This window comes from Cannabis sativa, chromosome 8 (genome assembly GCF_029168945.1).
Source record: "Cannabis sativa cultivar Pink pepper isolate KNU-18-1 chromosome 8, ASM2916894v1, whole genome shotgun sequence".
Classification (NCBI taxonomy): Eukaryota; Viridiplantae; Streptophyta; class Magnoliopsida; order Rosales; family Cannabaceae; genus Cannabis; species Cannabis sativa.
In genome coordinates, this window is record NC_083608.1 from 22,005,292 (window position 1) to 22,149,470 (window position 144,179).

A 144,179-nucleotide genomic window follows, 5' to 3' on the forward strand; every position below is an offset into this window, starting at 1 on the left:
AGAGAGAGAGAGAGAGAGAGAGAGAGAGAGAGAGAGAGAGAGAGAGAGAGAGAGAGAGAGAGAGAGAGAGAGAGGAATTGAGAAAAAGAAAGAGAACGGGAAAGATGAAGGATGCCTAAGAATGATTTGATCCAGAGAGGAAGATGACTAGTTTTGGCCATTGACGACAGACTTGAAGGAGTTGGATCAAGGTACTGGCCACTAGTGAAGTGTTGAAGAAGATGAAGATGATAAAGTAGGGGACGAGTTGGAGGACTTCAAGAGATCAACGGAGCAACTGAGCACCCAAGATGGAGGATGAGAGGAACTGCCACGTGAGTGTCTCCGACTAAGGATGATGGTTTTGTAGCTCTCGATTGGGTCTCTAGTGATGATCTTAGCTTACTTCTCGATTCTCCTCATTCTTATTCTTCTGGTTGTAAATATTTTTGGTTGTTGGGAAAATGCAGTTGAAAGAAGAAAAAAAAAAGAAGAGATTTTTAAGTTTATGTGACATTTTTATTGTTATGTTTGAACTATGGGGAAATGCAAGAAAAGTATACCATTTTTTATTTTTTATTTTTGAAAAACTACAACTAAAATATTAATTATGTATGTGATTCTTAGAGTTTAAAGGTGTATCTAATTTTGAATCTGTATTTTTCTTGCCAATTCTTTTTTAGGGGGGTTTTGTTGATTGTTATTTGATGTTAATGTACATTTTTAACATAACATGTATGTAATCATGTATTGATTAGAATTAAAGGATTTAACTAATGATTTTTAATTTTACTTAGTTTTTTCTTGAATAATTTATTTTAATTAGTTAAATATTTAATTTTTTAGTATTTAAAATACTTTTTAAATAAAAAATAAAAAAAATTAATGATTTGAATTTATTACTATCAAAATTCTAATGAAAAGTATTTTTATCACTAAAATTTTTATATAAATATTTACCATATGAAGTTGAGGATCAAAATGATCTGGCCAAAAAAAATTAGTGCAAAAGATGTTCAATGGTTTAGTAGTTTGTAAAACTTAAAATGTGTATAATAGTGGCCTTGTAAGGAGGCTAAACCGATTGTACAAAAATGTTATAGAGCAATAAAAATTCATCTGATTCATTAAAAACAAATTTAAGTATTCTGGCGGCAAATTCGTCTTAATAGAACTCAATTTTATTTCAATGAGAACAAGCAGAGGAAATTGATTTGAACCAACAGTCTAAACCAATGCTCTCGTAAACTACAGTAGACGCTTTCTTTCTGCCGAGAAACAAGACACATTCAAAGACAACCCCAACTAGACCTCAAAACTACACATCTTTCTCATCATCATATTTATTTTGTCTTTTCTCCATTTTAATAATTCTTAACCCATCATTTTTGGGGTCCACGTCCACATAAAATATAATTAGACACGAACAAGAAAATCAAAACGCACAGCTAAAACTAAAGCTAACCAAAGTACACGAACTAAACCACCGTAAAACAATACAAGTTAAAGAACAAAATAAGAACTTCCCCAAATCCCACCTGCAATTTCAGTTACGAAATTCGTTTGTGTTTACTTATTCAATCCCGAAGCTTGTTGTACCAGAAGACACCTTTGACTTCACCTTCATCAGCTTCGACAAAAACACATTCCTTAGTCTCTCTCCACATGGCTTTGTACACTGGTGTTCCGTCAAATTGGTAGTACTCTCCAAGTATTGGCTTGATAGCTTTTGTGGCCTCCATGGCATGATAATGAGGCATTGTGGAGAACAAGTGGTGAGCCACATGGGTGTCTGTGATGTTATGGAAGACCTTGTTCAACAAACCGTAATCTCTGTCCACTGTAGCCAAAGCTCCCCTAAGCCAATCCCACTCCGATGTATCGTAATGAGGCAACGATGGGTGAGTGTGTTGCAAGAAAGTGATCAGCACCAAAAACCCATTCACCACCAACAATGGGACTCCATACACGCATAAAACCCAAGCAAGCCCATTTGCCATAGCCAGCTTGTAAAGGCCGAAACACATTGCGAGAATGCCCACATCAGATAGGTATATCTGGGCCCGCTCACGGTCCGAGTAGATTGGGCCGTATGGATCGAAGTGGCATGCAAAACGGTCATAGGGCCGGCCCGAGACATTGAAGGCCAAGTAAAGAGGCCAGCCCAGAGTGAGAGTGATTGTTAGAGTGAGGAATCTGCCAGGGGGGTTGTTGAGGTATTTAGAGTACCATTTCATGGCAGACTTTTTCTTGGGAACAAAGACTTCATCTTTGTCAAGAGAGCCTGTGTTGGAATGGTGGCGACGGTGGCTGTATTTCCATGAAAAGTATGGGACGAGAAGGAAAGAGTGAAGGACTAAGCCCACGGTATCGTCAAGCCATTGGTGGTCACTAAAGGCGTGGTGGCCACACTCGTGGGCTATGACCCAAACACCAGTTAGGACACAACCCTGAATGAAGCCATAAATGGGCCAAGCCAGGTAAGACAGAGGGTGTGGGAGGAGGGGGATGTAACGAGTAGCAATATAGTAAAGGATGGCAGCAATGGTAAGGTCATAAACGACATAAGAGAATGAGCGAATGACAGAGCGCTGGAAACAATGGGGTGGAATGGCTTTTTTGATTTCGCCAAGTGCGAATGGTGGTTTTGTGTGTGGAACTCGTTTAAGGCTTTCGGCCTCTGATTTTTTTGAGCCTGGAGGAACATTCATTCGACCACCGGCACCCATTTCTTAAGTCTGTCAAAACAGAGGTAAGTTAGTTTAAGATTGAAATATCAAGTATACATTGAAAAAAAATAAAAATGCGTTGAAACAGCAAAGTGAAATGGACCCCCGGCACTCATTTCTTAAAGGCTTGCAATAATTGTTATTTTGACTGAGATGGACGGAATCATTTAGTAATTCATGTCATACTTGAGAATCATGTACACGTCTCTTAGATTATTTTATCATTTTATGTAAATATAAACGTTTATCATACAAAATATATATACATGACTGTGATGATATAACTACTGGCTAAAAGAAATGCTAAATTAACAAGCCATGTATAGAAAAGAAAAAATTAATAATCACACGAAAACGCGGCCAAGCTGAGACATTGACTTACAACTACAAGCAAGACTTTATTAGTATTAACTCAACCTAGTACTATTACAAGTTAAGCAGGTCAAAGGTTGCTTTCTCATAATTAAAATCTTATGGGTGAATCGAGGACTATAAAGTGGGAGTAATGAAATACTCCTATCTTATGATTGACATATATACATATAGATGATGTCAATCATTTATACAAATAGAAATTTTCTTTCTTTGTGCATAATATTTAATGATGAATGTCTATATCCATATATAAATTAGAGAGCATCACTTCTTATTTATTTTCCACATTTATTTCAGAAAATTTTAAATAATTTAAGATATTAAAAATAAAATTTAAAATTATTTATTCCAAACAAAACAAGTAAATTATAAAATATAATAATAATAATATTAATAAATATTTATATATAAATTAAATAAATATTTATAAATCAAAATGATTGTAAATATTCAAATTCTAATTATTTTATATATTGTTGTGTGTAACTATTTATTAAATTATAAAATTAATTAAAACTATAAAATAATATGTATTTAGCATATTAATTATCATAAAAATACTTACTTGGCCTCCTCGACATATATTTACTACTTCAAATATAACTATAATACAATATAAGAATTAATATAATTTATTTAATTGACCAAAATAGTGAACATTAATTCCCTCCCTACTGTTTTTTTAAAAAAAAATCAGATCTTTTTAATTATAAATAATATATATACAGAGTATATATGTTCTCTTACATAAAATGTAGCTATAAATTGCAATTCACATATTTAAAGATTGCAATTTAAATTTAAACTCAACATATTTAAAAAAAATAAAAAATAAAAAATAAAAATTAAACTCTCTTCACATATTTGAAAAATATTTTCTATTAATGTTTTCTTTAAAAAAAATAAAATAAAATAAAGAAAGTGTTCATAATATGTGACTTATCTATTTTAGTTACCAAAAATAAAATTCTTCTAAAAATATAACTAAACATAGTATCTGTAGATATATCAAAATATAATGTTACAATATTTATCAGCCAATTACATTTAATTAAGAATGGACCATATTTTAAAAAATCACTACCCTATATGTATATGGGAAAGGGTTGATTTAAGTGGGCCCACCGAAACAGCAAAATCCGATGGATATTATCACAACAACGAAGACAATTTGATAGGAAACCACAACTCCGAAGAAAGAAAAGCTAGCATGTTATGATATGATATTCAAGGACCTTTAATACCAACCACTAATGACAAGACTAGAGAAAGTGACAAGATTACATGTACCCCATTTATGATTTATTATCACCATACAATATTTTATTCCAAACTGGAACGCTACTAAATCACAGTGCAATTTAAATCGGTCCAAGCAAACCCACTAGGAACCGAAAAAGCACGCAGGGGCCCTTACAACTCACTACCCAGGCCATGCCGGCCAAAGCCAAACAAAACCCATATGTCTAATTTTCGAATAAAAAGCTCATAGATTTTTTTACTAAATAAATAATACCCACCCACCACCCTAATTTACAATGAAAGCACTTGTTACCATGTGATGACTATGTAAAAGTATAAATGACACATTAATAAATAAATAAAAAATGTAATGTTTTCCCTAATCTAAACCCAACACACAAACAGCAACAATAAAGCCAAAAACTGATTTTGGAAAATAATAAAATAAGATATAGGAGCGAGAAATCCAGTCACAAAAAAAACTAGGCAGCTTGATGTCACCATAATTAATTTTTTTATTTTGGGTTTTTTTGCGTGAAAGTGATTTTTATAATTATGATGGCCGACATGAATCAGATATTTTAATTAAAAAAGTTCAGGCTTTTATGGATCCAAATCATAAAGATATATAAGAAAATGGCATCAAATCTAATCCACAGCACTATTTCCATAAAGGAAAAAAAAACGAAGAAAAATAGAAAAACAATCCTAAACTACATCTGTTGAGATATCAAAATTAAGCTAATAAATAAAATATAAATACACAAACATATAAACATGTCTACATACTCCTATAAACATGTATACATAAAAGTAAAGAGATTCAATCGCATAGCCAAGATTCAATAAGAGTTTGAACAAGTCAGTATACTAATTTTTCGAAAGAAAAAAAGAATTTCTTTCATGTATAATATTACATAAACATCAAAAAACGAAACCAAAACTCAGATTAACGAGCATATGATATGTCAGACACATTTTAACAAAATAATCCCTTGGAAAAAAAAAAGAGGTCAATAATAATGAATTCCAAGCCAAACAATATAATAAACTCAAAGAGTTGGGAAGAATGTACATCTAGATCAGTAGATCTAAATAGCATTAGAATCATCACAAGAAAAAATCGAATATCGTCTAGATCGATAAACGTATACCATATCTATTGAATATTAATTCAGAAAAAAATTAGATTTACAGACTAAAAATAAATAAATGAACCAAAAAAATACCTGAAAGCAAGCGATAGAAGCGTTCTCTCTCCTTCGTTCTCTCTCTCTCTCTACGAGGTGAGAAGTGGCCGTTTGGAATGAGGCGGCCCTTTCTGAAGGGCTGGTTAGGCAATAGCCACCCTATTTAAGCTTTTTTCTCAGCCCAAAGGGTCCACTTGATCTTTCTCTCCTGGTTCGCTAAGCAATTTGTCCACGTGTCACATTTTTAAAGGACTGCTGTATTTGCTTTATTTATGTGAAAAGAGTAAATATGTTCATCGTTGATTTTGAAAATTTAACGGCTGAGATCGTGCCTCTATCAGTTAAAATATCTTGCCCCTGCTTCGTTGGAACGAACTTGGTGAGTTAAATAAAGAAAATAACCTACTTCTTTATAGCCTAATTATAATAATAACCCCTTTTTTATATGTAATTGTTTTTTAATTTTCTTCAAAATAATCATAACAAATTTAATATCAATATCAAACGGTGAAAAATATCTATAACTAAATTTAATACTGGTGCGGCTGAAGGGTTTCAATGGCAGTCTCCTCTGAACAAATAAAAAATGAATGTTGATGCTGTTTTACAAAACAAAGTTGGACGGAAAGTTATCATTAGGAATTCTACAGGTCAAGTTGTTGCAGCTCTTTTTAAGACTCTAATCGGTAGATACAGACCACAAGAAATGGAAGCGAAAGTTTTACTCTCTGGATTAGATTGGGCCTCTCATCATAACTTCCTTGTGAGTTTTATTGAATCTAATTCTCTTGTTTTAGTCAATTCTATTAAGGGACAATCAAACACTATTTTTTTCTTTAGTGATCTAGTGATAGAGATAGACATTAAAAATCATTTATTCAATCTTTTTCTGTTTGTGTATCTCATGTTAGGTGAGATGATAATCAAGTTGCTCACAGCTTAGCTAAACATGCTTTAGTGTCAGATAATGATAGATAATGATTGTACAAAATTCCTCTACCATCTTCTCTTTGTTGTAAATAATTATTTCTAATTTATAATAACATACTTTTATACATTAAATTGAGGTAAAATTACAGCAAAGCAAAAGTCCTAAAAATTGTGTATTGTCTATAATCTAAAAAAATTGTGTTTTTATAAGTCTGTTAACAGTTAGTTGCTCACGTATTGATAAGTTTTTTTTTTTTTTTTTTGAAAAGGATGCTTTATAACCTCAGAAGAGAAATACAAAACAACAAGAACCCTCAGGAAAGCCAGTTATTCCAAATATACTCACCATCTAGTCCTAAACCTGCCCTAGCACAATTGTGAGCCATTTTATTTAACTCACGAGGTACATAAGAGAGTATACAGGTAGGACTAAACGATAGCAAGTGTCTAATACGTACTACAAGATCACTCGTAACAGAATAATTACAAAAAGATCCATTGACTTTATCAACTAAACTCTTACAATCAGACTCCACAACATCAACAGGAAGATTAACACTTTGAGCCCATTCTAAAGCTAGAAGAAGAGCCTTTGCTTCTGCAATTTCAAGTGACACATTCCCAATCACCGGAGCAATAACGCCAGCAATCACCTGATCTTGAGCATTTCGGACCACCACACCAAGACTATGCTTCTTCAGATTAATATCAAGTGCAGCATCAGTATTGATCTTGTATCGATATGGAGCTACTAAGGAAGGAGGACTGATAGAAGACCGCTGCACATTACGTATAACACCAGCTTTAAGATTGGCAGACTCAAAATCTTGCAAATAAGCAACTGCATGATCAAATATGAACATTGGAGACAAGCATCTATGATGGTGCAAATAATTGTTCCGTTGTGACCACACCATCCAGAGAAAACAAAAGAAAATACATAGCATTTGCTTATCAAAAGTCTCAAATGCCTTCGAAATATAGGCATAGGTGTTCAAAGACTTGTGCTCTGCATAAAAAGTAGAAAAGGAAGAATTTTTCCAGGCAGTTTTAACTCTAGAACATTCAAGGAAAGCATGTGTTACCGTTTCTGGTGCTACATGACAGAGGGGGCACAAGGGTGCAGGGATGTTGTGCCTATGATAAAGATTGGAAGCAACAGGGATAGAATTAAGAAGAATACGCCAAACACAATGCTTAACCTTAGCAGGAATAGGAGAGAACCAGAGTTTTGACCAAAAACGTTTATTTCCCAAAGGAGATGAAGAAGAGGGGATATCTCTAGAGCTAATAGCAAGATGATATGCAGATTTAACATTGAAAATCCCAGAATTATCCTTTCCCCAGATTAGAACATCAGAACACATATGACCCGCTATAGGTATATCCAAAATATGATCAATGATGAAATCAGGAAAATAACATCTCAGTTTATTCAAGTCCCAAGCACCTGAAGGAGAAATAAAATATGACAAAGAAGGAGAAGGAAGAGTGGCTATCAAATCAGAGTTCTTAAGAGCAAAATTAGGCAACCAACGATCATCAATTGTATTAATAGTTTGCCCATTGCCTACCTTCCAAAGAAGCCCTCTCTTAAGAAGATCTCTACCCCACATGATACTTCTCCAAGAGAAAGAAGGGCTATGACCTGGAACAGCATCAAGAAAAGAAGTGTGTGGGAAATACCTAGCCTTAAGGGTAAGACTAAGTAAAGAATTAGGATTGTGGAAAATTCTCCAAGCCTGCTTTGCTAACATGGCCTGATTAAAATGAACCAGGGACCTAAAACCCATACCTCCCACAAATTTAGATTGACAGATCATAGACCACTTTTTCCAGTGAATTGAAGGACGATTAGGGGAAGAGCCCCACCAAAACTTAGACACCATCGATTCAAGTTCTTTGCAGATTTTGGTAGGAACACGAAAACAAGCCATAACATAAGAAGGAATGGCTTGAAGGACAGCCTTGACCGATATTTCCTTGCCAGCCTTAGAAAACCATTTATGATGCCAGGATTGAATAACAGACAAAACCTTATCCTTAAGAAAAGCAAAAGATTGATATTTAGCACGCGAAAAACATTGAGGGAGTCCGAGATATTTAGAGATAAAAGGCTTATCAACCATTTGAAAAGTGTGCATAAACATGTCTCGAACATTAGCCTGAGTATTGGGGGAAAACAAAATGGATGATTTATCAAAATTAATTAATTGGCCCGAAGCCTAAGAATAAGTATGGAGTGCTGAGTTCAAAGCTTCACAAGAAGACGGTGTAGCCATGCAAAAAAGAATGCTATCATCCGCAAACAACAGATGAGTGAGAGAAGGGGCAGTGCGAGAGATAACAACACCCTTAAGAACCCCTTGACACTGAGAATGATGAAGGAGTGCAGAGAGTCCTTCAGAACAGAGTATAAAAAGGTAGGGAGAAAGAGGATCTCCTTACCTTAGACCTCTGGTAGGAAAGACTTTACCACAAACCTCCCCATTAACAGAGAAAGAAATAGTAGCAGTGGTTAGGCATTTCATGATATTAGAAACAAACTTAACAGGGAAGTTAAAGTGATACATCAGACTTTGAAGAAAGTCCCATTCAACCCTATCAAAAGCTTTTGACATATCAAGCTTAAGGGCTGCCCAACCAACTTTCCCATTCTTCCTATTGTTAATGGCATGAACTACCTCATTAGCAAGGAGGATATTATCAAAGATGATACGACCCGAGATAAAAGCGCTTTGGTTCGGGGAAATTATTTTGTCCAAAACAACCTTCAGTCGATTTGCAAGAATTTTCGAGATAACTTTGTAAAAGGTGGTACAAAGACTAATAGGTCTGAAGTCCTTAAGAGAATGAGCACGTTGCTTTTTGGGAATAAGGACAATGAGAGAAGAATTGATCGAGGAAAAGTCCGCACCATGATTAAGACAATCCAAGATAGCCTTAGTAAAATCAGACCCCAAAACTGACCAGTTTTTCTGGTAAAAATAGGCATTGAGGCCATCAAGACCTACAGCTTTATCACCAGAGATTTGAAAAACAGCTCTCCTAACCTCTTCCGGAGTAAATTCTTGATCAAGGAAACTGACACCAGACTCCTCTAACCCAGAATTAAGATAGGAAAATATAGTAGAAGCAGCATCCACATCACTGCCTTGGGTAGAGAAGAGGTTTTGAAAATAGTCAGTGATAAGAGTTACAATCCCCTCATGAGTATTCACAACAGAGCCATCCTCAGTTTTAAGAAACTTGATTGTATTCATTTTCTTCCTAAAAGAGGCATGTTTATGAAAAAATTTTGTGTTTCTGTCCCCAGCATTCAACCATTTAACCCTCGCACGTTGTCTCCAATAGATCTCTTCTTTATACAGCAGAGAGTCTAGAGCAGACTTCAAATAACCAAGCCTACGGGACTCCTCAAAAGTAAGGGCCATCTTATTTTGAAGTTGATCAATTTCTAAGTTAAGTTGAGAAATTCTAGTCTTAAAGAGAGAATTATGTTTTTTACCCCAAGACTTGAGATGATTAACACACTGTTGTTGCTTATTAAAGAAAAACTGCAACCCAGAGGTAGACATTGGAACAGAGTGATCAGACCATACCTCTTTAACAGTAGAATAAAAATCAGGGTCTTCCAACCAAATATTTTCAAATCTAAACCTTTTATTGACAAAACTAGGTACAATATACGAATTATTATCTAAAACTAGTTTAAGAGCTCTATGATCCGAGCCATAAAAACCAAGATGATGTAAAGAATTATTAGGAAAAAGGTCACACTAAGACTCAGAGACAATAGCCCAATCTAATCTTTCTTTAACACTAGAATTATACCAGGTGAATTTATTACCAACAAAAGGAAGGGGAATAAGAGAAAATTTGTTAATAAACTCAACAAAAGAAGAGGAATAAGAATTAGAACTAACTCGACCCCCATATTTATCACTACTAAATAAATAACTATTAAAATCACCTATAATAGCCCAAGGAAGATTAGGAGCATTATAATAAAGCTTATCCAAAAGATCCCAAGTAAAACGCATATTACTTTCCACAGGAGAACCATGAAAACAAGTAAGATGCCAAATATCATTAGAGTCAAAAGAGATATTACAATCTATATGATTAAGGGAATAGTTCAAAATATTTACAGTACAATCAGCTTTCCATAATAACATTAAGCCACCCCCATAAGACAATCTAGGGACTTCTAAGCCAAAATCAAAACCCAAAGAAGTCTGAAATCGATCGATAGAGTGAGGCTTGTGTTGGAAATTATTTTACCAGGATCTTAGATCTACTCACAAGTATGTTTATTAACACCCTAAATATGAACTTTCTAAAACGATGAAATAAACACATATAAAGTTTAAGAAACCTTACATTGGGTGCAGCGGAATAATATGACTCCTTCCGTTCAGATATCTAGCCCTTGATTCCTTTCTGTAGCAGAGCATTATCAATATCTGAACCTGGATCTCTTTCTCTGAATCTTTGATGCTGAAACTCCTTTGCTGATGATCTTTCTTCACGATCTTCCTCACTATGATTGAGGTATCACTTGCTGTGTGTGGGCACTACTCATACACTAAGAATTTCGAAATTCAAGAGGGAAGAGAAAGAAGAAGTGGCAGCTAAAGATAGGGAGAGAGAAAGGCTCAGGTTTTTCTCTGAAGGAAAAATAGAAAATTTAAGTGTAATTTTCCTGAAGCCTTCACTATCTATTTATAGCATTCCACTAGGGTTAGGTTTGAATTATTTGACATTAAAATAATGAAAATATCAGTTTAAATTGCCTACAAAAGTGGCTGGCCCTATACTAGTGGATTTGGGCCTCACTTTTTGCAATTTTGCAGTTTTACCTTTTCTGCATCTGATTTTCTCAAAAACGCCAATTTTCTAATTCAACCATTTAAATGCCAATTCTAACTATTTAATAACTATAAATAATTATTAAATAATATTGTCATTTATCATATTTATTAATTGAACCATACAAAGTATCATAATTAACAAACATGCCCCTATAAACTCTTTCTTTACAATTTCGCCCTTACTTAGTGAAAAAATTCACAAATAGATATAGTCTAATTTGAGAATTATAATTGATTAATCAAAACCAATTACATGAGTCTTACAAGCAATATTATCTCAACTAGTGGGGGGACCATGGGTCTATATAACCGAGCTTCCAATAAGTAGATCAAGAATTTAGCACTAAAATTCACTAACTTATTAATTCTTCGTTGAATCCACGCATAGAACTTAGAATTGCACTCTCAGTATATAGAATGCTCTATATGTTCCACCATATAGACACATCATTAGTTATCCATTGTTATAATCCTAATGTGATCAATTATCCTCTATATGAATGATCTACACAGTAAAGGGATTAAATTACCGTAACACCCTACTATGTATTTTATCCTTAAAACACTTGACCCCGTATAAATGATATTTCAACTTATGTGAAATGAGATCTCCACCATTTATTTTCGTTTGGTCAAGCTCGAAGGTGATCATCCTTTGCTTACTATTCGCCAGATAGAAGCTATAGATTCCATGTTTATGCTAGCGCTCCCACTCAATTGCACTACCGTGTTCCCAAAAAGTACGTATCACCCTGACCTAAAAGTAGGCTTAACTAACAAATCAAAGAACACGAATAGCCTTTCAAGATTGAGCCTAATCATAACAGGATTAAGATCATTTGATCTAGGATCAACTAGGCGATATTGACTTGAATAGATTTTACGGTAAGTTTAATTAAATCTAAGTTAAAGTTCAATATCGGTCCCTTCCGATGCATACTCCATGCATCCAACCTGAGCTTTACTTTAACCAATGCTCTGGAAAGAACATAGCACTTCTCCAAATGCAAGTAAACTCTGTTGTAGATTATCATATCGCAAAATCTCGTGTCTCGATAAATCTAGGAAACTTTATTCACATAGTCATGTTTACTTTCCAATGTGTTGACGGCACAATAAACAGGATCAAGTATGTGAAAAGGGTTTCAGATGAATCTATACATTATGTACATATAATCATGAAATAAATCATGTGAACCATGCAACATTAAATGCTATTTCTGATCTATATTAATAAGTAAATCTGATTATATTGAAATGAGTTTTATTTAGGGCATAAAACCCAACAAACTCCCACTTGCACTAATATAAAACAAGAAGTGCGTTTTAAATAATCTCAACACCTTGATATACAAATCAAGTGTAGTAGTAGTAAACTCCTCGTAATAGGATCTGAAAGGTTGAATTAACCACAACCTTTTCTCCACTATTACTCTTCCTTTAATCACAAAATCATTGATAATGTGAAATTCCTCTCTATATGTCTACTCTCTTGGGATACTGGATTCTATATCTTGGCAACTACTTTTGGTTAATCAGGAAATTAACACTAGTAGTTTAAGGCAATTTGGAATGATGCCAAAAAAATGTATAGAACTTTCCTTAGACTGAATAAGTACCTTTCCTGCAACCTTAACATTCAGTCCCTTCCTAGTAGACCTAGAGACTTCAGATAGGTTTTTACACTTCTCCAAAATCACTATTCCACCCCCAGAGTAACCACCATCTTATCAGAAATATTTACTAGCACATAGGCGAATTTCGAAATCTGATATGGTGTAGTCTAAGAGTTTTAAACATACCCTTATAGACTAACATATAGTTCCTCTTCTTTATCTTAAAATTTACTTGATTGTCTTCCAATGTTCTTCTCCTGGATTAATCTGATACCTACTCATTACTCCCACTCAACAGCAGGTGTCTGGTCTAAGGCATGCAAAAGCATATCTAAGACCTCTCACTGTTGATATAAGAAATTCTTTCATGGCTTTATCTTTTCTGGAATAGTTAAGACTTTTCCTTAGATAAATAAAATCTATACCTAAGAAGTTGTGAAGCTTCTATAGATTGCCATTAGAAAGAAAATGCTTCAGCATCTTACTAAAGTAAGTTGCTTGCATTAGAGTAAGTAATTACCAGGTATACCACAAGCCATAGGTTTAAATAACCTCAAACCTATAATACTAGGAACAGGAAGTTTTGTTAAGTCCATTGAATGGACTTATAAACGAAAACTTCCTTTTATGTCCTTGTAATAGAAAACTTTAGGTTACTCCATGTGAATGGATTAAACCATAGTTCTATTGGCTTTCTTCTTAGTTTCTTATCTTAACAATCGATTACTTGTTTAAACTCACAATGGATTTTAATCACTAGTGTCTCCCAAGTCATAAGAAGGTGAGTTCCTAGAAACTCTCCCACTACGACAAGGTACCGTGAATTATGTCGAAGAAAACTAAATGGTATTGATCTCTTCGGTTGTGACAAGACAACAGAGGCAGTGGGATCATCATATGTTATATAAGATGATAGAACACTTTTGGAATCAAGAATTAAATATCTCCTTTATTTGCTACTTTTTTTTTCAGACTTAGTCATTTTCTTAGAAAAGTAGTATTTGTTTGAACAAACACTTTCTTATCTATTGACAATGGGATGGTCCACCCCTAATCACTTAGAATAGCTAACAAACCATGGTTAACAGTTCTAGCTTTTCTTAAGATTTTGATTAGGTCATCCATGAATCTAGTAATGATTTACATTAAGTATACAACCATTACATCATTCTGAAATTGTATTACCATAGAAGGAATTAGGCAACAACTACTAACTAATCATCAACATGCAACTCGAAATTTCTGGGGAGGTAAGTTTGGATATAATTCAAAAATCAATTTAATGATCTTTGAACTGCATATCTACTAACTATTTCTCCACCCCTATCAGTTCGCAAGATCTTTAACCACTTACCTTAATGGTTTTAACCATTGCTAGAAATTAATGAAAATTTTCAAACATTTCAAATTTCTTGCTAAAAGGTATAATCTAGAGTTATCGTTTGAAGAATGCAACGAAAAACTCATATCCACCCCTGAATGTACATCCATCTGTGAATGAGATGAACTACTTTCAGTGGATATAGGCATATTAACTCTTTGCAGAGATTGATCTTGTCAAATCCACTATGAACAAGATACAAATGCCATAGATTAAAAAAATGGTAGTGTCTATTGATGGCATAGGTTTAGTTACATCAAAGAGTTCTTAGAATACTGCAAGTGCATCCTGGTCACAGAATACCTAACTCATATTCCATACAGTTTTAATCCATTAATAGAAGATGGATATTAAACACTTGAGAAAGTGTAACTGTATTGTATTCTGGAATTAGAAATATAAGAAAATTTCTATTTGGAATCTAAAATTAAAGTCAAAGACTTAAATTTATACCAAATATTATGAGTAATTCTATCTTGGACCAGCACTACTAATGCAAACTCTAAGTCAGATTTGCCCATACAAGTAGGAGATTTCTAAGATTGAGGATTTATATCAATTGGGAATAGAATTTTGGGATTATAATCATAAGCGACATTTAATTTTCTTAAGAGAAAATATAGAATGACATGAAATGATTTATAGACCATTCATCCAATGATATGTTTTGAAGCTAATTCGAAATGAATAAGCTAAGAGGAATTAAGATAATTTCGTTTATAAATAAGAATCCAACGATGCTTCGATTAGCGAAAGACAAAGTAATCTTATTTATGTAATCTTCTTGTTTCATATTGTAAAAATACTAGTCTAAGGTGTCATCAATTGATGAACAGCTAGATGTTGCATATACAATATTTATCTTTCGAGATCTTACACTATTATGTATGTCTAATGGTGAAAATCCATTAGGGATTTATCTCATTAGAAAAACAAACATGTTAGACCAACAATGAAGATTCGAAATTAAACTACAACTTAATAACAGAAAATAACATGGTTCAATATAATTTCATACACAATTCAGAAATTATAAACATATAGCAAGTAGGAATGACAAGTGAAAATACTAAAACTTACAATCCTAAATAATTTCCAAGGTTTTTCAACAAACTGATACAGTGTCCCGTTTAGGCGAGAGTCAAAGCATCATCCATTGAATAGAGTTGTCAGCTCATCTAAAATGATAAACATTCTAGCAACCTTTTATTCGATCAAGATTGGAATTCAGCGTTGTCCCGTTTAGGCGAGAGTCAAGGCAATTCTATCTTATGAGCTTCCACCATTGTTTCGCAATTTGCAAGTCAAGTATGGTCGCCACCATTAGGGTGATCCATACCATACAAAACACTTACAAACTACTTATCATGCGAGGTTAAACGGTGCGAAATTGCTAATGAACGTTCCTCCATTAGGGAGGATTACTCACTAAAACAAACGCGGTGTAAAACCTACAATGGAGATCGAATATCTTAATAATAAAGCTCATTATTTAAAAAGAGTTGTATTTTCTTTGATTCTCTTTATTTATTCTATTTATTTTAAATATATATATTTATTTAATTAAAATTTCCAATTTAGAATGAAAAATTCTAAATATAAATTTTAATTTAATATTTATAAATTTTACTTAGATGGTTATGAAAATAACATGAATTATTTCCATCTTAGTAATAATTTCCAATAAATATTTAGAAAAATACCAATTTAAGTTGTTACAAAATTAATTTAAATTAATTTACAACTCAAATTTTATTTTCTATAAATATATATATTGCATTTCGAAAAATTAAAGTATTTAAGAATACAATTTTCGAAAAATGCATATTAAAATAAAAAAATAAATCCTGGAAAAATTATTCTAATTTAATGTTGGCCCAAAATTAATTAATAAAATTAATTTACAACAAAAAAATATAATTTTCCTATTTAATTAAATATATAAGAAAAATTTCAAATATTTAAGTATGATGATGAAAATCAACTTAAATATTAATTTTCTATTTAATTAAATACACTAGAAAAATACTTCAAGCAAAAATATCATCTATCTAGATTTTCCTTTGACTAATTAATTTAATTTCTAATAATATACTTTAATTCAATTTATTTTAAATTAATCAATAAATGAAAAAATTATTGATTTAAGTTGATCCAAGAATTAATTAAAATAAATAATTAATTTACAACTTAATCTATTTTTCAAGATAAAATTCGAAATTCTAGCATTTAAGAAATGCAATTTCGAAAATTGATTAATAAAATAAAGAAAAAATATATTTTGAAAATTATTTAAATTTAGTTGAAAAAATAAATTTCAACTAAAAATAATTTTCTATTTAATTAAATGTCATGAAAAAGAAATATTTAAGTATGATGATAAAAATCAACTTAGATATTCAATTTTCAAATTAATTAAATGTATTAAATTCAAGAAATAAATAATTAAGTGTAGAGAATGCTTAATTATTAATCTCTAGTTTAATACTAGGAAAAAATATACTTAAAATAAATTGTACCAAAATTAATTATTAAATAATTAATTTCACAATTTATAATATTTTCCTATTTAATATTAGAAATAATAAGTAGTCTAGAAATAACTATCTAGAAAATATCTTATTTAACTAAGTATCTTTTCCACAAAATTTGAAAAAATATCTAATTTAAGTTGTATAAGAAAAAATCTAGAACTTAAATATTTTCAAATTTAAATTTAATTAAATATCAAAAATTAAGTTGTAACCACTTAATTCAAAAATATTCCATTTTAAGTTAATATTCGAAAAGATATTAACTTAAAAAATATCTAAAGAATCTTAATAACCAATGCCTAAAATTCCTCAACTTAATTTTGAAATTTGAAATTCAAAAGATATTCATATTTAAGTTGGTTAGTTGTAGATAACTAAATATCAACTTAAATAAGAATATTTAATGGAAAATTTAAATTAAGTTTCAGAAAGAATCTAGATGGTTATAATTCTATATTTAATTAAATACAAGAAAATACATATAGTTTAGCTTAGAATAAAAAATTCTTTAAACTATAATTTTCTTAAATTAATTTCAAAATAAATGAAATTAATTATGTTGCTAATCAATTTTATTAGGTTAAACTAGTGTAATTAACCTAGTACAGTTGTTCAAATCAGGCAAATGGGCCTTCACAATTGGGGTGGTTCATGTGAGGGGGTGCTGGGTTCAGTATGTCGTACCCACTTCTATGGCTCCCAACTCTCACACAAGGCCCAAAAGAGAGGAATTTAACCTTAATAAGAACAACTGTTATTAATTGAATAAGCCCAATAACTAAATGGGCCTAAATAAATTCTATCAAGAACTATGATAATTTATTTTAGCAACAACAACCTATATGTATCTATAATCAAATTAAACACATAGGCTCACACAGGCACACTTTGGATGGGTCCTATCATGTTGCTAGGTCATACACAGATGAAAGAAGATTGTAAATATACCTGTTACAAATTATTATCTTGACCAAGGGAGCCATCAGATCATTAGATCTGGCAAAAAGTAACCATGGCTATTTGCAATCAAGTAATAATAGGTTTTGAAAACTTACACATAAGCTAAAACACATACTCCTGCAACAAGGTTAGCTGGATAGTTGGATGTAGGATTTATTTAATTTTAAATTAAATTTTTAATTTCGAAAATAATTAATTAAATAATAAAAAAAAATTCGAAAATTTAAAAAAAATTTGAAAAATTCGATTTTTTTTTTTAAAAATTTAAATTTAAAATTAAACCTACAATTTTTGAAAAATTAGGTTTCAACCAACCTAAATATCATTTCAAAAATTTGCTAACTACTTTTAAATTTTAAATGTTATTTTATAAATAAAAATTAAATAAAAAATTAGAAAAGATAAATAAATATCTTTTTCAAATTTTAAATGTAATTTAAATAAATAAAATAACAAAATTTAAAAAATTAGCAAAATATCTTATATCATTTAAAAATTACATGATTATAAATATCTTATTTTTAAATTTAAAATAAGATAAGATATAATCAAATTTTAAAATAAGATAGATTTTTTTAAGCAATAAGATAGATACTAATTCTATTCAAATTCAAATTACACTAATATCTTGAATTAAATTTAAAAAATATTAAATTAATTCAAAATGATAGTTAGAATTGAATTAGGAATAGTAATAGTATAAATACAAAACTATACCAAAAATCGGAAGTTAATTCCATGAAAAAGCATCAAAAATTGAAGAAAAACAAAAAAATTGTGAACTGTACGGACAGTTTCGCGATCGCAGGAAAATTTCAAAGACAAATTTCCCGATTTTTTCAAATCTTCAAAAATTCATAACTAATTCAAATAAAATCGAAATTGAGTTCTGTAAAAGGCTAACTTGCTTAATTTTTCCCATATTATCCAATAAAAATAATTACAGAAACAAAATCGCAATTATTTTTCACGAAAATTTACAAACATCAATCAATCATCAAATAACACTCAATACAACATGATACCATCCAAAGAACATACAAACAATCGTTTTAAAGTCCAAATTTCTTGCAAGTAAATCAATTACCATGGCTCTGAGGCCAGTTGTTGGAAATTATTTTACCAGGATCTTAGATCTACTCACAAGTATGTTTATTAACACCCTAAATATGAACTTTCTAAAACGATGAAATAAACACATATAAAGTTTAAGAAACCTTACATTGGGTGCAGCGGAATAATATGACTCCTTCCGTTCAGATATCTAGCCCTTGATTCCTTTCTGTAGCAGAGCATTATCAATATCTGAACCTGGATCTCTTTCTCTGAATCTTTGATGCTGAAACTCCTTTGCTGATGATCTTTCTTCACGATCTTCCTCACTATGATTGAGGTATCACTTGCTGTGTGTGGGCACTACTCATACACTAAGAATTTCGAAATTCAAGAGGGAAGAGAAAGAAGAAGTGGCAGCTAAAGATAGGGAGAGAGAAAGGCTCAGGTTTTTCTCTGAAGGAAAAATAGAAAATTTAAGTGTAATTTTCCTGAAGCCTTCACTATCTATTTATAGCATTCCACTAGGGTTAGGTTTGAATTATTTGGCATTAAAATAATGAAAATATCAGTTTAAATTGCCTACAAAAGTGGCTGGCCCTATACTAGTGGATTTGGGCCTCACTTTTTGCAATTTTGCAGTTTTACCTTTTCTGCATCTGATTTTCTCAAAAACGCCAATTTTCTAATTCAACCATTTAAATGCCAATTCTAACTATTTAATAACTATAAATAATTATTAAATAATATTGTCATTTATCATATTTATTAATTGAACCATACAAAGTATCATAATTAACAAACATGCCCCTATAAACTCTTTCTTTACAATTTCGCCCTTACTTAGTGAAAAAATTCACAAATAGATATAGTCTAATTTGAGAATTATAATTGATAAATCAAAACCAATTACATGAGTCTTACAAGCAATATTATCTCAACTAGTGGGGGGACCATGGGTCTATATAACCGAGCTTCCAATAAGTAGATCAAGAATTTAGCACTAAAATTCACTAACTTATTAATTCTTCGTTGAATCCACGCATAGAACTTAGAATTGCACTCTCAGTATATAGAATGCTCTATATGTTCCACCATATAGACACATCATCAGTTATCCATTGTTATAATCCTAATGTGATCAATTATCCTCTATATGAATGATCTACACAGTAAAGGGATTAAATTACCGTAACACCCTACTATGTATTTTATCCTTAAAACACTTGACCCCGTATAAATGATATTTCAACTTATGTGAAATGAGATCTCCACCATTTATTTTCGTTTGGTCAAGCTCGAAGGTGATCATCCTTTGCTTACTATTCGCCAGATAGAAGCTATAGATTCCATGTTTATGCTAGCGCTCCCACTCAATTGCACTACCGTGTTCCCAAAAAGTACGTATCACCCTGACCTAAAAGTAGGCTTAACTAACAAATCAAAGAACACGAATAGCCTTTCAAGATTGAGCCTAATCATAACAGGATTAAGATCATTTGATCTAGGATCAACTAGGCGATATTGACTTGAATAGATTTTACGGTAAGTTTAATTAAATCTAAGTCAAAGTTCAATATCGGTCCCTTCCGATGCATACTCCATGCATCCAACCTGAGCTTTACTTTAACCAATGCTCTGGAAAGAACATAGCACTTCTCCAAATGCAAGTAAACTCTGTTGTAGATTATCATATCAGTAAAATCCTGTGTCTGATAAATCTAGGAAACTTTATTCACATAGTCATGTTTACTTTCCAATGTGTTGACGGCACAATAAACAGGATCAAGTATGTGAAAAGGGTTTCAGATGAATCTATACATTATGTACATATAATCATGAAATAAATCATGTGAACCATGCAACATTAAATGCTATTTCTGATCTATATTAATAAGTAAATCTGATTATATTGAAATGAGTTTTATTTAGGGCATAAAACCCAACAGCTTGAGTCTAGTTTCCATCAAGAAAAGAACCAACGGCCTGTGAGTCTTAACCAAAAGGGAAAGCTGGTTGAATGCTCGAGAGTTCCCCAGCCCTCGAGCATTCCAACTAATAAGAGTCATTTTTCTGGGCGGGTGTGCCCAGCAACACCCGCCTGTTCAGTTGGAGTTGTGGAAATAGGAGCAGAATCAGCATCCCCAGACCTGGCTCGCTTCAGCTGCGAACGCAGAGAGCCACCAATTTGGGCTTGGTGCGAGTGAAAAGTAGGTCTCTTGACTCCTGAAGCACAAGCAAGACCCTTCCCTTTGACATTAGGATCAGGAGCGGCAGTCTGCTTCTCCATATTGGTTCCCAAGTCAAGAGAAGGAAAAGCATCAGCAAGAGATCTAGCAGCCATCAGAACCTCAGGATGCTGGAATTCAGAATGATCAGAAACAATAGTAGAATTCGTTGGCGCAATAGTCATATGGCCAGGAACAGAACCATATTACAGGGGAGTAACATACTCAGTAAAATTAGAAGTACCATGAGTGGTAAGGTTCGGATTAACAGGAGTAGGAATCATAAGAACACTAGAACTAACAGGTGACCCTAAAACGAACTAGGCCCTATGGTAGAATTCAACAAACCAGTGAAAGTATATGATTGGGCCAAGAACGGGTTTAGCAACCCCTGGTTAGGAGGAATAGATTGCGGTGGTAATTCAGAGATGGATAATGCAGGAGGGTGAGGATAGTCAAAAGGACCAGACTTATCCATAGATTTTTCTTTCCCCCTAAGAAGGATGGTATAAGGGCTAGGAGGTGGAACAGGATTTTCATCACATTTTTGCAAATAAGCTTGACAAAACCTTCTGGTATGATCAAGCTTACCACAGTAAAAGCAGAAATCAGGAAGTATTTCATATTTAAAGTCCAACCATTTGGTAAATTCCCTACCCATCTTAAGGAAACGAATGTTAATACCCCTCCTAAGTGGTTTATTAACATCCAAAAGAAATCTACCCCTTAGATAAGGCCCAGTGCCTTCCTTAATGGTATCCTCATCAATTTGGATAAGATCTCCCAAACCCGAAGCTATAAGCTTGGCAAGATCATATGACTTATAGCGAAATGGGATGCCATACACTTGCACCCAGAAAGGGATATAATGTAGAAGGTCAGCAGTAACAGGAAAGGAATGATCTGGAGATGCAAATACAATCAGGCTTTGAGCAAAGTGCCAAGGCTGCCCATCAAGGATTCTCTTCTTATCACCCTCGCAACCAAACGTAACAAGAAACAATCCCTCTGAGTGTTCAGAGACAACAACGGGAAATCGACACTGAGAGGTCCACATTTGCGAAAGTGTTTTCATGAGGGAGGGACGATTAAAGGGACGAATGGTAAACAGACGCAGGAGAAGATTAATGGAGGGGTGAGAATCATCAGGAATATCAGGAAGAGTGAAGACATCACTTTCATCAGGAGTAAGAGACAAGGGAATAGGAGCTGAGGTGGGAATCAGAGCCATAGCTAGAAGAAGGTGCAGAAAAAAATAGGTAAGAAAAGAGAATAAAGAAGAAGATACCTAGAGTTGTAGCCTAGGATGCACCTTAAATAGAAAGAACCAGGAAGTCCACAGATCAACACCTCTACGATTGCAGGTCATAGCCACCACTTCACTAGGAGTAGATCTCATCATGGGGAGAGATCTTTGAGCTTCACGATGACCATCGTTCTTCCTTGCCGCCATAAATATGAAGTAAAAGGGCTCGTTGAGAAATGGAATGATTTGATAGCCAAAGATTAAGAAGATCTATAAGAGCAAAGAGGAATAAAATGGAGGCTGAAGAGGATCTAAGTGATTAGAGGAGTAATTAATGTGGTCAGAAGGGAAAGAAAAAACAAAAAAATAAAGATTTAGAGGATCAAGAGCATTAAAGACACATTTAATGCTCTGAAGATAATCATGATAGCATTTGATTAGGAGATCGGGGCACCATAAACCACCACACAACTCCAGTGGGTGGACCAAAAACCCATTTCGGGTACCAGAGAGGGAAACACACACAGAATACTTGAACATTCTAGAGAGAAAAAGCCTTTCCAGAAGTCTACGTATTGATAAGTTTTAATTTTGAAAGATTACAGGAATAGTTTCATGTTGGAATTTTTGTGAAATTGTATAAAAATAAAAAATGGGGTATGTGAAGTGATTGGAGTCCCACATGGAATAGATATAGTGCAAGTTTGAGATTTTGGTATGAGCCCAAGGGTATCCAGTTTTGAGGAGATGAGTGAGGTGTCACTTAATTTTTTTTAAAGAAAAATTATTTAATTAAATAAAGATTTATTTATTTATTTATTTATTAATTAATTATTTAACGTTAAATGAAGTAGTAAAAAGCGATCAGTCAATGATCTGCTCTTCACTGCCATGTTCTTACTCCTCCACGACTAAATTACCGTTTGCTTACCGTTTAATTTTAGATCGACTTCTCTATATAAATCGTATCAGAACAACAGAAGAAAATAACTTTTTCAACATTAAAAAAAATTCTTTCTTCCTAACCATTTTTCTCAAAGCAAAATTTAGGGTGTAATCGAGCGATATAGTTCGGTGCAGAACATATCGTATATGGAGACTGTTTTATCTTGGGAAAGTCGTGGTTGCAAGACTGTCGTGCACACTTCGAGTAGAGCCACGAAATGTCTTAAAGAAAGTGACATTGTCCGTGACTCAGCCAGAATGTTCTATCGATAATTCGTTCCAGTTTCATTGTTTTTAAATTTGATTTAACAATTTTAAGATGTTCTGTTCTGCTATGGCTACTACTGATAAATTTTCTAGTTCTGCTTCTAACGATATTAACAAGCCTTTCCGCTTTGAGGGATTACATTTTAAGTGATGGAAACAAAAGATGTTGTTCTACCTGATGATGAAGAAAGTCGCTTTCGTTCTCACTACTCTGAAGCATGTCGTCTCCGAAGCTTCTACCAACAAGGATAAAGAGGCTGAACGCGAGAAGCATCAAAAAATTTGGACTCCTGGGTCAAAAACGACTTTCTATGTAAGAACTTTATTCTTAACGGTTTAGCTGGCGATCTGTATGACTACTATAATCAGATAAATCGACAAACGAAATTTGGGATTGTTAGGCTATTTTTAGCCTATGTTTTGGATCTATTTTATGTGCGTTTTTCGCTGTGTTGGGACGGAATTACGCTTATTTTCTATGTTTTCAGGTTCTTTGGAATAAAAGAGGCCTCGGATGCAAAAATTCAGTAAAAGACGAGCTGAGCCAAGGAAAACGCAGAGTTTGAAGAAGTGCGCATATCTAGCCGCGGCTAGACACATTTTGGTCGCGGCTAGACCACGAAATTAATAGGAAGTCCTGGGAGCTACAGTCGCCGCGGCGAGGGCTAGGGCCGCCGCGGCCATTTAAGAGATACAGAGAGGTGCCTAATTTGCAATTATCTCGCCGCGGCAAGAGGAAGCTTGGCCGCAGCGAGATCCCGTACGGCCCAGGGGCAATTTCGTCCATCGAACCCTAAAAATTAGTTATAAATAGAAAACTGCGATTGAAAGTCAGGGGAAGCGATTTGGAACCCTAAAACACAGCAGAAAGTGGCAGGAAGAGCAGAGTGATTCAAAGTGAAGATCCAGAATTCATCCACCAACAGTTTCTTTCTCTATTCCTCTTTAATTTCTTTATGTTGAATATTGCTATAGGAATGGTTATGGATTTGTTTCTGAACTAAATTTCCCATTTAGGGAGGATGATGATTGTTCTATGCGTGGATGCAACAAGGAATTAATAAGTCAGTATATTTACTTGGTAAATTCTTGATTTGCTTATTGGAAGCTCGGTCATATAGGCCCATGGTCCCCATACTAGTTTAGACCATACTGCTTGTAAGAGACTCTAGGTTTTATTTATTAATTAAGAGACTTTATATGTCTAATTAATAAATATATTAAATGACAATATTATTTAATAATTAATTTTTAGTTATTAAATAATCAGAATTGACATTTAAGTGGTTAAATTGAAAAATTGGCGTTTTTGAGAAAATAGAATGGAAAAATGACAAAATGGCAAAATTGCAAAGTAGGGCCCAATCCACATCCTATGGCCGGCCACACTAAGAATTTACCATTTATTTTTCTATTATTTTAATGTCAAATAAATCTAACCTAAACCTAGGTGGTTACCTATAAATAGGTAGTGATGGCTTCAGGAAAAAGATGATGCATCTCATTCCTTCAGAGAAAAATTCTAAGCCTTCTACCTATACCCTAGTTGCCACTCTCTACCTCTCTTTTCTTCTTCAATTATTCAACCTTGAGTGATAGAGTGAGTGCCCACACACATCAAGTGGTATCTCAATCATAGTGTGTAAGACTGTGAAGAATCCAATCAACAAGAAAGAGAATCAGACTCAAGAAGGAGAGAAAGAGATCCAGGTTCAGATCTTGGTGATGCTTTGCTACAGAAAGGAATCAAGGGCTAGAGATCTGAACGGAAGGAGTCATTATATTCCGCTGCACCCAATGTAAGGTTTTTTTTAACCCTTATGTGTTTATTTCATTATTTTAGAATTCATATTAGGATGTTAATGAAACATACTTGTTAGTAAATCTAGATCATGGTAAAATATTTCCAACAGGAGGAAGCGAGAAAACAAGACTAGAAAGATGAAGTGCTTGTTGTTTCAAACAACAACACTAAGAAGTCCACACCAGTGGTTCTGAAGCCTAATGGCAAAAATTTCAAGAGTCAGAACCGCAACTCAAATTCCAATTCTAACCACAACAACCCTTCTCGTAACAATAATCAGAGTTGGAACCACAATAGTAACCAACATGGAAGGTAGCCACCTCCACATAAACAGAATGACCCCGCACAGTTTCTGTGTTATAACTGTAACAAGCCGGATCATATGGCACAAAAGTGTTGAAACAAGCCTAGCACTGCTCCGCAGGCTAACTTGACTGAAGAAGCTTTTACAGCTATGATTTTTGAGATCAACATGATTGGTGGATCAGAAGGGTGGTGGGTAGACACTGGCGCATCTCGCCATGTCTTTTGTGATCGTGCTATGTTTAAGACATACATTGTTGTTGATGACAAGAAAGTGTTGTTGGGAGACTACCACACCACTATTATTGCTGGAACTGGAAACGTGGAGCTAAAGTTTACCTCAGGAAGGACCTTATTGCTTAAAGATGTAATGCATACTCCCGAGATGAGAAAGAATCTAGTTTCCAGTTTTTTGCTTAACAAGCCTGGGTTTACTCAAATAATTGGGGTTGATTTGTACACCTTCACTAAGAATAGTACTTTTGTGGGGAAGGATTATGCTATTGATGGAATGCTTAAATTAAATATTGAATTTGATAAAGTATCTTCTTCTGCTTACATGTTGTGTGATTTTAGTATTTAGCATTCTAGACTTTGTCATGTTAATAAATGTATGTAATGCCCTGACCCTCAGGGACGCCACGTGTGTGCTTTTATAAACTTATTATCACTAATCTATAAATTTTGGAAAAGTGTGGTTTAATTTAAATCTTTAATTAAATTCAAAATAAAGACTTCCATTTTATATATAAAAAAAAATCTTTTTACAATAGATTACATTTCCAAACATAGAAAGGAATTCGATCCTGCTTCTCAGAAGCCAAGACCCCACGACTGATATGTACATTGCTGGGAGACCTCTGACTCATGACCGAACACAGCTTCTAACTTCCTTACCTGCCCCACGAAGCACCCGTGAGTCACAATGACTCAGCAAGAAAAGCTACTATATAAAATCATAGAAAGTGCCAGCAATTTTTATTACAATGTAATATATATACCAATAGGTCATACAGACTCAAGGCGCATAAATAACTTAATGTCTAGGAGAGCACACTTATTATGTAATCAAGTATATTGATAGTTATTTATAATCAACAATCTCTGTGTTTCATACAACCTCCTAAACATTTATCATTATAAATACTCACCTTCAGTGCTTCATAAAACACTCTAATTCACACATTACCATAACTCCATAATCTGAGTGCTTCATAAAGCACTCTAATTCACGCATTACCATAATTCCATAATCTCAGTGCTTCATAAAGCACTCTAATTCACGCATTACCATAATTCCATAATCTCAGTGCTTCATAAAGCACTCTAATCTTACATCTCTATAAGCACGAATTCTTACATTTCGTGAGTCACTAAGATTCTGCAAGAAAAGAAACTAATTTCTTAAGCAATATAAAAATCCATTCATTCACATTATAACAAAGATATATCCAATTACAAATCATCACATAATAACATGCTTAAGTCATTTCACAACTTCGTAATCACACAATACTGGTACTTTATAAAGTACCCTTACCACTCGTTAACCACGAGCTACTTATGTCACTATCGTTGCCTGATACAGCAAACGATAAGTAAGAAACCTATCCGCGGTTTCAGGAGTAATTACTCATAACGGTAATGACTGTATCTTTTACTCGATCATAATCGAGTCACAACGATAATAATCGGTTCATATCATTACCCTCGATTATAATCGAGTCTCAACGATGATAATCGTTTCCAATTATTTCCCTCGATCATAATCGAGTCACAACCAATACATAACGTTAACCTCGATTAAGATTAAATCACAACAACCTATACCAAGATTTTCAATCTTAATTGATAATGTAATAATCATAATATTAACCTTATACAGTATTTAATACTTTTCTTACCTTAGTTCAGAACCTCAAGCGTACGGGCCGACTTGAGTGGAAAATAAGCTAGGCAATCCCGGTCCTATGTCACAACAACCAAAACTCAATAAAAACCTTAATCAAATTTCTGATAATCGACTCCAATTCTCCTAGACATTAAGTTATTTATGCGCCTTGAGTATGTATGACCTATTGGTATATATATTACATTATAATGAAATTTGCTGGCACTTTCTATGATTTTATATAGTAGCTTTTCTTGCTGAGTCATTGTGACTCACAGGTGCTTCGTGGTGCAGGTAAGGAAGTTAGAAGCTGTGTTCGGCCATGAGTCAGAGGTCTCCCAGAAATGTACATATCAGCCGTGGGGTCTTGGCTTCTGAGAAGCAAGATCGAATTCCTTTCTATATTTGGAAATGTAATCTATTGTAAAAAGATTTTTTTTTTATATATAAACAGGGGATCCCTAATAGTATTTAAAATGGAAGTCTTTATTTTGAATTTAATTAAAGATTTAAATTAAACCACACTTTTCCAAAATTTAAAGATTAGTGATAATAAGTTTATAAAAGCACACACGTGGCGTCCCTGAGGATCAGGGCGTTACAACATGGTATCAGAGCCTTGACCCAGCCGAAAGTGTGGTCGACGAGGACGTTGGACCCCATAAGGGGGGTGATTGTGACAGTCAGTAGTCCCGTGATCTGTAAGGGGAAATATCGGGTAAGCTGTACAATCCCAAATCGCCTGGGGAAGGTCAAGTGGGATGATTCTGAGGCTGTGTGGGTATGGGACTACAAAGTTGAAGAGAGCTTAAATGGATTGATTGGTACTACCTATATTAACAAAGTGCATCTTGTTTTTCGGTAGCCCATCTCGAAAGAACTCCACAGTTAAGCGTGCTTGACCTGGGGCAATTTCAGGATGGGTGACCTCCTGGGAAGTTTTCCCAGGAAGCGTGCGAGTGAGGACAAAGCACGCTGGAAACACTCGTGTTGGTCTGTAGGGTCAGTCATCAGTCCATGAAGCAGCCAGAGTGACGTACTCGTGTATAAGAGCCATTCATTCCGTGGGTGTAAGGGCCCAATGGAGGCTTGAAGCGGGGACGTTACAATGTATCATTAAGAACACGAGTAATATTGGCTTAATCCCGAAAATACAGAAAAAGATTTTGAAAAATGTGTTTTTTGTATTCAAGTAAAATAACTAAGACACCACATAAATCAGTTGCTAAAGAAATTGAACCTTTAGACCTGATACATTCTGATATATGTGAACTTGATGGAACGCTAACCAGAAATGGTAAATGTTATTTTATTACATTCATAGATGATTATTCTGATTTTACTTATGTGTACTTGACGAAAAATAAAAATAATGCACTTGACATGTTCAAACTATTTGTGGCTGAAATTGAGAATCAATTTAATAAGAAAATAAAAATGCTTCGTAGTGATAGAGGAACTGAATATGAATCGAACTTGTTTATTGAATTTTATAATTCACATGGTATGATACACGAAAGGACTGCACCATATTCACTTGAAATGAATGGTAAAGCAGAAAGAAAAAATAGAACCTTTACTGAATTAGTTATGGCTATTTTGTTAAATTCTGGTGCTGCATCTCACTGGTGGGGTAAAATTTTATTAATTGTTTGTTATATTCTGAATAGAGTTCCTAAATCTAAGAGCGAAACTTCACCTTATGAGATCTTGAAAAATAGGCAACTAAATGTGTCTTATTTTAGAACCCAGGGATGTTTAGCTTATGTAAAAAATTAGGCAGCTAAATGTATCTTCTTCAAATTATTAATAGGCAGTACAACTTTTACATATTAAATTTTGTCGATCTTCTATGTCATAGGTTTGACAGTTAGTATCCAAAATTCATGTTTAGTTGACTAGCAACAATTTTTACTATGGAATTACCGACCAGTATAGTACAAATTCTCATAAAGATACTATTTGGGATTGGAACTTATCTCAACTTAACTCCTTCGATCTTTACATGATCACTGGTTCTAAAGAATTTAGTAACTATCATAGCAATCTCCCCTTGCCTAGACCCTCTAAAAATAATTTAGGTGGGAGTTATGTCCTCGCCACTATTATTGTTATCCTTGCTTTTTAGAATTTACATTTTTCTCTATTTTAAATTTACAGATATGGATCTTAAAGTGGACTTTGAGGTAGCACTCAACAATCCAACTAATCCTGTAAAAAGAGGAAAGAAGCGAGCATCTTCTTCCACGGATGGCTCTTCCAAGCAGCCTAATGTTCCTAAAAAAAAAGGAAGGTTGATACCAAGGCAACTTCTCCTCCTCCTCCATCTACCACTAAGACAGTTCTTATTGTCGAGGTCCCCTCATCCCCAAAGAAGGTCGTTGAAAACCCGACTCAAGATAAAGGAAAACGTGTGATCTAAGATCCTTGTAAGGTTACCTTTAACCCTGAGTTTCTTGAGGTATAGCTTCTCGATCCCACCCTTCCCCTTCCCCACAAAGCAGGCGTTTCGGGAGCAAAGGCTTGCTCTGGTTTTATTACCCAAGAAAGTCGTTACTTTGTAATTATGTGAAGGACGATTGGGAGCTTATCAATTATGGCTCATCTTTAGATCTTCTCAACTAAAGTGAAGGATTGATGTTCTCTGTAAGTCACTTATCCCTTTATTCATACGTGAAAATTTTCTTTTGCTCTCTCTCTCTCTCTCTCTCTCTCTCTCTCTCTCTCTCTCTCTCTCTCTCTCTCTCTCTCTCTCTCTCTCTCTCTCTCTCTCTCTCTCTCTCTCTCTCTCTCTCTCTCTCTCTCTCTCTCTCCCTCTTGTACTAATCCTCGTCTATTTTTCTCTTTTTTATTTAGGCGGCTCTAAAGGCAAGCGTTGGCTTCTAATCCCACCAACAGAATACCACTCGTCTTACACCTTGAACTTAACGAGGCTCTTAAGACATGTGAAGCTTTATCGTCTGAAAGGGATTCTACAGTTGGGGAGAAAGATAAATTTAAAAGTCAAGTCAACGATCTTCAGACTGAAATCCAAGAAAAAAATTCAAGGATTAAAACTTTGGAACGGAGCTTGAAGGAAGTTACTAAGAAAGTCAAGAAAGACCTGGCTGATAAAGCAGAAGATGCCAAGAGGAGAGTTAAGGATATGGCCCAAAAATCTCTTTTTAAAGTTTGGCAAAGCAAAAAAAAGTGTTAGTCTTAGATTCTTAAAGCCAAATGTAGCAAAGAGTGTGGCCATTTTTAGGAATATGGAAAAGGAAGAAATTGTTAAGGAGAAGATTCGACAAGCTGTAGAAGAGATTGGGGAGATCGAGAATGAAGCTGAACAAGTGGTGGCTGAGGCTAATAAGGAAGTTGAAGAAGAAGAAGAAGAAGATATTTACTATAAGTCTCATGCGAATGAGGCTTAGTTTTTTTTTTTTAATTATGGCCTGCCAAGACAATTATTCTTGGTTTATTCTAAGTATTTAATTATATATTTGACAATCTTTGCCTGATTTGGGTGGCTAATCAGGTTATATTTTAATATTATATTCCTTCCTTTCTTTTCTCGAGAAGACGTAGTTGAGTTTAGTCATTTAACAAAGCTTTCATATTCATCATTTTTTCCAAGTCACACAATTAGTTTAGTTTTTCATATTCATATCAAATAATTTTTTCCAAGGCATCAAATTGACACCCCTATCTTGAGGGGAGATGATAAGCTAAACATTTAAAGATTAGTTAGAAATTAGTTTTGGTGAAAACACTTCGTATAATTTTTTTTTTCTATTATGCTTCTTTATTAGTTCTAATTTTCCTGTAATAACCTTCTCCATATAGGGTTAGACTCTTTTTTCTCTCAAGTGAGAGTGTTGGAACTTCCAACTTGACTTGATGTCAAATCACTAAACCTACTGTTCTTATGCCTTTCAACCGTTGTGGCCACCTTAACTTCTGTGTTTTCAAATCAATGCTTTTTGCCCCATAATCCTATTACACTTTACTGCATACTGAACCTTCCTTTTAAGTCTTTTGTCTTCAAAGTAAAGTCAAGTTTTGTCCTTTCTTCATTAAGTTATGGAGGACAGTAATGGTAACCCTCGTGAGGTAACAATGGAGGATATTGTTCAAGCCAATGGGTCCCTTAATGCCTCTGGAGTATCTGCGAATACCAGCTCTGATCAAGTAACAGGGGCCCCTGAAGTTATTGCACCAGATTTACAACAACAACCACCTCCCATTAATGTTAATGGAATGATAGAACCTAATAATGACAATGAAAGAGGGTTGGTGGAGTCCCCAAAAAATGAAAATACTGAAGCCGCAAATGAGGACATTGAAGTCCTCAGAAGCAATTTTTTGGAATCTATGACTCTAGAATTGGAGCCTGATTTTGAACTTACAGCAGATATCGTCAATACTGGAGTATTAGTCAGCTTCTTTGGTGGAAAGGGAGTTTCCAGGTCTAGGCTCAGAGACATTTTAAGCCAGATCTGGAAGCTGAAGGGTTATTGGAAATTTAAAACATTAAAGCCAGGAGTGTGGGGAATCTTCTTCGACAAACCGGAGGATCGAGTGGCAATTCTTCGAAATAGGCCATGGATTATAAATGGCAAGCTACTCATCATTCAAGAATGGCCTGATGATGGAGATTGGTATAATGTCAATATGGGGAAGGCTACTTTTTGGGTAATGGCTTCTGGCTTACCAACACCATACCTCAATGGTGTTAACACTCGGACAATAGCAGAAAAAGTTGGGAAGTTTATTGGGAGTGATCTAGCTAATCAACGCACAGTAGTAAGAAGGGGATTTTTGAAATTCCAAGTTGAGATAGATACAGCACTTCAAGTTGTTTCTGGATTTTTCTTGGATGTTAAGAGAGGGAGGAAAGAATGGATCCAATTTCGGTATTTCAAGTTGCCGAAACTGTGCTATAACTGTGGTTACCTTGGCCATGACAAGAAGACATGCTTCCGATCAACAGCTTATGCTTTTCCCCCCCAAGGTGATGCAGTTCCGGCTTATGGCCCGTGGATAAAGGCCGAGACAGCCATTTTCAGCTGCTTCAATACTCGCAACCAACTCGATTTTTTCCGAGAAGGCTTAGGCTGGAACAACACTCCGGCAAGTTCAACTCCGACGACCAACGCGAGATCCAAAGCAGATGGAAAGCGACCTGTCCATGAAAACACCAGAGAGCATGGCCTGCATCAAACGGCTAGTATCAAGCCAATAAAGAAAGTAATCAGGGTCAACAACAATGGCCCAGGCTCTATTTTGGGGAAAAATTTAAAAGTGGTGAATACCTGTTCCCAACAGAAGGGTATTACCCCTACATCCCAAGCTTCTGGTTCCAAAGGGGCGTGCCATCCAGGAAAAGGAAGAAGAGCCAGAACTGTATCCCCTATTGCTTCAAGAAGACCTATTCAAGGTAACAAAAGTACACTCTCTGATATAGACATATTAAATAAATTTTCATCTAGACCCCCTCCTAACCCAGCGGATAATGGAATACTTACCACCATTATGGCCAATATTGGGCCTACTTATGATCAAATGGTGGAAAAGGCCCATGTTGATCTATGCCAATCAAGACAACCACATACGCACCCTGAGCCCACCCATTTTCCTTGGCCCATTTATGCTGAAGAGATTGGGTTGGCTGAGGAACTTATGGGGCCGGCCCAAGTTGATAAGTTTGAACCAATTCCCACTTTGTTCCATGACCCAGAAGATGTCTCAAACTTAGTCCATCAGTGCCCACAACCAAGGAAAAGAAAAGCCAGCCTTACTTTAATCCCTTATGTGCAACACACTGATGAAAACACCATGGAATTTTCTCAAGAAATCCCTTCCCTGCCTGAATTTTCCCCAGCCCCGAATTCATCCTTTAAGATGGGTTCTGGACCTGCCTCTTCATCAACAAAGAACGACAAAAGGAGGCGCAAGGGATCACGGTCCAAATTAACATCAGATAAGAAGAATCAAAATGAGGCTGTGAACAATGAAGCCGAGACTAATACTCAGAGAAACCTCATTGACACTCTTAATTTAATTGAAGTACCGATTGAAAGCTCTCTAAATTTTCCTATGGGCGAGGAGGCGGCCCTTATCAAGCCCCCACCAGCCCCATGAAGTGCCTATCGTGGAATTGTCGGGGCCTCGCCCGAGACCCGACACCCCAAGCTATTGCGGCTTGGGTAAATAAGTTCAAGGTGGATGTTGTTTTTTTAATGGAAACGAAGGTTACAAAAAACTGTATGGAAGATTTAGCTCGAAAGTTGGGATTTAATAGGATTAATTGTGCTGGTGCAAGAGGTCTAGCGGGTGGTTCATGCTTGATGTGGAACAACAATATTGATATTGTGGTCAATTACTTTGCTGAAGGTTTTTTTGAAGCAACTGTTTGGGATAATCACACTCAACTTAATTGGAAACTTTATGCAGTTTATGGTACTCCATATATCGGTGTGAAGGAAGCTTTTTGGAAGAGTTTGGAAACAGAAATTTCTCTCTGTCATTTGCCGTGGGTGTTAATAGGAGACTTAAACTGCATCAGTAACCAAGAGGAGAAGAGTGGGGGTCGAAGAGTAACTGCAAATGATACAAAATGGCTAAGTAATTTCATGGAAGCCTCAGGTGGTGTGGATTTGCAATTCATTGGCAATAAATATACTTGGCAAAACAATCGGTTTTCGGGAGGCTTAATCCGTGAAAGACTTGATAGAGCCATCGTCTCTTCGGATTGGTTGATGGAGTATGCTTCTGCTGGGGTTCGGAATATGCCTATCTCAATTTCAGATCATGCCCCAATCATCCTTGATACACACTTATTTGCATCCAGAGGATTTATTCCATTCCGTTTTTTCGAGGCCTGGTCATGGGAGGACTCGTGTAAGCGGGAAGTTGCCTTGGCTTGGTCTTCAAGTGGTAATGACACTGTGTCTTTTATTAGAAATATTGATAAGTCAAGAAAGGCGATCCAGGTTTGGAAGAAGAAACACAAGAGTTTGAATGAAGGAGAAATAAAAGATCTAGAGTGCAGATTACAATGGATCCAAAATCAACCTATTTCTGATTTGCTCAAAGAAGAGGAAGCCCGAATTCATGCTCTGATTTCAGATTCATGGCCAAAACTAGAGAGCATGTGGAGACAAAAATCAAGGGAGACTTGGCTTTCTTTGGGGGATAAAAACACAAGATTTTTTCACACTGCAACAGTCATAAGGAAGAGAAGAAATAGTATTTGGTCAATTAAGGATAAAGAAGGTAGAGTGTGGAAGGACAAAAAACACATCGCGGAGATCATTAATCTGCACTTCCAGGAGCTTTTCTCTTCCTCCAATCTTATGATCAATGGGGATTTTGATGATCTGTTTAATACCAGAATTGACTCACAGTCGAATGAATGCTTTGCTGCTTCTCCTTCAGAGGCAGAAATTAGAGAAGCGATTTTCAGTTTACACCCCCTAAAAGCCCCGGGGCCAGATGGGTTCTCGGGAGTTTTCTATCGCATATATTGGGAGTTAGTGGGACCAAGTCTTTGTATAACGGTAAAAGAATTTTTTTCCACTGGTTATATGCACCCGAAACTGAACACTACCTTCATTTGTCTAATTCCAAAAGTAGAGCTCCCTATGAGAGTGGATCAATTTAGACCGATAAGCCTTTGCAATTTCTCATACAAAGTAATTGCAAAGATATTATCCAATAGATTGAGACCTCTAATGAATAGTTTGGTATCCCATTTTCAATCTTCCTTTATCCCTGGAAGGTGGATTGCTGAATCTTCGATCCTTACACAAGAAATAGTTCACAAGATTCGTCAAAAAAGGGGTGTGGGGGGGCTTATGGCTTTGAAGCTAGATATGCACAAGGCTTACGATAAAATGGAATGGAGCTTCCTTGAAAAAGTTCTTTGTGTGAATGGTTTTAATGATCGGTGTAGGAAGCTTTTGATGGCGTGTGTTACAAGTGTCTCATACTCGGTTCTTTTAAATGGCAGCCCTCTCAAAAAGATCTCTCCTCAGAGAGGACTTCGACAAGGGGACCTGATCTCTCCTTTCCTATTTCTACTTTGTCAGGAGGTCCTTTCCAAAATTATTCGCAAAGCGGAAGAGAGGGGAGCCATCCATGGTATTAAAATAGCTCATTCAGCACCTCCGGTATCTCATCTCATGTTTGCTGACGACACAATCCTCTTTGCCCGAGCCAATGAAAAGGAAGCAAAAAAGCTAATGGAGTGTATCTCCCTGTATGAAAAATGGTCGGGTCAATCTTGTAGCAAGCCAAAGTCGAGTGTCTTATTCTCCAGAAATTTGTCGTCTCAAAGAAAGGAGCAGATTTTGGGCAATTTGAACATTGATCAAGTGCGTGGAGATGAGAGACATCTAGGCAACCCGTTTGTCTTTAAAAGAAGAAAGAAGGAGGATTACTTGCGGTTAAAAGAAAGCTTGATGAAGAAGTTGGAAGGATGGAAGATGAAACTCCTCTCTTATGCAGGGCGATTAACCTTAATCAAGAGTGTGACTTCAGCCATACCTATCTATGCAATGTCAACCTCAAGGATCCCTCTTTCTAGCTGTCGCGAACTAGACGCTTTGATGCGAAAATTTTGGTGGCTTGGAAAGGTAGACAAGAATAGATACCTGGCTCTCAAGGCTTGGGATCAAATTTGCCAACCTAAGATATCAGGAGGCTTGGGGGTAAGAAGATGCGAGGATATGAATAAGGCTTTGGTGGCTAAACTTGCGTGGAATCTTGCCTCTCATGAGGATAGGCCTTGGGTGAATTGTTTGCTTAAAAAATACTGTAATCATGAAAGCTTTTGGAGTGTCAAGAAGAAAAGCAATGACTCCTTTCAATGGAAATGTATTCTGGACAGTAGAGAAACAATTCTCAAAGGGACCATCTCAGTTGCGGCATCAGGACGGTCCATCAGCTTTTGGCACCAACCATGGATTCCATGGATGGAGTATCATGAGTTTGCAAGATTGATGAACAGCCTAAGGGGTAGAGGTTACACTATAAAGACCCTGGAAGACGTTTCAATTGATAACAAGTGGAATGAGGAACTGATTGAGCAGGTGTTTGGCCATGAATTGGGGACTCGAATCAGTAATATCCCTAGAATCCCTTCCCCTTTTTCTGATCAGGTCTTTTGGAAGAGCAATCAAGTTGGACATTTCTCTGTCAAAGATGCTTACCGTGTGGACAATGCATCAAGGTTTGGCATTGGAAAAAACTTGTGGAAATGGATTTGGGGAAATGGAGTTCACCCAAGAGTTTCAGTGATGCTTTGGCGAGTCTTGAATGAAGCAATCCCAACAAAGAATCGGCTACCCTTTCTCAATGAAAAATTCTGCAATCTGTGTGATACTGAAGTGGAGAGTGCCTTCCATTTATTCTGGCAGTGTAGCTTCTCTAGAGCAATCTGGTTTGGTGGAATTTTTTCCTTTAGAACAGAATGTTTTAGTGATGATAATTTGATCAATTTGTTTGAAAAAGTGTTAGACTTGCAAGGAGCTGCTCACAGGATTGATTTGCTCAACTATGTTGGATGTGTTTTTACTGAAATTTGGCATCAAAGGAATGCTCTATGCATTCGAAATACAGCAGCCAATACTGCCGTGGCCCTGCACAAAATTGGGACGAGGTTTTTTGAAATTCAGAATATATCCAACAATCTAGGAAGGACTGAGTCTACTATGACAAATTCAGTCCCTTTGAACACAGCAGTAAGAAGCTTCAGTGCAGATTACAGGTGTTCTTCTAATGTTGTTTTTTCTGATGCTTCTTGGACAAGGGAGAATGCAGGAATAGCAGCTGTATGTGTTGATATTCACAATGGACGCTGGTCTATTCAATCCCAGAAAATTAAGGCTCTTTCGGCCTTAGAAGCAGAATTTAGGGCCATCTCTCTTGCTCTGTCCAGTGCTGCTGAATTGGGATGGCAAGAAGTTCATCTCCTCTCTGATTCAAGCATTGCTATCAAAGCCCTTTCTAGTTCAGGGGGATGCCCAGATTGGAAGTTTGCAAATGTTTTTTACTCAATTATAAACTTGTCAAAAAAATTCCTGAATTGTCATTTCTTTTATATTAACCGTAGTCTTAATGTAGTAGCGGATGGTGCAGCCAAAAATGCTAGAATTGCTAGCGAGTCGGCTTTTTTGCATCAAGGGGAGGGTAATCCCCCAGTGATTCCCATCTATTTTCCTTAATCAATGAACTTTCAATTCTTTCAAAAAAAAAAAAAAACCTTCTCCATATAAATAAAGATTCAAAACTCAATAAGCTAACTTTGGCAAGCTTTTGAGTTGTTATACTGTTAAACATTCTAAATAGTCCTTTGCTTCATAAGTTCATTTAGAGAGAACCAAATGAAAATGTACATGCTATTTTAAGCTTCTTCTCCTAACAGCTGCAAGAGGAAAAAAAAGCTAGATTTCACATTGATCCCTCAAAAACTAATTACAGTTGAAGAATTCAATCACTAAAAAAGTTAATAGAAATAAAGCCATCAGAAAATTATATACCAAACAATCAGTGAGTAATCAAATTCTTAGACAATAAACCTTGCCAATTCCTCAAGCTATCTCCAAGTGTTTTCACCAATTTATAAGGACCAGAAAATTGTAGCAATGAAGCAAACACAGGTACGTAACTGACTATTTGAGCTACTCTTGGTAAAGATAACACAAAGGTTCGAGCCTATGTCTTTTTCTAATTTAAACCAATTAAATAGCTCTACCACATGAAACACATTACTCTATTAATCATCTATTAGCATTATTCACATAACACAAGCAAAGTAATTTACAATTGAAAGCAAAATTTTCATTCAATTTCTATTCTCTTGATTTAAAGTTAATTTAAAAAAAAAAACTCTTACGTTCAACGGTGTAAAGCACCTTTTGTAACATTAATTTGTAAAATTAATAAAACAAAGAATTCTACTAAAATTGATTAAAAATAGAGTTTTCCTTCAAAGACTTTTTTTTTTTTTGGTCTAACTCCTAACACTATTTTAAGAAAATTCTACGGCACACTCCATGTGCACTCCTTTAAAAAGAAGTGAACCAATTACCTTTTATTTATTTTGACATTAGAAAGAATTTTTTAGTATATTTTTTTTATAGTAGTGTGTGTTATAATTATTTAAAACACATTGTAAAATTTTAAGAAATTTTAAAAAATTAACACACCGAAAATAGGCTTCAAACATTATATTTAGGGGTGTTCATTCAATTCAATCCGCACTATTTTGTTCATAGTGTTAGACTTTTATTTGGGCTTACATTAAATTTTATTGGTTTTATTAAAACTTGGGTTGATTGGATAGTTCTTTGCTGTGTTAGCCCATGTTGTTGGTGATCAATTGTTAATGGGCTTAGCATCTGTGAGTAAAGTCTAGGTGAAGCAGAAGTGTGGGCTTTTCTAGTTGACTGAAGCCTTTGATGAGCAGGCCCAGCCCAACTAGGGTTTTGTAGCTAAGTCCCCTCCCTAACTCTATAAATACATATTGTCTCATCACAATTGTATACCTTTTGATAATCAGATAAAATAAACTGCTTCTGATTTAGAGATCTAGGGAGGAAGACTTAGTTGATAGTATTGCACTATCGAATTGGAGTAACTGTTGTGGATCAATCAGAGATAATTGCTATGGATCAATCAGGTACACATACCTAATTATTATATCTTACTATTGTGTTCTATGTTATATACAAATAGATCTTGGGTTAATTGTTAATTTATATAACATGTGGTATCAGATTGCCTATTGTATATGATTTAGAACCTATAATTAGTATAATTAATTTGTATATGTTAATTATCCATAATTTCATATCAATTTTGTTATTATTTTATGTGCAATTTTTTGTTTATAAATCTTAAAACTTTAAAGGTTTTATTGATCGTTAAATTCTCTTTCAATTGATATATTATATGCATAAAATCATTGTGTATATTAAGAGAATTTTAAATTTAAAGTTTTAGGGTTTATATGATTATAATGTGAAATTATATTTGTGTATTTTGATTTTATTGTTTTTGATCTAAAATTGATAATAGATTTCTCATTCTTAATTGTTTAAGAATGTTCCTACATAATTAATTTCGGATTTATATAAGATTAGCATTACAATTTTTTTTTCTTTTGTGTTCTTCTATTTTGGGATTGATTTTAGCCATAGATCTACCCATTTATTTTTTTAATACACGAAATTAATAGTGTAAATCAACTAGAAATTGATTCCCGATCGAAACCCATCAATTTCCCCAACTTTTAGTCGATTTTTGGCCGGAAAAACCTAGCAGACCCGACTGGAGGCCGAACCGGGTCGCGTGACCCGCCTCCAACCCGGCTGGAGGAAGAAGATGGAGGCCAGCCAGCCACGCCCACTCGCGCAGGCGGCGCGTGGGGGCGCGTGGGACCCCCTCGGAGGTCGTTTTTCGACGATTTTTTTCCAGCGTGCTTAGAATTAAATTTCTGATTTTTCTATGATTTTTAATTAATTTTTTGACTCCGTTTAATAATTATTATTATTTTAATGATAATTATGTAGTTAAAAATTATTAAAAATATTTTTTGATAATTTTTCGAAATTTGTCAATCATAGAAAATTTTTTGAGTTTCTTCTCGTTCCATAAAACATAGTCACTCTCTTATTTAATTTGTCTTGACTATGTAATCTCCACCAATATTCTTTATTTCACATTTTTCCATTAATTGTTGTTCTAAAGTTATAAAACTTGATTATTTGATATAAAAATAATGTGTTATGGTGGACACTTTATTTTTTTTTATTATCAATATAATAAAAGCAATTATATATCTCTTTTGGAAATTTGGTTGAAAATTATTAATTTTCAATGATTGTTTTATCACCAAATTTCACATGTTGAAGAAAATATTATATTTTTGGCTGACTATATGTGTAATTACTTGCCCAAAGGTAGTATTTACATATATTAGTTCACATTCCATGAAGTGAGTTAATATTAAATGTATATATTTTAATTATTTGCCCAAAGGTAATAATTTAAATATATAAATTTATTATTATTTTTTGCTTGAATTAATACATATTTTTAAGAAATTTATTTGCCCAAAGGTAATAAAATTCTTAAATGATATGTATTTTTTCCTTTGTTGTTAACTTCATGAAGGTAGATCATGTGTGTTATATTCTCACCCCAAAGGGGAGTTTATAATGACCAGTTGATTCTACAATATTTTCTAATACATTGCTCATATTGCTTATTCAAGTTTTAATTTTTGAATTTTTTCAGTCTCCTTTTCTGTGAACAACAATAATGCTACCATCCATATTTTGAATGCTTCCAACTACAAGACATGGAAACGAGATGTGGAATTTACTTTAGGCATAATGGATTTGGACTTGTGCCTACGAGAAGAAAAACCTGCTGATCTTACTGACTCCAGTACAGCTGCCGAGAGAACTCATCATGCACAATGGGAAAAGTCAAGTCGACTTAGTCTTCTTACTATGAAAAGATCCATTCCTGAACATCTATTGAGTGGTTTGCCAGACACTCCAAATGCCAAAGAGTTTTTCAATGCTGTAGAAAAATTATACGACACTGGAGAAAACGCTGAAGCTGGACATCTTATGGATGAAATGACAACCATTAAGTATGATGAATTAAAAGGAGTGCGAGATTTTATTCTGAAATTGGTGAATGTTCAGTCCAAGTTAAAAGATCATAATATTCCTCTTCCTGACTCTTTCATTATTCATCGAGCTCTTCATGCTCTTCCTGCCTCTTTCAGCCTAATCAAGACAGCCTACAACACTTACAATCAAACATGGACTATCAGCGACCTAATTTCTCAGTGTGTAGCTGAAGAAAGCAAGCTTAAAAGGGAGAAGAATGAATCTGCTAACTATGTTTCTCACCTCAAGCCCAACAAAGGAAAAGGAAAATTCAAGAATAAAAATGATGGTGCTACTAAACAGAATGGTAATGGTAAGGAGCATAAGAATAAACAGAAGAATAACAACGGAAAGTCCAAATACTCTAATGTGAAGTGTTACTTTTGTGAAAAATTGGGGCATCGGAGAACAGACTGTCACAAATTTAAGACTTGGTTAGAAAAGAAGCAAGCACAATCAGGTAATCCATTGGCATGTGTTTGTTTTGAATCTAATCTAGTTGATGTTCCTATTGATTCTTGGTGGTTAGACGGTGGTGCTACTGTTCATGTTTCTGCTTCCTTACAGGGGCTAAGGGATCTCAGGAAGCCAAGTGAGAGGGAGTCCAAGCTTAAAGTGGGCAATGATGTTGGAGTTGACGTTATCTATGTTGGAACATTTATTCTTGAATTACAGTCTCGTGATAAGATTATTCTGAACAATACTTTTTATGTTCCTACTTTTAAAAGGAATTTAGTTTCGCTTCCGCTTTTGGTTAAACAAGGATATTCTTTTCATTTTGCAAATGATAATGTTGACATTATGCTTGACTCTCGAATTATTGGAAATTGCTTTTATTCTGATGGTCTTTACAAGTTGTCATTGGCTCCTTTAGATTCCTCTTTTAATGTTGTGAATACTGTGGGTAAAAGACCTCATATTAAGGAAACATCCTTATTGTTATGGCACAAAAGATTGGGTCATATTTCCAGAGAAAGGGTTGATCGTTTAATTAAATCTGAAATACTTCCTCCTCTTGATGCTTCTGATTGGGATACTTGTGTTGATTGTACTCGTGGAAAATTGACTAAAACAAGAAAGAAGACTGCAAACCGCAGTCAATCTTTATTGGAAATTATCCACACAGACATCAGTGGTCCTTATTCCACCACGTTGTGCAGAAATAAGTATTTTATCACTTTTATTGATGATTTTTCTCGTTATGGATTCACCTATTTAATTAAAGAAAAATCTGACGCCCTTGATAAACTCAAAATTTTTCGAAATGAGGTTGAGAAACAATTAGGAAGAGTCATCAAAGTTGTTCATTCTGATCGTGGAGGAGAATATTATGGTCGTTATACAGAATCTGGACAACACATGGGGCTTTTTGCAGAGTACTTACAAGAAAATGGTATAGTTGCTCAATACACTATGCCTGGTTCACCAGAGCAAAATGGCGTTGCTGAAAGGAGAAATCGCACTCTCATGGATATGGTTAGAAGTATGATGAGTAGAACAAATCTTCCAGAGTTTTTATGGGGTGAAGCACTTATGACTGCAACTTATATTTTAAATCGTGTTCCCAGTAAATCTGTTCCCAAGACCCCTTTTGAGTTGTGGACTGGGCGGAAGCCTAGTCTAAATCATCTTCGTGTATGGGGTTGTCCAGCTGAAGTAAAGATTTATGATCCTAATTTGAAAAAGTTAGATCCGAGAACAAATCGCTGTTATTTCATTGGTTATCCAATGCGCTCAAAAGGCTATCGCTTTTACTGTCCTACTCGTGGTACGCGAATTGTTGAATCTCAGACTGCTAAATTTCTGGAATTCGATGTTGCTGAGAAAATTCCTTCAACATCTCTTGAAATGGGGGAGTCATCTAAAGGAATTTGTATTCCTATGTCATTTTCAAGAGATGATAATAGTAGTCTCAATCCTACTCCAGTTGGTAATGCTCCCATTGTTGATGAATACATTGCTCCCGATATCGAAGATGATGAAGGTCCTATTATTGATGAAGGGCCTATTAATGATGAAGCTCCTATTGTTAATGAGAATCCTGTTATTGAAGAAATTCCAGTTGTGGAAGATGTTATTCAAAACAATGATCAACAAAGAGAAGTTATTCCAGAAGTACCTCCTCTAAGAAGATCTCAGAGACAAAAGAAGTCAACAAAGTGTCATGATAATTTTGTTTATCTTGGAGAAGGAGAATATGATATTGATCATTTTGTGGATCCTGTCACTTTTAGTGAAGCACTTAATAGTCCACAATCTTCAAAATGGTTAACAGCTACGGATGATGAGATCGACTCCATGAAGAAAAATGGTGTATGGGAGCTAGTTTTATTACCTGATGGTTTTAAACCAATAGGTTGTAAGTGGATTTTAAAGGCTAAAAGGGATAAAAAGGGACAGATTGAAAGGTTTAAAGCGCGTTTAGTGGCTAAAGGCTTTACTCAAAGAGAAGGTATTGATTACACTGAAACTTTCTCACCTGTTTCCACTAAAGATTCATTCAGAATTATTATGGCCTTAGTTGCGCATACTTCTTCTTCTTCTTCTTCTTTCTTCTTCTTCTTCTTCTTCTTTCTTCTTTCTTCTTCTTTTTCGGCAGATGCCCCTCGTGCTTCTCCAACTCATTCCAGCCATGAATCTTCCTCCACTCCTCAATCTCATTAGTTTTCAATCCCAATCTCACACTCACCCAAAACCGCTCAGTGTAGAACAAAAGAGACAACATCCAGGAGAGAGCTTCAAACGTCGATACCGTCTTCTCCGCCTTCTTCATCTTTCTTCTGCTTCCTCCGCTCTTCTCCGTCTCTCCTCTGCAAACGTCGACACCGTCAACAGGAGAGAGCTTCAAGCTCAGTCAACCCCGATCTGATTTCTGGATTTTCCCCCTTTTTGGGGGGTTTGATTTTTGAAAAAAAAAAATGAAGAAGAAGAGGAAGAAGAAGAGCGGACGGTTGGGGTTGGACAATCAAGGATGGACGACTTGGGCTGGACAGTTGGGGTTCGATTTTTGGGGGTTTTGCTTTCTAGAAAAAAACGCAGAAGAAGAGGAAGCAGAAGAAAGATGATGAAGAAGAAGAAGAAGAAGAAGAAGAAATATTAATTATTTTTTTAATTATTCATGGCTGGAATGAGTTGGAGAAGCACGAGGGGCAATCTGCAGAAAAAGAAGAAGAAAGAAGAAAGAAGAAAGAAGAAGAAGAAAAAGAAAAAAAAAAGTAAAAAAAAAATTTATTTAAATTAAAAAAAGTAAAAAAAAAATTGATTTTTTAATTTTTTTTAAATATTTAAAATTATTTTTTAAAACTAATATTACGTGGACCACTAAAAATTTGCTACCTGTACAAGTGTGTACACATGGACAGTCCACTGTGACACTTGTTGAGTTTTGTGCCCTAAATAAAATCTATTTCAATATAATCAGATTTACTTACTAATAAATATCAGAAATATCATTTTTATGTTGCATGGTTCACATGATTTATTTCATGATTATATATATAATGTATGAATTCTATTTAAGTCCAGAACATATGAATTTATTAATGATTATAGTGTTGTCAACACAGTAGAATATAATCTTAATTATATGTTCAAAAGTTTATTCCCTGATTTGTCAGTTCACTGGATTTCGACTGACATGATAATCAGCGATAGGTATTCTTACACCTTGGATAAGTGTTATGTCCTTTTCAGGACATTGGCAAAGTTTACCAGTATCGGATGTATGGAGTATACATCGGAAGGGACCGATATTGAACTTTGATTAGATATATTAAAACTTACCGTAATATCTATTCAATTCAATATCACCTGTTGATCCTAGATCAAATGATCTTAATCCTAATATGGTTAGGTTCGATCTCAAGAGTACTGTACATGTTCTTTGATTTGTTAGTTAAGCCTACTTTTGGGTCAGGGTGATACGTACATTTTGGGAACATGATAGTATAATTGAGTGGGAGCGCTACCATAAATATGGAGTCTATAACTTCTATAGGAATTTTGAAGTGAAACGATGATATCCTTCGAGCTTGGCTAAACAGAGATAAATGGTGGAGATCTCATTTCACTTTGCTGAAATATCATTTATACAGAGCTAAGTGTTTTAAGGATAAAATACATTGAAGGTGTAACGGTAACTTAATGCCTTTTCAATGTAGATCATCTATTAGAGGGTCATTGATCACATTAGGATTATAACAATGGATAACTAATGACGTGTCTATATCATGGAACATATAGAGCGTTCTATATGACTGAGAGTGCAATTCCAAGTTCTAAGTGTGGATTCAATAAGGAATTAATAAGTTAGGGAATTTACTTGGTAAATCCGGTTCGACTTATTGGAAGCTCGGTTATATAGACCCATGGTCCCCATACTAGTTGAGACCATACTACTTGTAAGACTCAGTTAATTGATTTTGATTAATCAATTATAATTCTAAAGTTAGACTATGTCTACTTTATGAATTTTCACTAAGCAAGGGCAAAATTGTAAAGAAAAGAGAATCTAGGTTTATTTATTAATTAAGATACTTTATATGTCTAAATTAATAAATATATTAAATGACAATATTATTTAATAATTACTTTTAAGTTATTAAATAATTAGAATTGGCATTTAAAAGGTTAAATTGGAAAATTGGCATTTTTGAGAAAATGGGAATGAGAAATAACAAAATGGAAAAGTTGCAAAGTGAGGCCCAATTTCCTTAAATGGCCGCCCACTATGCAAAGCCTTTTACCATTTTATTTTTTCATTATTTTAATGCCATACAATTCTAACCTAAACCTAGAGGGCATTCTATAAATAGAAAGTGTTGGTTTCAGGAAACTCATGACTTTGCACATTGTTTCCTTCAGAGAAAAGCTTTGCCGCCCCTGTCTCTCTTTTCCTCTCTAAATTTCGAAAATCCTTGAGTGAATGAGTAGTGCCCACACACATCAAGTGGTACCTTAATCATAGTGTGTAAAACTGTGGATAATCAGCATCAAAGAAGGAGAGAAGGAGATCCAGATTCAGATCTTGATAATGCTCTGCTACAGAAAGGAATCAAGGGCTAGAGATCTAAATGGAAGGAGTCATTATATTCCGCTGCACCCAATGTAAGGTTTTCTTAAACTCTTATGTGTTTATTTCATTGTTTTAGAATTCATATTAGGATGTTAATGAAACATATTTGGTAGTAAATCTAGATCCTGGTAAAATATTTCCAACAGCACTTAACTGTGATTTTTGGACGGAGGTGTGCACAATAAAAAGAAACCAAGGTTTAGGTAGTTTAGCCGCCAAAAATTCAGTTTTTGTGGTTAAGTGTAATAAACCGTAAAGTTCAGGTGGTTTAGCCGCTAATATCCCTATTAAAAAAAAAGTCAAAAATTGAGCTTAAAGTCCTATTTTTACCACTTTGGAAAATACAAGGTCTATTGTGTCATTTAACAAAACAGAAAGTTCAATTAGTAACATTTGCAAAACATAGGGTCCATCAACAAATTAAAATAAATAAAATAACAAATAACAAATAACAAATTCAAAGGAGAAAAAAACTGTGTGTATAAAAAAATATTTAATTTTCTTTTAAATTATATGTAGAAAAAATTATATATATAATAAAAATTGAATATACATTTGATTTATTAAGTTTTGAAATCTAATTGTATTATATGTGTTAGACTTTTAAATTACTATTTTCTTTACATTAAAATGTTAATTGTATATATAAATTTTTAATTTTTTTTATAAATATGTATGGATTGTATTGGATTAATTATTTTTACATATTAATTAACATCTAATCCACATAAATACGGATTTTAAATTTTTCAATCCGATCTAATCCGCACAAGTGTGGATGTTCGCACTTTACAGATTAAATTAGATTGGATCGTATAGATTAGATTAAATTGATTATTTTATAAATACCTCTAATTATATTGCATATGTAATTCTTTTATTTTATATGTGTATGAAACTATTTCAACACGGCTAATTATATTGTAAATTATTTTAAATTTATCAAAATTTTATAAAATATTTTAAATAACTATAAGGTACATTATTATAAAATAAAAATTTAAAATAAAAAATTTGAAACATTAAAAAAAAACACATCTGTACACTCTTTCTTGGTGTAGAATCACCTACTCCTTTATCTTATTATTTTCTCATTTAACACACATTTTTTTTTGTTCCTTCTTTCCATTTTTCTTCTGTACCCAACATAAAATTAAAGTAAAATACAACAATTTTTCTTTTTTTTTTTAGCAAAATTTAACAAACATCTTTGAAGTAAAAGAATCCCCTAAAAAAAATGTGGGTCAAAACATTACTAAATCAACAAATAATCATGTTAATAGAAGAAGGCTACTTTTATCCTCAAACGTGATGCCGAAGAAAGATGGTGCGTGATTCACCACAACCATCCATTAAAATCAATGGAATGAGATAAGGTCAGGTGCTACATATAGTTAAGGTAAACAGTAACAAACTGCAACCGTCCATCAAAATGAGCCACGTGTCACAAACAATCTGCCTCGTGTCCCCATACTTTTCTCCCTGCGCCACCTTCCATACTTTATATAACTTTTATCCAATAACAAAAACGATTCACATAGTCCCTCTTCACGACACGTGGCGCAGTCGTGTCACATAGGAAGGCCAACGAGCTCTCTCCTGCCTCCACGTAGTCGCTCACTTCCACGTGTCAATGCAACTCAGCCTATTTAAATCTACCTCATCGTTATTGATCTTCTAATACAAATTACAAGCATTTGAAAAAAAAAATTATAACAACGAAAATAGTTCAGTTATCAAATAAAGAGAAGGAAAGAATGCAATCGGGAAAGAACGCAGTGGAGTCCGCCAAGGAATCTGCTGCCAACGTGGCAGCCTCGGCCAAGTCCGGCATGGATAAAACCAAGGCCACCGTCCAAGAAAAGGTATTTATAATAAATAGCTATGAAAAATATCTTTTGGTTTAAGAAAAAATAGATTCCTGGCTACTTACATAGTTGTAACTTGTGTTGTTATGATCAATTAGTTAAGGAAAACAACGTTTAACAAATTGAAAGGGGACATAATTGCCCATCTCATGAACATCATCTAGATAATGGAACAAATTGAAAATTGCCCACTCAACATCATCAATAAATTTCAAAGATTTGCAATTTGTGCGACCAACGACGATCCTAGGAGTCACTTATAACAAAATATTACTTTTAGTTACAATAAAAATTGTGATAAAATTTGTGATTAAAAAGTAAAATAATTATAATTAATTATAAAAATTCGTAACTAAAAGTATTAGTCATAACAATTATAATTTATAATAATTAAATATATTTTTAATTATAATATTTAACTAAAATTAAAATAATTACAATATGTAATTAAATACTATATTTTAATTATAATATTTGACTAAAATTAAATTAATTACAATATGTAATTAAATATTATATTTTAGTTATAAATAATAAATTCATAATTAGTAAAAAAAAAAAAAATTAAAATTTGTGGCTAAAATAATAGTACTAGTAAATTAGTAATTCCTACTCTTTAACAGTAATGTTTTAGATTATATCCTCAATATTTATTTAGTTTTCGTAAAAACAAAAAAAGTTGAAGCTAAGTTGTAATTAGGCCTTCGGTCCAACTTTATTGGGTGTCAAATTAGTAAACAACAATTGGGTTCACGCGCGCAGGTCGAGAGGATGACGGCCCATCACCCATTGGAGAAAGAGATAGCGACGGACAGGAAGGAGCAAAAGATAGCCGAGGCAGAGCTAAACAAACAGCAGGCGCGGGAGCAAAACGCGGCGGCAAAAGAGGCTGCGAGGATGGGCACCAACGTCGGCGGTCACACTGGGTACTCGGCCGTCGGTACCGGAACTACCGCTTACTCGGCAACCGGGGCGACGGGTCAGCCCACGGGGCACGTGACGGAAGGCACAGCTAAGACCCACCCAATTGGGACCCACGCGGGTACGGGTACGGGTACGGGTCGGACCACGACCCAGGACCCAAGTGGAGGTGCTCCCGGATACGGAACTGGTGGATATTAAAAGCAAGCAAATAAATACTGTGCGTGTGTATTTTCAAAGGATCCCGACTCCCATTTTTTTTTTTTTTCCTGATGGTTTTTTTTTAGTGAAGTCAGTGTAGTTTTATGTAAGAACTATATCACGTGTATGTGTGTTCTAGCTTTTTTTTTTATTCGAATAAAACGAAGTACCTTATGGTGTAGAATTGCTGCATGGTTTTGGTTTTAATTGAGTAATGTATTATAGATTGATTAAAACACGAAAATTTGATTTGAGGAGGAGGTTTAAGGTTTGAAATGATGAGTTCGAATCGTTGAATGAGATACTCTAGTAATTTGGTAATGTTTTTATTAGTGAAGGTGTCGGGAAGGGTCGGTCCTGAAACAAAGTGGACCATAAAGTGAGCCATAGGGAAAAAAAAAAAATTAGATCCTTATTTTAGAAAAAAATGTGGTATTTTTCAAAATCAGTAAAAAAAATTATATAATTTTAAAAGAGGAAAAAAAAATTGGGCCCCTGGGCTGGGTGGGCCCTAGGTACAGGCCTAGTCCACCTATGCCCAGGGCCGGGCTTGGTGTCGGGTATTTCTTTTAGAGTTTATTTTTAGAGTGTTTATCATATTCGATCCCTACAATTTTGTTCATAGTAATTTGTGTTATATATTTATTATTTAACAATGTGGCATATTATATATTAATATGAGATTAATATATATTATTTGTTGGAGGTTATATTATATTATTGTAGTATAATAATACACATAAATTGTAATAAATGAGGAGTTACAAATCTAAAATGGATTGTAACTTAAGGATCAAAACTTGATAAATATGTAATTATGTGAGTTGTTATATATAGGAGTTATGGAATTAATGAGATAAGTTTCTAGCTGTTACAAACTGTTAATACTCGGACTCTCAATTATATCATTTAATTGGGTATTGGGACGTTGAAAAATGATTTAACTCGGAGAGGAGTTACATTTTGAGTTTTCAGGAAACAGTTGTTTAATAGTTGTTTGTATGCTGTTTTATAGTTGTTTTCGAACATCTGGAACTAGATTTTTGAAAACGTTCATAAACGCATACAAATTAATTGAGCGTGTTTCCAGCTCTCTTGTCCAACGTTTTCATCCCATCAAACACAAATTAATGTGTTGGTAACAGCCATGTGATGAAAGAATTTGATTTTCAAATGTGATCCTCAAAACACTATAAATAGAGGGCTTTGGTTCACTTGTAGACAACAACAATTTTCTATCTTCTAAACCCTAAGCTAGAAAATATTGAGAGGTTTGTTTATTCCCAAAAGCATTTCCATTCTGTTCCCTAAGTGTTTTTTATAAGGGGAAATAAACTTTTTGGACAAAGGTGTTTAAACCTAGTTCAAGCCTTTGGCGATCCCCCTTTACTTACTTGTGTTCTTCTTCATATTCTTTTTCCTATTTGTTTTCTGCCTCTTTTTCTCTTTATTATATATACATATATTATATCTCTTCTATATTCACTAATATATATATACTATATATCTACTATATATCATTCATATATATCTCTATATTATATATATATATATATATATATATTCTCTTTTTACTTTTATATTTATGTGTATATATTTGCTTTGAGTTGTATCTTTGTCCTCATCTTTTCTTTCTCTTTATTTGTATTTTGTACTTTGGGATTGTAACTTTTATTTAATCTATAGTCCTTATAATTTTGTTGAATAGAGTTGTAATTTTCTTGGTCTCTTTATTCATCTTATTATTATTCTTCTACTGATATCTCATATTTTCTAATAATTTGATCCATAGATTTTATCTGCATATCCATTAAAATTTAATTCGATTAGTCGCATATTGGAGGATTATTTTTTAATATTTAATTATTTAATATTTATTAAAAAAATATATTTTTTTTACATTATTAATAGTAAAATAAAATAAATTACTATTATTTTATTTTTTAACAATAAAAATAAAATCATTTAAAAAAATAAAAATAAAAAATTTAAATAAAAAAAAATTGCATATAAAAAATATTAAAATTTTATTTTAGATTATATTTTTTTTAATATTTACAGTATCAAATTTTTAAATTATTATTTTTATAGTGAAATATTAATTATAGGGAAATTCTATAATACACCCCTTAAAATAGGGATATACTGATATATTTTTATCTGTTTTAGTATCCGAAATAATTTTTTAGTCAAATTTTTTCTCATGGTGATGTAAATAATAATTATTTAAGACATCTTACAAAATTTTAAGAAATTCAGAAAAATTTAACACGCTAAAAATTGTGTTCAAATAGTGTGTTGCACGCGTGGCTATTTGATTTTATACGTATGTAAAATAGACTGTTTGAACTTTGTTTTCTATTTTGTAAATTATTCCGAATTTCTCAAAATTTTGTAGGATATCTTAAATAGCTATAACGTATATGAAAAAAAAAATAGACTAAAAAAATTTTCTAGATGCCGAAACAAGTAAAAGGTGTATCAGTACATCCCTTTTAAGGGACTGCATTGTAGAATCACCCTTAATTATATATATTTATTTTTTATTTTTTAAAAAAAGATATATAATTATGGATGATTCTACAATGCAGCCCCTTAAAAGAGATGTACTGATATACCCTTGACTTGTTTCGGCATCTAGAAAAAATTTTAGTCTAATTTTTTTTTCATATTTATGTACGTTATAGCTATTTAAGATAATCTACAAAATTTTGAGAAATTCTGAATAATTTATAATATAGAAAATAATATTCAAACAGTTTATTTTACACGCGTATAAAATAAAAGAGTCACACGTGCAATACACTGTTTGAACGTAGTTTTCGGCGTGTTAAACTTTTCCAAATACTACAACAATTATGGTTATTAGAGGCGGACCACTCCGCTGGTAATAATCCCATTTTCCGCCGCTAAAGAGTAATACCAGCGGGGTTCGCCGATAATAATCTGCTGGTAATACCTGGTCGCTAATAACTATTATTAGTGGCGGACTCACACACACGCCGCTAATAATAGTGTCAGATCATTAAACTCACACTATTATTAGCAGCGGATCAATTCGCCGGTAATACTTTTAAATATAAATTTATAATTTTTTTCTTTAAAATAATAAATATAAAATTAATATTAAATATATATAATTTTTTTACCATTTTACTTATCAAGAATACTCAAGAGCTAATATTATATAAAATATTTATCATTAAAAATTTATGTATACTAGCATTTAAAAAATTATATATAATATAAAAAATATATACATCCAAACTTTTTCATAATAGAATAAATAATAAGGAGAATTTGGTTTTCTATAAGAAAGTTATCTCTCAAATTCTCTATTGCTATATACAAATATAAGATTACAAGAGATACACAAAAGTCTATAAATGTATAACTTTTTTTCTTCAAGTCCAGTGCAATGCCTTCTTGACTAACTTGTAATAAATCACCTGTAGAGAAAGTAAATTTGAGTCAAATTACATTTAGTATGAATATTAAATTTCAAAATTCATTATGATTTTAAAGACAACATTGATTAGACACCAATAATAAAAATTTAACACTATACAAGAAAACCCCAATAATAATTTACACTTCTCTAAATAAAGTTAACTCAAATTTTTTCTTAACAAACCAATAGATGGCTAGAAAAAAAAATTAAGAATACACTATAAACTTTATACAAATTACAAAGTATACAATGAAATAAATTGATCTATATATAATTGAATGAACATAATGGAAATAATTTTTTATCAAACAGTTGGTGTTCCCTCTTTTTTTTTTGGATAAAATTTAAAAACAAATATATAAAAAAAAAAATACACATATAGAAACACACACACATATTAGGATAACACATATATATAAATATATATATAAATATACAAATATTCATATACCTTCTACAGATTTAATATTGGAGTAATTTTCAATCTTATGAGCTGCAAATAATTAAGAAAAATTGTGAGATAAAAGAAAAGAAAAAAAAAATTAACTAATCTTAGCTATACATATATACCTGAACAATGATGAAGATGAGTCCGGCAGAGGCGGTGGGAATGTCGAAAACAGTGGAAGTGGTGGGAATGTCGCTGTGTGGTCGAAACGTGTTGTGAAAAATTCTATTGCTTTATAATTGCGCAAGTGTACACAATCACAAACAAGTAATACAATGATAAGTAATCAAAGTTCGTCTCCACAGGGACTTTTCACTAAATAATGTTAAATCAACTAAAAGTAATTCCAAGAATTTCAAATAAAAATAAAATAAAGTCACACATTAATTCACGAGAAAAATTTATAGCCTTGAATCTAAACTTGAGAACTAATTTTTTAAACTAAATAAACTAAAAATAAGAAACTAAAAGTGATTAAAATGGTGGTAATTTCAGATTAGGAAAATAGACTTGGGTGATTAATTTCCACTTGTATGTCCCAGTTGATACAGCAATGTCCCAGCAATGATTCAGCAATCCTGGCAGAGTTAACAAATTTCAACAAAAACCAGCAAGCTTTTTCCAAAACTTGCAAATAACCATTCATAATCTCACAATGCATTCCTACATCAGTTTAGATCACAAATAGCCCAATAAAGCATCAAATCCTTAGTTATACATGGTAGCAAAATATTCCTATTTCACTACTAATTAATACCTAAAAGAAAAGGTAAAAATCATGCATCAATTAGAGGGGTTCAACTAGGTCTTACTTTTCCAAGTAAGATCTAGCTTGGTAAATGTTAAAAATGGCCAAAAATTAACATTAAATCAACATTCCATCACATCTAATTGAACTAAGTCAAGATTACTTCATCATTGCAAAATCAAAACACTAGTCCATACAAGGGTTCATAACCACCCAAATCTCAAAGAGTTTAGTTCATAGCTGAAATTAAAAATAACAAACCAGAAAATAAATTGTTCATGGATGTAAAGAGACAATTAGAGAGAAGGAAATGATAAAAAATGAAGAGGAGAGCAAGGGAAATGAGTTTGAAGCTCAAGTCCTCTCTTTGTAGGTTGCCTTCTTCTCCTTCTTCTCAATCTTCTTCTTCTTTCTTTGTACTCTTTCTTTTTTTCTCTGTACTTAGAACTTTTTTCTGCTGCAAGTTTTCATACTACTATTCAAGTGCAGCCACCTCCTCCTCATATGACTCCTCTTTTCCTTTTTTGCTCCCCAATTAGGGTACCAAAGTTTACCCTAATTGGAAATCCCAATCATCACCCACTTCTCCTTCATTTTCCACATGTTTGTTGAGTCAATAGCCAAATTCCGCCACCTCAGCTCGTTTTTCTTTTCATTAAAGCTAGCTGCACTATCTGCCAAAATAAACTTACTGGGCTGACAAATTGCTACGCGATGATTGCTATAGCAATGCCAGTCAGCAATAATCATTTTTCTGCTCCTTTTTCTCCTTGTCCCAAATATTTCCAAATACCTATTCTTGTATTTTTTTGCTTAAAACACATAAAAAACAATAACATAAGTCTATCTAACACTTACTAACACACACACTTCCATTTATTACAAAGACACAACAAATTAAACACAATTGCACAATCTAGACATTAATTGTTCCACAATTCACTTTAAAATTCAAGCTTAAAGATATAAAAATAACTCTAAATCTTAGAGTTATCAAAACGGTGGGCTAGTCGACGATGAACAATGGGAGGTGAATAAGGGTTTTGATATTGAGGATGAAGAAGGAGATGGATGTTTGTGGTCAAAAATATTGGGGATGAAGAGGGAGACGAATAGGGAAATAGATAAATAAGGATACTGATATATATAACTATTAGGGGCGGCGGTCCGCTGGTAATAATAGGATCCGCTGGTAATAGTTATTGGTGGCGGATTTCCGCCAGTAATAGTCCGCTGCTAATAAATTTAAGTATTATTTAATGTTATTAGCGGTGGACTTTCGCCGGTAATAGTCCGCTGCTAATAAATTTGAAATTTAATACCGGAAAAATTCCTGCACAAAGCAATTCCTTCAATATTATTACTTTTATTTTAAAAAAAATCATACTATTATCGGCGGATTTAGTCCGCCCCTAATAGTTCCGCCGGTAATAGAACATTTTCTTGTAGTGAAATTTCTTAAAATTTTACAGGATTTCTTAAATAACTATAACGTACATGACCATAAGAAAAAAATTGACTAAAAAATTAGTTCGAGTGCTAAAATAGATAATGATGCATCAATGTATCCATTTTAAGAGGGTGCATTGTAGAATTTTCCGATAATTATTTTTTAAATATATATAAATATTTTTAGATTGATATTTTATATGTGAATCAATGTTTAATTGGTAAAGTGTAGATTTTAAAATTTTCAATTTAATCCATTTCACGAAGGGCGAATATTTGCATTGAATTAGATAGCACGAATTAAATTAAATTAGATATTTTATAAACACTTTTAATTTTAAATTTTTTTGTAGGTTTTGGTAATCTAAATAAAGAATCAAGTTGTCTAAATTTAGCTCCAAGTTTGTTGGAAAAGTTAGTTATTTCTGTTATGTTCACAGTCCTCACTGTTCGGGTAGTTAGGTTAGTTAGTTGGTCTATTTGTCATCTTGTAAGCCTATATATAAAGGCATGTGAGCTCATTAAGAGAGTCAGAGAAAATCAGAGAGAGTAAGGGCTGTTTGGAGAGTGAAGAAACAGAGTGAAAATTCTAGAGTGAGGCACTATCCAAGTCGAGTTTCTTGGAGTGTCTAAGTGAGAGAATCGGGGTTTTCTCCTATGAAACTTTGAGGTTGTGTATCATATATGTTATGATTGTAACTTTGATCTTGATATGAATAAGATGAATACCAAAGGGGGTAGCAGGAAGTAGGCATTGATTTTGGCCGAACTTGGATAAAAATTTTGTCCTTAATTTTCTGCATTTAGTTTCATGTTCTTATGTTGTTTATTGATTCTAATTAGTGTTGTTCATGTTGAATTGAAGTGTTGTTGATTTACAACAGTGGTATCAGAGCTTTGGTTTTGTAGGAAGGAGAAGAAGATCTCAAAGATTCAACATCTAAGGAACACCAAGAATTCAAGAACTCAAAGAAGCTGGCTGCAATGGCTTCATCATCAACAAGATTTGACCTGGAGAGATTCGATGGGACTGGAGATTTCAGTTTGTGGAAAGAGAAGATGATGGCTTTATTAATCTACCAGAAGTTAGATTCAACTATTGAAGATTGAACTGAAAAGGATGAAAAACCAGAGAAAGGATCAGATGGAGTCAAGAAAGAAGACTCTGAAATTATGATGAAACAAGCTAGATCAGCACTTATTATGAACCTAGCTGATAATGTACTAAGACAGGTTATTGGAGAAAAGACCGCACTTGGAATCTGGACAAAGCTAAATCATCTCTACATGGCCAAGTCGACTGCAACAAAAATCTTCTTGAAAGGGAAGTTCTATGGCTTTAAAATGAACCCTGTTAACTCTTTAGAACAAAATCTTGATGAGTTAAATAAAATCGTGTTGTCCCTTACCAATATGGGTGAGACAATTCAGGAAGAAGATCAAGCTGTGATCTTATTAAATGGCCTTCCAGACCAATTCAAGGAGATGAGGACTGTGATAATGTACAGTAGGGACACTCTAACTTTGGAAGATGTCATGAGCACTCTATGATCCAGAGATGCTGAACTGGATTGGCAAAAAGCTGCTAGACAAGAGTCAAGACAAGATGAAAGTCTTTTTACCAGAGGAAGAAATCCAAGAAGGCATAACTCAAAGTTCAGAGGTAACTCAAGATCAAAGTCAAGATCTAAAGAGACAAGAAAATGTCATCACTGTGGCAAAGTTGGTCATCTAATCAAAAACTGCTGGGAAATCAAAAATAAGAAAAAGAAACACAGGGATGAAGAAGAGAAGTCAAATGACTCGAATGCTGTGGTAGATGAAACTTACAGTTCAGATGGTGATCTCTTTGCTGTAATAAATGACTGCTGCACTAGTCAGAAAATAGGTGATGCCTGCAACAATCTGCAACAAAAGGACTGTGATGAATGGATCTTGGACAGTGGATGCACATATCACATGAGTCCTAACAAAGATTGGTTTATTGATTATGAAGAGATTAATGGAGGAAGTGTAGTTATGGGAAATGATCACAAGTGCCAAGTAACTGGGATTGGATCTATTGCTATTAGAAGTTTTGATGGCACTGTGAAGACTCTCACCAAAGTCAGACACATACCAGACCTAAAGAGAAATCTCATATCTCTTGGAACCCTTGATGATGAGGGATGTGAATACAAAACAAGTAATGGAATCATGAGAATAACAAGAGGATCTATGTTGATATTAAAAGGCACCAAAAGGCATGGATTGTATTTCTTGAATGGCCAAACAGTCATGCCTGCCTATGCTGCAATTGTAAACAAACATGTGTCTGAAACTCAACTTTGGCATGCTCGAATGGGACACATTGGTGAACAGGGACTTGTAGAATTATCAAAGCAAGGTCTAATAAATAACTACACACATGCAAACTTACCATTTTGTGAAATTTGTGTGCAGGGAAAGCAACACAGAATCAAGTTCTCGAATAGCGATTACAGAGCCAAAAGTGTGCTTGAATACATACACTCAGATCTTTGGGGAGCAAGCAGGGTCAAAACAACAGGAGGTAATCAATACTTCATGTCTATTGTTGATGACTATAGCAGAAAGGTTTGGATTTTTCTCTTGAAACACAAAAATGATTTCTTGGAAGCCTTTAAAAATTGGAAAACACTTGTAGAAACTCAAACTAATTCAAAGATTAAAGTGTTAAGAATTGATAATGGTCTTGAATTTTATAATGATGAATTTAATGAGCTTTGTTTGAAGTATGGAATAGATAGGCATAGAACTGTGATAAAGACTCCTCAGCAAAACGACATTGCTGAAAGAATGAACAGAACCTTGCTAAACAAGGTTAGATGCCTGTTACTAGAGGCTGGAATGGACAAGAAATACTGGGGAGAGGCATTACACACTGCCTGTTATCTCATTAACAGAAGTCCAAATAGAAATCTTGATGCCAAGACTCCTGAAGAACTATGGAAAGGTAAGCCTCTTTCCCTAACTCATTTAAAAAATTTTGGTTGTGCAGCTTATGCACATAGAGTTGAAGATAAATTAGGGAAGAGATCAGTCAAATGTGTTTTCTTAGGATATCACCAAATGGTATTAAAGGATATAGGTTATTATCAACTGAAGATAACAAAGAGATTATAAGTAGGGATGTTATTTTCAATGAACTTGATTTTCCTTTTAAAAGAAATGAGAAAGGTAGTTTTTCTGATGCTGCAGGAAATGAAATCAAATCAAAAACCAGTGTGCAAATTGAGGTGGAACCTGTGCAAAATCAAACAGAAATCAAGATAGCTCCTGAAACAGAAAGTGAAAATCAAGATGAAAGCTTGGAAGAATACCAACTTGCAAGGGACAGAACCAGAAGAGAAATCAAGCCCCCTGTTAGATTTGCAGAGGCTGACATTATTGCATATGCATTGGTTGTTGTCACTGAACCAACAGAACCAGTTCCAAAAACCTATAAAGAAGCCATATCAGGGAAAGATGCTAAGAAATGGAACAAGGCAATGTCTGAAGAGATGGTATCACTAAGGAAAAACAAAACTTGGATAGTGATCATAAAGCCTGAAGGACAGAAGGTAATAGGCTGCAAATGGGTTTATAGACACAAACCTGGCATTACAGGGAAAGAAGAGACAATATACAAGGCTAGACTTGTAGCAAAAGGGTTCACACAAGTTGAAGGAGTGGATTACTCAGAGATTTTCTCACCTGTGGTTAAAATGAAGACCATCAGAATGATGCTTGCCCTTGCAGTTCAAAATGACTGGGAAATCGAGCAAATGGATGTAAAGACAGCATTTTTAAATGGACAACTTGAAGAAACAATATACATGACTCAGCCTGAAGGATTCGAGGTGGAATCTGAGAAAGGAGAACTGGTTTGCTTGCTGAAAAAATCACTATATGGATTAAAGCAATCTCCAAGACAATGGTATAAAAGATTCAATTCTGTAGTTACTAAAGTTGGATATACAAGATCAAAGTATGATACTTGTCTCTACTTCAAAGGGTCTGAAACTGAAGAAGCTACTTTCTTACTCATCTATGTTGATGATATACTTATAATGGGCAAAGATTCAAGTCAAATTGCAAAACTAAAGGAAGTACTTCATGGAGAGTTTGATATGAAAGATTTGGGACCAGCAAGAAGAATATTAGGCATTGATATCATAAGAGACAAGAAGAACAAAAGATTGACACTATCTCAAAGCCCCTACATTGAGAAAATAATGCAGAAGTTTAAAATGAAAGATTCAAAAGAGGTTAATGTACCTATTGATGGCCATTTCATACTAACCACAGATCAGTCTCCTAAGACTGATAAAGAACAAAAAGAAATGCAAGAAGTGCCTCATGCTGAAGCTATTGGCAGTGTTATGTACACTATGATAAGCACTAGGCCAGACATAGCCTATGCAGTAAGTGTCCTAAGTAGATTTATGTCCAATCCTGGAGAGGAGCATTGGAAAGGATTAAAGTGGCTATTAAGATATCTAAAAGGCACTGCAAGCTATGGTTTAAGATTCAACAAAACTGGTTCCAAGATGAAACTAGAGGGATTTGTTGATGCTGACTATGCTAGCAATAGAGACACAAGGAAATCGATAACAAGTTACTGCTTTCAGCTAAATGAGTGATGCATTAGTTGGAAAGTTCAACTCCAACCAGTAGTGGCTTTATCTACAACTGAAGCTGAATTTATGGCCACTACCGAAGCATTCAAAGAGGCAGTTTGGCTAAAAGGAATTCTAAGTGAAATTCAATTGAAACCTAGGAAGGTGACTGTGTTTACAGACAGTCAGTCTGCCATTCACCTTTGCAAAAATCCAGTCTACCATGAGAGATCAAAACACATCGATGTTAGATTGTTTTGGATCAGAGATAAGGTAGAAGAAGGAGAAGTTGAACTGGAAAAGATCCCTAGTGAAGAAAACTCTGCAGATGCAGGTACCAAGGTCTTATCTGTCAGCAAATTCAAGCATTGCTTGGACTTGCTGAACATAACTTCTACCTAAGTTGACTGGTATACCCCCTTATGGTTTGCTTCAACTTGCTTGCTTTGTTTGGATTAAGGTGGAATATGTAGGTTTTGGTAATCCAAATAAAGAATCAAGTTGCCTAAATTCAGCTCTAAGTTTGTTGGAAAAGTTAGTTATTTCTGTTATGTTCACAGTCCTCACTGTTCGGGTAGTTAGGTTAGTTAGTTGGTCTGTTTGTCATCTTGTAAGCCTATATATAAAGGCATGTGAGCTCATTAAGAGAGTCAGAGAAAATCAGAGAGAGTAAGGGCTGTTTGGAGAGTGAAGAAACAGAGTGAAAATTCTAGAGTGAGGCACTATCCAAGTCGAGTTTCTTGGAGTGTCTAAGTGAGAGAATCGGGGTTTTCTCCTGTGAAACTTTGAGGCTGTGTATCATATATGTTATGATTGTAACTTTGATCTTGATATGAATAAGATGAATACCAAAGAGGATAGCAGGAAGTAGGCATTGATTTTGGCCGAACCTGGATAAAAATTCTGTCCTTAATTTTCTGCATTTAGTATCATGTTCTTATGTTGTTTATTGATTCTAATTAGTGTTGTTCATGTTGAATTGAAGTGTTGTTGATTTACAATATTTTTAAATGACTTTTTTATGATAAACAATTAATAAATAAGCTAATTTTAGATATTTTGTATTAATTGTTAATTTAAATTAAATATGTATTACTATGGTAATGATAAAAAAAATTGATACAAAATTTTCTTTTAGTAAGTATACATGATTGAAAAATTCATAAAAATTAATATTGAAAAATTCATACCAACCCCTATATAACTCATGATATAAAAACCGGTTGATGAAGCTCTGAAGGTGAACATGCATGGTGCTATTTTTGCTGATACTGGAAGATTTAGTTTGGCTTTCACGCCGTTCAGCATGTAGACAAGGTGTAATTCAACTAATAGTGTTAAAGAAGCATGAGACGTTGGATCAAACAGCAGCCATGCAAGAAGATCGATGGTGCTTGTTGCTGGTTCAAGCTCTCCATATCAACGCTTGTCTGTTGGTGGTGAGCCACTGCGTTCCTATTTTTTGGGGGTATTGAGTTTTGTAAGAGTTTGTTAATGACTCTTCCTTCATTTGGTTTCTTTATTTTTTGTTGTACATCATGCAAATAGGGTTGTTTATTGTTTGGTTTAGTAAGGTAGTGATGTTATAGATCCTAATCCTATGTTATCTATTTAAATTAATGAATTTTTTCCTTATTAAATAAAATAATAATAACGTTAAAAAAAAAAAAAAATTATTAATTAGTATAAATATACATCCAAAAAAAAAAATTATTATAATTAGAATACATACTGTTCTTGTTTAAAAAATGGAGAGATATATAAGTACGGTTGGTTATGATTTGGAAAAGACACTTTCAAAAAAAATGGAAAGATAAAACCGATCCGGGAAATACAAAACTACTTCTCAAAAACCATATTTCTCTCGATCGAATATAGTCATTGGGTGTGGTCTTTTGCATTCAAAATGCTGGGCTCTTTTATTTCTAGGATACTCCTGTAAGTTATTGATTAATGGCACTGTACCGAAATTTCTCTCATTTTATGCATTTGGTCATTCAAATGGTAATGATTAGAGACTTTAATTGCTTTTATGAGCAGAATGACATTTGGTTACGTTTATCCGGCTTACGAGTGCTTTAAGATTGTGGAAAAATCTAAACCAGAGATTGAACAACTTCTATTATGGTCCAAATACTGGTATTTTAAACGTATTTATTAATTAATTAATTAATTACCTTATTAAGTAAAGTTTTTAAAAATTGTTTTTGTAATATTTGTTCTCAGGATTCTGGTTGCTATGATAACTGTATTGGAGAGAATTGGAGATGTCTTTTTTTCTTGGTATGAAAATTTTGGTTCTTCTTATGTTAAATCGTATTCTGTTTTCTTTTCTCCTTGGATTATTATTGTCACTATGTTAATGATTTTGAATTTCTATTGTTAAGGTTACCATTGTACAGTGAAATGAAGTTGGCATTGTTTATATATCTATGGTCTTACCAAATGAAAGTACGTAAATCTATGTATGTATATATATTATTGTTTTCATATAATTTGTAATTTTGTAAATATTTATTAAAAGTTGGGTTGATAAAGTTTTAATAATACACAGGGGACAAAATATATATACAGTAGGTTTCTGCAGCCTTTTATGAGGCGCCATCAAGAGGAAATTGATCAGAATATAAATGAATTGAGAAGAAAGGCAGTAAGTTGTTCAATTTATTATTGGAAAATGGCTTTGGAATTTGGTGAGGGTAGATTGTTGGAGATCTTGCAGAGTGTTTCTTCTCGTCATAACGAGCATCATTGAAGAAGACATTATCATAAACTATATTAACTGTTGTATAGAACTTTAATTTGTGTATTGGAGTATTTGGATATATTTTACAGTTATTTCAACAATGTCAGATAATTGGCTCAAATTAAAAAAACAACCAGGTAGGGGAAACATTTTCTTTCATTGTTGAGTGTTATTAGACAAACAAAGCTTATACAAGGCTTTAGCAAAAGAAAGTTCTTACTTTATGAAAGACAGAGTATCAAAAACATATGGAGAGATTTTATTAGTGGGGAAATTAGTATTTATATTTTGTAATTTGAAAATTCATGTGTATTGGTATGCAGTAGACTTGATATTTTTCATGTTAGAATAGGGCGTCGATATATGCATAATCCAAGTAAAAAAGAAGTCGTTTCAATTTCTCAAAGTTAAAAGTGCAGTGGATTCCATTGTATATTTATAGTGCTATTGATATTGGTTTCAAGTTTGAAGGGGCTGCGATTATTTGTTCTTATTATGAATATCTAACTAGACTCCTCTAAGCTTCATCTACTTTCACCAGTTGTGTAAGGATCACAGTTTGGTAAACCTTTGCTTTGCAGATAACTTAATTATCTTCTGTAAAGGTAACCAAGACTTAGTTAATATGATTCACGAAGCCTTCAAACTTTTAAGTTGCTGCTTCTCTGGGTTGATTGTAAACAAACCTAAATCTCATGTCTATTTTGGAGGAGATCAGGGGGTACAAAGCAAATGGAAGAAGATACTTTTCCTCTCAAGTACCTCAAAGTTAATATGAGACCAACAAAGTGGAAAGAGTCTGAGTGTGATCATAATTGTTTGTAAGAAGTTGTGAATTGATAGTGTTTGGAGTTGTAGCTTGATTTGTTGATTAATGAATTCTTTCTTTGATAAAAAAAGAAATATTGATAGTAAGCACCTAGTCATATTAATTCTAAATATGCTAGACAAATTGAAAAAGCGTCGATCTACTATTGTTGTGTGTTTACCAAAATTCAATGCAGCCCAACTATCTTTTTCTACACCATTTTAATATTATAACCACCAAGTCTTAATCTTATATTATGATTTTGATAATTGAATAAATATTATGTGTAATTAAAGCTATCAAAAATAGTATTTTCTCAAAAAAAAAAAGCTATCAAAAATAAAATTTGTTTTCTATTTTTATGTGTTCTTTCTTATAAGTTTGTTCTTACTTTATAAACTTCTAGACAGTTTGTAAGACTAGAGATCATGAGAGAGGAACTATTAGAGATCGATGCTATAATATGGGCATTTTGAATGTTTAGGTGTGATTTCTGTTGGTTCATGTAGCTGATCTTGAGGAACTAACGTCAATGGGCATTTTGGATGTTTATGTGTCAATTTTATTCGTTCGTGTAGCAGATCTTGAGGAACTAATGTCAAGTAAAAAAAAATAATTTAAGGATCAAATAGATATAAAAATAGGGTTTTTTCATTTTTACACTTTAAAACAGTTTTTTTTTTTTTTTTTGCATTTTTACGGAATTCTGCATAAAAACTCCTAGTGCACTAGCGCTTCAACCACTTTAGAAACTCAAACAGTAAATTTGAGAAAAAAGTTAAAAAAAATAAATAATATATGGAGTAATTCCCCTATAAAAAGGGTTAGAATAAATAGTATCTTTGTCCGTCCCTAAATTATGATCATTGTAGAGTTTTGTCTTTTTAATTATTTTTTTTTTGTGAAAAATCTCCTGAAATTCTTTATTTTTACAAATACCAATATATTTATTAAATTCAAATACTTAAAAACACAACTGTAACGATTTACAGTAACATATTGAAAACTTGTCACAATATAATACAAATTTGCAAAATCAAAATAGAAGCAACTTTGCAGAAAGTAAAAACTTGGTACAAGAAAATTATATGTGGTATCAGTATTCTTTCAAATACTACTAGTTTACGGGGTCACGCCCAAAGAATGAAATCAATTAATAAAGTACAAAAGATTATAAAAGCAATTGACTTAAACAAATTTAGACTCCCTCTAATAATTTGTCGCAACTCGTTGTAATCCACCTTGTTAAGTTGATCTCTGAAACACACCAAATAGTGAACTCCCTTCAGTTATTGATGTGTGCTCACTTCCTCCCGAAGATATATACTCACTTCCTCTCAAAATGAGACTTATAAAAGTCTTCTCCCGAAGACCCACTTTTGTTCAAAGCTTCTCTTCAACCTATTCTATGAACAGCAAGAGATCATTACAGAAACCGAAAACTTGATTGAACACTCTAGGTTTTTACAAAAGAAACACTCTTCTCACAAAACTAAGATATGAAATATGAGACTAGAATAGATAGAAAATGTTTGGCTGCTCTCTATGTCCTATTTATAAAACAAAAAAATCCTAAAAATAGTCACAAACACGTTTTCACAACTGTATAGAACTTTCCTAAAAAAATCCCTAATTTGCAAAATCAAGTTCGGACTCTATTGCAACAAATCAGGACCAAACGGAAAACTTTTCAAATAAGACCAAGATCACAATTTGGTCTTCAATACCTCCCAAAAAAGATTATTTGATCTGATATACACATAGTAAAACTGAAATTAACAATTAAAGAAAGATAAAGTTAATTTTTCAAAAATAGGTAACTTTCTATAAAGAGAATTCGTTTTTTTATATGACAAGTTTCCTATAAAAAAAATAACAAAAACTATATTTATTTCTTAATAAATATTTACATTAATTAAAAAATATTTTGACAATTAAATTGTCAAAAAAAAACTTTACATCCTCGAACTATATGAATCATTGCAAATATCATCAATTTGCTTATGTGGCTATGAGTTACAGTACAAGACCTATTTAACAATTTTAAGCTACCCGATATCCAGTTTATTAACATTAAATATATAAATATTAACTCTAACAATGCACATACATATTCTTTTAGATTAACGTCACACGATAGTGCTATATCAACAAATTGTTTAAAGTAAAAAACATAATGCAATTCTAAAAAGAATGTTTGCAGCAATTTTTATAGTTTAGGCAGAGAAGATTTTTGCAACTCTAAAAAAATCAAGAGACAACTTTACAAAAGTCATAATTCAGAGAAAAATCCTATTTTTCTAAAAATTATGGGGACCTAACTGGATGAGTATTTTGTAAATATAATCATTATAAAAACTATTATTAACAAAATAACTTCCAAAATAATTTTTATTAGCAAAATAATCATAATTAGTGACACAAATGACCGGAAACTACAGTGCAACCATAACACAACGGTCATGGACCTGGTCGCAAAAATATACACTATACGACCATTATACTCACAAAAGGTAAATTGAATGTAGTAATTTTGCTAATTTAACATTTTTTTTATGTTGTTAATAAGGCAAATTTCGCATATGGGAGAGTATTGGGGTTGGGCATAAGGAAAGAATGAGAACCAAAAAAAAACTCAATATATTCTCGTCAAAATAAGTTGCATTTCACAAGGTCAATTATAGAACTACAAATACAAGATCTCTATGAGTTTCTAGCACAGAATTATCCAAGACCACAACTCTGAGTTTCAGCCTCACAGTCCAGTCTTCCGCAATTCAGTAGCCCTATGTGCAAAGTGACATCTATCTCCAAAGGTACAAGTTCCTTTAGTAAAATTATCACACAGCTTTGTCTTATAGTTGTTTCCTGAAGGGCCATGATTCTGACAACCAGGACCATGACTCTGACCACCAGGACCATGACCATGGCCATGTCCACCATGTCCATGCCCATGTCCATGGTCAGGGCCTCCAGAGGGTTTACCTGGGCCACTCATTGAAACATTAACAATTAGCTCTCTCACCATCGCACTTGCTTCCTTGATCTGTTCAAAAGTACCCTCTAGTTCAATGTTTTTGAGGTTTGGATCTGACTCGTGCTCTCTAATAGCAAGCTTAGCTTCAGTCTGGCGACATATCTGCTTCGAGTTTACACCACCCTTTCCAATGATAGCTCCAGCGAGGGAAGCATCTACGCTGATTTTTGCAGTGGCTGATGCACCAAAGCTAGAAGCAGGGCCTGGAGGCGGTTGGGGTGGCTCCATCCGACCACTGTAACAATTTGGCATAGGAGGCATGGGTCGGGGATCGTCAGGAGATGGAGCAACAACCTTGCCAATTTCCCACTCACCATGAGCAAAATGGCATTTGTCACCAAATTTGCAGCCTTCAGCAGAGTTAAACCTGTTGCATACTCTTGTTTTGACTGAAGATGCAGAAGAGCCATTAAGTGTATGAGCTTGATTCCCCATGTTTCTAGATGGTAGAGGTACAGGAGGTGCTAAATTCATCATCTGGGCGACAGCATTATAACCACCAGGCACATAATGAAGAAAATGGCAACTTTCACCGAATGGACAACCAGCGGTGCTGCAATCAGTAGCATATCATAAATTCATTAGACTTAGATGAAAAATACAAGCAGATTAAATGTGACTCATAACATACTTAAATGTAAATTGACAAACAAAATATTTTGGGATCCCATAACAAACCCAACAAAACAAAACCGCACAGGCACACAATAAAGTCCTCAATCTTTAAATGTAAACAGTGTATTGCCAAATTCCAACTTTCAGTGAAATCCCACAAAGAAAAATATCATATATTCTCAAATGAAGATAACATGAAAATCATCTGTGATATGAGGGAAATCGGCAGTTCACACATTTCTCACCCCATGAGAGAAAAAGGTATGAAAGGCAAGGATGAGCCTTTCCTTTTAGAAGCATCAAATTACATACAATTTGGCATTGTTCGGGATCACATATGCATATTATGGCCTAAGTGAACCAGCAACTTATTCTAACAAAAGCATTAGGAACAAATTTGATAGCTTAAGATAACAATTTACACAAACTTGTTCTTAGGTATAAAAAAACAGTTCAGTTCAATGAGCTAAAATGTTACAAACTTTCTTTTGGCACCTGAATGCATCAATAAGCAATCAATAAAATTTTTAAATTACCAATGAAAAATATTTGAACCTCAACCCCTTGACAAAATGTGAACCATAATACAGCTATCAGTAACAAATAAATCAATCTAAATGTAATTACACAAATGCAGACCACATTGCTGTGAATGCAATCCTTGTGCTCCATAAATAAAATTATTAGTTTGTTATGTAGCAGTTTTTACTTCATTGAACCACAGAATCAATGTACTTGTATAGACAGTTAAGCTAAGAATTCCCTCCTTATTAGTGAAATTACATTTTCTTTAGTTTGTATTGTAATAGTTGAGTTGAACCTTAAATTCTTATACACATAACCGATTATACCTAAAAATGGATACACTTCATAATATTTATTTAGACGAGAAAAGATTTGAACCTGAAAAACTTGGTGCATGGCTTCGATTTGCTTCCTACACCACTTGAAAAGGAGTCCATTTCTGTTACAAAACATTATATATTATACTTAATACAGAATTATAGTATATTGGACAACCCACTCAAAAAATAAGTATATTTTAATAAAAATATAATATAAAAATATTTTTTTTGAGACGAATATAAAAATATTTTTGATTCATAGATAAAAAAAAAATATATATTTTTCAAATTATCTCTTAGAATAGTCCAACTGATACCGGGCCGATATAATATAAAAGGAGGTAATTAAAAAAATACTACTTTTATTAATCAATTAATCAAATTTATCTCTAATTTTATATTTAATTGAAACATACCTTTTTTTATATATATTGTACTCAAAATACACTGACATAAGATAGTCACATAGAGAGTATCTTGAAGTGACAGGGGCAAAATTGGTACAATGTTTAAAAAAAAGGTAAAAATAATAGACTTTAAAAAAGAGAATAAAAATAAAAGAGGACAATATAAAAAGGGGAAACTTACAAAAATACTTGAATTTAAGTGAATTTTTACAAAAATACTGTCACGCAAAATTTTTTTCAAAAATACTGTGTTTTTATAAAATACCAGTAAAATACAAAGCAGAATAATTCAAAACAACAGTAGAACAACTACAAAACATCAGTAGAACACCAATGAAACTTAACACAGTATACTACAGTATGAAATTTATAAAAAAAAAAAATATAGTAAAAAAGTAAAAAATTCCGTCTGGTAGTATTTTTGTAAAAAAAAAAAACAAAAATTAATATACCATATAAATTTTCCTATAAAAAATGGGGAAATTTACACCCACTACTATTTTTTCCCCATTTATTACATTTTTACTGTTGCACGGAAATTGCAACATTTATACTGTCTTTTTTTTTTTTTTTTTGGCAGTTTCTTGCCTTTAAAACTTTAGCTTTTTTTTTTTTTTTATTTTAAGTGATAAAAAAAATGATGTGATGGGAATTGTCACATTTGTGGCAGCTTTTTTTTTTTTTTTTTTTTCTTTTCTTTTAATTCAATTTAATCATTATATCAATAAAAAAAATGATGTGATGGGAATTGTCACATTTGTGGCAGCCTTTTTTTTTTTTTTTCTTTTCTTTTAATTCAATTTAATCATTATATCAATACAATTACTCTCTTTCACACCACGTTTTTATACCTACTATCCCATTTAATTATTCATCTTCTTCTTCTTATGTTCTTCTTCTTCTTCTTCTTCTTTTTTTTTTTAAAAAAAAAACACATCCAGTTATTGTCTTTGGGTCAAATTTTTTGTGGTTATTCTCTCTTCTTATGTGTTTACTAATCTATCTACTATTCACCTTCTTCTTCTTCTTTTTTTTCTTTTTTTTTTTCCCAAATCTATAATATTACCCAAATAAAAGCTATGTTTTTATGGCTGAGATGATGAGGAGAAGGAAGACCATGAAGGTGATAGTTCTTAGTTCTTCTTCTTCATCTTCTTTTCTTTTCTTCTTCTTTTTTTTTTAATTTTTTTAAGTTCTTAGTTATGTTTTTTTTTAAAATATAAGATTTAGTGTGGTTTTTTTTTTTTCTAATTTTCTAGAACTTTTCTTGCAAATATAGTGCATTTAGTATTGAGGATGTGCACAACATAGTTAATTTTTGATCATTTTTTTTTATTGTTTTTTTTGTTTTAGTATTGTTTTAGTATTGTTTTACTGTTGTTTTTCATGATTTATTTATTTGAATTAATAGGTATTTTCTGGGTGTTCTCGTGTTGTTGTGATGGTTATGTCTGTGAGTGTGGAAGATGGAGGTGTGTGTTTCTTTTATATTTTTCTAAGTAGTTATATTTGCTTCATTTGTTTTTGTGTTGTTTCAGTGTTGTTTTAGTAGTTTTTTTTTATAATTTTCTAGGAATAGACTTGCAAATATAGTTGATTTTGCATCTGGTGTTGAGGTTGTGCAGCAGATTGTTTGTTTTTTTTAATCATTTTTTTCTTTTGTTTTGTTTGATTGTTTTAGTGTTGTTTTACTGTTGTTTTACTGTTGTTTTGCCATGATTATTTATTGACGTCGATTTTACTGCTTTTGTTTATTCTTGCCGGTTTTAATGGTTTTTTCTTGGTGATTTCCGTCTCCGGCGTCTCCCCACACACGAAGAAGGTTGTTTCCCCACACACACAGTATAAATGAAATGATGTTGGGCTTGGGCAGTACAAAAGTAATGAAATTGGGCTTGGGCAGTACAAAAGTTGTTTTTGCCGTGTCCCAGTAAAAATGTAAAGTTTTGGTCAAAAAGCAGTATTTTTGTAAAATTCCCTAAAAAATGTATAGAGTTTAATTTCCTCGTATAAAAAGCCCAAGTTGAGGTCCAGTCCAGGTATTGAGTTTTCGCAGGGATAGAAAGTGAAAATTACATGAAATATGGGATTTCATAACAAAGTTTGAAAAATATGGCATTTTTAAGTTTGCCACTCTTCTATGGCATTTTTTTACATTTAAGATTTTTTATGGTATTTGATATGCCATATTTTTATAAACTTATTATCCAATCCCATATTTTGTGTTTTTGTTTTTAGCTTAATTAGTTTTATTTATTTTTTAATTTATTTTACACTTACATTTTAGGGTTTCTTTTTATTTGAAAAATTTACACCAAATATTACATTTTTTTTCAAACATTACATTTTTAATTTGACAAGAACATTTTATTTTTATACTTTTATTAATTTTTTTTTTCTTTTTTACTTATTGAAACTTCAAAAATTTTTTTTTTTGTCTTTTTTATATATTTTTTAGTCAATTTTGGCTCTCTTTTTTCTTTTCAACTTTTAAGTCAGTTGCTACTTTTTTTTTTCTTTCTTTCGCTTATCTCTCTCTATTGTTTTTTTTAATTTCTTTTTGTGTCTCTCTTTTTTTTTTTTTAATTTTTTTTCTCAACCTAATTTTTTTCTCTTAATATATATAATAAGTGTACATTTTTTTATTTCATTTTTTTTTACAAAAATTAAACTTGTTTTTTATTTAAACTACTATTTGTTTTTTTTTTGTTAAAAACTAATTATTCCATTAAAAACAGCAGAAAAAAAAAACCAGTTTCATCAACATCATCCTGAAAAAAAAAACTATATAAAAAATCATAATCTAAAAAAATCCAAACTTTAAAAACTAGTTTCATCAACATTGAAAGAAACCAATAATTTCATTTAAAGAATACAAAAAATAGTTTCATCAACAAGATAATGAAAAAAATTACAATCTAAAGACGATACTAACTTTAAAAACCAGTTTCATCAATATTAAAAGAAACGAATTATTTCATTAAAAGAGGCAAAAAAAAAAATAGTTTCATCAATAACATAATAAAAAATACACAATGCCTAATAACTAAACTTTTACAAATTAACGATACTAAATTTAAAAACCAGTTTCGAACATATAAATTTTATATCAATACCTAATAATCAAACTTCTAACTTCATTCTTTATTTTGGCATTTAATTTTTTATTTGCTTGCTCAAAAATTAGAGTTAATTTAAACATACAATATGCAGCAAATATAACAAAGAGAATCATAAATTAAAATGAAAGAGAAAAAAAAAAGAAACAAAGAAAATTAAAGAGACAAAAGTGCAATAAAAACCATAAAAGAATAACAAAAAAAAAACAGTGGAATGTGAGAAACCAGTTAGTAAAACAACCAAAATAAAAACAAACAAATAAAAACCAGTTTCTTGAAATAAATTAATAAAAAATTGAATAAAATTCAATTATGAACAAAAATAAAAAAAAAATAGTTATAAAAACTAGTTACTTAAAAAAACCAGTTATGAAAATAATAAAATAATATGTGTGTCAGAAACTGATTAATTAAAATAAAATAAAAATTGTTGTTCAAATATCATACAATAAGAAAACTGGTTTTATACAAACTAAAAAATAAATAATAATATCATAAAAATTGAGCAACCCTATTAAAGAACAGTTAAAATCTGTGAAACCAGTTTCGACATGTGAAACCAGTTTTGACGTTATAAAAAATCATAACAAAATACAAATGTTAATAATAAAGTTAATTGAAACCAGTTTCATCAGACAATCAAATAAAACCATACACACACAAATATACAAAAAAAAAAATACTAATTACAAATATAATCAAAACAACACATAATGCCTACCAATAATTTAATAACAAAATATAAATGTAAGTTTCCAACCTAGAAAAAAAATAATAAAAAAGTAACTTGAAAAAAATTCTAATAACATAATGAAACTATTTTTTTTTATTCTGTTAATGAAATTAATAGTTTCTTTCAATGTTGATGAAACTGATTTTTAAAGTTTATATTATCTTTAGATTATAATTTTTTATATTGTTTTTTCTTCAGGATGATGTTGATGAAACTGGTTTTTTTTTTTTTTTCTGCTTTTAATGAAATAATTAGTTTTTAACAAAAAAAACAAAGAAAAAAAAAATAGTAGTTTAAATAAAAAAAAAAAACAAGTTTAATTTCTGTAAAAAAAAAATAATATCTATAGTTGAGATCATTTTTTATTTATTTTAGTATTTTATTTTTTAAAAAAAGAAATAATAAATAAAAAGAAACACAAATTTAAAGTTTTTTATGGCATTCCTCAAGACTTTTTCCCATATTTGTAAGTTTTTTTAAAAAATGCCATATTTAGTGTAATTAAGTTTTTATGCCATATATATCAAAACTTATCTTTATTTTCCCATATTTTTGTAAATAGCCCGGATAGAAATGTCCTTTTATATGGGCGCCAAAACAAGCTGCTCGTTCTTCACTCCCAAATTCCATTGCCTTATTCGGCAATTACGAAGTTCAACTAAAACACTCACCAAACATCAAACAAACACACCTTGATTTCATCGAAACTTTTTACATACAATAATACATCTATCTACATTATATACACATCCCAAACCCATTTTTTGATTTGCATTCTTCCAAACAAAGCTCATATTTTTCTCTCTATATAATACCACACACTAGGTAAGTCTTGGATCTTCTTCTCAATGTATGTGTTTTCACTGAGAAAAACATGCCTTTCACTTCACTACATATGAACTCTGATCAATCTTAACTGTTTCGTTCTTTCATCTGGGTTGATCTACAATTGTCTGGTTTTTCCTTTTATGATTTTCAATTTTGGTACACATTTGCAGATATCGTAATTTTATTTAAAAAAAAAATTGAGATGAATGTTGCTTGATTGTTTACAAGGCTTAGGAATACCATTTGTTTTTGTTTTGTTATTGCTGTTGTGGTTATTAATCTAGTTCTTGCCATCTAAGGATAATCTCATCGATGTTTTCTTTTTCGTTCCTTCCATTTCCTGAATTATTATTTATTTAAATATGTTTGTGCCCGTTTTGCTATTATTTTGATTTTCTACAAGTACCATTTGCAATTAATTATTTGTTTGACAAAATGAGACAGTGATCTTTTTGTATCTGTTTGGATTGTTTGGTTTGACTCTATTCTTTGGTTTCAACGCCTATCGATACACTTTACTTTTGTTTCATTGAAATTGACTTACCATCTCCTGAGTAATGAATTTGAATTGCAGATATATCATTGAACTTTAACGTTTTAAAATTTGGGTTTTGGCCTATTGATTATGCAATTGCAAGTGTGTTACCAATGTTCTAAATCATTGTTTTGGTTTTTGGTGGTTTAGTTTCATCCAAAATGGCCTCAACTGCGACTCATGGCATGCATATCGTATCAGTGAAACCCTGCATAAATTGTTCTCCTAGAAAATTTATGCCCACCACTGCAAATTTCAGTACTGAGCTTAAGTCTCCAATGTTGAAAAGGCTGACAAGCTCTTCTCACATCTCATCAAGGCAGTCACTCTTCCCTAGCTTGACTTCTAGTCAGTCTAAGAATTTCGAAAAGGTTGTTACAAGAGCAATGTCTGGAACAGTTGAGAACACTCCCTTGCCAGGACTACCTATTGATTTGAGAGGTCAAAAGTCTTCTTTTATACTTGAGCATTCAAATACTTGTATTCATTCAGTAGCTTGTTTTGTTCTGTTCTTGGTTGCTCTTTACCTTTGATTTGGGTGTGTGTTTTCTCATTTGTTGAAACCATGAATCTTGGACTTAGCCTTTGTTACAGTTATTTGGCATGTTACTAAATTTGGGACTGCTCTTAATAGGTAAGAGAGCGTTTATTGCTGGTGTGGCTGATGATAATGGGTATGGTTGGGCGATAGCAAAATCTCTTGCTGCTGCTGGTGCTGAAATTCTTGTTGGTACATGGGTGCCAGTAAGTAAATTAACCTGAGCTCATTATGTATGATTGTGTGAAAAAATTGTAGTTTTAATATATATCAATTCCTGTTTAGGCGCTGAACATTTTCGAATCCAGTTTAAGGCGTGGGAAATTTGATGAATCTCGCAAGTAAGGAAAATATAATGATCAGTAGAGGTTTGTCCAACTTGTTTTGAATCCTCCACATTTGCTTACCTAAATCTTTGGTTTTTTCAGATTGCCAGATGGTTCATTGATGGAAATTACCAAAGTTTATCCATTGGATGCAGTTTTTGATGATATGGAGTCTGTTCCTGAGGATGTATGTATGCTCAATCTTTTCTAATATACTAAATAGAAAATCATAACTACAGTGATTGTTAAAGCTTTTTGTGTATATATAATTTGAAACAACTAGTGATATCTGTAATTTCGGCTCTGTACAGATAAAGACAAACAAACGCTATTCAGGATCTTCAAAATGGACAGTTCAGGTATCCATCTTTTCTGAAATATATCCCTGAACTTGAAAGAAGCGACTATCTTAAATACTTTCGTAAAATGGTTGTGGATCTAGAAACTTTGATATGGAATATGTCAAAATAGCTTTTTAAATTCACTCATTAGATCCTCTATATTTTTATGTTTGGGTAAAGGACTATTCAGCATGGTTCTAGTAGTATTAACTCTCGTTTTTCTTCTTTCCAGGAAGTAGTTGAATGTGTGAAGCAGGACTTCGGCAGTATTGACATCCTTGTCCATTCACTTGCCAATGGACCAGAGGTACAAAGCTTTTCATGTTGATGATGTTTCAATGGTCCTCATGGCACTTAATAATAAAATATCATCCCCAGGTTAGCAAACCCCTTCTAGAGACCTCAAGGAATGGATATCTTGCAGCCATCTCTGCATCAAGTTACTCATTTATTTCTCTACTCAGCCATTTTGTTCCAATCATGAACCCAGGCATATTTCTAATTCTTTATGCCTTCACTTTTCTGGCCTCCTGTCTCAAGGACCCTTAGTTTATGAGACAGTAACTGTTGCAAGAAAACCTGTAATCTAAGCTCTAGTGTTGAATTTGCAGGTGGTGCTTCAATTTCTCTAACATACATTGCCTCAGAAAAGATCATTCCAGGGTATGTTTCCGTTCAATTATAAACCATGTCAATCCAGTGTTTTGCACATTACATATAAATCTTTATAATGCATATGGCAGATATGGTGGAGGAATGAGTTCTGCAAAAGCTGCCTTGGAGAGCGATACTCGAGTGAGTACTAGTTCGTTTTATTTGTTCCTGATTGGCCATATTTGAATGTTCCAAATTCTGATAAAACATTCCCCAACGTATGTTGCCCATTATGTAACATCTCACTTACTGTACTATTGCCTTCGGTTCAGGTTCTGGCTTTTGAAGCTGGAAGGAAACACAAAATCAGAGTCAACACAATATCTGCAGGTACTGCACTTAGCTTCTTTCATTTGAAAAATGTGCCATCTACTAATTTATTATTTTCCTTTCTAAATTCATCCCTGAAAAACAAGGCTAGTTTTTCTGTTTTGTGATCTTGGAACTCGTATAGCATATGTTATTAGAAATTACTCTAATAATTTCAGGTCCGTTAAGAAGTCGTGCTGCAAAAGCAATTGGTTTCATTGACATGATGATTGACTACTCATCTGCAAATGCACCACTACAGAAAGAACTCTCTGCTGGTGAGTCACATAAACTATAAGCCAAGCTAAGCTATTAGCTGACATATTCAAGCATATTTTTCATTTCAATCCAAGTTTGTATTGATCTTGAAACACAAATGGAACAGAGGAGGTGGGTAATGCGGCTGCTTTCCTTGCATCGCCACTGGCCTCGGCCATTACTGGTGCAGTTGTGTACGTCGACAATGGTTTGAATGCGATGGGAGTTGGAGTGGACAGCCCCATCTTCGAGAACCTTGACATTCCCAAGGCAGCCAACTAGAGAGGAAGAGATTCACTCACTTCAATTTTAATGGAAAAAAAAATACCAAAAATAAGTCTATTTCTGTTTTGTTTCCCATATCTGAGATTAGCTTACGAGTCATTCTAAACTCATTTTAGGAAAACTGACGAGGTTATCCTTGAGAATTTACTACATGATGTGTATGGTAATGGTATGGTATATCATTGTAAAAGACATCATTCTTTATTGAGAAGTTCTCCATTCCATAACCCCATCTAATTGTTTTTTTTTAAGAAAAGAATAATTGTATTAACTTTAGAATCATTTAATGTATCACATAATAAAGTGAACCAATTATGGAAGAAAAAGCAAAGCAAGAAAGTCTGACCCCAATTGCCATTGAGAATTAGAAAAGACTGTTGTTGTTTCATATTACTACTAATGACCAACCTCGCACGAACCTTATTTACCCAAACCTGGGGCCTTACAACTAACTATGGCTTTTGAAATGCATGTAAATATCACTGGCGCAATATACATCTGAGTTTAACCTTCCCTTCACACAACACAATCCTTAAAATTTAAATCTTCGAACTCGATTTGTGAAAAACTGGTCTCTAAGCCAAGTCATAATGTTCCACAAAAAGATACATCATTTTCTTTTTTTTTTTTTTGAGTTCGCTTAATCTTACATATTTAAAAGGCTAATTAAGATTTTTACCGCCTAAACTTTGACATGTACCAAATCATACTTCCCAAACTTTAATATCTATCAAATCATACCCCTCGAACTTTGACATATAATAAATTATGCCACTAAACTTTCATCAATGTTAGACTTTTTTACTAAAATTGAACTGAAGTTCTTAAATCTAACAATTTTAATAGTTCAAGAGGCATTTTTAACGATCTTAAAAGTTCAAAGAACATGATTTAATGCATGTCAAAATTTAGGGAACAAAAATACTAATTAGCTTATTTTAAGAAACATGAGATTATAGCACTCGTTATGTAAGTACTTATACAGGATTCAAAATTTCAGATCTAAATCTTGTTGGTCGGAGAAAATTAAGTATCTAATCTTTTGTAAGAAAATTTCTTCATAGCCCAGAAAGATCACAATTGAATAAACTATGCAAGAGACAACCTCAACACTAATTTTCATTTCACGAATCACTAAAGCAATTACAAAATTTAATAATACAATAGCCGGATCCCAAAGATAAAAATCAGTCTTATAACTACACATATACAGAGCTAAGTAACCATATTCATAAAGCTCGTCGCAAGAGTTAAGCTAGAAAAGACACATAGTTGGCCGGTGTAACCTCTAACCTCCCCAGTAATTCTACTCCTCACCTCAATTTACGCTTCCCTTTTCGGAGGGCAGCAACTCTTTGTACATCATTTCCATCCACAGGTGAATCTTCCACAACTGATGGTTCACTATCAGGGGACTCTTCTAGAACTGCCTGATCATGCAAAACCAAGCCACGATTCCTACTGAACTTCCGAATTGGTGTTGTTGGTGCTGGTGATGGTGCTGTTGATTGTCGTTCCTCGGTAGGTTGATTTGGTTGGGAAGGTTGTTCTGGTTGAGAACTATTTGACCTATGCGGCATCAATTCCCCTCCAATATCAACATAATTTGACATCAACTGCATGTAAAAATATCAGCTTTGTAATCACAGAAGAAAAAATAATAGTTGAAAGAATACTCATCTATAGATTCATCAGGGCTAACAAAATATAGATAAACGACTACCAAAAACTGTTCAAACTATTTATGAATTGAGTACTGTAAAAGGGAATGGATAGTATGTTGTGCTTTTGACAGCAATTGTCCATCCAAAGCAACCCCATCTCAGAATAATTATCAGCAAAAGAAATGATCATAGAAAAGTAAACAATTAAAGATACACCAGATCCTTTTCTAATTACCTTCCAGTCCTTGAAATCAAATCTGAAAACAAAATGGCTATAAGCAACCTCGCCTGAAGCAACTGCATTGGCAGCAGGTGCATTTCTTGGCGCTGAAAAATCAGATGAACACATTTATTACATTAAATATATAAAAAAAATGAAAAGTATGAATGGTAAATATTTAAGATCTTACAAACAAAATGGCATCCTTTCTCATCCACTTTAATTTCAGCACGCCCATCTTTAACAAGAAATGACAGTGCAAATAAATTCTCTACTGTTTGTGCAAAAGAATTCCTGTTCAAAATTAGGTTTTCAAGCCCGACTTTTCTATGCTTCCTAAGAATGTTGAACATGACTGCCATATTCTTATCGGTGTCTGTTTTCTCTTTTGAGAGAGAATTATCAAGCTGCACATATAATTTGAAGTTTATTAATCTTTCTAGATTCATTGGGAAAGAAAAGAAAATATAAGTATAAGTACCTAGCACTAATTAAAATGAAGATGCAGATGGTTTTTCTAACTTTCAGCAACTCTACCAAGAATCAAAATCAATAAATCCATGACCCATATGATAGCCTATACTAATGGATGCACAATAACAACATACATGAATTTAAAAAATTGAAAAGTCATTCTACTAAAACCAATTACCTTAAAATGATTCAATAAATAACCAGAACGTTAAATTAGTATCCGTAGTTCGTGTAAAAATTGACGATGTTATTTGAATCATGCAGTTTTACCTCTTCTGGTCGAGAACTCTCCGTAGGTCTCACATGTTTACGACGAACAGCGGGCTTACGAAGTTTTATTTCTGTGCTCATAGGACCAATCCTGAACACAGAGAAATTATACCAATATAAGCATCTGACAAAGCATCTTAAACAAAGAAAAAAACTAATACTATAAGCTATGGCTATTACATGGTGCAGCATCCAGGAGCTTTCCTGAAAACATCTGACACAGCAACTCCAACATCCTTCCAAAATGTCAAGCTCACCTGCTCCTCCATGGTTCCACTCCGTCCAAATTCCATCAGAAGACTGCTGACAAAGTTTGAAGGAGTTATACCATGAATTCCATGTGCTTTGACTGAGGACATTAACGTACTTGTAATGTCCAAAAGTGCTTCCGCATCAGCAACTTGCTCTCTAGGTTTTTGAACTGATATATCAAATTTTGACCCCCAAAAAAAAAACAATTACAGGTAAGCTAACTTTCTTGGTAATAATGTCACCAAACAAATATATCTTAAAAGGGCACAGGTCTACCAAGTTGATGCAAGCTCTCCACCTCATTAATGATTGAACTGAAGTTATCTGAATTTGCATCTGTTAAATCATCTCTCTTATCTGCACATAATCACATAAGGTATATATATTATCCCAAGAGTATTCAATCAAGAATACAGAATAAAAATGTAAGCGCCAAATGGTCTAAAAAATTAGCAAAAAAAAAAAAAAAAACTCATAAAAATAAAGAAGTGGCCTGAATTAAACTCATATTCATTTTTCAGTGTTCTGACACATTAGTATCCTTCCTAATTCCTTTTAAGAAAAAATGTAAACAACGCTAACACAATATTGTGAATTAAATTCGTAAACAAAGAAACTTAACATCAAACATAGCATCACGGTTACCAAAAAAAAAAAAAAAAAAAAAGAAGAAGAACACAGTAACATGATTTATTATTGAGCGCAAACAAACATCCAAAAGCCCAAAAACAAAAAGGAAAGAAAAGAAAGGCATACCACTGATTTTGGACTTGACGGCGAGGTAGCGGGATCGGAGAACCCTGCGGTCCTTCTCGGCACCAGATTGTTCATCTTCAGAGACTCGTTTAGTAGAAGGCTTAGTAGTGGTGGATTCGCGCTTCACAGCCCTAACCATGGCAAATGGTGGTTGGGTTGAGGCTTGAGAGAGAGAGAGAGAGAGAGAGAGAGCTCAAGGGAAATAAGGGTTTAGAGTTTAAACTATAAAATGGGGAAAATAATAAAATAATCCTAAATTGGATTCAAAAATATTCAAACAAATTAAAGGAAAGAGAAGAGAGGGAGGGAAAGGAAATAAGGAAAATAATATTTTAAGAAATCGGAGAGCGGAGGAGGGAACAGACTTTAAAGGGGTAACCTTTTTGTTTTGCCCTCCCGCCGAATTTATCAGGTTTGTGATGGACGGCTAAGATCAAACTCTTTTCTTTTCACCCACAAAACTCACTACTCCGCAAGCAATGGATTAATTATTGGGATTTTTACATGGGAAATTTGACAATATATGCTTAAATATAGCATATATTGTTTTAATATACTATGTTAAAAAAAATTAAAAAAATACTCTCCAATTAATTATAATCCCAACTTTACCCTCCCCATTTCAAACTTTCACTCTCCCTCTAACTCTCGGTTTTCTCTCTCTCTCTCTCTCTCTCTCTCTCTCTCTCTCTCTCTCTCTCTCTCGTTCTCACGCAAACCAGACAACACATACCCCAGTCACCGGACCACCCCTCACTCACCGGACCACCCACGACACCCACCCCTCACGCAAACCAGACAGCCCTCACCCCACTCACGGACCACCCCCTCACCACCCGACCCCAGCATCCAGAGGAAATCGCGAAACCCATCTCAGACGACATCGCGAACTCTTCGAAGAAGAAATCGTGAAACCCCAGACGAGATCGAGAAACCCCCATTCGCGACACCCCCAAACGAAACCCAGATCCAAAACCTTAAAAAAAGGTATTTTTCTAAACTTTTTTGTTGTTTCATTACTTTTTCTTCTGTTTGTGCTTCATTTTAAAGTAATGTAGTTAGTTTAGGTTCAATTTGTTTGATTTCGTTTGAATTTCATTGTTTTGGTATATTTTCTGGTTTTTGTGCAAAATTTGCGACGTAGGGCGACTATGTTCACGACATAACGCGACATCGTCTAGAAAAAGTTAGGGATTTTCTGTTAAACGTCTTTTCACGACGTGTTGTCGACATACTAGCGACATAATTAGCGATATTGAATTTAGTACTTAGGTTTCATGATTTTTATCGACTTGTATGTGTGTTTGGCGACATGTTTTGCGATATATTAGCGATATATAACAGTTATACATAGGACTAGTTTTGCAGCCTCTTTTTTGTGTTTAGCGATTCATTAGCGATATATTAGCGACGTATTTGGCGATTTGATCAGGATTATATTTAGCGATGTATAGCGACATACAGCGACATGTTTCGCGACATACTTCTAACAAATTTTTTGACAATTTTGCAGATGGCTCCTGAACTTAAACTTCCAATTACCTCTCATTTCACGGGACGTCTTACCTATCGGGGTACAGATAGGTTCAGATATATCAAGGCCAAGTTTACTGAGATGGATTTGGTTGAGACAGTGAAGGCTAGTCCTTTCGGACACTTTTGGGAAGAGTTTGGAGAGTTAACTTTCTCTGGCGCGTTGGTCCACAGCCTCCTCTTACGAAAAATGAAAGTGGACACAGAAAAGGAGGATGAGGTTTGGTTTCATGTAGGGAGAAATGACATGAGATTCGGACGGATAGAGTTTGGACTCATTACTGGCTTACCTATGGGTAGTGCCCCTACGGAGGAGGAAATACACGCCAAGTCCAACGACCATCTAGTTCGGACTTATTTTGAAGGGAAGAGTTCTGTTCAGTTGGACTCCCTTATGATCCAACTTCGAGAGGTGCGAAGATAAAGATGATGCCTACAAGCTTGGACTGATCGCTTTCATTGAAGGTGTATTAGTATCAAAGGAGGGCAATGTCCAAGTTTGGCCTGAGATGTTGAAGTTTGTTAACGATCTCGACTTCTTCTTTAAGTATCCGTGGGGCGAGCGCGCTTTTCGTAAGCTGATGGAGACATTAGGAAAGAATATGCAACATTACAAGGATAATGTTGACAAGAAGAAGGGGAAGAAGATTGCTCAGGAGGCAAAGTACACAGTTAGTGGCTATGTACCTGCCTTTCAGTACTGGGCATACGAAGCAATTGAGAAGTTGGGGAAGAAGTATGCCCACTGCAACGGGACCAAGTTCCCCAGAATGTTGAGCTGGAAAACACCGGAGGGCCAGCGGAAACAAGATGTCAAGGCAACCGACATTGCACTGTTATTCAACAGTCGGGTATGTTTCTTTACTGTTCTGTATTTTATTTAAATTTATTGAAAATGAACATTCGCGACATTGTTAGCGATATGTTAGCGACATTATGCGATGTCGCAAAAGAAGTGGCTGTATCGCTTATCGCGACATATGTCGCGACGTGTTATCGACATGTAGCGACATTGTGCTTCTTTTTTCAATTATCATAATTTTTGACTTCTTTTAACAGTTTTTAATTATTCTGTGTTTTCTTTTTTTGTTTCGGTTGGTGGTGAAGAAGTGCTTGTTTCCGGCCAGTGAAGAGGCATACTTCAAGAGTATTAATGAGGGTAGAGCCCCTCTTTGCTTTGAGATGGACGTAGAACATCGCATTTTGTGGACGTTGATGGTACACAAGAGTCTGTGTTTGAAACTCAAGCGAAGACCATCAACGAGGCCGTGACAAAGGCAAATTTAGTTCCACCACCACCGGCACCTGAAGTACACGAGCCATCTACTTCAGCAGGTCCTTCTGCTCCAACCAGTACAACTGTGGACACTGACCTTGTAAAGAGGTTGGATAGCATTGAGGCCCGGCTGGAGAAGCTTGAGTCCCAGCAAGAAGCCGTCATGTTGGCACAGACGGGGTTAGTAAATAGCCATCTCAGTATGAGGCGGTCCTTCACAGAGAGTCAGAAAGATCTGAAGGAGACTCTACTGGCTAAGATGGACGAGTTGATGGCTATGGTAAAAGGAGCGCCCACACCTGCAGAGCCCACACCTGCACCGCAAAATGAGGAACAACAGGCGAGTGATAACGAAGATGTCTTCCCAGAAGATTGGGAAGCAGATGATAACGAGGCACCGTCAACTCCATTGGACGCAATCATCACGGCCATTGGGGATACACAATCACAGGACGAAGTCCTACTTCTACCTGCACCCCCAGAAAATGTGCCATTTGTGAGGAAGAGGAAGCCGCCAACGTACTTGAACGACTACACTGCGGAAAAGAAAAAGAGGCGAGTTCTTCCAGAGAACGTAGACCCGGAGAGACCAGCAGACCGTAGATTGCTTCGTACGTTCAAGAGGTGGTTGATTGGAGACATTCCCAATGCTCGACCTAGGAATGTGCACACCGGTGTTGGCGATGTGAAGTTCTTCACAGTTCTGTTTCTTAGGTCAGAGTGGCTTCACGATGGGGTAAGTATTTAATCATTAATTAGTATTTTTCATTTTTTTTGCAACATTTTATTGTATTGTCGATGTGTTAGCGACAATGTAGCGACATTTTCGCGACATTGTTGCTGACACAGAAGTGTTTTTCTTTCTGTTGAATTTGTCGACATTTCGCGACATTGTCACGACATTCTCGCGACATGGTCGCGTTTTTTCCACGTTCTGTTTAACGACATGTCGCGACATTGTCACGACATTGTCGCGACATCAGGCAAATTTATTTAACGACAATCTTCGCGACATTTCGCGACTTTATTTACGACATTACTTAATCTTCTCTTTTTTTTATGCAGCACATAGATGCCATATCACACTTGATGAGGAGGAGACGCCATCATTTTCCAGAGTTGTACCCTCAGCCAGGTGTGATTCTGGACACAACACTTCCACAATTCCTCATAGGCATTTGGAGCTGCCATGCTGGTGACAGAAGTACGTTCGAATGGCCAGATGCGGTGAACCAGTACTATCTGGGTATGGAGAGCCGTTACATGCCATGTTGGAAGGATTTGAACTTCATATACTTCGTCCTGTACTTCGATCATCAACAACATTGGGTTGCTGTTGAGGTAGATATTGATATGTGGCAGATTCGGGTGTACGATAATGATTTATCATGCACCACCGAAGCACAGTTTGATGCCATCATGCTACCTTGGACTGAGTTGTTTCCACATCTGCTGAGGTCTACTGGCTATTATGATCAGGTCAACAACAACATTCTGAATGTGGACTTAGGGGACAGTAGCCAACTGAAAGCAATGCATGCTAGACGCATGCCAAGTGAGGTGGTTCCCCAAAGTAAAACAAGGTATTTGTTAATATAGTATATTATTATTTCATTTGCCATTACTCTTTATATGCAGTTCAGTCTCTAAATGTGTTTGTTGTTAATTTTTCAGTGGTGATTGCGGGGTGTATGCACTTGAGTACATCGAACACCTCATGCTGAATCGGTCCTTGGACAACATTACAGACGATAGCATGAGAATGTTCAGAGATCGGTGGTGTGTAGACTTGTTTTATCAGAACTTAACTTGGTAAAATATAATTTAAAAGGGTTGTAAATTTTTTGTATTATAGACGATAGTTGTTTTTAGTACTGTACAGTTTTTATATATGGAAAAGTGTTCAATTTAAAAACTTTACTTACATGTCGCTACATAATCGTTAACATGTCGTTAAATGTCGAAAATTTTAAGTTTCAGAGTGTTTGGTTTCATATCGCTAAAGCACCGCGAACCTGTCGTTAAAATGTCGATAGTACAATCATGTTTTGACTCTTCAGTTGATGTCGTTAACATGTCGCAAGAATGTCGCGAAACGTCGTTACAAAAGACGTTTCCACATTAAATGGTAATTAATGTGACATTTATTATCCCGCCTAACCAACTACTTGATTATGTCGCTAACATGTCGCTATGTGTCGCGACATGTCGCGAAAATTTCCCAGATTGCTTTTTGCATGACAAACATGTGTACAATTGTGTAATTCAATTTTTACATTTATTATCCCACCTTCCCAACTACTAGTTTTCTCTATAAAAGGCAATTGTCTATCTCATAAGTTACACATATTTTCTTAATTTTTTTCCTCTTAAGATAATTCTCTTAGCAATGTCTACTAGAAGGAACAAGGGCAAATATCCGATTCTTACTCCTGAAGAGATCAAGCAGGAGCCTGATTGTGGGGAAATTACGCCTCAAATGCAAAAAGTGCTTGACGACATGAAACGTTTTGAACATGAACGGCTTATGAACGAGTGGAGGTTTCTAAAACTTGAAAAAAAATTTAACAAAACAGGTGTATGGCCGGCTCCACCACCAGGCTTCCCCGAAGGCTGCCGTCGCTGCAAGTTAGGTTATTTAAATGGTAAACAGGTGAAGCCTGGATCTCTATGCAAATATTGCAAGTCTACACTTCGCTTTGAGTCGCAAATGTAATCGTTAAACGTCGCTAAATATCGACTTTTCACTGAATAAATAAAAGTTACATTAATGTCGCTATATGTCGCTAACTTAATCGTGAAACGTCGCTATTTTTTAATTTTTTCCAGAATTGATAAAAGTTCTTCCTACATGTCGCTTTTGAGTCGCAAATGTAATCGTTAAACGTCGCTAAATATCGACTTTTCACTGAATAAATAAAAGTTGCATTAATGTCGCTATATGTCGCTAACTTAATCGTGAAACGTCGCTATTTTTAATTTTTTCCAGAATTGATAAAAGTTCTTCCTACATCGCACCATGTCGCTATTGTAATCGTGGAAAGTCGCAGTTTTTAAATTTTTCCATAATTGAAAAAAGTTCTTCCTATATCGCGACATGTCGCTAGTGTAGTCGTGGAAAGTCGCATTTTCAGGACCTTGTCCAAAATAAAATAAATTTCCAAACATGTCGTCAAAGTGTCGCTACATATCGCAAAATGTCGTGAAATGCACAATTATAATCAAAAATCTGAGATAGTGCGAGTAAACGACCACGTACACAGAAAATAATATCCATAAAACATAGTCATACATAAAAAAATACAAGTAACATGTCATAAACCATAATAATAATAATGCATGCAATTTAAAAACGAAAATGCTGCTCAAACCCTGGCCTTGCAAGTAGCTTTGTTGTGTCCCAATGCGCCACAGTTTGAACATTTGCGTGGTTCCTTGACTTTGGTACCGTTCGATGGAAATCGGTTAGTCCGTAGTCTTCCTGCATTGCTCTTTCTTGGACGACCTACAGGTTTCTTCTCCACTGGTACACCGATTCTCATGTTCTGCATGTGTTCTGGAAGCACCCATTCATCCTCCTCGCCCACAACATTAATTGTTGCATCGTAAGTATTCTTCCACGTCTCCTTTGTGTAATAGGGAGATGACAGAGCGTACACACTGACATTCTGAGTAAGCGCTGCGGCACATGCATGGGGACAAGGAATTTTCAACAATTGGAACATGCCGCAAGTGCATGTTCTCTCAACTAAGTTCACATCTCCGCCTTTTTCAAAGTCAGAACCGTCAGCACCTCTTCCAACATTAAACAATTGTGCACCGTTACGTAGGACACTTCTACGTCTACCATCCTCGTGTTGCTTTATCAAATCTTCCTCAAAATGAGTTGCCAAAGGGGTAACACACTTACTTGCCTTCTCAAGACGGTTAGCAAACCAATTTTGTAGTGTGAACCTTATGAACTCAACTAGAGTAGTTATTGGATATGCCCGGAATTCTTCAGTCACGTTGTTAAGGCTTTCTGCAGCGTTGTTTGTCATGATGTTGTACCTGTCTCCTAGACAATAAGGACGAGCCCATTTTTCTAATCCTATATTGTCAACATAAGCAGCGATGGGAGGATCCATCTGTCGGAGCACCTGCAAATGTCTATCACATTCCCTCTTCGACCATGCGTAAGCGGCCAACCATATTTGCGTGTTACATACATCAGTCTTGAACTTGTGGGTGACATTCATAGAAATATGTTTGTAGCATGCACAGTGGCATGCTTCGGGGAAAATAACCTCGACAGCATGTTCAATGCTTTGATGCCTATCCGATACAAACACTAAGTTTTCAACCTCCCCAATCGCTTCCTTTAACTTCTGCAAGAAATACTTCCAAGAGTCATGATTCTCGCTGTCAACAATTGCAAAGGCAATCGGAAACAGTTGGTTATTTGCATCGTACGCTACAGCAACTAGCATTGTGCCCCCAAACCTTGTCTTCAAGAACGTGCCGTCGATACTAATCACAGGACGACAAAACTTAAATCCCCTCCTACAAGCAGCCAGTGACCAGAAACAGTACTTGAACCTGTTATCCTTTGTGATAATGTCTGTAATAGTACCTGGATTCTTCTGTTCCAGCACGTAAAAGTAACTGTGCAATCGACTATAAGCCGCCATTGGCGTACCCCTAGAATACAAAAGTCCCTTCTCTCGGCACCTCCAAGCCTTCTCATAGCTCATCTTGATCCCATACTCCTGAAACATATCCCTTTGTATGTCTTTAGCTTTGTACTTAGTTCCATCTGATTTGAACTTGTTCTTAATGAGGTGGCCAACAACCCACGGTGCTGCTTGACGGTTATCAGCATGTCTAGAATCCAGGCTACATGTGTGTTCGTTGTGGAATACAGTAACCTCAAACATGTCACAACGTGCCCTCTTCCTCCCCCTCACTCTCCATTTGCAATCTGAACCCCTGCAAGTTGCATAAAAAACATCGGTCCCAGACTTCTTCACCATGAACTCAAAATTCATTTTCAATGCAAACCTTCCAACCACATTTTTCAATTCAGTCTTATTTGTATACAGCTTGCCAACATATATTTCCCCTGAATGTGTACCAGTAAAAGAAGTTGTATAAACATTATTTTCCTCTATGTCTTCCCTTGTCCACACAATAGGTTTGAATTTTGTACAAACTTCAAAATCAGATGGTACAGTACTACGAGGAGGACACCGGGCGGTAGCTCTGCTGCCTCAGGTGTTTCGTGATTTTCACTCCAGGGGTTCTTCTTTCTTGGTCTTTCCTTTGCTCCCTTGGACGTGGTGGAGATGGTGGAGGTAGTTCTAACCTTAAAGAAGGTACTTCTATAGGTTCATGAACTTCCAACTCCGCATCACCATCCTCGTTCAAATCTACTATAGGATCATTGTTGTAAAATGCACCATCAAACTCATTGAACTGGTCAAATCCATAGTCAACCCTATTATCCTCCTCTATATTAGTAGGGGCCTGCTCATTCATCCCTACGGCTGGATCTGTTTCTGGGACAAAACTCCCAACAACACTTCTTGGGAGGACAGTTGGCGGAGTAGGCCCCAAAAGCGCATGCCTTTTAACCTTAGTCACAAACAGTGGCAGCAAGTTCTCCACACTCATTTTTGCCTTCATTCTTAAGAACAATCTTACTTGACTATCTTTCACTAAAACTTCTGGCGGTATCATATTGCCTTTCATGTACATATAACACACCTCTATTTTCAGTTCATACACAATAGGGTCTATATCCAATTCTTCATACAAAATATCATTCATCTTTTCTAAAGTAGTGTCAACCTCAAACATTAACATCTTACTTTTGGGATTATTGAAAATCCAGTTGAAACCTTCAACTGCCCAAGCCCCATCATATAGTACAACTACAAACACATTCGAATCTGCAAACCAAAATGACCACAAATTATAACAAACCAATATGTCGCAAGATATCGCTAACCTATCGCTACTTATCGCGAACCAATCACAAACAAAGTATGTCGATAAACGTCGCGAACTTGTCGAGAAAACTAAATATATCCACAATATAACACAATAATTCTATGTGTCGCGACGTGTGTCGCGACATGTCGACATATGTCGCTAAAAGTCATCCCTAACCTCTAGCCAGCCAGTGATCGCTAAATGTCGCTAACATGTCGAAACATATCGCTAAAATTGCAAAAAAAACCAGTAAAGTCGCAGACTTGCTGCATTTCGTGTTTCATTGACAAAGGGTGTCAAAAGGGTGCATAAAAACCACGGATATGTGTAGATCTATTACTTTCAACATAAATACATCTAAATCAAACAATAATTACTAAAGAAATTACATACCCATTATTGTTTAAAGGAATGACTTTCTTAGAGCTTTGGTTGGGTTTCAAGTTCCCTTTGAGTAAGTCGGCCGAACACTAGCTCCGGTGGTGGCAATGTGTGTATTGTAGAGAGAGAGAGAGAGAGAGAGAGAGAGAGAGAGAGAGAGAAATCCGAGAGATGGAGAGAGAGAAAGTGTTATGATTTTATTTGTTTTAGGGGTAAAATTGTAAGGTATAAATGTTTTAAGTATAGTTTTCATAATATAAAGAATGCTAGCATAGTTTTAGTGTACTCTTTATTTTTAAGCATATATTGTCAAATTTCCCTTTTACATCAACCACCACCAAGGATCTAATTGTCAAAATTAGTGGTTTTTAATTTTTTCGCCTTATCTTGATATTTTTTTTTTTTTTTGGTTAAATTGGATTTTTTGGCCTTTCAACTTTAATATATATGAAATTATGTATTTTAAATTTTTTAAGATGTTAAAAATTCTTTCCAAATTATTAAAATTGTTAAATTTAAAAATTTCTGTTCAATTTCATTCAATTTTTATAATGTAGCGATTCTCCGTATACTAAATTATACTCGCGAACTTTAATATATACTATCATGCCTCCTAAACTTTAGCATATATTAAATTGTGTTTTTAAATTTTTTTTCACGTCAGATTTTTTTTAGTAAAATTGGGTAAAAATCCTTAAGTCCAACAATCTCAATAGTTTGGAATAATTTTTAACGACCTGAAAAGTTCAAGCGATATAATTTAGTATATGTCAAAGTTTAAGGGCAAAATCTATATTGATCTTTATTTTTTCGTTCATTTCAAAATGTAAAAAGTATATATTTTTTGTTATTTTCAAGAAAAAAAATTAATTATTAATATAGTGATTAATTTATTTTATATTTTTTAAAATCTTAATTAACATATATTTTACAATTCTATTAATTAAATTATATTATACTATAAAATAACTAATTAGTTTTTTTTTTTTTTTTGGTTTAGATAAAAACCCCAAAGAACAACCTTTCAAGCAAAAAAAACTTAAAGAGAAAATGGGGAATAGTGATTAAATTAATTATAATTCTCTTTCAAAATAACAAAAATATATATAAAATAATTATTATATAAAAATAGTAAATTATGTTACATGACAACTCAATAATTTCAAAAAGAATATTTAAAGCTAATTAAATGTATATTAAATTATACAATAATAATATTTAATATTTAAGGTTACACTTTTTGCATATAATTTACAATAATAACATTACTACTATTACTAACATGCCACATCAGCTAACCTGAAGTTTTCTATTTTTTTTATTTTCCTTCATTTTTAAAAGTAACTTTTTAGTTACTAAGAGTGTTGATAAGAAATCAATTAATTATATTTACATAAAAAAATTTATTTTTATATTATGTAATTTGATATACATTTTTGTTATCGCTAAAATTTATTTGTTTACATTTTAGTAATTAGTTATTTTTAAGGTATATTATTATAAATTTCTCTTAATTATTTACAAATACTGTCTTGATATCCAAAATAAAAGAAGTTAAAAAATTAAACACATTTATGTTAGCATTCCCATCAGCTTCTCTACTCTATCCTTTAAAATACTTCACAAAAATTTCACTTTTGCTTCTTTATATTTTCTCTACATCATTTAAATATTATACTTTTATATATATCTTATTAATTAAAACAATATATAAGACAAAAGAAAGTGAAAAAATATAAAAATATTAATTAAAATAATAAGAGAAATAAAAAATATTAAAATATATTTAGCTCACATATTATTTGAGCTAAGAGCACTCACAATAGCTAATGTAAAATAACTATACAAAAGTTAAAAAATAGCTAAAAGTTAAATAAAATGTCAAAAATACTTATCCAATAGATGAGCTAAAATAGCTCAAACATTTACCTTATGAATAGTATTTAGCTAAATGTAGCTAAGAGTTATCTTGGTTTTAGCACATAGATATATTTTTTTATTATTTTTATAATGTATTTTATTTAATTGTAAGTGTAAAAATAAATAAATATTATGTAATATATAATAATTTATTATTTGTGTGTATTATAAATATATTATTTTAATAGTTTAGAGAAAATTATAAAGAAACTGATGTATGGTATAATAGAAATATGTGAGGTAAAATAGAAAATTTTGAATTTTGATGAGGTATTTTAAAGAATAGAATAAAAAAACTGTTGGGAATGCTCATTAAGTGAAAAAAAGTGGTGAGTTAAGGTATTATACCTCACTTGATGTAGTGTCATTTTGAAAATTTTTGCTAAATTTATAACTTTTAGCTATTTTTTTATATATATAAATCAGTTATGTTGTATTAATTCAATCAAATTTTAGTCTCCTACAATATATTTAAGCACCAAAGAGTCTTGATTTAATTCTATGTACATTCTAGATTGCCAAACTATTCTTTATCAGCATGACTAATCTTTCTAATTCTTACAAAAGTTCTTTGCTTGATACTATATTTAATTATGGGTGTACTTAATGGGTATTATCTATGAATGGGTAATATTAAAAAAATTTGAGTTTTTATGATTAATTTTTATATTTAATTAGAAAAATTTCTCATTTTTATATTATATGGGCTGAGATTGGTCCATCAGCTAAAAAAAAAATAATAATAAAAATTAGATGGTATACCCTTTTTAAGGGAGTCATCTCATTTTTACCTCTTTCTTAAAACTCATTAATTTATGCCATCTTTTTTAATTATTATTCCAATTATGCCCCTCCTATTTCATACAATTAAGTGATTAACGCCTCCCCAACCATATGAATACCCGCCAGCTATTAATTAAGGTAACATATGTAAGAGTAAATTGGATAGTAACCTTATGAAAGTGGGTAAATTTGAATAGATTTTAATATGCAGGCATTTTTAGTTAACAGACAAAAAAAAGAGGCATTTCTAATTTTATCTCAAAAGAAAAAATAATTAAAGAAAATTTTTTCTACAAAAAAGTGATAAAAAAAATTGAATTTAACATAAATATTTTTCATATAAACATATTTTTGATAGAGTGTAAAAAGATGTATTTTTTTTATATTTTCTATTATTAAGTAGTTAAATTAAGTATAGAAATTTAAATTTCTCTTTTATTATTCGCTATCGGACTAAAATCTAATGGTTAAATATTTTAAAATTAATATTTATAATTAAATTTATTTACACTATGGAAAAGATGGAGTGGGTGCAACTTGAAATAGCTGACATTGTTGGCATCAAAGAAGCTTTAAGCTGGATTGACCGTCATTCGTGGGGACAAGTGATTTTGGAAACTGATAGTTTAGTTTGTGTACAAGCCGTGCAAAGCCAAATTACTTTGTCATCCTCTTTTGGTCTTCATCCTCTTTTGGTCTTTTAGTTCATGATGTTCGTACTCTTCTCTTATACTTAAATAATGTTGAGTTGTATTTTGTCAAACGATCTGCAAACAAGCTGGCTTATGTTTTAGCCAGGGATTCTTGTTTCTCTACAAGTCGTGTAATTCAGTTGGAGGATTATTCCAACGAAGTGCGTTCTATTGTTATTAACGATTGCTAGTTAATAAAGTTGCTAAGTTTTATTAAAAAAAATAAATAAATAATGGGTAATACCCATTGAGAAGTATTCCTAATATAAGCACATTTAATATAAAACTAGCAAAAATTACGTGCGAGGCACGTATACTAAATTTTATGCTAGTTTTTTTTTTATGTTATTTGAAAATGATACAATTAAAAATTAAAGAAAAAATATTATTAGTTATTAGGTGAGATTATTATTATGTGTATTTAAATATTATAGTTTATAATGCTGTCAATTAAAAGTGAATACCAAATGTAATATATTAGGAGGCGTTTGGTTGGGAGGAATGAAAATATAGGAATAGGAATGGGAATGGGAATAGGAATAGGAATGGAATGGAATAAAAATTTAAAATGCATAAAAAAAATTATAAAAAAGCCATTAATTTTTTTTCTTGTTACATTGGAATGGTCATTCCTTTCTTTTTAAAATGGAATAACTATTCCACCAATACTTTAAAATGCAACCAAACAAAGGAATAGAATGAAAATTATTTCCTTTCCATTCCATTCCATTTCATTACCTCCAACCAAACGCCACCTTAGTGTTTAAGAAAGCTTGATGATTTAAATATGTTCTTAAGTTAATCCAAAAATAAATTAAAAGGTGATGTTCCAATACTTAAAGAAACATTACTTAAATGGGTGTAAGATAGAAAGAAAATTAAAAATCAATCTCTAAATTGTTGATAATTGAAGATAGCATTTGTCTAAAAATTGTAGATAAGAAAACTAATGATAGTCATTGGTGGATTTCAATCATCATTTGCTTCGATAGAGACAATAGTGTAATTTTTGTATTTTGCACTTTTCATTCTAGCCGGGTCCGCATATATCTGGATTGTCCATTTTTTCATTGATAAATTAAATATAGTAGTGTCGACAAAGCGGTGGTGTTCCTACAAATCGTGATGTATTTTCATTTAAAATGATTAGACATGGTATGCATAGCTTATTTAATTAAAAAAATCAACTTATGAAATGCATGTAAAACTATTTTATTTTTTTAAAATTACACCTTTGCAGCATATTTCATTAGTTGGGCAGCAGTACACGAAAATATTTTTTCCACAATATCTGCAAACATGACAGCAGATAGGCTCTTTGTATTGTCATCAAGTTCAACATATGCTATAGCACTGTAAAATGCATAATAAGATTGTTAGTATCTTTTTTTTATTATTATTTTAACTTAATTTCAATAACATCATATGTTTTTTGTAATATATCGTGGTGTAAGAAATCCTTCCTGGCTGCATGATGGCTTGTCACATATAATTTTTTCATTGCGATTGTATAAATCTATTTTTTTATGACATGCGTCACATAACATGTAATAAAAACTCTGGACAGTATCAATTATTTTTATTGCCGCCTCAATCCAAAAATATTTTTTCTACATCCAAATTAAATGGTGTTAATAATAGTAAGATATTGAAACAAAAGTTTTATAAAGTAAATATTGTAGTAGTCTTTACCTCATTCAGTTGCAGATTTTTCATCAACTCTGAAATTTGGATGTTAGTCACTATTTCGCTAATTTATTTAATTGTGCTTCTAATTTATGAGCACGTGATCAAAAAAATGTTGTAATGTACTCTCTGATTTGTTTTTTTTTTTCTTTTTTTTGCATCTTATGCCTCAAGTTTAATTATGATAAGTTTTGGTGGGTTTTAGTAAATATTTTTCTTTTTCTGGTTTGCATTAATAGCTAGAACATGGAGAAATTAATAAGATTGACATTCCTTTTTGTCGCAGCATGTACAAAGCAGCATAATTATAATAATGTTTCAAGTTGCTATTATTTTTATTTAACAAAAGACGAAATTATAAATTTTATGACTTCTTAGTTATACTGTATGTGCTAAAATATAACTTTTTCTTTTAATGAGTGTTTTTATAGGAAAATGGTAATTCTAGAAGAGAAGAAGAGAAGAAGAGAAAAATCATAAATGTACAACAGCAAAAATCCAATCGTATTTTTTTAGATTTAATGGGATTTATTTTATTTATTTTATTATATATAAATAAAAAGTGACCTATGAATTTCTCAATTCTCATAAACTATTTTATTTTTAATAATAAATTATTTTATTTTTAATATAAATAAAAAGTGACCCATAAATTTCTCATAAACTATTTTATTGTTAATAATAAATTATTTTATTTTTAATATAAATAAAAAGTCTCTCACGAATTTCTCATAAACCAGGAATTCGGTTATATAGACACATTTTATATAGAATAGATAAAAGAGATACGTATAGTTTTAAATTTGAATTGTAATATTTTAAAGATAAAAGAAAAAAGAGATATATGTATTGAGTTTAAATTTAAATTGTAATGTTTTAATATAAAAAAGAAAAAATAACAAGTTTTTCAGATTATAGCCACATATATAAAATCAATAACATAATGAAGGAAAATGCAACTCTTGTCCAATTGTAAACTTAAGTGTGAGAGAAAGGAAGCTTAATTAAGATTTTCTTTCCATTTCTTTGATTAATCAATAGACTTTGAATTTCCTTTTACTACTTGCTATTGGGGAAAATCTACTCATTCACAAAACATCTCTAATAAAGCCCCGATAAATAATCACAGATTTCCCAAGTGAGAAATGAACTTGCAAAATTTTTTTTATGTTACATTTCAAATGCCCCCAACCCCAACCATGGCTCCCTCCTCAGCAGGACCAGCTCTTGTTCTTCTTCATCCAGCTGGTAAAAATTGGCAAATGTTTTGAACTTCCTCATCTGATGTGTGATGAGAAAAACAATGCTTTAAAGTTCATGTTCATTATTTCCGATCCAGATCAGATGAGAGAGTCCTTCTGTTCCAAATTTATGACAGCTTTAGCACAGAACTTTTGGTTTTGGCCTAGCTTGAGATTTGCCCTAACCAATGTCTGTAAATTCTGGAGATAATGTACAGTCATCAAGACCGGTGATTAAGTCAGGAACATAACTGTGTTCAACTGTTTCAAAACCATCCTCTTCTAACGGAGCTAGCTTATCCAAATCAGTTGACAAATTACTTTCCAGACCATCAATCTGAATATCTGTACTGAGGGGTGAGCTCGGGCTGAAAAGGTTGAGATCAATTGGTGCTGCCATGGTTAGCAACGGTTGGAGAATGTTCTGCTCACTGGGAAGGTGGCGTAGCTCACCATTCTCAACTGATTTCTTGAATTTTGACTTGGAAGGTTTGTTCAAATCAGGGAAAGGGAGCTTGTGCTTTCCCAAGGACGGTAGTTTTGCTGCCGAACGAGATCTAATGTCATTTGTCGGGAATACAGACGAAGCCCAGCCATGTCTGTCTTCAAGACAAGCTCTTGTAGCAGCCCTGAAAAGAGGAGTCATGAGTCCTATAAGTAGCAATACTGCTTTTTTAAGAATTTGTTTAACAAGGCATATGAACTACTGTCAATAGGAATTGATCATGAAACTTTTTGCTAATATATGTATTATGAAAAGCATGTAATTTCTTAAATGTTATACTACTAAATGCGCACAATTAACATTTCAAGACAATTTTCTCCCATGAATACAGATTTTAGCAAAGAAGTGCAATTAGAGCCCGTGGCTCCAAAACGGTAATTATTTTTTAGTTCAAACTCTCATAAAAAATTGACCAGCTAAGGAATATAGTTGCATATCAGAAAAGATGGATTTCAACTTCAGAAGTCGCTAACAGATTCACAGCAATAAACATAGTTTGTGATTATGTGTAGACCCTTACCTGAAACGGTTCTCAGCCACATGAACAGATGTTTTGAGATAATCGACCTCCTCATCATCTTTGCTTACAAATGAAAGAGGGTCAGAACAAATTATTGATAAGTTCAGAATAGAAGGCAGAAAAGCCAATTTTTCTCCCATTTCGCCTTGGAATTCCAGAGTTATATCCAACCGTTCAGTATTTGCTGATATGTCTCTACTATGATTAGAAGGAGATGCTTTGTCATCCTGTTTTCCACTATCAACATTATCAAGTGCAGCTGCTACTAACCTAGTATTAATCTTTCCCATAATGATAGATTTTAGTTTTTCTCCAGGTTCCCTATCGGAAGTATGAGAAATCTGCTTGCCAGAACTGAATTTTTTTCCACCAGAGTAGACACTATTGCGTGATGATGCAAGATTCTTTAAGTGACCAACACGAGAGGTCATCTTCCAGATAGTAGACAGCAATACAGTGAAGTGTTTCTGAAGGAGCAACTCTCCGTCTTGCTGCTCAGCAGCAATATCTAACAGCGTTCGAATGTTTTCCTGACACAAGAGGATTATAGAAACAGTTAGATTAAAATAGCTCAACATGAAATGAACATCATTAAATACATATATTAGACATGAAAATTAACAAGAAAGCTCTTAAAATTACTACCTCAGTAACTTTTAGAAGAGCCTTTCCAGATCCTGCATTGCCGACCTTCTCATGATTTGGGTTGTCTGAAGAAGACAAGACATACCGTTGGATGAGTTCTCTAAACCTCTCGCAACAATGGACAGGATGTCGATATCTTCCCCTATAAAACCCACCAGCAGTCATGCTATATAGGACGTCACTAACCAAGTTCCAATAAGGGCCATATTCATGTACCACAGCACATAATATTGCATCCTCCACAGGCAACCAAACATCAGGAGAAGGAACACAATCCCTCGTCCAAACATTCCCCTTCTTTAGCTTTTCTGGTTTTATCATTAAAACTCGCTTTAAGGGCATGTAAGTGATGGATATTTTTCCTCCCATTCTGCTTCTGCTAAGCGGTCTCTGCTCAGATTCAGTTATACTCTCAGCAGGTTTTGAATCTGTAGGTCCGTCATGCTGCACTACTGGAAAATCAGTATCTAAATCAAGAGAGCATCTCTCAACAAAAATCCTCTTGAGTTTCTTGGACTTTTTCTTTGAAGTCTTCTCTTCACTACCATTCATAGTAATTTGAACCTTTTTCCGTTTTTTGGTCATGACTGAATGTGGAGATGCTGCATCTGAGAACGTGAGCATCTCTTGAGAGAAAGTGTCCTCATCGATGGACATAGCATCCGCTGATGGCTCTTCTTTCACGGATTTTGATGCAGAAGCTAGTGATCCTTTCTTTAGGGATTTGAACTTGGCTTTCTTTGGTTTCTTTTTAGACTTAGGTTTCAGATCACTTGGCATTTCATTCCTGCCATAGGTGAATAAAATAATACGTAATTAGTCATCGAAAAAAATAGCTCAACACTAAACTAGCTAAAGTTAATTCACGTAAAATAATGCATCAAGTCTGAAGGAAATTCCAGATCTTCGTTCACTGTTCAGTCTTACTTCACAGTGTCACAATTTCCAGCTTCTTCATCTTCCCTCTCCCTTGCCTCACATTCCAGATCCTCCATCAACTGAAAAGGGTTATAAAAAAGGTCAACAATTGACAAGATTGCATAAAGTGATTTAACTATAACAAAGGACTATTTGTGAAACCTGATGTTGAGCCAGTGCTTCCACCTGCTGCCGATATGCCTCGGTTGCAAAATCAGAATCCCATCCTACATAAACAAGCAATGGATTGATGCAAGATATATAAATGGGGCTGAGAATATAAATAAATAAATATATATATAAAGATATGTGGTAAGATATGTCCAATGGACCAATATCATGCACGGCTAGAATCAAGTAAAATATAATGTATTCTACTACATGGCATAAAAACAAAGAAAAAAAATAGCTACCCATTAATTAATAGAGTTGGACACTTACTCTCATACACAAGAGGTTCCTCATCTTCATCAATTTCAGCTTCCATTTCCTCCTTGTACTTCTCAATACGATCGAGTTCCCATTCAGTTTCCTCATATCCAACTTGAGTGTCCACTGTTGCCTTATCTATAATGGGGTCCCATAATTCTAGAAAGCGAATTGCATATCTATCTATTGGACGCAAATGATTCTCAAAGGATGATATTGCTTGTCCAGCTGCTGCTGCAGCGGCAGCCATTTGTTTAACATCATCCAACATGTCAACATCATCTTCCTTAACAACTGTAAGAGCTTTTTCTTCATTAATATCACTTCCATTCTGCATGGATACATTTTCTTTGTTCGATGTCATCCAGCCACTATGATCTGCAGGTTCATCAACCTTTGCATCATCCTCATTTACTAATTCATCATCTTCCAATCTCCCAATGGCTTCTTCTGTGAACTCTTCATTCTCAACTTCTTCTTCCTGTTCAACTTTCTTCAAAGCCATGTAATCTGCTTCATCTTCTGCATGTTTTAAAGCAGCTTCAACATCGGCATTAGACAGAGATATCTCATTTGCATTGTAATTTCTCTCCTTCTGAACATTCTTGATTGGAAGTGATCTATGACCAGAGAAAAGCTCCATAGGATCAAGCTTTTTGAAGAATTCAGTGTTGTAGCCCCCACTCTGTATCACTAGATCATCCAGGGCACGCTTCTGATTTGCTTTCTTCAAAATATTTTCTTCAATGGTGCTCTCACTAATCAATCGGTAAATATGAACTTCACGTGTCTGTCCAATCCGGTGGCATCGATCTTGAGCTTGTTGGTCCATAGCAGGATTCCAGTCACTATCATAAAAGATGACTGTATCTGCCCCAACTAGGTTGATGCCGACTCCTCCACTACGTGTTGATAAGATAAAAAGGAATATTTTTGGATTTGTATTAAACCGTTGCATCAAAGTTTGCCTCTCCTCGGGTGGTGTGGATCCATCTAAACGCATGTAAGTGTAGCCATACAAATTTATAAAAGCCTCCAAAACATCAAGCATCTTTGTCATCTGAGTGAATATCAGTGCTCGGTGACCTCCTGACTTTAATTTTCTAAGCAAAATCGCAAGCTCTTGTAATTTGCCACAGTCAAATTGTATGAGCCGCCTGTCAGGAAAGTACACCTGCCTCCGAACAATCGCAGGTCTTAAAGGAGTCAAAAGTGGAGAAAATATTTCGGTGCACTTCTGCTTATAAGTAGGTTGGAGAAAGGCAGAACTCCCAGATTTACTACACCAGCAAACAGGTGGCGGAGCCCGCGCAGCTGGGATTGCAAACAAGAAACTTTCAACTAGGTCAAGCACTTTATGAAAGCGTTCCACAGGTGAAAGGATTATGTCAGCAAGCTTTGTGGAATATGTATAAGCGCGAGGATTAGCTTTGTGACAATGAATATCATCAACAGGATGCCTTACTGTGACAAGCTCCCTTAGGGTAGTTGAGTACATAGGTCTTCTTTCACACCTCAAAGAATTCCACCATGCAATGGCTGCTGCGCGATCCTTTGCTTCTTTAATCCTCTCCTCCATTATTGATCTCTGTATATCTTCAAAAATATTTGATCCATACAATTTTCGATTTTCAGATCCTGACACAATCTTTCCAAGGTTAAACAAGTCACCACGTGCTTTTATTGAACTTGAGGGGGTAGCAAGAGCTTTAACTTCATCACTCTCCCAAGAAGTCATTCTATTGCTATGATGAGTAAACACCAAACCCATGTCCCTGAGATCAACTCTAGAGAATGGTCCACACGAAAGTACTGAGCAAACAGGAGAGCATAGTTGAATGTCAATACCTGTCATATCAAAAGAACTGACTATTGGACGGCCTTCAAATAGGTCAGGATGATTGCATACTTTACGTAGCTGCATTATGATGCTAATCATCCCAAAAAAATTTGCATTTGCAAGAGTAGCTTGTGTTTCTGAACTAGCGATGAAGTCTTCATACAAATTACGCTGCCTTTTGGAGAGTCTACAGTATATAACATGCTCAAGTTTCATAGGGAGCTGCTTCTCCACATCGCGTTTCAAACGACGTAGTATAAATGGACGAAGAACATTATGTAGACGATCAATTACTTCTTTGTTTACTTTTTCTTGTCCCTCGACCATCCCTGCTATTGGATTACAAAACCAGTCTTTGAATTCTTGGTGAGACTGAAAAATGTGAGGCATCAAGAAGTGCATTAGTGACCAGAGTTCCATGAGATCATTCTGAAGTGGAGTACCAGTTAAAAGAATACGCCGTTTTGAGTTAAAGTTCAAAAGTGTTTGCCATCTCTGTGATTTCCAATTTTTAATCAGATGAGCTTCATCTAATATCAAGTACTTCCATTTTTTACGCTTGAACACTTTAGAATCTTGAATAACCAGCCTGTAAGTTGTTATACATACATGAAATGAGTTGGGCTTCAACCAGCCTTGCCTCTTCAATTTTCGCTCTTTTGCACTTCCAAAATATGTCAAAATCTTAAAAGCAGGACACCATTTAAGAAACTCAGTTTCCCAATTCAACATTACACTTGTTGGAACCACAATTAGATGTGGACCCCATATTCCCTTCTCACATGCTAGGTGTGCCAACAAAGCAATAGTCATAATTGTCTTCCCAAGCCCCATCTCATCCGCAAGAATTCCATTCAGCCTTTTTTCATACATAGCGACAAGCCAATCCAAGCCAATATGTTGATACTCCCGAAGAGGGAATTTAAGAAGAAAAGGGAACTTGGTCCGAACTTTTGTTGTGGAGAAGGTATTTCCAGTTGGCTGTGCCGATCTTGCGGCAGCAGCTGCATCAGCAATTATATCCTCACTTTCCTTTCCTCCTTCAGATAAAGTATCATGTTTGGCTTGCTGTTCTTCCATGGGAGAATGGACTGGTGGGCGTTCATCAGATACAGCATATTCACCCACAGAAACCAGTTGCTTCTGTTCAGTGTTTTCATCCATAGTAACCAGTTGCTTCTGTTCAACATCTTCAACTGAAAGAGAATCTGCAAAGCCCTCTGACAAAGCAGAGGCATACTCAGATCCATCATCCACATCCTCATTGTTGATGGGATCCTGTCAAACAGAGGTAGATGAAGGAACAGAATTATAATTGATTAGAGCTACCCAAACATAAACAGAAGTAAACAAGGAACCTACCTTTTTATACCTTGAAAGCAGTTCTTCAATGGGAATTTCACTCTCCTTTTGCAGTAAGGCAACCTGTAAAACAGCAAAGCAGAGACTATAAACCACCATACTGGAATAAAATCTGACAGTTATCAAGTCTATGCAGATTTTAGTAGCTTCTCACCTCATCCATAGGATCATGGGAATCTGTTTTAGCAAATTCCTCCTCTTCTGACAAGGTTGTCTCATCATCCTGAAAATAAACGATCCACACCAAAATTAATCATAAAAATAGAAGCAAAAAGCAATCATTAAAATTAACTCTATTTGGCAATTCAGTCATTGAGTTTTAAAAACAGTAGCAATTAAGTACTTTCAGTTAATTTTTCACAAAATGATAGTGTAAAAGTATTTGGAAATTTTCAAAATTATCCATGAAACAGAAAGTTCAGAATTTTGCTAAAATTTAACTGAAAGGACTTAATTGCTACTGTTTTCAAAACTAAGGGATTCACTCAGGAGACATTTATGCTAAAACCCCTTATTAATCGTATACAATCTTGAGCTATCAACAGCCTATTTATGAGAGTGCATGTAAAAGAATTTATACCTAGTAAGTATAATGATTACTACTAATAAACTGCAGTCAAGAGATTCTAATGTTAAAAATAAAAATCAAATATAATAGAAATATCACAATAAAAGGAAACAAAAAAACTCTTCAAATGCTAAAAATCTAACAAAGTAGTGATCGGGAAAAACAATCTAACAAAGTAGCATTCTTCATAGTACATTGTGTGAGGAAGCTCAGATTTAACACCATACCTTTTCTTCTGTAATGCCAAGAACAAAATCACCATCTTCCTGCATCATTTCAGAAACCAAGTCAACATATAGACTACACTAGAATTTATGTATAATAGAAAGCATCAGCTCACACACTTACACAAGTAATTATTGTAGCATACCTGCAGACATACATTAATAAATAGAGTAATACTGATACACCCACACCCACACTTCTAATGTAATGTATCCCAGTTTATGAAAATTAAACATCAATTACTACTAGCATATTTATCAAAATGAAAAATATAAATTAGATAAAAATGAAATTAGCAACCCTTACAGTAAATCAAATGAATCACATGATAGAACCTTTTATCTAAAAATAAGTCACCCTCTTCAAGAATCAATGACCACCAAATACAAATGAAGAAAAAAAATCATCACATGACTATATGTCTATTACTTGGAAAGGATGAAAAATAACAATAAATTTATATTAAAAACACAGGTTTTCCTACCCGTTCATCATTAAAATCATATGGCACCTCTTCTTCCTCTAACTCTTCAGAAGCTTCTGCAAGATTATTGGCTTCATGTGTCTCAACTTCTGGTATATGGTTTTCCAAAAGTAGAAGACTTCCATTACTTTCCCCTTTCTGCAATATGGAAGAACTATTATGACAAGCCCTCAACATTGTCAGCAATTCAAAAATGGCAAATAAACACATACAACTTACACAACGACGACCAGTGGATACAGCAGAGTTGCTTTTCTCAATCTTTATGGCTGCAGAAAGCCCATTTTCATTGCCTGCAGCATCACACATTCATGACCTCATCGATTATCACCAAAAAAAATAAATAAAAAAATAGCGCACTATCAACTGATTAAACTTACTATGATTAATATTATCCTCCATCCCGGCTGGTTCAATCCTGTCATCCTTTACTAGACTATCCTCCATCTGGGCTGGCTCATCTCTGTCATCCTTTACTGGAGTAGCCACCATCTCGGCTGGTTCATCCCCGTCATCCTTTACTGGAGTAGCCTCCATCTCGGCTGGCTTATCCCCGTCATCCTTTACTGGATTACCCTCCATCTGGGCTGGTTGATCCCCACCATCCTTTACTGGACTACCCTCCATCTGGGCTGGTTGATCCCCGTCATCCTTTACCGGACCATCTGCCATCTGGGCTGGTTGATCCCCATCATCCTTTACTGGACTATCCTCCATCTGGAGTGGTTTATCCCAGTTTTCCTTTACCGGACTGCCCTCCATCTGGGCTGGTTCATCCCCACTACCCTTTACTGGACTATCCTCTGTCTGGGCTGGTTGATCCTCGTCATCCTTTACTGGACTATCCTCCATCTGGGTTGGTTCACCCACATTATCCTCCATCTGGGTTGGTTCATCCCCATTATCCTCTACTTTACTATCCTCCCTCCGGGCTGGTTCATCCTCGTCATGCTTTACTGAACTACTCTCCATGCTATGTCCACAAGCTTCTGTCAACCAGAATTAATAAATATGCATGGATGCAAAATAAAATTTCCCAAGCCAAACCAAACTAAAGAAAAGCATTCCATTCATGAATTTGCATAATGAAATACACACATGTAACTCTGAAAAACAGATAAAAGGGTGAGAAAAGAAAGCAGTTCATATAACAGTCCTATGATAAACTCAAGGTCGTTCATGGCATGGACCAAAATATTTGGTTGCCTTTTATTCTCTTACAAAACAAAAATATTAATATGAAAACAAAGAGGATGATACTTAGGGAGATGATAAAATCCTCAATTAGCAAAAAAAAAACACACACACACACACACAAACTGTAAAAATAAAACTAATAACTGCTAACAAATTTGTTTTGCATAAAAAAATGTTGCCTATAAAACTCTCAAGAAAATTATCATGGTCACACCAAGGTCCAAAACATTTTGAAAAAGAAATTAAATTTTATAAATTTTTCAGTACTCACTTTCCTTCCCAGCATAACGTTTCAGTAGCTCCTCAAGGGGAAGATCTATTTCATTTTGTAAAGCAGCTAGCTCCTCCTGTCTTTCTTCTTTAGTTATAAGAGCCTCATCTTCCTCAATTGTATGTTCATCATCTTCCTAAAACAGTACGATCAGGCAGATAAATTTGTTAAACATGTCGAGAATACAAAGACAGAAATGAAATAAAAACAATGTACAGAGAATTATAGTCTAAACTTCAGATAGGAATCATCATGGTTAAACATAATAGTAAGTGCTGCCTTCTCAGATGTACAATCATATTTGATACACTTTGATATAAATTGAGTAAGAGGAAAGATTGCAGAGATAGCAAGCTTTATGCAGCCTGTTTTTTTAAATTGGCAATGGGATATGACTCATGAGGATTAAAGTATTTCAACAGCACCCAAAAATATACCAGGCATTGCTTTTGACCCTATCACTGAAGGTGAAAAACAAGATCAACATTGGCAGTGGTCTGCTTTTTAAAGTACGTTTCTCTACTCTATACGCATCATCTGCCAAGATGGCACTTGGTTCATTCTTTCATTAACACTGTAAACTAAAGTGGAATGCCAGCAGATGTGAGCATTGGCCAGCATCCTCAGTATAGGCAACCATGCATGAAGCAGATAGGACACAACATGAAAGACAGGTGGAAGCATTCTTCTGAAGAACAAAGATTTATTTGGTTCTTTCCTAATTCCTTCTTATTTCTGCGCAGCGTTTTTTTTTTCTTTTTTCATGTTACATTAGTGAGTTCAGCTATACTCTTGGGCATGCTCAATGCCAAGCAATCAAAGAAAAGATGGAGGCATACATCAGCAGCCAATCTTTTTTCATAAACACTCCTGTCATGTTTTTCAACTAGGAAAAAATCCTTTATGAATCCACAATTTATAAAAAGTTCAACATCACCCAACTTTTGTGGACATTCATGGGCAATTGATATTTTATTTTTTAAAAAAGATACAAAGGTCAAATGTCTAATACTGACCTCCTCCCAAGTTTATTGAGAGCCAGAGGAAACCTCGGTTACATGAAAACTAAGGAAAGGCCTACTACAACAATCAACACTCTACCCTTTTTTTTTTGAAACATAAGACAGAATTTATAACATAATGAAAGGCTAAAATCCAAAAGCTTGTACAGCTACAGCTACTCCTAAAGCAAAAGGTTGCCTCACTCTCTACACAAATCCAAGAATGATATCCTTACAACCTCTTTTGTTTTATAAATCCATGAGCAATTAATATAAATGCAAACCATTCTTATTTACTAGTAAAGAAGCATATTTAAATTTATCTTAATGCATACATGTAGTTTATTTATTACAATATTCATATATTTATAATGCACATGCATATCAAACCCTGAAGTTCAACAGAGATACCAAACATCAAGAGAAATAAAAGGATAAGAAAGACCTACAGATTCATCATCAGATTGTATATCATAATCATCATCAACATCTGCTGTATCTGATGGAGGTTCTGTTCCAAATGTGGTGAAAAATAATTATTTGCAAGGAAAAAATCTACTTCAGTTCTTTGAAAATTAAAAGATAAATGTGATGAAACAACAACCTTCCACTTACCAACATTCAGCTCTGAAGACCCATTAGCGTCATCTCCATCCTCTTCTTTGGGTTGATCTTGTGTAGGATTTTGCTGCAAAGGCTTGTAATTGTCAACAAGATTTTCTGCTAACATTGTTGAGTACCTGAAAGTATATCACAATAGATAATGTGATTCCAGTTCTCCTGGAAATGCATAGCCAGAAGTTGAAGGTAGAATTCAGTAAAGAACAAGAAAGTTATGATTAGAGCACAAGAAAATCACAGACTAACCTCTCAGTTTGACCCAAAAGAAACTCAAGCTGCTTATCGAGAGCCTTTTTCTTTTTCTCATCAAGCTCCATCTGATGCTTGTAGAGTACCTGAACAGCAAATTTGGAAGTTATATGTAAAATTTCAAATATTCGAGGACAATAGAATAGATTTGATTGATGTAAACTGGTATTAGAGGTGAACTTGCCAGTTTCTCAATTTTCAACCAGAATTTCTTTACATCCTTTGAAATGTTGAGTGCAACTTTTTTTAACCGCTGCTCTTCTTCCTATTCAAGACAAAATTCACAACACAATGGCCAAAAAGACTTTAGCAACAAATTTAATCACAGAAAAACTTCTATGTCAAAAGAATTAGGCAGAACCTTCAATTTTTTTTCTCCTCTTGTAGCCTGATCGAGCATGCCCTTACTTGCTCTTAAAGCGACTTTCTTTGCTTGAGACAATTTCCATTTTCTCTCAGATTCAAAGTCCTGCAAGGAACCAGTTCCGTGAGCAAGGAAATAATATGAAAATATATCTCAGATATTACTTGATTTTATAAATTAGTCCTTAAAATTAAAAATAATGTAACAAGAAAATATTTATCAACCATATAGAAAATAACTACATTGTCATTAAGGAAAATGAGTACATTGGAAAATTCTATCAGTTACCTTTGAAAGCCAAACCATCTCCTCTAAAACGTGATCCCAATGTGTTTTCGGCCTACGAGGTTCTCGGGGAGCTTCAAGCGCCTGAAAGAACATGTCAAAAAGTCAAAAAAAGCAACTACAGGAAGACAATTCAATTTATGGACAGTTCCTAGAACATTGAGTCATCAAGTTGGAGCATGAATTAAAAAGGTCACTGCACTAATTTGATTTCTCACGAGCTTTACATACCATTTAGAGTTTCTGTCCCTAACCAATAAGGTGACACGTAGAATGATGATATCACGTTGTTACATGTTAGCATTGTGACATACCATACAGCATATATAAATGCACACACGAAATAGTATAATGAATAAGATAACAAGCTTCAGACATTCATAAACAAACCTTTTGGCGTTTAGCTCTTGATTCATGATCAAGCTTAGACCTTGGACCTTTGGAAGCCATACTTTCCCCAGCTAACTAGACCATCCTGAAGATTGTAGCATAAGTTTAAAACCTGGACAGAGAAGTATGATATTTTGCGCATGCAACATCCCTAAAAGAATTAGTACAATACATGTACAAGTATATACATAAACCCATCAAACATAGAACAAAAATTCTGGTGAAGTTATTTGAAATGTTGGTAATATTTTACTAGATTTCTAAGATCAACTTCAGAAATTAAGAAATCTGAAGATCGGTAGCTAAGGAGTTTTCCGAAGAACAACATTTTAGCCATGAGTTTGCCAGCACGGTATAACATTGATGCTAAATGCGTATACTCCATTAATCTGAGCATCTGAGCTCGTAGAAAGCAATTGCAGCACCCAAAAAAATAAATCTAAAAGCAGAAACTCCAATACCATAAATTTCACACAATCAAACAATAGAACTTACAAAATTAAAATATATACAGATATTTGTTTGTTTGCATGGGAATAAATAGCGAAATATTCACATCATCGACTGTCAAGTTTTCTAAAAGATAACTAAATGAGTAATTAAAAACAAAATGGCCACACTGTAGAATTATTTTGTTTAAGAGTAAAACATACTGAATTCGAAACACACTGGTTTGGAAGCCTCTATACCGCTCGTAACAGCTATCTATCTAGCTCGAGATGAAGGAAATAATTCAAATAAAAATAATGGTTTCTCCAACTCTTTTTCCACCGTTCCCGCGATTTTTTCTCTCCAACCAAACAAAATATTATTAAGAAAAATACCAGACCTAAATAGAAGGCGAGAACGAAACACTGAGTAAGTCGTGATAATCCTACGATCTTTAGAGAACGAAAAAGGTATTTAACAAAATGAATGCAGATATCTGAGAAGAGGAGAGAGGGGAAGAGCCTGAACCTGTCGCCGTAAGCTGGAGAAGACGACGGAGTTAGGGTTTCCAGTCGGGTTCGGGTCGGGCGGAGAAGGCCCGAGTGACAACCTTTACCAGATCCGAATAACGAAAACCAGAAAACAAAAGCGACTCGAGCCAAAGCTGTGTTTTTTCTCTCTCCTCGTTTGGCTGCTGCTTGCTTCTCTTTTCTTCTCTTGTGCTTCGGCTTAGGCCCTTGTTATTTACTGCTACCGGTTCATCTTGACAAAACCTGGATCAACGGTGGATCATTGATCTTCTAAACTCTGACGGCTGAGATTCTTTTTCTACCTTCTATGTTACGTTTCGCACCTCAATTCGTCCACTTATTTGTATTGTTATATGATGATCACCCGACTTGTATAATAAATATATCAAAATATATTTTTTCTTATCATTTTTATTTTTTAATTCATAAATAAAATATATATTAAATATTAAAAAATACATGAAATCGTATTAAAATAAAAAATTTATATATATTATATAAAAAACATATGAAAATAAGATTAAAAATATTATTGAAATTAACAAAAAATATATAAAAATAAATAGAATAAAGTTATTTTATTTTGTTTTAATATATTTTTTTTATAAAATTACACTGTACATAGCATTTATTCAACTACTAAAACCCTATCATAACTATTTTATTTTGATAATTAATTAATAAACAAATCGTTCGCGGGGGTTGTACTTTGTTTAACGATAACTAAGTTATAAAAATATATTAAATTTTAAAGTTCTTATGTATTTTAAATTTTATGTTTAATATGAGTTATTATTCTGCTAATTTTTTTTTAACTTTTAATAACATAAAAAAATTTAATATTGTACCTAACAAATAATTATTTTTAATTAATCAACTTAACAAATAATTATTTTGAACTTAAGAAATAATTATTTAACTTAATAAATAATTAATTAACTTAACAAATAATTAGCCTTTTTTCCTTATTATTTTGAACTTAACAAATAATTATTTTTAATTAATTAACTTATTGTACCTATATATTATTATAGGGTAAGTTTTAAAATATATATTTTGTTTGTAAAATAAATTGAATTGTAATTAAAAAAATAATAATATAACAATTGATGTATTTATTAAAAAAAAAAATCACTATATGATTTAGTTTTCATCACCATATTTCACTTATAGTGATCATTATACTAATAAAAGTCAATGTTATCACGGTATCTAATTTGTGATTATCACTATCATTCACCACAATTGATTTACTCCATAAATCAAACAACCTTTTTTTTAATAAAGGAAATATACCAAACAAAATCTATTCACTAAGAATACGAAAATAGATAGAATTGAATTTAATAAAATTTAAATCAAAATGGTTTTAGATATTTACAATTAAATTATTAAATGGTTAAATTTTTTTTATAATTGAGATATTTTCAAATGTTATATATAGTGAATAAAATATTATAAATTAAAGAATGCTAATACAAATTAAAAATTTATTAATAAAAAATAATTGATAAATCTATAGAAAACTCATTATATGATTTTAAAATTATACTTCATCAACGTATCTCACTTGTAGTTACTACTACATTTAAAAGTGTTATTTGATATAAAAATTAATAAATTTAAGATACAAATGACGAAAAAATAATATTTGGAGAAGATTATAAATGTATAAGATAATTTTTATAATTTGCTTTAATAAATTGCTTGATAAATCCTTACAACAAAAATTTGACAATTAAAAAAAATAATACTATTTTTTAAAGTTAATAATTATATAACACAAATTTAAAAAAAAATTCTAAAGACAGCTATATTGAAATAAGAAAAAATATATCTATTCTATATAAAGTGTGCCTATATAACTAAAATTTTTGGTTTTTGAGAAATTTATGGGTGACTTTTAATTTTTATTTAATAAAATAATAAAATATTATTTATATATAATAAAATAACAATAAAACAAATCTCATTAATATTTGAACTGATATTTGGGTGACTTTTAATTTTTATTTAATAAAATAATAAAATATTATTTATATATAATAAAATAATAATAAAACAAATTCCATTAATATTTAAACTGATATTTGATGCTAAATATTCGAGAATCACAACACATTTAAAAAAAAAAAAACTCGGGATTTGATACTCTGAGACTCTCAATTAAAAAAAGAAAAAAAAAAGTAATATGCTCATCAAATTTGTATTTATTTTTAAACATGGTGAAAAAATGAATTATCTTTCATATTATTCAACAGAGTAAAACAAGTTTTATATTGGTTTACTATTCAACAACCTTGTCAAGAATTCTTGTAAGTTGTAACCACAAAATTGCCAGGTCAAACCAACACTTTCATTGCAATATTCACAGACTAACTACAAAATTATTTCATAGCATTTACAGAACCGCACACCCCCAATCATCTTTAATATGGACGTATCAGAAGCCAGATCATTAACCTAAATTGGTTAGTTCTATTATGTTTTGGAACAAATCGTCTATAATATAAAAAACCCATCATACTTGTATCTTGAAACATTCTTCAGGAACCAAGATTTTAAAACACAATTGTTACCTCCTTAAGGTCAACCCACTCCCAAGTCTCATTTGTTGTATTTATATCATAGACCAAAGCATGCCGGCCATGTAAATAATAAGAAAATCAAACGTGGTTTAAATCTCAAGGCAATAGAGCCTTTTCCGTTAAATCTCAAAGATACATAAATATACAAGATAAAAAAGTCAATCTAAGAAGTGGGTGCCACGTTAAAGCTAAGGAAACATTAAGCAACTGTTAGGCTTGTTTTACAATTTATGGTGTTTTAAAAGAACATATCGAAACAGAAACACATAAAAAAACCTCCACATCATTTAATTTTTTTTAAGGTAGTGTTCAAATAGGAGATCTAACGAGTTTCGCTCCTTCGCTAATGACTTCTAAGAGTTCAAATTCCAGTATTGTATAAATCTTCAATTTGTTCTATTTCTTATATTAAATGAAATTTTGCTACTTTTTTTTTTTTTAATTTACAACTTTATTGTTTATATATTATTAGGGACATTCATGGAAATTAGGGTTTCTTTGAAATATACAATTAATGAGCATTACTTTTTGATCATAGTGTGTTTTCCATGGCTGAAAACCTCAATAATCTCTATCATTTGATATCAAATAAAATAAAATTATCATGATGTATACATTATGGTTATTTAATGAGTAATTAGTGTGTTGAAATTGTCAAGCTGATATTTAGAATTGTTTATAATTGAATTGTTTCTTTGTCAAAATTAATATTAAGTATATTTATATGTTTATAAGTTTATCTATTTTCTCTTAGATCAATTATGCTCATATAGCAATAGAATCATACTCATATAGACATGTTATTTTCATTTTGTAATTTAGATCTTCTTAGTCATTATTTAGTTCACTTAAACCTTTTCCGATTATGCTAACTGAAGTTTTGTTTCTTTTAGGTACTTCATTACAAAGATCTGTATTACATATATTGTTTATTTTTGACTATGAGGAGGTGGATTTTTTTATTGGGAAACATATACCGTGACAAATTATTATTCATATATTTAATAATTCTTTTTGATTAATGAGATTCATATATATAAATGTGTATATTGAATTCTTTATTCAAATAATTATTTTTTATTTTTACGTGATTATTTATTGTTCTTTATTCAAATAATCTCACCTAATAACTAATAATATTTTTTCTTTAATTTTTTATTGTATCACTTTCAAATAACATATAAAAAAACTAGCATAAAATTTAGTATACGTGCCTCGCACGTAGTTTTTGCTAGTATATATATATATATTGAAATCCACATTAGCAATGATTTTGAACCATCGCCTATTCTGCCTATTTTACGACAGTCGTATAGGCAACGGTTATAGAAACCGACGGAAATACTTTAAACGACTGTTTAAAAACATCGGGAAAACTCATTTTTGTAATAGTGAAATAAACCTTGAATTCTCTTTTCTTCTCAATTGTGCCCTTCCTTGGTAAAATTCACAAATAAGACATAATCTTTATTTAGAATCCTAATTGATTAATTAAAACCGATTAATTGAGACTACAAAACAATATTATTCTAATTAGTGCGGGGACCATGACCCTATGTAACTAAGCTCCCAATAAGTAGATCTAAAATTTACCAAGTAATTTTTCTAACTTATTAATTCCTCCCGACTCTACTATAGATTCGTAATTACACTCCTGATTACATAAAACGCTCTATATACGAAAAATAGATGCTCTTTGAATTATCTATTGTTTCAATCCAAATAATCAAAGATCCTCTATAGATGATCTACATCGAGTAGGGACAAATTTACTGTTGTACCCTTCAATGTATTTTATTCTTAAAACACTTAGCTACTTGTAAATGATATTTCTGTAAACTAATATAACTACTGAAATGAGCGCTCAATCATTTATCGCGTTAAGCCAAGCTCGAAGAAAATCATCATTTCACTTCTAAAATTTATGAAAACTATAGATTTCATATCTATGATTAGCGCTCACACTCAATTATAATACCATGTTCCCAAGATGTAAGTATTGGGCCGAACTATTGGGTCAGCTTTAACGAATAAGTCAAAACACACAAATAGTACATTTAAGCTATAACCTAACTATCTCAGGATTAAATTTTTTTGACCTAACATCAACTAAGTGATATTGATTTAGAAAGATATAACGGTAAGTTTATGATATCTTTTCTACTGTCAATATCGGTCCAATCTGATGTATACTCTATACATCCGATACTAGTACACTTTGCTAATGCCTTAGAAAGGATATTCTACTTATACAAGTGTAAGTAAACTTTATGGCTAATTATCACGTCAGTATAAATCCAATACACTGATAAATCATGGGACTAAATACTTTGAAGTATATAATCATGATTATTTTCCACTGTGTAGACAACACTATAATCATGAATAACTATATATTTTGTATTTGATAGAATTTTACATTAAACATATAATCATGTGAACTATGCAACATAAAATGATTTCTGATCTTTAATCAGTTAGTAAATCTGATTATATTAAAATGGGTTTTATTTAGGGCATAAAATCTAAACAAACTCCCACTTGCACTAATATCAAACTAAAAGTGCATTTCAATTAATCCTAACATCTTGATGTCCAAAACAAGTGTAGCATGTAGTATTATCATTGTAATAGTATTTGACATGTTGTATTTAATACAAATTTTATCCACCATTACATATCCTTAAGTCACAAAATTCTTGATATTGTACTGAAATTTATTTCTGTATGTATACTCCTCTTAGGGCCCGTTCGGTGCGCAGGGCTGGACTGGATTAGACAGGCTAATTTGTTCAGTCTAGTGTTTCGACATGTTGGAAGTCTAGATAACTAATACAACTGATCCCATCTGCCTGAAATTATTTATCTCATCCAGTAGGGTGGGATAAATAATCCCATGCAAATGATTTTTTTTTATCATTTTTTTAGTTAATATATTTTAAATTTAATAAGAATTTAAATGAAAAAAATTATTACACATTTTTTTTTTATCAAAAAATTATTCATTAAAATTAGTGAAAATGTATAATTTTGAATTATCATACATAAGCTTTCAAAATTTAAAATATTATTAATTAAACAATAATTACTTAAATTGATTCTAAGAAAAATAATATAACAATAAGATTATATATTATTTTTAAATTACTAGAAAATTTATATAAATATTTTAAAAAATTAATATTTATATTAAATTAGTGTTTAACATAAATAATTTTATATTATTCAAATATGTTTATTTCACTATTTTAATTATTTATGAAATAAAAAATATAATAAATTATTTATTATATATTTATGACATATACTTGATTATATAGGATATATTATTTTATTTTATTTTATAATTTAATTATTTTTATTTATTTATTTATTATATATTTTTATTTTAATTTAAGTTTTTTTTCTAAAAGAAAATAAATAAAATAGTATAGTCTATTTTTAAACTAAACACATAATTACTTTCAACATGATTCAATCTTGTCCAGTCCAATCTAATCATGCATACATTCCCTATATGTTTCAATATACAAAAAAAAAAAAAAAATAGTTCATTGTGTGGAAATTTAAAATAATTTACAATATAGAAAGTATTGTTCAAATAATTTATTTTATATTCGCATAAAATAAAAGAGACACATACATGTAATAAATTATTTGAAGAGTGATTTGTGACATAAATATCTAAGTTTAACTCCGGTTGCAAATAAATACCTAAGTTTAATTTTTGGCAGTAATAATAGTTAAGTTATATTTCTGGAACTCCGTAGAGTAATTTCCAAGATGGCTTTCATCACCCCGGTGGCTTATTCGCTAGTGTTGGTCAAGGTCTTGGTGTTTCGTCGAACCCCCGTGCTGACGGTGGGGGCGGCGGCGGTGGCATGAAGCTTTCGTACACCGACTTTTACATGAAATTCATGGAGGGTATTAGAAGATTCGGGGGTCAAGAGGAGGATGGACTGACGAAGAAGAAGAAGAAGAATAAGTTGAAGATTAAGGTTTCTAATCCTTCTCTACAAAGGTTAATAAGCGGTGCCATAGCCGGGGCGGTTTCTCGAACGGCCGTTGCGCCATTAGAGACTATAAGGACTCATTTGATGGTTGGGACTAGTGGGCATTCCACAACTGAAGTCTTCAATGATATTATGAAGACTGATTGGTGGAAGGGATTATTTAGAGGTAATTTTGTCAATGTGATTCGTGTTGTGATTAGTGGTTAAAAATACACTTTTATTTATTTTAAATGATAAAATAAATTGAGTTTTAATTGATATTTTCATGAAATTATTGTAATATATTTTATAAATGAAAATATTTGATTTTGATTCAATTTATGTCTTTCTTGTAGGAATTAAAGTGTATTTTTGTTGAAAGAAAGAGGAAGGAGCAAAGTTGAAAAGAAATGAAGAAAAAAATGGCATTTTTGTTGAAGTCCAAAGCAACCCAACCCAAAAAGGTTAAGCCTAGCCCATGAAGCTCATCATCAATTTTGTCTCTTCCAAAGCATGTGATGCAATGATGATAAGTCTAGGTCATCATCAACCCTATTTTCCTCTTCCACACTCAACCTTCATCCAAAGAGTAGAAGTCAAAATCACAATGATAACAAAAATAATATTAATTTTATTTTTGATTTGAAATGTCAAATTTAATCTTAATATTTATTTTATAATCCCAAATTTTTATTTATTTATTTTTAGTCCTTTTATGGCTCTATAAATAGGAGCTCATTTTAGTAATTTTTGGAGTGTAATTTTAGTGTAGAAAAACTATAGCAAAATTCTCTCAACTTTTCTTCTCATCTTTTCTCTTTAGAAATTTTATGAGAATGATTAGCATAATGGCCTAATCTTCCTTGGAAGGTTAGGGATGATTCCATATGCAAAGTGAGGTTATTTTGTATCTTTGATTCACTTTTTGTTGTAATGTTTATTTGAGTAATGCAAGTTCATATTCCACTTTTATTTTTATGTTCTTCTTCCATCTATACTATCTATGCTATTATACCAAATATATATATAGACTTAGTCATGCTCTTTCTATATATTTTATTTAGTGATTATAGTAATTGTAGTATTGCTCATTTCTATCTTTTATGTTCATTTTTATTTACTTTTTGTTAAATGATATATAGGTTTAGTCATGCTCTCCCTATGTGTCTAAAAATTAATAAAAGTAATATTAATGTTCATTTCCTTCACTATCACCTCCATCTCCATCTCTTTGTCGTTATTTTTACTAAAGATATATAGGATTAGTCATGCTCTTTCTATGTGTTACTATTTAGTAAAAATAATATTGATGTTTAGTTTTATATTTAATCTTTTATTGCATTATTGCTTGATGTATAATGTCATTTCTAGGTTCTACATAAGATTAAATTATTTCTTTTATTTTTAAGAACTTGTATACTCAAAATACAATGAACTTTAATGTTACATCATTGTGTCAACTTAGTGAATCAAAGGTACAAAATAGCTAAACAAGCATATGGATGATTCTTGAAGCCTTTCTCTCTTTTATTATTGATTACACCTTTATTTGCTTTCCTTTAATATTTATTACCAAAACAAAAACCACAAAATCATTTGTTACTACTATCACTTATTATTAACCTTTTGTTTTTATTTTTCTACTAACGCTTTTGTCCATAATCACCTCCCTGTGGAATCGACCGCCCGATCTATACTACAACCACCGCTAGTGGAAGTCACATTTGGGCGTTAAACATGTTGCACCAAGCAAGGCCATAGAGCTGTTTGCTTACGACACAGTTAACAAGCATTTGACACCAAAACTAGGCGAACAAGCCAAACACCCAATCCCTCCCTCATTAATTGCTGGGGCATGTGCTGGAGTTAGCTCAACATTGTGCACATACCCTTTAGAGTTGCTCAAGACTCGTCTAACAATACAGAGAGGTGTCTATGACGGTCTTTTCGATGCGTTCTTGAAAATTTTAAGAGAAGAGGGACCTGCAGAACTCTATAGAGGTCTTGCCCCTAGTCTTATTGGAGTAATCCCATATGCAGCCACTAATTACTTTGCATATGATTCTTTACGCAAAGCATATAGAAATTTTCTCAAGCAAGATAATAAGATTGGCAACATTGAAACTCTTCTCATTGGATCAGCAGCTGGTGCTATTTCAAGTAATGCAAACTTTCCCTCTTGAGGTTGCCCGGAAGCATATGCAGGTTGGAGCCTTGAGTGGAAGGCAGGTATATAAGAATGTGATTCATGTGCTTGCTTGTATAATCAAACATGAAGGGATACCAGGTCTATACAGATGTAACACCCTAACTAACATAGGCGTATTACGTGATTTTTAAACATGTTGTGCAGCTCGTCGCTAATCAACGAGGTTTATGGAAAACGTGATTAATTAAAATTTTTGCTTTTTAATTAAACTTATAAAATAATATCACAAAAGACTCGGGATCCCGATTACAAAATCATTTACAAAAAGATTTAACTGTTTATAGAAAATGATTGTCGCCTAGCGACTAGTTACAATATCAACCTCGCTGTCCCGAGGATCGTACTCTCCAGGCCTAACCGCCCCGACATGTACAATCTTCTCAAGCTCGTTCACGGTCCATCAACTTTAGCCTTGCCTTTACCTACACATAAACGTAGAACTGTGAGTCGACAGACTCAGTAAGAAAAGCATAATAATACTCATACATAAATCTCGGTCATGATCAGACGCCCATACCCCTGATCATAACCCTAACTGCCGTGTCTAACACGATACTGAGTCCCACTACTGCCGTATCCAACACGGTACTGAGTCACTACTGTCGTGTCCAACACGATACTGAGTTCTGAACGTTCATAGGGACGGTACTATTGACAAGTATCCTCCTGATCGGTCGAACCGGTCATACTCCGGCTGCTGGTCATACTCCAGCCTGTACCGACGGGATACGTCAATAGTACGGAACCACCAACCAAGTGTCAGCCTGATCGGTCGAACCGGTCATACTCCGACTGCTGGTCATACTCCAGCATGTACCGACGTGACAGGGTTGGATGGTTCGAAGCCAACATACATAACTAATGTAATCTAACAGGCTTCCTACATGCACGCTAAACATGTAATCTACATATGCATACTGTTATACTAATCTTACCTGGATTCCGAATTCAGGTGTGTCGGTCAACCTGACTGGAACTTTAACTGCGCGGCGGATTACAGGCTCCTAAACCATAAAAATCACAACACTATAAGTGACACGCTAAATCACTTCCCGGGGACTTAAACTAGGAACTAAAAGTTTCCCTATCGATAAAAAGCATGGCAATACCCCCTAAAACATAAAATCGAGAAAAACTAGGGTTTCAGAATTTTCCCCAACCGGCAGACCGGTTGCCCAACCGGAATTCCGGTTTTGGAAAATTCAGAACCCCCATCCGGAATTCTGGATGCACAACCGGAATTCCGGTTCCTCGCAGGCAGCAAACTCAAAAATTCATAACTTGCACAAATCGACTCCAAATCAATTCAAACCTTCCAGACCTATTTCATATGACCCAAAGAACCCTTCTAAGGCACCAAAACTACCCAGATTGCACCATAGCAAAAAGTGCCATTAAAGCTCAAGCTTTGAGTTCTAAACTCAAACTTGAGTGAAATCACCTAACATGCATTCAAACCAACTCAAATCCTCTTAAACAAGCATATTATAACCTCTGAAAACAATTAAAAACATTAACAACAACACAACAACAGATTCACAACATTTCCTTCAAAAATCACATTTTTGAGCTAGAAATTCCAAACTTGAAACAAAGTAATTTACATGCATTTCTAACAGCTTAATTAACTTCAAATTAACATGCTTACATCTCAGAAATTATCAATAAAACACAGCAGTAACAACAACTAAGAATTCATGCATGCATCATCATCTTTTCATCAAAATTCAACAATTTAAAGAAGGAAACAAGAGGAGCTAACCTAGCTTGGATTAAACACACAAAATCCTTGAATCCACAAGAAAACAAGAGCAAGAATCCAGCTGCTCCTAGGGCCGAAAAAGAGAGAGGAAAAGAGAGAGAGTTTTTTTTTGAAATTTTTCTCTAATTCTTTCTAAGTGTTGAGTTTTTTAAAAAGAATGAAAGCCACCTAGCATATAACTCATTTCAGCCAAATAAACAATAAAATAAACATTTATTTTCAATTAATAAAATCACTAAAGACAAAATACTAATGGGGCAAAAAGACCATTTTGCCCCTCCACCCTAAAACCACATAAATAACACTAAAGGGGTATTTTTGGAAAATTCTAAATTCCCGGCCATTCCCGACATTCCCAATGTCTAATAACCCGTCCCAAACTACTAACATACTAAGTTGTGATTTCTACTGAGCCAAACACCGGGTTCCAAAATACCGGGCACCGGAATGCAAAATTATGCAAACTACTACATGACATAAAAATGCATCACTGAATTCAATAAATAACAGTATAATAAATTATTTAAATATCTATAAATAATTTCATAATTAATCATAATTAACTGCTAATTTCCAAATTAAACTAAGCGGTCTTTACAACTATCCCCCCCTTAAAAGGATTTCGTCCCCGAAATCTAACCTGAATAACTCTGGATATTGAGCTCTCATATCTGACTCTAGCTCCCAGGTGGCTTCCTCCACCTTGCTGTTTCTCCAGAGAACTTTGACCAATGCTATGGTCTTATTCCGAAGGACTTTATCCTTTCTATCCAGGATCTGCACTGGCTGTTTCTCATAAGTCATGTCTGGCTGCAGCTCAAGGCTCTCATAACTGAGTATATGAGAGGGATCTGAAACGTATTTTCTTAACATCGAGACATGGAATACGTTGTGAACTGCTGATAAGGCTGGAGGCAATGCTAACCGATATGCCACTTGACCTATCTTTCGAGAATCTTGAAAGGTCCTGTAAATCTTGGGCATAACTTGCCTCTTTTCCCGAAACGTTTGATCCCCTTCATCGGAGATACCCGTAAAAACACATGGTCCCCTACTTGGAACTCAACATCTCTGCGTTTCGGATCTGCGTAACTCTTCTGTCTGCTTTGTGAGGCAAGCACTCTAGCTTTTATCTTCTCTATTGCCTCATTGGTCCTCTGCACTGACTCTGGACCTAGGTATTTCCTCTCCCCTGTCTCATCCCAGTGGATGGGAGATCTACATTTCCTACCGTATAACAGTTCATAGGGAGCCATCCCTATCGTACTATGGTAACTGTTGTTGTAAGAAAATTCTATCAACGGTAGATACTTATTCCATGAGCCTTGGAAATCCATAACACAGGCTCGCAACATGTCCTCCAATATCTGAATTGTCCTTTCGGACTGACCATCTGTCTGAGGATGGAATGCTGTACTGAATTTCAGCTTTGTACCCATTGCTCGCTGCAAACTCTGCCAAAATTTGGAGGTGAACTTCGGATCCCTGTCCGAAACTATAGACTTCGGTACCCCGTGAAGTCTTACTATCTCTCTGACATACAACTCTGCCAACTGATCCACTGTAAATGTTGTTCTAACCGGCAGAAAATGAGCAGATTTCGTAAATCGATCCACCACTACCCAGATGGAATCAAATAAACCCGTGGTCCTAGGTAACCCGACCACAAAATCCATCGTGATATCTTCCCATTTCCATTCTGGTAGGGTTAGAGGCTGCAACAACCCTGCTGGTCTCTGATGTTCAGCTTTAATCTGCTGACAGGTGAGGCATCTCGATACGAATTCTACCAAATTCTTCTTCATACCGCTCCACCAGAAGTACGGTTTCAAATCTTGGTACATCTTAGTGGTGCCGGGATGCAGAGAATACGGGGTAGAATGAACCTCCTCAAAGATCTCATTCCTAAGTTCCACACTATTCGGAACACAAACCCTAGCTTTATACAAAAGCATCCCGTTATGTGACACTGAAAAGTCCTTGGCTTGACCAGCCAACACCTCATCTCTGATCTTCACTAACTCTGGATCCGTCATCTGAGCGACTTTTATTCTTTCCAACAGGTCAGATTGCAGCGTTAAGTTGTGAAGCTCACCTACCACAAACTCAATGCTGGATCTAACCATATCCTCTGCTAGCTGAGGTGAGATCTGAACCATACTAGCTACTTGCCCGGGACCCTTTCTGCTCAGGGCATCAGCCACTACATTGGCCTTTCCGGGGTGATAGAGGATCTCACAGTCGTAATCTTTCACTAATTCCAACCAACGCCTTTGTCTCATATTTAAATCTTTCTGAGTAAAGAAGTACTTGAGACTTCTATGGTCGGTATAGATTTCACACTTTTCTCCGTAAAGGTAATGCCGCCAAATCTTCAATGCGAAAACCACCGCGGCCAACTCTAGGTCATGAGTCGGGTATCGCTGCTCATAATCCTTTAACTGACGGGAGGCATAAGCGATAACCCGATCGGCTTGCATAAACACACACCCCAAACCCTGTTTGGATGCGTCACAATAAACTACGAACTTCTCCTTGTCTGAAGGCAAAGCTAGCACTGGAGCGGTAATCAATCTCTGTTTTAGCTCCTGAAAACTAGCTTCGCACTTATCTGACCAGATAAACCGCTGATTTTTCTTTGTAAGTTCGGTTAGGGGCATTGAAATTTTAGAGAACCTGTAATATCCCGATAAGTTAAATGGTAAATAATTAGGGTTTATATTGATATTATGAATTAATCAGGTAATAAGTGGGATTATGATCCTACTAATTTATTTCAGCATAAAATTTAAATTTTGCTATAAGTGAGTAAATAATCGTAATTTGTTAATTACGGAGATTTATATAGCATGTGTGAATGTAATATGAGCTATATGTGGAATAAAAATATTTCAGGTTCGACGACCCCGGAGACTCAATAAGTGGATATATAAGCGTAATTTGTTAATTACGGGGATTTATTTGAAATACGTGGATATAATATGAGTTATTTGTGAAATAAAAATATTTTCAAGTTTGGCGACCCTGGAGACCCGATTGGAGGCCAAAAATGTCACAACAGTTTTAGTTAGAAATATTGATGAGATTATTGGGATAAGTTGATTTTAGAAATATTGGGGTATTTTAGGGTACTCGAAGTTGACCAAATACCCTAAAAATAGAGATTTCTTAGTGGCTAAGAAATAATAAGATAATTATTAATAATAAAGTTTTTATTAATATTATTATATTATTATTATTAATATATTATATTATATTATTATTATTATTATTATATTATTATAATATTATTTATATATAAGTTAACGTAAGTTAACTTTTATATATATATATATATTAAGTTATCAGTGAAACAGAACAGAACGAACGACGAACGAAACCCTCGTTCTCCCTCCTTCGATAAAACCTTCTCCCCTTATATCTATTTTCTTCAATTTTCAATCCAAAACTTAGCGATCTAAGCTCTGGTAGTAGCAGGATAGCAAATCTTTGAAGAGGGAAGCTTAAGGTATGGTTTAATTTCGTTTTAAGTTTAAAAACAATTGGTTTCGTATAGGGGTTTTGTGAATTAGAATAGTTATGAAGGTTCTGACCTTATAGAATTGTTCTCGGGTAGTCATGGGACTAGTTTCGATATTTTCTTGTTGAATTAGAAGTGATTTTTGAGTTAGAAATCGAGTTTGGAACTTTTTAAAGCTTAGTCCGAACGTTAATGGCGTTTTTCATTTAAGGGGTCGATTTTTATTTCTGTTACGTAAGGATGGTAGTATTTATGGCATACATGCACCCTGTGAAGTTTGGAGTGATTTGGATAAGTTTTGGTAGTGTTTCGGTGAGTGCGAAAATTGAAATTTTCGTATTTCACGGTTATAGAAATTCCTAAGAGATCGTAAATCGTATTTTTGTCATAACTTTTGACTTCGGGTGTCCGTTTTGGATATTCTATATACCGTTTCGAAGCTTGAGACGAGCTCTACAATATGGTGTATGTTTTAGAGCTGAAATATAAGTTTTATTTTAGTGTATTTATACCGCGGGGTTTGGTAGAAAACCCTAGATTGTCTTATGTGAATATAAGCAGTGTTTTAGGATAAACACTTATTAGTTTATCGTTGTTGTGACATAGGGCCGGGATCATCGAGGATAGTTCTCCACTTGGATTGATTGAAATGTATGAACCTGGATTAAAGGTAAGAAAAGTATATTGTACTGCATAGTACGTTGTATGTAATACCGTTAGTATTGTTATGAATTGATCAATATTGAGATATAGTTAATATTGTTATATATAGAAAAGTATATTGTACTGCATAGTACGTTGTATGTAATACCGTTAGTATTGTTATGAATTGATCAATATTGAGATATAGTTAATATTGTTATATATAGAAAAGTATATTGTCCGCATAGTACGTTGTATGTAATACCGTTAGTATTGTTATGAATTGATCAATATTGAGATATAGTTAATATTGTTATATATTGAAAAGTATATTGTACTGCATAGTACATTGTATGTAATACAATTAGTATTGTTATGAATTGATTAATATTGAGATATAGTTAATATTGTTATATATTGAAAAGATTGATTGGTTGAGTATTGATAATGTGATAATATTATGCATGTGATATATGAGCTCACCTGATTAGGTGATGCAATTTTCCTGGCGACGTACTTGGCGTAAGTACGCGCGTTAGTGATATATGATGAGTACCGAGTGTAGGTACGGGCTCACCTGATTAGGTGATGCGATTTTGTTGGCAATGTACTGGCGTAAGTACGGGCATCAGTGACATGATAAGTACCGGGCGTAGGTATGAGCTCGTCTAATTAGACGATGCGATATATTGGTGCCAGATTGTGGCACGGGCTCACTCGATTAGGTGATGCAATTGTATGATATATGGGTGCGGGTTTTTGGGCATAGGCTCACTCGATTAGGTGATGCAGTTATGCGACATATGGGTGCCAGGCTATGGCATGGGCTTGCCTGATTAGGCGATACAATACAAGATCATCAGATTAAAGCATCGACTTGCCTAATTAGGCAACATGATGTCATGAAGAGGGTTGCTTTATGAGGTAACATACATATTATTTATATGATTAAATGAATATGAATTCCATTATTGGTATAATGGTTTTGTATTACCAAATATCTGTATACTAATGTTTATTCGTGGCAGATGCCAGTAGTGATTTGGATTTCATCTTATGAACAAAGTGTGATGGTTTGATTTTTATTGTGTATAAATGACAATATTCGAATAATAAGCTATATGATTGTTATTATTACTTTTCTTGCTGAGTCCTTGTGACTCACGGGTGCTATGTGGTGCAGGTAAAGGCAAAGAAAAGCTAGATCAACCATGAGGTGGCAGTCTTCTCCAGCAATGTACATATTGACCTCGCCGGCCTGCGTGCCGAGTTGCCAGGAGTTGTTTTAGGCATCGGTTGTATCTGCTGTGTATTTTGATTTTATGTTTAAATGGTTGTCGTACATATTTCTTTAGCAAAACTTTTTACAACAGGGATTCCCGGAACACACTTTTTATGCCGTTATAATGTCCATTTTTAGTGTTTTATTTTAGTCAAGTTTTTAATATTATCACGGTTTTTAATAATTAATTATTCTATTAGTATTAAACTAGTTTATAAAATCACACACGTGGCGTCCTTATAGATTAGGGCGTTACAGAACCCTTCGACGAACCTACGGTAGTACCCAGCTAAACCCAAGAAGCTTCTGATCTCTGTCACTGTCTTCGGTCTCGGCCAATCCCTGACGGATTCGATCTTCCCGGGATCCACCTTGATCCCATCTTTGCTCACAATGTGCCCTAGGAAGGACACCTGAGATAGCCAGAACTCACATTTCTTGAACTTGGCATAAAGCTTATGTTCTCGGAGCCGTTGCAGTACTATCTGAAGATGTAACTCATGCTCCTCTTCTGATTGAGAGTACACGAGGATGTCGTCGATAAACACAATCACACAGATATCGAGGAAATCCTTGAATACTCTATTCATCAAATCCATGAATGCTGCAGGAGCATTGGTTAATCCGAATGACATAACCAGGAATTCGTAATGTCCATACCTAGTGCGGAAAGCCGTCTTCGGAATGTCCTCCTCTCGGATTCTCAACTGATGATAATCCGAACGGAGATCAATCTTAGAAAAGACCGTCTTCCCCTGAAGCTGATCGAACAAATCATCGATCCTAGGTAATGGATATTTATTCTTCACCGTCAGCTTGTTCAATTCCCTGTAGTCGATGCACATCCTCATAGATCCATCCTTCTTCTTGACGAATAAAACCGGGGCTCCCCAGGGTGACACACTGGGCCGAATAAACCCTATGTCAAGCAACCCTTGGAGCTGAATCTTTAATTCCTTAAGTTCAGTTGGAGCCATGCTATACGGGGCTTTGGAAACCGGTTCCACCCCTGGTGCCAAATCTATCACGAAGTCAATCTCCCGCTGAGGTGGTAACCCTGGAAGTTCTTCGGGAAAAACATCCAAAAATTCTCGAACCACTTTGATGTCCTCTGGCCGAATGGTATCTGGCCGAGTGGTGTCCACCACCACGGCCAGAAACCCTAAACAACCGCCGTGCAACAATTCTCTAGCTGACATAGCCGAGATCACCGGGATCCGAGATCCCTGAACTGAACCAACAAACACAAATGGTTCTTCACTTTCCGGTTGGAAGATCACCATCTTCCTTTTACAATCTATACTCGCCGAATATTTAGATAGTAAATCCATTCCTAAAATAATATCGAACTCTACTAAACTCATCTCTATCAGATCAGCACTTAACTCCCTACCATCTATCCTGATCGGCATAGACCTAATCCACCTGTTGGAGATAACCAATTCTCCGCCAGGTAATAGGGTTCCAAACCCTGATTCATATCTATCGAACGGTCTATCCAATTTACTAAAGACTCTGGCTGCCACATAAGAATGCGTAGCCCCAGAATCAAACAGCACTGAGTAAAGCGAGTTATTAACACAAAGCTGACCTGTGACAACTAATGGGCTGGCATCTGCATCAGCCTGAGTGATGGCGAACACCCTGGCTGGAGTGGGTATCGCCGGAGCTCTCGGTGCCTCTGAGCGGAGCTGGGGACAGTCCCTCTTGAAGTGTCCGGGCATGCCACAGTGAAAGCAGCCCTGACCTTTACACTCACCCCGATGGTGCCTCTTGCAGCTAGGGCACTCGGGATAGGAGAATCGGGTCTCAGTACCACCAGGACGACTCCCTCTGTTCTGGTTCCCCCGGAACCTCTTGTTCTGACTCGAGCCACCGGAAGCAGTGGGTGCTCTCTTCCTCTGATCAATGGCCGAACCACTACTCCCCCTGCTAAAGCCTGATGTAGGAGGGGTAGGAGCCCTGCCACTCGCCGGAGTACTAGCTGACTCCGACATACACCCAACTGCGCCCTCAACTCGCAGTGCCTTCTCCACCATCTGAGCATAGGTGGTGCTGTCGTCCGTGGTGATCATCAAATCATGTTTGATCTTCGCATTCAACCCATCCAGGTACTTCTCTTTCTTGCTGAAGTCGGTCGGCACAATTCCCGAGGCTAACCTCGCCAACCGGTCAAACTAAGTAGTATACTCGGTGACGCTCATATTCTCACGCTGGGTCAGGTGAGCGAACTCTTTCCTCTTGGCGCTTCTGACCGCCTCATTGTAATACTTTGCGTTGAAGAGTTCCCCGGAACCTTTCCTGTGTCATGGTGGTGACGTCGTGAATCCGAGACACCATGTCCCCCGTACCAAAGCGTCCTCCCAGGCCCGAAAAGTGGCACACACCACTCTATCATTACCGGTGACACCCATGAAGTTCAGGATCTTGGTAATCACCGTCAGCCACTGCTCGGCTTTCATCACATCCGGACCTCCCAAGAAAACCGGAGGTGCTTGCTTTCGGAACCGCTCATACAGAGGTTCCAATCTATTGGCCGCCACCACTATCTCGGCACAGGCGGCGAGGCGGGTGCCACCGGAACTACGGCACCGGCTGCGGGAGCACCCCGTCCGTCTCAACCTCTGAATCTCGAGGTCTTGCTCTTCAATCCGGGCTTGCATTTCCGCAAACCGAACCTCCCAATTCTGGGCTCCCTGATCGGTTGGGGGAGCCTGGGCAGCCTGTGGCGGGTTCTCATCACCCCGACCACGAGCCGTGCCTCGGGGACCTCTGCCTCGGCCCCTAACTGGCGGGGGAAACTGAGCTCCTTGTCCTTGGTTCGACCCCACTGAGTTGCCCTGACTCCTGGTAGTCCGCCTAGCGTCCATCTAGTTAGAACCGCCTGCGAAACCAAGAGTTGGCATATCAGGTCGTATTCAAGGAGAGCTTACTAATGCCGCTTAATTTGGAAATTAAAAACGAAACATGCGCCTATTCTACTATCAGGCTACTAACATGCTTCCTAACAGGCTTTTCTTTTTCATAACTGAATAAAATAAACTACTAAAGCAATAAAGGCTTACTGAACCGTGAAACGAGCTAACTGCTGATGATGATTGTACATGTCGTGACGATCTTCGGAAGACAACCTGGCGGCTCTGATACCAAGATGTAACACCCTAACTAACATAGGCGTATTACGTGATTTTTAAACATGCTGTGCAGCTCGTCGCTAATCAACAAGGTTTATGGAAAACGTGATTAATTAAAATTTTTTGCTTTTTAATTAAACTTATAAAATAATATTACAAAAGACTCGGGATCCCGATTACAAAATCATTTACAAAAAGATTTAACTGTTTATACAAAATGATTGTCGCCTAGCAACTAGTTACAAAATCAGCCTCGCTGTCCCGAGGATCGTACTCTCCAGGCCTAACCGCCCCGACATGTACAATCTTCTCAAGCTCGTTCACGGTCCATCAGCTTTAGCCTTGCCTTTACCTACACATAAACGTAGAACTGTGAGTCGACAGACTCAGTAAGAAAAGCATAATAATACTCATACATAAATCCCGGTCATGATCAGACGCCCATACCCCTGATCATAACCCTAACTGCCGTGTCCAACACGATACTGAGTCCCACTACTGCCGTGTCCAACACGGTAATGAGTCACTACTGCCGTGTCCAACACGATACTGAGTTCTGAACGTTCATAGGGACGGTACTATTGACAAGTATCCTCCTGATCGGTCGAACCGGTCATACTCCGGCTGTTGGTCATACTCCAGCCTGTACCGACGGGATACGTCAATAGTACGGAACCACCAACCAAGTGTCAGCCTGATCGGTCGAACCGGTCATACTCATTCTTGGTCATACTCCGGCATGTACCGACGTGACGGGTTGGATGGTTCGAAGCCAACATACATAACTAATGTAATCTAACGTGGCTTCCTACATGCACGCTAAACATGTAATCTACATATGCATACTCGTTATACTAATCTTACTCCGGATTCCGAATTCGGGTGTGCTTGGCCAACCCGACCGGAACTTTAATCGCGCGGCGGATTACATGTGCTCCTAAACCATAAAAATCACAACACTATAAGTGACACGCTAAATCACTTCCCGGGGACTTAAACTAGGAACTAAAAGTTTCCCTATCGATAAAAAGCATGGCAATACCCCCTAAAACATAAAATCGAGAAAAACTAGGGTTTCAGAATTTTCCCCAACCGGCAGACCGGTTGCCCAACCGGAATTCCGGTTCTGGAAAATTCAGAACCCCCATCCGGAATTCTGGATGCACAACCGGAATTCCGGTTCCTCGCAGGCAACAAACTCAAAAATTCATAACTTGCACAAATCGACTCCAAATCAATTCAAACCTTCCAGACCTATTTCATATGACCCAAAGAACCTTTCTAAGGCACCAAAACCACCCAGATTGCACCATAGCAAAAAGTGCCATTAAAGCTCAAGCTTTGAGTTCTAAACTCAAACTTGAGTGAAATCACCTAACATGCATTCAAACCAACTCAAATCCTCTTAAACAAGCATATTATAACCTCTGAAAACAATTAAAAACATTAACAACAACACAGCAACAGATTCACAACATTTCCTTCAAAAATCACATTTTTGAGCTAGAAATTCCAAACTTGAAACAAAGTAATTTACATGCATTTCTAACAGCTTAATTAACTTCAAATTAACATGCTTACATCTCAGAAATTATCAATAAAACACAAATAAAGAATAACAACTAAGAATTCATGCATGCATCATCATCTTTTCATCAAAATTCAACAATTTAAAGAAGGAAACAAGAGGAGCTAACCTAGCTTGGATTAAACACACAAAATCCTTGAATCCACAAGAAAACAAGAGCAAGAATCCAGCTGCTCCTAGGGCCGAAAAAGAGAGAGGAAAAGAGAGAGAGTTTTTTTTTGAAATTTTTCTCTAATTCTTTCTAAGTGTTGAGTTTTTTAAAAAGAATGAAAGCCACCTAGCATATAACTCATTTCAGCCAAATAAACAATAAAATAAACATTTATTTTCAATTAATAAAATCACTAAAGACAAAATACTAATGGGGCAAAAAGACCATTTTGCCCCTCCACCCTAAAACCACATAAATAACACTAAAGGGGTATTTTTGGGAAATTCTAAATTCCCGGCCATTCCCGACATTCCCAATGTCTAATAACCCGTCCCAAACTACTAACATACTAAGTTGTGATTTCTACTGAGCCAAACACCGGGTTCCAAAATACCGGGCACCGGAATGCAAAATTATGCAAACTACTACATGACATAAAAATGCATCACTGAATTCAATAAATAACAGTATAATAAATTATTTAAATATCTATAAATAATTTCATAATTAATCATAATTAACTGCTAATTTCCAAATTAAACTAAGCGGTCTTTACAACAGAGGACTTGGTCCTAGCTGAATGAAGTTAGTTCCTGCTGGTGGGATTTCATTCATGTGCTATGAAGCGTGTAAGAGGATTTTGGTGGAGATTAACGATGAGGAGACATAGAAAAGTATATCTTGTTTAAGGAAGGAGAAGAGTTGTTACTTAATAACATGTTTGTTGTGGGTGCAAATAGAAGAAATAGTAGAATTGTAACGCTCTAAATAATTAGGCACGCTACCCAAAATACTTATGAAACCCTAATCCCCTAAACGGGATTACTAATCAAAATAGCGCAGAATTGAAACTTTTATATTAAACAGAAAGAAAATAAACTTGTGATATATTTAAAACTTTTAATATATTTAAAACTTTTAAAATAGTTGGGATCCCAAAAATATTTACGAACGCTATTACAAGTCATTTATTTCTAGCCGACCTAAACGGCAAAATAGAATTCAAAAGTTCATCACTGATAGACCCTTAACCGGCTTGGTCTGATATGGCTTGAACATGTACATTCTTCATCTTGCTCCTCAAACTCATGGTTGATCAGCCACTGACTTACCCTTTCCTGCACAGTAGAGCACCCGTGAGCCAAGCCCAGCAAGACAGTATAAAACATATCAATAATATGCTCATCATACAATATAAACAACAATGCTATTCAAATTTGTCTGTGTGACACAGACCTGCATGTTACGCTCACATGCCTATTTATGTCTACGTGGCGTAGACCTACGTGTTGCGCTCACACGTCTATTTATGTCTACGTGGCGTAGACCCACGTGTTGCTCTCACACGTCTATTTACAATAAAGCCTTAGATCAGTTCATCTCGATTCTTGTTACCGAGTCCAACCTAGTTATGCCTTGAGCGCATAACCCTTAGTCTCAACATATATATTTATCATATAATTATTGGTGTCACTGCACTATTTGTCTATTTGCTATAGACCTGCGTGTTACGCTCACACGCCTATATATGTCTATGTAGCATAGACCTACGTGTTGCTCCCACACGTCTATATATGTCTATGTAGCATAGACCTACGTGTTACGCTCACACGTCTATTTACAATAAGGCCTTAGTAAGGTTTATCTCGATTATAATTACCGAGTCTAACCTGGTTATGCCTTGCTCACATAACCCTATTCATATATATTTACGTAATCCATACATTACGTTCTTTCAGTGGGTTATCCTAGTAATATACTAGGTCTAACCAAGTTACGTCTTATGCACATAACTCTTGAAATATATGTATGTATTTAATAGACAACAAAACATATAGAATCTTAGGGTAATAACCCTAAATTACATACCAAATAGTCTCTCATATAACATATCATTGCATGCTCAAAATAACACTTATAGAGATTAATAACTCTAATTCATGCTTTCACTTGATTAGCAATATTATTGTACATCATGACTTTCTTACCTTCACATAACTTCTAGGGTAATAACCCTAGACTGCATTACTATCAAACTCAAGGTACTAATTTACCGAGTCTAACTTAATTATGCCTTGTGCGCATAATTCTTTATTACAATATATTTAGCATGGCATAACATTTACACATTAATAATTACTAGGGTAATAACCCTAGGCCATTAAACCGCTCACTTTAGGGTAATAACCCTAATCTCGGTTTCTAATTATCACCAATATAATATTTAATATAAGCACCACCGTGCATATCTCTACGTGCAACTACTGTCTTACCTGTTGTTCCACAAAGGCAGAGATTCCGAATCCCCGGGTGCTCCTGACCAGGTGCCGATAATCCTAGTCACACAATCTGGGATTTTCACAAATAGGGTTAACCCCTGATTTCATATTCATAAAATAAATTCATGGCATTTCAAATACAGATAATCACATAGAGCTCGAAAAGAGCTTTCCAACGGTATAAAGAACATCCCAAACGGAGTCCCGAGTCAAAAGTTATGGCCGAAACAAAATTCAGCATTTCCCGATGAACTCCAACCGGAATTCCGGATGAACCAACCGGAATTCCGGTTGTCTGGGCAGAGAACACGAAATTTCTCAATCTTTAAACCCCCAAAACTCACTCAAATCATCCCTAAACATTCCCAAACTTTCCAGAGCATCAATATATGTCATAATAAACATATTCCACAACTTAAACCCAACAATTGCACTAAAAATCAAAAAGTGCCATTAAAGCACCAAGCTTGAGTTCCATGAACTCAAGCTTGCTTTACACAACCAAAATCAGAGCTTACAATCATATTTAAACTCAATAAAACCTTAAAAACGCCTCTGAATTTACCAAAAACAAAACCTACAATTCAACCCAAAATCATGCTTTAAACTAACAACTCTTCAAGCTCATAACTTGAGCTTCAAACCAACTTGATTCAAGTAATTTTCTTTTCCAGCAGCTCAATACCAAAAGAACATGAATTTTCAACCTAGAAAAAATCCCCTAAAATCTCAGCCACAATATACCAAGAGCATCCATTCTTTTACCAACACAACCATGCATAAAACACATAATTCATCAAACTTTCACAAGCATGCATTCAAGAGCATATTCAATCAAAAAAACATACTTTCTCAATCTCAAATAACAGAAAAGAAATTCAGAGGAAGAACAACATAGAAGCTTACCACAATCCCAAGCTTCTAACACCAAAAATGAACTCCAAAATCCAAGCCAAATTCCCAAAAATCCAATTGAAAAAGATTAACAAAATGAGAATTTGAAAGAGAGAGAGAGAGAGAGAGAGAGGGGTGTTCGGTTAGGGCTAGGAATCCAGAAAATGAATTTTCTATTTTACCAAAAATTCATTTTGTTGCAAAAGTGAGTCAAATGGTCAAAATTACCAAATTGCCCCTAGGGCTTAAATGAAGCATATGCATGAAACAAGGGTAACAATGTCATTTCATTCACATATAAACCCAACATAATTTTCAGATTATCACTTAATAAATAAAAATGCCAAATATTTCAATCCAAATTGCATTTCGGGCCCGAACCCCGTTCGGCCCGAAATACCCAGTTGTGACTATACCGCGCCAACCTGTCAGAACACACCTGAAAAAGACAACACATGCATACTATATAATAATATAGTTCCACAAGCATGTTAATAAAATAAGTTCACTATTTTACCCTTCTCGGGTCAAAATTACTAAAATGCCCCTGGCTCACCAACGGGGTCTTAACATAGCATAACTCATATAAATTCTCATATATTAAATTATATAATAATATAATTTTCTCAATTATACATAATTATCTAGTTAGGGTTTTGCTAATCCATTTCTTAATTCCGGGTATTACAAGAATATGCTATTATCGAGAACATAGTATCTATTTTTTTTTGGGTAAATATCATTTTGGACCCTATGTTTTGCAAAAGTTACAGATTGGACCCTGTGTTTTGTTAAATGACAAAATGGACCCTGTATTTTCTAAAATAGTAAAAATAGGACCCTGAGCTTAATTTTTGACAACTTTTTTTTTAATACAACCAACTTGAAGACAATGCTTAATACGAACAGATACAAAAAATGTAACACCCTAACTATCTTAGGCGTATTACGTGATTTTTAAACGTACTGTGCAGCTCGTTGCTAATCAACGAGGTTTATGGAAAAACGTGATTAATTAAAATTTTGCTTTTTCATTAAACTTATAAACCATTTTACAAAAGTCTCGGGATCCCGATTTAAAAATATTTACAAAAGTTTTAACTGATTAACTTTTACATCAAAATGAAAGTCGTCTAACGACAGTTACAAAATCTCAGCCGTGCTGTCCCGAGGATCGTACGCTCCAGGCCTAACCGCCCCGACATGTACAATCTCATAAGCTCGCTCACGGTCCATCAGCAACTGCCTTGCCTTTACCTACACATGAACATAAACTGTGAGTCGACAGACTCAGTAAGAAAAGCATAATAATATCATACATAACTAACTGCCGTGTCCAACACGATACTGAGTCCCGCTACTGCCATGTCCAACATGGTACTGAGCACTACTGCCATGTCCAACATGGTACTGAGTTTTTGAACGTTCAGGGGACGGTACTATTGACAAGTATCCTCCTGATCGGTCGAACCGGTCATACTCCGGCTGCTGGTCATACTCCAGCCTGTACCGACGGGATAGGTCAATAGCCCTGAACCACCAACCAAGTGTCAGCCTGATCGGTCGAACCGGTCATACTCCGGCTGCTGGTCATACTCCAGCCTGTACCGACGTGACAGGGTTGGATGGTTCGAAGCCTAAATACATATCTAATGTAATCTAGCAGGCTTCCTACATGCACGCTAAACATGTAATCTACATATGCATACTGTTATACTAATCTTACCTGGATTCCGATTTCAGGTGTGCCGGTCAACCTGACTGGAACTGAAGCTGAACGGCGGATTACTGGCTCCTAAACCATAAAAATCACAACGCTATAAGTGACACGCTAAATCACTTCCCGGGGACTAAAACTTGAAACTAAAAGTTTCCCTATCGATAAAAAGCATGGCAATACCCCTAAAAACCTAAAAACGAGGAAAACTAGGGTTCTGAAAAATCCCCCAACCGGCAGACCGGTTGCCCAACCGGAATTCCGGTTCTGGGAAATTCTGAACCCCCATCCGGAATTCCGGATGCTCAACCGGAATTCCGGTTCCTCGCAGGCAGCAACCAAAAATTCCATAACTTGACCAATTCGACCCCAATTGGTCCCAAACTTTCCAGACCTACTCCATACATCCCAAATAACATTTCTAAAGCATCAAACCTACCCAGAATGCACAGAAATGAAAAACACCATGTGAGCTCCAAGCTTTGAGTTAAAACTCAAACTTGGCTAAAGCTCACTCACAAGCCCCAAAGCTAGCTTAGAATCACATAATCAAGCATAGAAACACTGCAGAAAACAAAACCTAATTCATGCAATAACTACAGCCACCAATTTCTCAATTTTTTACTTGAAAATCTTAGTTTCTTAACAAGAAAATTAACCAACTCAAGCAAGAACAACTAGCATGCATTTCAACCTAACTCAACATAATTAATTCAACATTTTAAACATAAAAACAACAACAATCACAAGCAGCAGCAACAACATCATAAAGCATGCATTTCACTCCATAATTCATCATTTTTTTCAAGAAAACAAAGAAAGACAAATAAGAAATACATACCACAACCAAGAGATCACTAGAGATTGCAAATCAATGCTTGAATCACCACCAAAATCCAGCTCTTGAACCCCAAGTTCTCAGCCGAAAAAGAGAGAGAGAAAAGAGAGAAAAAGCTTCCAATTTTCTATTTTTTCTAAACTTTGAAATTTTGAAAAATAAACTAATAAATCACTTAACATATATTAACCTTATTTCAGCAAAGTAAAAAGCATTTAACAAGTCTTTTCCAATTAAATAAATTCACTAAAAGACAAAAATATCATTGGGGCAAAAAGACCATTTTGCCCCTCCACACTAAAATCACATAAATCATACTAAAGGGGTATTTTTGGGACATTCTAAATTCCCGGCCATTCCCGACATTCCCAATGTCTAAAACCCGTCCCCAAAATACTAACATACTAAGTTGTGATTTCTACTGAGCCAAACGCCGCGTTCCAAAATACCGGACACCGGAAATGCGAAATATAAAAGCTACTGATAACATACTCATGCATATCTGAATTCCATAAATAAATTATTTAAATGGCTATAAATAATTTCATGATTAAACATAAACAACTGCTAATTTCCAAATTAACTAAGCGGGCTTTACAAAAAATGTAAACAGTTTTGTCATAGCACTTTTAGATCGGATTATAATTAAACTTTATTTTGACAAAAAAATCAATTCAGGGTCCTATTTGTACTATTTTAGAAAATACAGGGTCCATTTTGTCATTTAACAAAACACAGGGTCTAATTGGTAACTTCTGTAAAACAGAGGGTCCAAAATGATATTTACCCTTTTTTTTTAAAATTTTTTCTCCCCTTATTTTAGTGTAGGATTTGTTTGCAATTTCAGTTTAGAAGCCTTGTTTTTAAGGCCAAATGACATCATTTTTACTTTACAAAAGTTTCTTTTGTGTTCGTAAATAATAAAATTTTGAATTTTTTTAGTAAATTATTATTTTTTACTTGGTGTACAGAATCACACATGATTCATAAAGCAACAAACTACAATTGGCGGTAGAACCTCTTCGAATTAGGATAACTCATCGTCTCACCGAAGGGCATGTTTTGCCAAACCATAAGCTACAAAATTCTAATCGCGAACCACATGGGACAAAATTACCCCCGAAAATTTAAACAATAAAGCTATAGCATCTTCAAACATAATCTCATCGCATTGAAAAAATACCTTCCTATTATTAAAGATGTCGCTAGAGCACAATATTGAAGAAACATCGCAACACCAACCAAAAAACATAGTTATATTAGAATGACAATCTTCAAAATAAAAATTAAAGTACAAACTTAAAAATTAACACACAACCCAAATTACTAGCTCAACATTACTAAAAAACTAACATAATTTCTAAGTAAAACTAGCCAACGGTATTACCCTTTGGCCAGTAACAATATACTAGCACCCTAATTTAAAATTGTTGAAAATCAATATAAAACAGATTATATTTAAAATTAAACTTATCGGTAAATTCTCTGTAAGTGTAGGCTCCTCACAAAACAATCTAAAAAATAACAAAAAAAATAAAACTCTATTACCACACAATATAATAAAAAAGGTAATGTGAAAGAGCAATGGTTAAACCAATCCATCTTAAATATAAGAACTTAAAAAGACTGAAATACTTATCTGTTAAAAACCCTAAACCCTAAATACTTATCTGTTAAAAGTGAAAAAGTCGTTGAAGTAGAAATCATGAGCATAAAATGGATCACTTCTCATGCTCATTGACCATAACACAAAACTACCTTAAATAAATAGGGACAAGCCATAATAAATAGAATAAAAGCCATAAAAGGCACATAAACCGAAAAAGGCATCAAAACCATAAAAAAATGGTGCAAAAACCTATATGGTCTCATATATATTTTTTTTTGACAAAGTGATTAGAATCACTCATGAATTTACGACGCAAACGTTCGCCACTGGCGCTGGAACCTCCTTGAACCAGGATAGCTCATCGTCTAACCGCAGAGCATGCTTTGCCAAACCATGGGTCGCTAAATTCTCAGAGCGAGCTACATGGGATAAAACTATTCCCGAAAATTTAGACAATAAAGCTATAACATCTTCAAACAACGCTCCTAACTCATTGAAATACACTTGAAAAATAGCAGAAAACTAGAATAAAACTTTTATTAGAAAATTATCAAATTGATCAAAATCTACCAAATAACAAGAACTAAGCAACCAAAACCCCACTAAAAATTACTAGAACTAGCCAAAGGGAGTACCCTTTGGCTAGTAGTAACTTAATTGTAGCACTCTATTTCATAACCTTTATAAAGTCACTATCCTTTACTAAGACCATATCATCTAAAATAAATTTTAGTAAACGATCCAATCCAATCCACATATTTTTATTTTTAAAAAAAAAATTATATATATAAATAGTACTTTAATGTAAAGAAAATAATAATTTAAAAGTCTAATGCATATAATACAATTATATTTCAAAACTCAATAAATCAAATGTATATTCTATTTTTTTTTGTACATACATTTTTTTTCTTCTTTTGAATTTGTTATTTGTTATTTTATTTATTTTAATGTATTGTTGGAGACATAAAATAATTATAATTTGTTTTATTTTGTTGCTAGTTATTTGAAAAAATATATTTTTTTTCATAAATATTAAATAATTTAATATTAAAAAGTAACCAATCCAAAATAACCGATCCAATCCGCACTTTTACGTATTGGATTGGATTGGATTTGAGCTATTGTGGGAATTGGATTAGATCCAAAAAATGAAATTCACACTTAATGCGGATCGGATGCACTATGAGCAAAATAGTGCGGATTGGATTAAATGAACACTCCTAACTTTAACAATTCGGTACCTACAGAGTTTTAAAAATATAACTTAAGTATTATTACCACAAAAAATTAAACTTAAGTATTTATTTATAATCAGGTGTTAAACTTAAATATTTATGTCACAAATTACTTTTATTATTATGAAAACTACGCAACATCTGAGTTATATTCCCTAGTTTTACAATAAGTTGGTTAAACATGGTTCCAATCATATTCCCACTTAAACATTGTTTATTATCACTAATCTTTTCAATTACATCATTCATGCCTATAGAGTAGCATCAAGAGAGTAATGAGAGTGTTACTATAAGCTTAGCCTAACTACTTGAACCTAGCTTAAGTAGCCATAAGAGAGTGTGTGTTGAAGGTCTTAGATTCGAATTTCAAGTTATACCTGGTTGTAACATATAAACGCTTAAATTAAAAAAAAAAAAAAAAGAAAGCTTAGCCCTTGGATAAGGCATTCTTAATTCTTGGACTAATCAAATGGATGAGAATAACTCAAATAGATAGATGAAGTAAAAACAAACAGGCACTTTAGAAAGACCATATAGTATTTATATTTTATATTATTTTGATTGATATAGATTTCCTTTCTTTAATTTTATTTTGAGGTTACAACTAGCTGTCGTTATTTATAAGATAGAAAAGAAATTTATATATATATATAGAAGCTGGGTTAGTTGTCGTTATAGATACGGTGCCAGAATTGAAAAAAAAAGAAGAAAAAATTAGAGAGGTTTGTGTGGTGGAGTACACCTCTTTTCTCTTTCTTAATAAAGTTAATTAACGACTCTCGTTCCTCCGCATCAGAGCCGTGGATTCGCAATTCGACTTGTTGTCGTTTAAGCTTTATTGTCGTTTGAATTGCAAATGAACTATCATAACTCCGACAGCAGTGGTACTGGTCAGTTTCAATGCTTAACTTATTCTCTTTTCTTTCCTCTTCCATTACAATTACAGGCAAGTGAAGCAATTGGGGTCTTCCTCGTTTACGGGTTAATTTTATTATTTTGTTATTTTTTGGGCTTGATTTCGGTCCTTGGGTTATTTATGTTAAATGTAGTAGAGTGTTATCTTGGTGTATCGAGTGTATTTGGGGAGAATTAGGTTTTGTTGATGATTTTAATTTAGCCCTTTGGTTTTCTGTGAATGGATTAGGGTTTCGGGGGGTAATTCGAATTTAGGGTTTTGCTTAAATATTTGGGGTTCTTCGTGGGTTTTTATTGATGTCCGGTTTCTTAGCAAAAAGAAAGTTGATTGCTTTTCGCTTTTGCTTAGATATTTTGCAAAAGAATGGAAACGAGGTTAAGAAATTTTACATTTTTTAACTTTCTGTAGGCCAAAACGTGCATTCCCTTTACTTTTATTCAACATAACTGCGAGTGGTTTAGGAACTCTGATATGAAAACTATTGATTCGAATTTAAGACCAATTTCGTGAAATAGAAAGAGGAGGCAGGTATTGCACAACTTAGTTCATGTTATCTGTACATTTAGATTATCATAATTCAGTGATGCGGGTCAACCTGCTTTAATGGTCATGTAGCCAAATTTAATCAGGATATAGTATTTTTCTTTTAATATTCGAATTGAAATGTTTATAAATGTTATTAGAGATTATCTGCAGCTGAAATGTTTTGCAGGACCATAATATGCTTGGGAAATTTTTTTGTAGGCTATGTTTGGTGGGAAGGAAGGAGAGGTACATAACTTAGGGAAGGAGAGTGGGAGAGTAAGCAGATTAATCTTCTCTGTTGTGCTTAGTATGAGAGGAAGAAGAGAATCTATCCAATTATAGAGTGATTTGGAATATCCAAATAAGGTTTTAAATCCATTACCCAATCCCGTTTCTCCTTAAATCATTCCCACAAAATAAACACCGTGCTTCACTTTTGCTCCTTAATCCCTTACCCTCCTATCAATGGCTTTCTTGCCCACCATATCAAGTTTAGTTTATTAGTGTATTACATATGAATTTATAATGTGAATATCATTTAAGTGCACATTTGTTTACCTTGGTATTGCTATTACAAGCTGTAACGTAGGCTAAAGATTTTCTTCACTTTAGTTAGATAAATACTGATTTATTGTATACATAAATGATTTACTATCCAAAAGGTAGCACAAATCTCATGTATTGGTGCTCGTGCCCTGCTATTGTTGGGACACTTGTTTCTTGTGATCAAGTATTTCTTGATATCAAATAACTGCAGGTACTGATGATGATATTCCTCCATCTCATCAAAACAGAGTTCCAAGAGGGAGTAGAGTTGCGGGGAATGAAAGGTCTGCTGTAGGTTCTATATCGTACCCTAGAATGTATGCTGACATGGAGACACAAATTCATAATCTTGAGCAGGAAGCCTATTGTGCAGTCCTACGTGCTTTTGTAGCTCAGTCTGACGCACTTACTTGGGTATTATTTTGTTTTTCTTTCAACATTCATGTATATTGGCTATCTTTGTGCCTTGTTATTTTCTGAGTCAGCTTTAAATTCTTGATTGCATGACTGTTCTTCAGGAGAAAGAAGGTTTGATAACAGAACTTAGGAAAGAGTTGAGAGTATCAGATGATGAACACAGAGAACTACTTACGAGGGTTAATGCAGATGACATTGTTAGTAAGATAAGGTAGGTAGTGCCTCTCTTGATACGATTGCATTAGTAGGAGGTGATGTTTAATTTGCAGAATTTATTGTCTATGTTGTTTTATTTACCTTGTTTGGTCTGTGACATTAGGGAATGGAGAAAATCAGGAGGAAATCAATCAGTGAGACTCAACCAATCACAGTCTGTTTATGATGTTTTACCTAGCCCTACTGTTTTGACATCTCGCAAGAAACAGAGAATATCTCAAACGGTAAACATCCATAGTGAAATTCAGGAGTCACAAAAAAATTGAATCAGTTCATTTATAAACACAAATGTAGTCTTAAGAAAGATTGTTGACTGATATTGATGCTGTCTCTTTCCTTGAGCAGGGTCACCAATTCCCTGGTCTATCCTCAATGAAATCCATCCACACCCCTTCTACGGGACTTGTTTCGAATAGGTCATTTCTGAGTCGCAGTTCTTCTGGTGTCCGTGCCACAAATGAGCCTGCTGAAGCTGCAAATTTTGATTCATTGATTGGGAGGAGAGTATGGACTAGGTGGCCTGAAGACAATAGCTTTTATGAGGCTGTCATAACTGATTATAATGATGTGGAGGTTTTTTTATGTGTTTCTGTTTCAATATGTTCTTTTAAAACACCATAAATTGTAAAACAAGCTTAATAGTTGCTTAATGTTTCCTTAGCTTTAACGTGGCACCCACTTCTTAGATTGGCTTTTTTATCTTGTATATTTATGTATCTTTGAGATTTAATAGAAAAGGCTCTATTGCCTTGAGATTTAAACCATGTTTGATTTTTTTATTATTTACAGGGCCGGCATGCTTTGGTCTATGATATAAATACAGCAAATGAGACTTGGGAGTGGGTTGACCTTAAGGAGGTAACAATTGTGTTTTAAAATCTTGGTTCCTGAACAATGTTTCAAGATACAAGTATGATGATTTGGCTTCAAACTTGGGTTTTTTATATTATAGACGATTTGTTCCAAAACATAATAGAACTAACCAATTTAGGTTAATGATCTGGCTTCTGATACGTCCATATTAAAGATGATTGGGGGTGTGCGGTTCTGTAAATGCTATGAAATAATTTTGTAGTTAGTCTGTGAATATTGCAATGAAAGTGTTGGTTTGACTTGGCAATTTTGTGGTTACAACTTAAAAGAATTCTTGACAAGGTTGTTATATAGTAAACCAATATAAAACTTGTTTTACTCTGTTGAATAATATGAAAGATAATTCATTTTTTCACCATGTTTAAAAATAAATACAAATTTGCTGAGCATATTACTTTTTTTTTTTAAAATTGAGGGTCTTCTGTGGGCTATGCAAATCAAAACCCAAGCTAGTCTTGTAAAATTTTATGCTGTCCTTCGCAGGGCAGTTCCTACCTATTTATTTATCAGGCAAGATTATTGATTAGTATTAAATGCAGATCCCTCCAGAGGATATTCAGTGGGATGGTGCTGATTTGGTTATATCGCATGGAGGAAACCACGGTGGCCATGGTCGTGGCCACAAGAAACCCTCGAATCGTGGTGGTGCCATTCCAGGTTCTGGAAGAGGGAGAGGACCAAGTAAGGTGCAGCCAAAGAAAGATTTTCCCCCAACACAAAATGGGATTGCAAAAAAAGTATCAGATGATATTGAATTACTTAACACGGATGCATTGGTCAAGGAGGTATGTATGATAAATGTATTTCAGCCAAATTTGTTGGTATGTTGTTTTCTGTTTACTTAGTTACACTCATTTATTTTTCAGGTGGAGACTGTTTTCAGTGCAAATCACCCTGATCCTTTTGAGCTTGAAAAAGCGAAGAAAATGCTGAAAGTAAGACAAAATCTGAAACATACCTGTTAACTTTCTCCCTAGAGATTTACAGATTTGTATGTTATCTTTCTCTATTGCAGGAACACGAACAAGCATTGATTGATGCCATTGCAAAGCTTGCATATTCATCTGATGGTGAAAGTGGTAATATATGTGTAGATTAATTTTCCTTTTATTGTTAACTGCATTTATTTTTTCTTCATTGGAACATTAAGGTGACGTTTAGTTGGGTGAAATGAAAACTTAAGAATGAGAATAAGAATAGAATGGAATAAAATTTAAAATGCATTAAAAAATTGATAAAAAAATTCTCATGTTATATTAGAATGGTCTTTCTTTCCATTTCAAAATGAAATAGTCATTCTACTAAAATGGCGGAAAGGCCAAAATGGAATGTATCTCAATATTTTAAAATGCAATCAAATAAAAGAATGGAATGAAAATTATTTCCTTTCCATTCCATTTTATTACCCAACCAAAGCATGTGGAAAAAAACTTGTTATTTTAGCGTTGGAGGTTATAAACATTTTCCTATTAGTGACGTCCTGGATTGCAGTCAAGTAAATTTTTGTGAGCTGAACATGATGTTCAGGACTATACGAAATAATTCATTAAAGAAACTGAGGAAATATTTTTTTAGCACTCGATTGAGATTTGCCAGTTGAAAAGGATTTAAGCTCTAATATAATACCTTTTTTTCCCTCCTTTTTCATTAATCGTTTTCCTTTGAGCGTCATCCTAACTTATATTATATCTTAATTTTCATAAAAAAGATTATAATACAGCAAAAATTGCTTCAGTATTAGACAATAACAATTGTTTTTTATTGCTTTACACAGATGGAGGGCATCCATTTCTATATGGTCAATCAGTTAACAGAGAATGATTAGAGGAAATTCAAGTGTTGAAAAGTGAAAACAATAGTGTGAACCCGAGACTGAAATCTGGGAAAGGGAGAGTAGCATTGAAGTTGTTTTTGGAAAATTAGCAGGGAATAGATAAGAAATTGTTTATAAGCAGCATTTGACTGGAAGTAGTGATGAATTAATGATGTTGCTAAGGTTATGTCTATTTTGTTCCTTTTAGCTTTGTAGATATCATCTCTGGTGTAATTTGGTGAAATCCCAAATTTTCAATTGAGGGCTAAAGATTTAGAAGATTCAGTAGGGACTTCCTTTTTCTATCAATATGTCTATTTTAAGCATTTTCATTGGCTTATTTTGACAAAAGACTAATTAAATTGTGGATGTCACTTTACTGAACCAGAAGGAAATATGAGAAATAAAATAAGAAATAGAATTAGCAGATAAGTCAGATGACTGTTTCGTGTAGTTTACATTTCTTTTATTTGTTTTAAATATTTTTACTACGTATATTCTAGGGTTCGTATTTATGAATAAAAAAATATTTTGAAGGGTTATTGGGTGCTAAATTTTTTACACGTGATAACTAACCTCTAGTTTTGTTATGTATATGCTATTTTTGTAATTTGCAAGTTTTTTTTTTCTTTTTTTAAGGAAAAATATTAAAGATAAATTTACTGGTAGAGAAGAACTCAGAAATTGAGGGCAAGTATCTATTTATACACGTTTTTCTAAACTAGTCCAGAGGTTGTTTAGTATGGACAGTGATATTTGCAATCACAAAATAACATTACAAAAACTACTACCAACTAGTAAAAAATGAATGTCTAAAAGAATAGAATAAAAAATAACATTTGAATGTAAATTATTAACTCAATATAATCATTATTATTAATAAAGATTGTGAATTTAGAAAAAAAAAATGAGATGGTGAACCTAAATTGATGTGTAAAAGTTAAACTCATTCTAATATCAAGTAGTTCTGCCACATTAACTAGAAAATTATCCCAATACACTGCCCAGGACAACCAAACCACCCCTGCTCCGTCCTGGATCACCCCACCCAACCCAACAAATCCTTGCCCAACAACCAATGAAGCATCGGTCGTAAGAG

General features: G+C 34.1%; 13 protein-coding genes across 29 annotated transcripts; 7 read left to right on the forward strand and 6 right to left on the reverse strand.

Moving 5' to 3' along the window:
• Window positions 1-1,144: 1,144 nt before the first annotated feature.
• LOC115701196 (delta(12)-fatty-acid desaturase FAD2) lies at window positions 1,145-5,888 on the reverse strand. Its single transcript, XM_030628918.2, has 2 exons — window positions 5,555-5,888; window positions 1,145-2,717 (listed from the first exon to the last, which is right to left on the reverse strand). The coding sequence occupies exon 2, from the start codon at window positions 2,706-2,708 to the stop codon at window positions 1,557-1,559; it is 1,152 nt and encodes a 383-aa protein (XP_030484778.2). The 5' UTR covers window positions 2,709-2,717; window positions 5,555-5,888; the 3' UTR covers window positions 1,145-1,556.
• A 15,513-nt stretch (window positions 5,889-21,401) lies between these two features.
• On the reverse strand, window positions 21,402-22,544 carry LOC133030473 (uncharacterized). Its single transcript, XM_061103226.1, has 2 exons — window positions 22,442-22,544; window positions 21,402-22,324 (listed from the first exon to the last, which is right to left on the reverse strand). The coding sequence occupies exons 1-2, from the start codon at window positions 22,542-22,544 to the stop codon at window positions 21,402-21,404; spliced, it is 1,026 nt and encodes a 341-aa protein (XP_060959209.1).
• Window positions 22,545-33,792: 11,248 nt separating this feature from the next.
• Window positions 33,793-37,752, forward strand: LOC133030474 (uncharacterized). The gene has a single exon (XM_061103227.1). It carries the CDS (start codon window positions 33,793-33,795, stop codon window positions 37,750-37,752), a length of 3,960 nt encoding a protein of 1,319 aa, XP_060959210.1.
• A 10,208-nt stretch (window positions 37,753-47,960) lies between these two features.
• On the forward strand, window positions 47,961-49,469 carry LOC115699012 (11 kDa late embryogenesis abundant protein). Its single transcript, XM_030626221.2, has 2 exons — window positions 47,961-48,153; window positions 48,919-49,469. Exons 1-2 carry the CDS (start codon window positions 48,046-48,048, stop codon window positions 49,276-49,278), a joined length of 468 nt encoding a protein of 155 aa, XP_030482081.2. The 5' UTR covers window positions 47,961-48,045; the 3' UTR covers window positions 49,279-49,469.
• A 12,313-nt stretch (window positions 49,470-61,782) lies between these two features.
• LOC115698636 (HVA22-like protein i) lies at window positions 61,783-63,041 on the forward strand. Its single transcript, XM_030625765.2, has 5 exons — window positions 61,783-61,931; window positions 62,034-62,132; window positions 62,220-62,276; window positions 62,381-62,444; window positions 62,548-63,041. The coding sequence occupies exons 1-5, from the start codon at window positions 61,900-61,902 to the stop codon at window positions 62,746-62,748; spliced, it is 453 nt and encodes a 150-aa protein (XP_030481625.2). The 5' UTR covers window positions 61,783-61,899; the 3' UTR covers window positions 62,749-63,041.
• Window positions 63,042-66,028: 2,987 nt separating this feature from the next.
• On the reverse strand, window positions 66,029-68,179 carry LOC115698827 (zinc finger CCCH domain-containing protein 14). The gene is made up of 2 exons (XM_030626018.2): window positions 68,103-68,179; window positions 66,029-67,137 (listed from the first exon to the last, which is right to left on the reverse strand). The coding sequence occupies exons 1-2, from the start codon at window positions 68,159-68,161 to the stop codon at window positions 66,303-66,305; spliced, it is 894 nt and encodes a 297-aa protein (XP_030481878.2). The 5' UTR covers window positions 68,162-68,179; the 3' UTR covers window positions 66,029-66,302.
• Window positions 68,180-73,141: 4,962 nt separating this feature from the next.
• Window positions 73,142-76,609, forward strand: LOC115700720 (enoyl-[acyl-carrier-protein] reductase [NADH], chloroplastic). The gene is made up of 13 exons (XM_030628349.2): window positions 73,142-73,287; window positions 73,817-74,107; window positions 74,301-74,410; window positions 74,490-74,545; window positions 74,633-74,717; window positions 74,842-74,889; window positions 75,104-75,178; window positions 75,250-75,361; window positions 75,483-75,534; window positions 75,615-75,666; window positions 75,798-75,855; window positions 76,014-76,112; window positions 76,220-76,609. The coding sequence occupies exons 1-13, from the start codon at window positions 73,272-73,274 to the stop codon at window positions 76,372-76,374; spliced, it is 1,209 nt and encodes a 402-aa protein (XP_030484209.2). The 5' UTR covers window positions 73,142-73,271; the 3' UTR covers window positions 76,375-76,609.
• An 867-nt stretch (window positions 76,610-77,476) lies between these two features.
• Window positions 77,477-80,472, reverse strand: LOC115701439 (non-structural maintenance of chromosomes element 4 homolog A). Its single transcript, XM_030629242.2, has 7 exons — window positions 80,014-80,472; window positions 79,534-79,614; window positions 79,186-79,426; window positions 79,006-79,096; window positions 78,452-78,668; window positions 78,277-78,368; window positions 77,477-77,993 (listed from the first exon to the last, which is right to left on the reverse strand). Exons 1-7 carry the CDS (start codon window positions 80,150-80,152, stop codon window positions 77,691-77,693), a joined length of 1,164 nt encoding a protein of 387 aa, XP_030485102.1. The 5' UTR covers window positions 80,153-80,472; the 3' UTR covers window positions 77,477-77,690.
• Window positions 80,473-81,736: 1,264 nt separating this feature from the next.
• LOC133030475 (uncharacterized) lies at window positions 81,737-84,742 on the forward strand. Its single transcript, XM_061103228.1, has 5 exons — window positions 81,737-81,958; window positions 82,029-82,417; window positions 82,739-83,558; window positions 83,888-84,405; window positions 84,497-84,742. Exons 1-5 carry the CDS (start codon window positions 81,737-81,739, stop codon window positions 84,636-84,638), a joined length of 2,091 nt encoding a protein of 696 aa, XP_060959211.1. The 3' UTR covers window positions 84,639-84,742.
• Window positions 84,743-86,187: 1,445 nt separating this feature from the next.
• On the reverse strand, window positions 86,188-87,849 carry LOC133030476 (uncharacterized). The gene has a single exon (XM_061103229.1). The coding sequence runs from the start codon at window positions 87,847-87,849 to the stop codon at window positions 86,188-86,190; it is 1,662 nt and encodes a 553-aa protein (XP_060959212.1).
• Window positions 87,850-95,257: 7,408 nt separating this feature from the next.
• LOC115699574 (protein PHOTOPERIOD-INDEPENDENT EARLY FLOWERING 1) lies at window positions 95,258-108,640 on the reverse strand. Of its 5 annotated transcripts, none has more exons than XM_061102584.1 (22): window positions 108,330-108,640; window positions 108,026-108,201; window positions 107,373-107,457; window positions 106,986-107,066; window positions 106,695-106,802; window positions 106,518-106,598; window positions 106,331-106,419; window positions 106,079-106,203; window positions 105,913-105,974; window positions 104,463-104,598; window positions 103,375-103,980; window positions 103,214-103,287; window positions 102,995-103,132; window positions 102,513-102,551; window positions 101,872-101,940; window positions 101,718-101,780; window positions 98,528-101,633; window positions 98,249-98,313; window positions 98,096-98,166; window positions 97,169-97,955; window positions 96,524-97,053; window positions 95,258-96,127 (listed from the first exon to the last, which is right to left on the reverse strand). In XM_061102584.1, the coding sequence occupies exons 3-22, from the start codon at window positions 107,430-107,432 to the stop codon at window positions 95,680-95,682; spliced, it is 6,738 nt and encodes a 2,245-aa protein (XP_060958567.1). In that variant the 5' UTR covers window positions 107,433-107,457; window positions 108,026-108,201; window positions 108,330-108,640; the 3' UTR covers window positions 95,258-95,679. The 5 variants fall into 5 exon arrangements, with proteins under 5 accessions (XP_060958567.1, XP_060958565.1, XP_030482912.2 ...); XM_061102582.1 differs by having other exon boundaries at window positions 103,375-103,983; XM_030627052.2 differs by lacking the exon at window positions 108,026-108,201 and having other exon boundaries at window positions 108,330-108,638.
• A 4,549-nt stretch (window positions 108,641-113,189) lies between these two features.
• LOC133030477 (adenine nucleotide transporter BT1, chloroplastic/mitochondrial-like) lies at window positions 113,190-117,094 on the forward strand. Its single transcript, XM_061103230.1, has 3 exons — window positions 113,190-113,204; window positions 114,690-115,098; window positions 116,721-117,094. Exons 1-3 carry the CDS (start codon window positions 113,190-113,192, stop codon window positions 117,092-117,094), a joined length of 798 nt encoding a protein of 265 aa, XP_060959213.1.
• A 20,886-nt stretch (window positions 117,095-137,980) lies between these two features.
• LOC115699085 (protein EMSY-LIKE 1) lies at window positions 137,981-143,507 on the forward strand. 13 transcript variants are annotated; one of them, XM_030626306.2, is made up of 11 exons: window positions 138,428-138,664; window positions 139,435-139,461; window positions 139,973-140,175; window positions 140,280-140,389; window positions 140,498-140,618; window positions 140,740-140,967; window positions 141,184-141,252; window positions 141,807-142,052; window positions 142,134-142,202; window positions 142,283-142,346; window positions 143,042-143,507. In XM_030626306.2, the coding sequence occupies exons 1-11, from the start codon at window positions 138,631-138,633 to the stop codon at window positions 143,086-143,088; spliced, it is 1,218 nt and encodes a 405-aa protein (XP_030482166.1). In that variant the 5' UTR covers window positions 138,428-138,630; the 3' UTR covers window positions 143,089-143,507. The 13 variants fall into 13 exon arrangements, with proteins under 13 accessions (XP_030482168.1, XP_060958569.1, XP_030482166.1 ...); XM_061102585.1 differs by having other exon boundaries at window positions 138,437-138,658; XM_030626309.2 differs by having other exon boundaries at window positions 138,438-138,664; window positions 139,435-139,581.
• The last annotated feature ends 672 nt before the right edge of the window (window positions 143,508-144,179 follow it).

Bases quoted from the DNA above. Each gene is read 5' to 3' on its own strand.
- LOC115701196 (XM_030628918.2), bottom strand. From the start codon at position 2,708: ATGGGTGCCGGTGGTCGAATGAATGTTCCTCCAGGCTCAAAAAAATCA.
- LOC133030473 (XM_061103226.1), bottom strand. From the start codon at position 22,544: ATGGCGGCAAGGAAGAACGATGGTCATCGTGAAGCTCAAAGATCTCTC. The intron at 22,325-22,441 runs GTGTTGATCTGT...ACCTTCTTCTAG, and splicing joins TATGACCTGCAATCGTAGAG to CTATGGCTCTGATTCCCACC.
- LOC133030474 (XM_061103227.1), top strand. From the start codon at position 33,793: ATGGAAGATTTAGCTCGAAAGTTGGGATTTAATAGGATTAATTGTGCT.
- LOC115699012 (XM_030626221.2), top strand. From the start codon at position 48,046: ATGCAATCGGGAAAGAACGCAGTGGAGTCCGCCAAGGAATCTGCTGCC. The intron at 48,154-48,918 runs GTATTTATAATA...TCACGCGCGCAG, and splicing joins AGGCCACCGTCCAAGAAAAG to GTCGAGAGGATGACGGCCCA.
- LOC115698636 (XM_030625765.2), top strand. From the start codon at position 61,900: ATGCTGGGCTCTTTTATTTCTAGGATACTCCT. The intron at 61,932-62,033 runs GTAAGTTATTGA...TTTTATGAGCAG, and splicing joins TTTATTTCTAGGATACTCCT to AATGACATTTGGTTACGTTT. The intron at 62,445-62,547 runs GTACGTAAATCT...AATAATACACAG, and splicing joins TATGGTCTTACCAAATGAAA to GGGACAAAATATATATACAG.
- LOC115698827 (XM_030626018.2), bottom strand. From the start codon at position 68,161: ATGGACTCCTTTTCAAGTGGTGTAGGAAGCAAATCGAAGCCATGCACC. The intron at 67,138-68,102 runs GTTCAAATCTTT...TACTGATTGCAG, and splicing joins CCATGCACCAAGTTTTTCAG to CACCGCTGGTTGTCCATTCG.
- LOC115700720 (XM_030628349.2), top strand. The intron at 74,108-74,300 runs GTCAAAAGTCTT...TGCTCTTAATAG, and splicing joins ACTACCTATTGATTTGAGAG to GTAAGAGAGCGTTTATTGCT. The intron at 74,546-74,632 runs GTAAGGAAAATA...TGGTTTTTTCAG, and splicing joins AAATTTGATGAATCTCGCAA to ATTGCCAGATGGTTCATTGA.
- LOC115701439 (XM_030629242.2), bottom strand. From the start codon at position 80,152: ATGGTTAGGGCTGTGAAGCGCGAATCCACCACTACTAAGCCTTCTACT. The intron at 79,427-79,533 runs GTAGACCTGTGC...TTGATATATCAG, and splicing joins GGAGAGCTTGCATCAACTTG to TTCAAAAACCTAGAGAGCAA. The intron at 78,369-78,451 runs GTAAGATCTTAA...CTGATTTTTCAG, and splicing joins GAAAGGATGCCATTTTGTTT to CGCCAAGAAATGCACCTGCT.
- LOC133030475 (XM_061103228.1), top strand. From the start codon at position 81,737: ATGAAAGTGGACACAGAAAAGGAGGATGAGGTTTGGTTTCATGTAGGG. The intron at 81,959-82,028 runs GTGCGAAGATAA...TTAGTATCAAAG, and splicing joins TTATGATCCAACTTCGAGAG to GAGGGCAATGTCCAAGTTTG. The intron at 84,406-84,496 runs GTATTTGTTAAT...TTAATTTTTCAG, and splicing joins GTTCCCCAAAGTAAAACAAG to TGGTGATTGCGGGGTGTATG.
- LOC133030476 (XM_061103229.1), bottom strand. From the start codon at position 87,849: ATGAATTTTGAGTTCATGGTGAAGAAGTCTGGGACCGATGTTTTTTAT.
- LOC115699574 (XM_061102582.1), bottom strand. From the start codon at position 107,432: ATGGCTTCCAAAGGTCCAAGGTCTAAGCTTGATCATGAATCAAGAGCT. The intron at 101,941-102,512 runs GTATGGTGTTAA...GTTTATTTTCAG, and splicing joins TTGGCATTACAGAAGAAAAG to GATGATGAGACAACCTTGTC. The intron at 98,314-98,527 runs GTAAGTGTCCAA...TTGTTTATGTAG, and splicing joins GGAACCTCTTGTGTATGAGA to GATGGGATTCTGATTTTGCA.
- LOC133030477 (XM_061103230.1), top strand. The intron at 115,099-116,720 runs GTAATTTTGTCA...CACCAAAACTAG, and splicing joins GTGGAAGGGATTATTTAGAG to GCGAACAAGCCAAACACCCA.
- LOC115699085 (XM_030626306.2), top strand. From the start codon at position 138,631: ATGAACTATCATAACTCCGACAGCAGTGGTACTG. The intron at 140,390-140,497 runs GTAGGTAGTGCC...CTGTGACATTAG, and splicing joins GACATTGTTAGTAAGATAAG to GGAATGGAGAAAATCAGGAG. The intron at 142,347-143,041 runs GTAATATATGTG...TGCTTTACACAG, and splicing joins TTCATCTGATGGTGAAAGTG to ATGGAGGGCATCCATTTCTA.